The 144,179-nt window shown below is 43.0% G+C and overlaps 4 protein-coding genes across 10 annotated transcripts in view; 2 read left to right on the top strand and 2 right to left on the bottom strand.

The window, feature by feature from the left end:
- Window positions 1-11,443, top strand: part of bcl2l1 (BCL2 like 1) — a 28,545-nt gene extending 17,102 nt beyond the window's left edge. Inside the window, exon 3 of the mRNA XM_034218536.1 lies at window positions 9,592-11,443. Coding sequence (XP_034074427.1) covers window positions 9,592-9,735 — 144 coding nt within the window. The 3' untranslated portion in view covers window positions 9,736-11,443. The remainder of the gene's footprint in view (window positions 1-9,591) is intronic.
- Window positions 11,444-14,840: 3,397 nt separating this feature from the next.
- Window positions 14,841-21,894, bottom strand: LOC117547737. Of its 5 annotated transcripts, XM_034218537.1 has the most exons (7): window positions 21,730-21,875; window positions 21,157-21,257; window positions 19,558-19,657; window positions 17,090-17,174; window positions 16,809-17,011; window positions 16,180-16,311; window positions 14,841-15,169 (listed from the first exon to the last, which is right to left on the bottom strand). In XM_034218537.1, exons 2-7 carry the CDS (start codon window positions 21,157-21,159, stop codon window positions 15,036-15,038), a joined length of 657 nt encoding a protein of 218 aa, XP_034074428.1. In that variant the 5' UTR covers window positions 21,160-21,257; window positions 21,730-21,875; the 3' UTR covers window positions 14,841-15,035. The 5 variants fall into 5 exon arrangements, with proteins under 5 accessions (XP_034074428.1, XP_034074429.1, XP_034074430.1 ...); XM_034218538.1 differs by lacking the exon at window positions 21,157-21,257 and having other exon boundaries at window positions 21,730-21,887; XM_034218539.1 differs by lacking the exon at window positions 17,090-17,174 and having other exon boundaries at window positions 16,809-16,973; window positions 21,730-21,870.
- Window positions 21,895-42,373: 20,479 nt separating this feature from the next.
- On the bottom strand, window positions 42,374-80,822 carry LOC117547702 (SCAN domain-containing protein 3-like). The gene is made up of 3 exons (XM_034218482.1): window positions 80,574-80,822; window positions 79,246-80,391; window positions 42,374-42,442 (listed from the first exon to the last, which is right to left on the bottom strand). Exons 1-3 carry the CDS (start codon window positions 80,820-80,822, stop codon window positions 42,374-42,376), a joined length of 1,464 nt encoding a protein of 487 aa, XP_034074373.1.
- On the top strand, window positions 66,384-127,241 carry wu:fa11c10 (protein FAM110B). 3 transcript variants are annotated; one of them, XM_034218513.1, is made up of 4 exons: window positions 66,384-66,537; window positions 111,175-111,250; window positions 124,797-125,127; window positions 125,451-127,241. In XM_034218513.1, exon 4 carries the CDS (start codon window positions 125,461-125,463, stop codon window positions 126,850-126,852), a length of 1,392 nt encoding a protein of 463 aa, XP_034074404.1. In that variant the 5' UTR covers window positions 66,384-66,537; window positions 111,175-111,250; window positions 124,797-125,127; window positions 125,451-125,460; the 3' UTR covers window positions 126,853-127,241. The 3 variants fall into 3 exon arrangements, with proteins under 3 accessions (XP_034074404.1, XP_034074403.1, XP_034074402.1); XM_034218512.1 differs by having other exon boundaries at window positions 111,175-111,378; XM_034218511.1 differs by lacking the exon at window positions 124,797-125,127 and having other exon boundaries at window positions 111,175-111,378.
- Window positions 127,242-144,179: the final 16,938 nt, after the last annotated feature.

The following is a 144,179-nucleotide window of genomic DNA, read 5'->3' as shown; positions in this document are numbered from 1 at the left end:
CACGTTTCAATTAGGGTAACGCAGAAGAAGAACAAAGCAAGGTTGACAAGTTATTAACACGCCAATTGATCTGATCTTTTTTCAAGCTATGACATTAATGCCTTTTGTGGGAATATGTGCTGCCTGTCAGCTTGTTTGAAACGTTTTCTTGGTCCTAGCAGCGCATTAAAAGCAAGTATAGAGAACCCCATTCAGTGCAAAAAGAGCCCTATTCATACAGGCATTCTAAAGTCAAAAAGCTTCATAAGCAATGGAAGAACAACTTAAAACATGCACATTTTAAGCAACACGATGCGACTGGGTGCTCTTCAGGCATCAGCAAGTGTAATATGTATTTTTCATATTTCCCTCTCATAAGAAGGGTATTCTTCTCTTTGGCTGTTCGCTTGAGCAGTCTGTCTTTTTTGATTGCACCGTACATAGATTCCATGTTCCTGGTTATGTGCTTGACGTTGTCCTTGCGTCTGCTCTCGTCACTTTCTGAAGTAGAATCCTGAAACCACGAGTTACCCTTCATGCTCTGTAAATGTCTTTGCTTTCTCTGCCTAGTGCTTAGATCGTAAGCCATTCCTATCCTTCTGGTCATATAGAATCTCTTCCAGCTGACCTGACTTCTTTGTTCCTTCAAAAATAACAATTTGGAAAGTGTCATTAGGATGTCAAAATGGGCAGACGGCCTTGAGGAGCAACAGGAAGGGCTGGAACTCGTGGAGATGATGGGGACATTGATAAGAAGCAGGAACAGTCATCCACATTGTTGGCTTTGTTGCCGTTTTTGAACACTCATTTGATTCTAAAAAGATCTAAACTGGCGTCATGCAACCACTAGTACTAAAGGGGATTAGGAATACAGTCAGTCTGATCATATGATGGTGATGACACTCTTGATACAGGGTTATGCTGCTTTTAAACTCTGAGATCATTCTTTTTCATGAGAGCCAAACTTAGCATCTGTTGAGACTGAAATAGGCATGGTGTGAATAAGTGGAGTCCCTCTATTCATGGGGTAGCCAACGCTTGGTGCTAATGTGTGGGAGCCCAAAGTAATCATCTCCAGTACTTGTAGCCTTTATCAATGACTTTAGAAACACTTTCTCAGGAGTCCAAATCTAAGTCAGACTTAATGGGGAGAGTTTGAACGGCCACCTGGCATCACCACAGGTGTTCTCTGGGGTGCAAGTAGGGATTTGACTTGGTCAATCAGGCGGTTTGCTCATTGACTTGTCAGGAGGGAACCTTTGCCCCAGTGTGACTGTGAGGACATGTGTAGTCTGGAGCTGTGACTCCAAGTTCTCCCTGCCGCTGAGACGGACCCCGTCCCATGATGTTACCATTCCCGTGCATCAGCGCAGGGATGGTATTATCCCAGTGGGGGAGCAGAACCTGGATTTAGCTAGATGTAGCTCTAGATGTTCAGGCTGACTTTATCTCATCAGAACAGAGAATGAGTCCTTGAAGAGGCTTTTGGACAACATCTTAGCATGCCGTCATATTCCTTTCACTCAGGAGTGAAATCTGTCGAGCCACTGTATCAAAGGCCAGACAGAGTTTAGCTGTACGTAAACATCTTTCAAGAGTTTACTGGTCGTTCCAAGCGTTATCCCTTTCACAATAATGGACTTATCCAGTGGGGACATTCAGAGATGTGGAAATGGTTTTCTACCGTTGCTCAGACATCGACCTTGACACAATTACAATTGTTGTCTTTTAATCGGTTTTTTTTGTATCAAAGGAGAGTTTATTGGACTTCAAAGCTTTCATTTGAGTCTGGCAAGCATAATAAAGAAACTTAATGGGAACTATATTCAGGTGTTTTCTTTCTTTATGTAAACTTAAGAGAATATACCATCAGTGAAGTTCTAAAGATATCTCAAAGATAATCTCAGCACCTTAACTGAATTTGAAATTCCATCAAACAGAGTCTGAAAACGTACCCCAAAAAGGCATGGAACAACAAAGTTTCATTTCTAGAAAGACCAGAAGTATCATTTTCTCAAAATGGCTACCGTAAGGCCTTCAGCCTTCCATTCAAGTTTTGACAACGTGTCTCTATGTCCTCGGGGGTTATCTGCTGATTCCTTTGATCTTGCCGAGTCACTGTGATCTCATGATCACCTCGTGGACCGTTAATCACAACGTGGGGCAGAGGTCACAGCACACATTCACGCACTGCACTGTGATCTCATGATCACTCTCAACTCTCTGACGTCATCTTGTTCAAGCAGCCAGAACATCATGCCAACTCTCCAGGTTGCAACAGTTATTTAACTCGATAAACAAAAACACATCATGAGTGGTGTTCCAAGCAGCACTGACACAGCCGTTTAGGTCTGAGTGTGTGCACAAGGCCATGCGGTGTGTGCGTGTGCACATCCCTAGTGTTGCAACTGCCAGGAAAGTGTTGCTCAACTACAGCCGGGACAGTTTCTCGTCCTTGTGACAAGTCAGGTCAGGGACCATCAGGCCTTTGGGTCACCGCTTCATGTCAACTCTCAAAGTGCTCTTCTTCTTCTATGAGACACTGTTCAGTTCTAGCCAACCCTGTAAAAGAGGGAATGGAAATAGAGCTTCTGCCTACTGTATATCGTTTGAACAGTGGCCTTTAGTTAAGAAGGCAAAGGGGAAAAAAGTTCCCTTTCTTGAATTCCATGTTGACTGACAGCGGATGTTATGACAGTCTGCTCATTCATGCACTCACTAACACACACATACATGCAATATGGCCCTCATAACCAAAGCAAAGGGAATGTAAAGCATTCTCAGGGTAGTTTAGAGATGTGTATCTCTTATGTCACTGAATCAGTTTCACGTAGTCAGTGTGTGGTATCGAGAACAGCTGCTAAGTTGAATACTTAGTGCCCCCATCTTCCCATTCCTGGTTTCTGTGCATGTGAATGCTCTGCAAAGGCTACAATCCCATGTTCCCAATTCTCTCACACACACAGAGGTGTTGTAGCACAGGCAGTATGGGAAAAATATACTTTTTGAACATTAAAGCATGTCAGAGTAGAGGCAAAAAATGCAATTATGAACCTGAAAATTAGCTTAATAGGGCCCCTTGAATATATTAGACCTGGAGATTCCTCAAATGTTTCTAAAAACACTAAACCCCACCTACATCTTCTTCTTATCATAACAAACTAGCCCTCAGAGCATGACTTCCTCATGTTTCAAGAACTTTCACTCCTTCAAGAGAAACAGATTCAAAGCTGGTTGATCTAGATAGATTGCGTCATGTTGTCATTGCTATTCAGAGGCACACTCACTCAGTGTGTGAAAGTGCATGTGTCCAAGGGAGAGAGCCTTTGTCAGCTCTCAGTCACTATAAAGAGTGTTCCAGCTAGCCACTCAGAACCTTCTGGTATCTTCTCTGCATGTGAATGAGCTTTTCAGCTTCCTCACAGACAGCGTGCCTCATCTGGTTGGTAGCAGCCGCTTGTGGCCGCCGTGGCTTGAATGTCATGTGCTCTGTGGATTTCTAGAAAGCATCCCTTGAAAAAGTGAAATGTCTTAGTTAGTTACAGAGTCATTGTGTAGCGGGAAGTCTACTTGTATCATGTATTACACAGACGTGTTACCCCTATGAATTACAGTAACCATAGCTCCATATATCTGATGTCAATTGAGCTCAATACAGGAGATGACCACATCTCTCTGCTCACACAACCTGGATTGCACCTCAGGTTGCTAATATGAACGCGATGTGCTTTTGCAAAGTGTTGCCTAGTTATTGAAGTTACATTTATCTCCAGCCCAATTTAGCTGAAAAGCAACAGGATGTGATTTAGTAATCAACTTTTTGTTTGTGTGTGTGTGTCATGGTCAGCGGGTTTCAGCATCAGGGGATTTGAGTGTTGCGGCTTGTTATGGTGCAACACCGGCGCAACAGACACAGGAGCTGATGAATCGGAAGCTGCTGCTAATGATCGTTGAAATGCTCCTTTCTCCACATGTAGTACGGGACCATTTATCAGCCACAGAGATGGACCAACAGGCCCAGACACACTCACACACATCACACACGCTAATCAGCTGCTCGCCGGTAGCCTTGGCAACCGACTGCAGAATCTCCTTTCCTGTGCCCTTCACTTTTCCCCTCCCTTTCTGTCTCTTTGACCATACTTTTGCTTTCATGAGCTAATCCTTCCCTCATCCTCTTTTTGACTCCCTGGCTAACGAAGAAAGAGAAAGGGAAAGAGGAGCTGGGAGAAAAAGCGCTGTGCAGGCGGCTGCCTAGCACCTGATCTCCTGTGGGAGCGGAGCTAAAGAAATAAAGGCGTGACCGTGTGAAAGGGAAGGGAGAGAGCAGCTAAAGACAGGCTTTACCTGCCAGGTGGGACTAACAGAGATTGAGCGTATCAAACCAACGGTCAGTGAGCTGACTGGTTATAAAGGGAAATAAATCAAACCGGGGCCCTGAGGCTTTCTGTTCGTAATATATTTAAACAGTGAAGTTTTATAGATGTTCTGATTCCCATGTGAAGAAACTGAGTTTAAAGCTAGAGATGGAATGAAATACCTTCTAGAAATCGACGTGTGATCACAGTGGATCCTGGTACAATGGATCAGCCCATTGGCACCATTACAAAGGATGGGCTGCCATGTTTGATTTCCTTTGCCAGGTGATGTGTCCATTATAATGGGTTTTTAAAGTGAGCAAATAAGGTTCTTTTAGGACTAAAGGTTACTTTCAGGAGTTATTGCATGTTCCACAAGAACGCCAAAGACCAGTCTAGTAATAGTATTTGACTACAGGTCACTATATCGTTGTTGATGTATTATGTATTGTAATAAAGTGTGCTCCTCTGTGCCATTAAGCCCCATTGTTATGGGAATGCACACACTGCACACTTTTGTAGTCAGGTCGATTCTCACTAGAAGCCCAAATCCAAGATTCAAAGGCTTTCTTGTCATTGCACAGTAGCTATAGTGTATGCCCTATATTCACTCATTTACATTGTCATAAAACAATAAGACGATTAAAAACACATTTGTATTAATGTAAAAAATGTGTATTAATCCGGATCTGAAATGAGTCACACATGAAGTATTTTATTTAGTTTGAGGGGTTTTGAATGTGTTTGAAGATGGATCTTTACAACAAGGGTCTTTTTGTAGAGAGCCGTCGGCTGGGGAGCTCAGGGACAATTGAGAAATGGTTTTAATCTGTGTATGTGAGTTTATTTTTATTTGACATCAACAAAGATAAGGTGTATCCCAATTAATAAGAAGAGTCTTGCAAACAATAATTAACATTTATTGTTGAGCCAAATATGCAAGTTGACTCAAGTTGAGAGAACAGTTAATTATTGATCATTCAGGCTGCTCAACACATTATCATTTGATAATTAAGTAGAAAATGAAGTTCACACAAAAGAGATCCATGAACACCCATCACGCCCAATAAGATCACACAAGTAATAACAGCATTAAAGGGGCGTTACTTTGCATCCCTTAGCACATCATCACACATTGTTTCATTATATCTCTGAACCACTGGACGCTGACATGTCCTGACATGTCTGTCTTAGCTGTCAGTCACCATCACAAGGGGCTGTCTTTGCTCGACACCCATTTCCTCGGCTTTCACAGAAAGGGATTGGCAGTGATGGTGCTTTTATTAAAGATGAAAAAAGCCGCACTTAAACATTGACTCATATACGTGTAATCATGTTACATCATTATTGACTTTAGTGCCTTTCATCAAAATCCCTGTTGGCTCATTCCAACTTCTAGGCAGCGCCGTCATCATGATCCCAGCCTCTTGTAAACACACTATGACTCCCATATATTCCTCCATGTTGTCACGTTTATCTTTTCTGAAGCGTTCTTGAACCATATCAAGGCCTGTCGGAATCAAGATGAAGCTAAGAACTAATATGTACTCTTCCTAGTCAGATTCCTCTCATGCCCAGCGTCCTCGAGTACCGAGGCCTCGGCAGGGTGGGTTAAAGGAATGAGAGTTGAAGGAAACATTCTCTCCTCGAGTGATCCTTGTGTGAGTGGCAGAGCGTCCTTCAGCGTGTTGCTCTCAGTTAGATATTTACACATTCCTCACATCCTACTCACTGCCAGCCAGGGAACACTGACTCCACGTGTCTCATGAAATGTTTGCTCACTGAGTTGGTCCGGCACTTCACTGTAGGTGTGTGTGTTTATTTAGAGCTATAACATCAATGAAAAGAGCTGGTTGCCATCACAAGTCACAAATAATAAAAGTTCACATTTTAAAAGCAGTGTTTTCCTGAAACAGCTGGGGATTGTAGTTTTTTTTTAGCAGCCTTATTTCTTTAGAAGGAAATTGGCCTTTTCTGAGGGACTATTTTCAGCTGCGGATGAATACCTTCCAAAATGTTCCCGCTCCTCCGCTCCCTTCACTGGCTTCCGGTAACTGCTAGAATCCACTTCAAGACACTGGTACTTGCTTACCATGCTGCGAATGGATCTGGCCCTTCCTACATCCAGGACATGGTTAAACCGTACACCCCAGCGCGTGCACTACGCTCTGCATCAGCCAAACGACTCGTTGCGCCCTCGCTGCGAGGGGGACCCAAGTTCCCATCGGCGAAAACACGTGGGTTTGCTGTCCTGGCTCCAGGATGGTGGAATGAGCTCCCCATTGACATCAGGACGGCAGATAGCTTGCACATCTTCCGGCGCAAACTGAGAACTCATCTCTTTCGACTCCACTTCGAGCGCTAGAACGATTAACGAAGCACTTTAATACTAATAAAGGACTGGCTTACCTAAAGCCAGTTGAGTAGCACTTGAAATGTTTGGCTCTATGAAACCTGATGTACTTATATGATTCTGTTTTCTTCAAGGTTGTGTCTTCCTGGTCGAATGTACTTATTGTAAGTCGCTTTGGATAAAAGCGTCAGCTAAATGCAATGTAAAAAAATCATTCAGTGCAATAGTTGGTCTCACTGATGTATTTTAGATTGTTTTTGCACAACACCAGAATTGTATGGCTTTTGATTGGATTTGTTGCAAAAGACAGAAATGTAATATTGTTGTAGTTTTGGCTCTTAAAAAAACTACAAAAATCCTGTTGATACTGTAACCAACGTAACACCAGTATACTCTATATAAGTGACTGTTCTATTAGCACAGTCATCGATCGGGTTCTGGTTAGGGCCGAACGAACACCACAGCAGTGAGGTCATTTCTACACAACCCTTCCCCTTATCTCACAGCAGCACATTCACACCCAAAGAAAGGTCACCAACAAGATTCCTTTCCTAAGAAATACTCAGCATTACATTGCATCAGATGGAGACAGGAACACCCTTCCTCCCCAACAAGTTATTCTGAAGAGTCTGAGTCACTGTAACTACGTGGTCTCATTGTTGGTATGTTTCCTCACAACTTGGGGAACGGTCAGTTGAATTGTTCAGGTTTTTATTTCAGCGATTAGGAGGTTGTCCGGGCAACGAGACACCACAGTTAAGTTATCAGCCAGAAATGAGCATTTCCTAGAACTCTGGAATGACTCAGGAATAATACTCCTAACCCTGTCCAGCCTTTTCTCTGTCTGATCTGTCACTGCCCCTTTAGTTTGGTTCCACTCGTATCCATCCGCCGCTGTCCCAGAAAGAGAGTTTCTAGCCTCTTTTAACTGCACATCCCCCTAAATGATGCTTACAATCATGGCTCCATCAGTAATTTCATCTCCAGTCGCCTCTCAGGCTACAGCAGAATAAATACATTTATGACTCTTATGTATATTATACAGCGAGATTACGCCACTTCATCATGCATTAAGGAAATTCAAGTCTGCTAAATAATGTATGAGTACACTACACTGGATCAAAACGTAATTGTTGACTGTGCTCTCCAGCTCTTTTGCTTCAGTGTGTTTTTAAAGATATGTATTATGCATGCATTCATATTTCTAGCTGCTCTGGATTAAAATGGAGGCTCATCTAAATGTCCTCCGTTGCCGTGGTGAATTGTGTCATCGGAGCTGATTAGGGTCAGGTTCTGTTTTGCGTCCACATGGTTAACATGAGTTTTAGAAGAAGTCCGGGGTTAGAGAAGCATATCCTCTACTTTATGACTCTGTTTCCTCCCTGCATTCCTGCTGTGATTCACTGATAGCCTCCATGTACTTTCACTCGCCTCCTTCTTTGCGGTTTCCAGTGACAGAGCCCCCCCTTAAAGAGAAGCCAGTCACCTGATCGAGTCATTTCCCCATGTGTTTGATCATTTGCTCTTGAGACTTAGTGGGTCATGTCCAGTCGATCAGCTGATCTGTGTTACTGCTCTCTGAGCCTGAAGGCGCCTCCTGCTGGCCGACATCAGAACTGCGTGGGCTGAAGCTTCATTTCCAGGAAATGATTTCAGTGGGAGGGATGTCGGTTTAGCGATCTGAGGATCACAGTGGGAAAGAATGTGAGCACAACAATGGAGCTGTATGGATCCCTGTCCCAGCAGGAGTTGCTGCGACAGAGCTCTGTTCAATACGGATAATACTTCGGCTGTATAACCTTTGCCTTTATTATTATAACTTCGCAAAAGTCATATCACTAAGGATTATTACGCAGTTACACGGTAGATTGTGAGCAATACACTTTTTTTTAAGAATGATTATCTTTGTTAACACTAATACACTATGGAATCAGATCTGCCAATAAGATCACCTTTTTCAGTATCGAGAAAAGATAAGAATTTGAGAGAATCTAAAACCTGGTGAGATCTGTGATCAGCGGGAAAGAACAAAAGAATATGCTTAAAACAGGACAAATGCTAATAGTTAACATGATGACACAAATACGTGTCCCTGTAATCAGTGAGGTGGTGTTACGGTGCACGAGGCAGGTGGGATTTGTTGCTACTGTGATGTCACCTTTTTCTGATGATATCTGCGGTGGATGGAAATGTCCGTGTGGGCTGAGACAGTCATTGTGATCCAGCTGTGGGCTGTGATTGGGATCCAGATGTGGGTTGCAGCAGCCATCAGACAGGCGACCTTTACAGAGGGACTCCACCTGACCCTGCACACCTGTCTGTGGCACTTTCAGTCAAGTCTGTGGGGTTTCTCACATTCAAACATCAAACAGCCGGTGTTAACCCTTTGAGTTAGCACAGAGGACAAATGGTCTCCTGTTTGACAATTGCAGCACATGATTAGGATTCTATTGCACATTTAGCAAAGACATCCTGATATTTCAACCCTACTGGGACAAAGCTGCAGCTAACGCTTTCTTTCATTATTGATTTTCTTTAGTTTTTTAAAACCTCATTTACTCTTTCAAATATAAAACATTTCTGTTAAATGAAGTCTTCAAATTTCCTTTTTTATCCCAACAGTTTAGTTTACAATAATAAAACATGACATTAGAAAAAAGCAGACCAGAGTATCGATGCTGATAATTATTCAGTCGATGATCAGAACTGTTGTATCCATAGACTAATTGTTTGCAGCTCTTTTAAACAACGCATCATAATGTAGTTGCACCCTACAGCGCTCCCATGCATCACATAAAGGCTCTCCAGCCAGATCTCCAGGTGTGTTGCTACAGACAACGAGCCAGTAAGAACATTGAAGTGTTTATCCATATATTCATTCTTGTCTCTCCCGTCCTCCAGGAGCGCTTTGCGGAGATGTTCGGGCAGGACGCGGCGGCAGAGAGCCGGCGCTCCCAGGAGAGCTTCAAGAAGTGGCTGCTGGCAGGGATGACCCTGGTGACCGGGGTGGTGGTGGGCTCGCTCATCGCCCAGAAGCGCCTGTGAAGACCCCCCTCCCCCTACAAGAAGATAAAATGAAGGTCCCGTTTGTCTCGTCAGAACTGCTGATGATGTTTACTCCCCCCTTCCTCCCTCCACACACCTGAGGACTCCTCCTGTGTTGAACTTTGGAGAAAAAGCCAGAGGAGAGGAAGAGTTCCTAGTATTCTTGTGCGGTTACAAAGAGTTCTCTGAAGCGATTGTTCCTTCTTCTCCTCTCGATCCGTCTTTATGTTTGTACGCATCACTTTTAACACATTTTTGGTTTCCTAATCTTGCCCTCACAAAGCGGCTGCAACTGACCCCCCCCCTCCCCCTCCCCTCCCCCGCTCTACGAATGAGCCTAATGGAGAGTGAGAGCAGGGAGGATGTAGCATCTGCTCTCTGAACAGCTTCAGTGTGAACCCAACCATTGTTCTGTCCTGCCCGCTCCTTCATGCTCATTGGTTAGTGAGAAAGAGTGGTGCAGGGATGTGTCCTTAACCCCCAAATGAGTTAGCATTGTAGATTCTCCTTCCAGTTCGCTCTTATGGAAGGCAATGGTTTTTCGGATAATAAGAGCTGTGGTAAACACAAGCTTACACATATTTGTTTACGACGTCCCGCTGGTGAATGTCTGAAGCTTCTACGCAACTGGTTGAAACTACTAAACACCATCACGGCAAAATTGAGTCCGTTGCTAGCCTAACGTTAGCTAAGTACTTCTTGCGATTGCATTTGCTCTAAAAGTGGTGTTAATATTTGAAGTGAATCCATCTGAACAAAGCGTGAAAGTATCATGAACGTGTGTTTGCCAAAGATCTTATTTTCTGCAATATTCCAAAATGGAATGGATAATTGGTTTTTGTGGAAGGAGCCCTTGCTATGCTCAATCCCGGGTTTACAAAGAGACGTCATCATTGCACCACTGTATGAGAAGGAGTCCAAAAGACCTTAGCTAACAGGAGTCTTAAACTCAATTCCTAGCTCCTCCATTCAAACCCCCGCTGACCGCACACTGACCCGTGTGTCAGTTTCTTGTAGGACTGCGTCCATGTTCCCCTCTCAGTCGCTGAGGAACGCAGCAGATACAGTAGCACCCTGAACACACCCCATAGAGATCTGGCTGTCTATTTGGGCAACCCCTTTATTTTAACCCTCCCTATTTAGCATCTATTAGCCCATGTATTCATTGGTTTGTAAAACACTATACAAGTGCTTATCAATGTGTGAGTCAACAATTATAACTTCTCCTACAATGCGTCTGAGTTCAACATTTAGCCAGTAAGACGTTTATTAATGACACGGTCATTCACAGGCAGGTTGAAAATGGTCAATTGTCCGTGCAATTGAAACATTGTTATAATCCATAATCCAGATCACTGCTAAATTATTATTGTTGAAAACTACATTAATAAACACTTAAATATCCTTATGTCTGTTTACAACTACATTATGATGAGCTGCAAACAATTAGTCAGTTTCTGGATAAGTCAACGGCAACAGTTTTGATAATTGATTGAATAATTATCAGCATAAATGTGAGGATTTGCTGCTTGTTTTTCTAATGTTATGTTATATTATTGTAAATTAAACTGTTGGTGTGATAAACGACGACATCTGAAGACTTGATTTTTTAGAGAAAGTGTTAGCTGCAGCTTTTTTTTGGTAAGGTTAAAATAAAGTGTTTGAAATTTGAATTTGAAATAAAATCCTAATCATGTGCTGCAATGCTCCTCTGTGCTCTCTCAATAGTCATTCCTAACTACAAAGCATTACTCAAATGTACGTGTCTCTCACTTTCCCCCCGGAAACATCACAGCCTTTTTGTAGCAAAGTGAAGAGACAAAGCAGTTCTGCCTCACATGTGTTTTCAGTTTCATTAGAAACGTGTCTGTTTATCAGCCAATCAGCAGCTCTCAGCGTCTGCAGGACACACACACCTTCCCATCTCACACACTTTCACTCCAAGTTATCCAGCCATAGCTCTCACCATCCTCCCCCCCTCCTCCTCCCTCTCCCCCAGACACTTGAAATCTGTCAGAGCTCCATCCGTCCCGTCCCCACACACATCCGTCTCCACCTCCTCCTCTGCGATTCCCCCGGCTGTCACTGCACCTAGTCACGTGTGTCAGTCACAGCTGGCCCACATGCTGCTACATACACACACACACACACACACACACACACACACACACACACACACACACACACACACACACACCATGTATACATCACTTCAGGGGACATTACATTGACTTACATGCATTTCCTGGAGACTTATCCTAACCTTAACCATAACCAACACATGCCTTACCCTAACCCTTACCCTAACCCTTACCCTTAACCTTAACCTAACCCTAATCCTAACCAAGTCTTCACCCTAAAATGAATGATTCCCCTTATGGGGACCTCCAATTTGTCCCCATAAGGGAGGCGAGTCCCCAGACGTGACTGTGTAAACAGATTTAGGTCTCCACAAGTATAACAATGCCACACACACACACACACACACCTACCAGTCACATGTAGTGTGCGAGAGACGAGGAGACCCTTTCTTTGTTTCCGAACATCTCTCCATCTTTAATTTAAGTCGGAGGAGGAGGGTTTGTCGCCTGGTGTTTCACGCACCAACAACTGGCAGCTCCATTAATTCACTGGGAAGGGTGGGTGTGGGGGGGGGGTACTTCCCCCTGTTCCCTGTACCCCCACCCAGAGCTCAATCTGGATCTCATCCCGAATACTGTCTCCAGTTTACAACATTCCCTCGTGTGTTACAGCAGCTCAGTACAGGCCATTTTCTTATCGAACATGTTGAGCCATAGAGTGAACATTTAAGGGAACATCGCCTAAATTAAGATTATTTTTGTGACCTAGAAAATCAATATTAGTGACCATGAGCTTCTCTCTCACACCCAGAACCAGAAAGGTAAAGCTGCGTTCCAGACACCTCGGAGCTAAGATGTCTGCCCTCCATGTGTTCCAGGTGCTGACGTTTCTGGAAAGGGTTTTCTCAGAAGTGCAGCCTCCACATTTTTGGAGCATTTGTAAGTGATCTCAAATAGCTTTTGCTGCAGAGAAGATAACCTACAGAGATTGCAATCGCTGACATTAGCGAGATATTTTGATATAGATTGAAGTTTGGAACTATGCATTAGCTTGTATTGCTTTAATTAAATACAGACATAAATACTTGATGTTGCGTTTAAGTTGGTGTTTTAACGTTGTTGTGTGACGTCAGAGAGCTGTCTCTTTGTAAAGTCAGAGTAGATACATTTACGAGTAGAAGCTCTGACTTCAGGTGGCGCTCCATTTGAGTTTTTTTAGTAGAAGGTTGTTATTTTCAAATGTCCAAGTTGTCTGGAACGCAGCATGAGCTCCAATCGTGTCATGTCAGCAGGTAATACGTCTGGAGCTGCTCCGTAGACAATGGATGGTAGAATGATCGTGTTGACCTACAGATGCTTGTTTTATTTTAGAATACCCAAATGAGCATTATTCCACTGTAGTGCTCTCAGAAAATGCTCTCCGAATATTCCCCTGGCTGCTCTCGTGTGATCATCTCTCCATGCATTGTCTATGGAGCTCTTCTGTTTGACATCACAATAATAGCATTCAGTTCATGATGCTCGTATCTTTTGACTGTCTTAGTCCATAGAAAGAATAAGAATCATTTGGATGTCTCTTCATCCCCCTCCTTTCCCTCCTTTCCCTCCTTTCCCTCCTCGTGTTCACTGAATCGTGTACATCTATAAACTCTTCTGGATTTCCCTTTCCAAACTGATGGGAATAAATATATCAACCAATAAAAAACAAACTGACTATTGCTGAGTTTCCTCTGAATGCTCGTGTCCGGAGCGTCTTATTAGCCAAGGTCTGCTCTCATACATTCCAGTACAGTATCAATCTATTTTTCTAGTGTTCTAGTGTATGCCCCACCAAGAAGCTGCTCCTGGCCCCTCACTCACCCCCCCCTGCACATTATGTGTGTGTATGTGTGCGTGCATGTGTGTGAATTACTGTGTGGAAAATGTTGTTGATGGAGGCACAAATGAAGGAAATGTGACAGCATTGGCACGCCTCTATATATATAAATATATATATGCTAGTTATTTAAACTGATTAGAATAGTGCGTTAGCTTAGTGACATATTTAAGGAGAACAGAAGTGATTGCCTTTTAAACATTGTTTATATTTGGTGTAAAAAGCATAATTGTGCTCCTTGGAATGGCCTTAAACTCTTTGCATTGATGTGCATTGTGTTTCTTAGTTTTTTAGGGTTATTGGAGAACATGTTAAGTAAAAGGATATTTTCAAACCGTTAGCTCTCTTGTCGGCCATAAAGAGAACACGGCTAAAGATGTCTGTATGTCTTAGAATGCCGTTGTAAAGTGAATTGACATTGAACCTAATAAAGCCAATGTTGGAACATGAACTGAGTCTGCCGGGTCTTTCTGAAGTCTTGGATCGAGAGTGTTCAAGCGTGCATGAAGAGACGCTCATTAAGACGTGTCAAATATTCAAGGTATTTCCGGAAGAAAAATCATCCTGAAGAAAGTCAATTTGACGCCGAAAATAACTCTTGGACTGCTGTGAGGAAATGTGAATTGTTAAGCATACATCATAGTTAGTGTGTTGCTTTAGTTTGGAACATTCCAGTGAAATCAAATGGTTTGTAAAGCCCCCCTAAGTTCATAAGGAGTACAATGAAAAATTCAACCTGATTTTGTAAAAAATATCCTTATGGTGATAAGATGTAGTTTCCTGTTTCTGGGTTGATTCAAGAGCTTTCAACAGTGGGTCATTGGCTCAACATGCAGTTAGCGATAATGACTCAACTGGCCTTCATATGATTAAAGGACTTCATTACAGACTCAAATTAATTGATAAGAGGGTCTTTAGTCCTGAATAATAAATACCATTGATGTTGATCTGTATTTGTCATGTACTGTGAATGTTTTGCCTTGAGAAGGCCCCCCCCCCTTTTTGAACATTAAAGCATGTAAACACAGTGGAGGCACAAAATACAAATATGGACCTGGAAATCTGCATAACAGGGCCCCTTTAAACAATGATGACCTTGACACTAAAATGCAATCAGCTTAGCAGTTGAGCTCCAGATAATAAAAGAGTTTTACAGAGGCAGAACTGTTTTTATTATAATAAGGTCACAATAGGACGGATACAAGGCTGCAGTGGTTCGAGAAGAGGCCCCTGACCAACAGCTATCGGGGCCAACAGGAAATGTGGAGTTGCTCTATCCTTCTAGTGTTTCTAACTGTATCAATGCCACGTTCAGATCTTCAACACATGGAGGTCAGCTCTCTCTACTTCCACTGGCCCTTCTCATAGTCCCACTGGGCAGCGAAGCCCTCGATGGGGCTAACCCTCATGTCCAACATCCTCTTCACCTGTTTGGCCTGCCACTCAGCGTCAAAGGTCCTGGGGGCTGGAGGGGACACTGAAGCAAACAGGGAATAGAGAGAGAAAACATATATTATATTAATATGTATATGGACTGCAGTACACTCAAAATATTGAATCTCAATTGTTTTCAATCCTGTGTGTATGACTTAAGAACAGATTAAAGCTATATTTCAAGGTTCATTACTTTAACTTCCTACATTTCTTTTTTGTACCTGTTGTTGTACCTGTTGTTGTTGTTGTTGTTGTTGTTGTTGTTGTAATACTCATTTGGGCCACAAGAGGGTGAAGTGCTCCACTAACCAATGTTATATTTAGGAATATAATCCATGTGAGTATACCTTTCTTCATGCACTCCAAACACAATGTAAATATATTGTATGTTGGCAAATTATAAAACCTTACTGTCACTATGGCTAGAAATGTACATTATTTTGTTCTTATCAGTTTTTGGAATCAGTGGTGCACTTAAGCAGTGTATGGTCCAAATGCATATTACAACAACAAACACTACCAACAGTTATCCTGACATGATAATACATGTTTTTTCACCAGGCAAAACTTTTCCGTTCTGTTTTTAAAGATGACATGACAGGAACTAAAACAATTATACAAGCAAAACCTTTTCCACCTGTTGTGAAGTCATAAAGGGAAAGAAAACGGTTTAGATCTGACTAGGATAATGTGTCACCACCATCTTTTATTCTCACTTGCCTCTCAGGGCTTCCCTTTGTCACAGCAGACACTCTGACCTGTCAAATGCTGGTGTAAAGCATAAAGCCTGAAGTCCACTTACCGGGCTCTGGTTTCGTTCATACTGCCTGACCTGTATGGCTCTCTGATACTTAAAAGGAACAGAGCCATCACTAATTCTGTTAGTGACAGCTGTGATCAGTGAGAAAGTCTGCTGTGAAAAAGATCGCTGGCAAGAGACGTTTACCCCGCGTGTGATGTTCAGGCAGAAATGGTGTCTGTTCTCAGCCTCCTGCATTATTACTGTCTAATCTATAAGAGACAGGAGAGTTTCACAGTGTGAGGCAGATTTACCGTAGGCTGTCTGCCAAATGATCACCAGGCCCGTCAGGCCTATGCAGTACAACACCCCGGCCACCACAGTCTTCCACTCTGATGACGACTGGTTCATCTCTGGGTAGGTCTGACAGAAGGAGAGCCGGTACACTACCGGGGGGGGGGGGAGAAAAATGAATTGTATTTCAGTATTTAGTGACTTGGAGCTAAAGTTTGAATGGACGGTGGTGTCTGTCACGTCGGGCAGCAAAACTCTGGTTCTACTTCCTGTCTGAATTCCTTCTCAAATGAGGAAGAAAGAAAGAAAAATCGACAGGGATACTGTTCTCGCTCCTCTCTAGTTCAGATTGATGGAGTAAAAAGGACAGTAATCCACTAGCATGTGGAGTAGAAGTAGAATCCAGCATAACATTTGAATACTGGACTACTTCTGTAAATGTACTTGGATTATTAATTTGTTTTAGCCTTAAATGAATTGTGGTCTCTGAGTATTGAATTGAGCAAACATACTGTATTTTATTTAATAAAGACATTGCAATCATCACACATAGATGCTGCACAGAGTTTGTCGAGCGTATTTATTCATTTGAAGCATGTTTTAAGCTTGTTGTGATGTGTGTTTTCTGCCTGCGTGTATAAGAACCTACAGGCCAGCTTCTCCTCGTTGCTCAGCTGGCCCCAGGGTCCCTTCTCCTTCTCCTTCAGGCTCTTGTCAGCAGGGGTCAGGATGTCTTTGTAGCGTTTATCAGGGAGGGGGATTTCCCGACGGTCCCAGTACATCGGCTTAGACATGTCCACTGCCTCTGACACCTCTGGATGGATGGACAGAGACACGTGTGGAACCAAACTGCTGCAACAACGTACAGTCAAGAGAACATTTTAAAACCTTTAGAAAATGATAACATGTTGTTTAAACACATCTGTGTACTTTTCGTGATGCGGCAGTGCCATCTGCTGGTTTGAGGTCACTTCAGCCTGAGGCCTCCTGATCTGGTACATAGGCCCTCTGAATACTGGGGGAAAGTTACATAAAGTGAACATTTAGTGAATGACTAGTTAATCCAGATTAATTTAATGTGATTGTATTCAGTGGTTAAAGAAAAATTATGTACAAATATTAATATCACACTATGAAAATACTGTTTCAAATGAAAGTCCAGTATTAAAAGTATTAATTCAGTAAAAGAAAGCAACACATTATTAGCAGTATTAAGTAAAATTAAGTATTTTATGCAGAAACTGTTCACTGTTGTATTAGATATTGTATAATCTTTGTTAATGGTTGATTTAAAACAATTGTAGTAGGTTCAGATGGGGCCTCTTTTTTAACTGTTTAGTATAGGACTGGAGCTAATGAATATTTTCATTCTTCTTAATATTTTCTTTATCAAAATGTATGACAATTAATATTTAACTTGACTGTTTGATTGTTTAATTTAGGACAAGACATCATATTTAAACTCTGTATATTGTGTAAGCAAAAATCTTAGTAGGTTAGTTTAAAGGCTTAACTCAGGCAAATCAACAACGCTGTCAAGTAGGCTTTAATTTAAAAAGGTTGAACATTCCCTATGAAAGGAAGTGGCACACAAGTATGAAGTGGCATAAAAGAGATGACTCAAGTGTGTTCATCGCAATTGTAAGTAGACCAACAGGACTTAAGTTAATGTTTTCATCATTAAAAGTCTATGTATGGCTAGGCTAGGATAAAAAGGTTTGCAGTAACCCTATGGCAGTAACATATATGGCCGAACGCAGTGCATTCTGGGACAGCGGGGAATTATAAATGCTCTTAGCAGAGACAGGGGAACATTATTTTACTAAATAAGCTAATTAACGACACCTGTACTTAGGGATTTAAAAGCCCATCAATGTTGTTAGTGCCTACACCTGTCTGAAATACAAAAAATTATACATATTTGGACCATGGGGCCAAAGAAGACTTTACAACCATCCGGACATAGGTAAGATAGCTAATGTTATGCTAACTGAATGCTAACAAAACATTTGTTTATGCATTAATCTACCGGTATGTTATGTGAACTGCAATGTTTCATGCTCAATCTAATTTCCTGTGTAATATTCTGTGTTTCTGTAGTTTAGCAATTTCGTTTGACACTGAAAATAATTAACTTGTTTAGCCAGAGAGCCCCCGGTAGAGGGGGCTGCAGGGGGTTTTTTCTTCACGAAACTGTGTCTCAGGGCTTCTTAATATTTAAAAACCTATTAATGTGTCATACCAGATTAACGGGAAGAAACTCAGCTAACTGACAGTACAAACCATTTTTACCAAAACAAAACAAAGTCTTATAAGAAGCGTCTAAATGACCCCTGAGCGATAAAATGCTAACTCACTTAGCACATAACTCAAGGTAAAAATACCCTTATAACTTATCGTAACTGCACATACAAGATATCCGATTAAAGCTGAGATTCCACAGATTATATAGGTATTAGTATCATCACTGAGCGATCAGAACTCGCGACAGGGGAAGCAAACACAGACATCACAACACGTACCTTTTCGGAGCAAACACGGGAGATCGTCTCACCTTAGCTGTTATTCTGATCAAAAGTCGTGTTCAATGGCATCAACACAATACAAACGCTACTGAAGGTCCATAGGTTAATCCAATGTGTCTGTCACTTTGAAAAAAATATTGATAATCCATAATTCAATTTTTATGTAAAAATCTGAGATTTTAAATTAGCTGCTGATGGTAGCCACCAGAGTGTATCGCAGCTTCCGGTTCAGGGGCATTCTGGCTCACCAATGGGTAATGTTTAGATAGATTTTAGGAACTTCCCCTCGATTCTATTGGCTCTAACGGTTAAAAAGAGATGTCAATCATCAAAATCGAACAACAGAGATATGGAAAATCCACCCAAATGACCCCACAAGTGGGTTTTTTGCTAAACCTCTCTAAAAAGGTCAAATATCACTTGTTTAGCATCAATCTTGATACAGGGTACTTATTATATGTTATAGTTTGGATTCCTAAAGCTTTTCGTCTACTATCCCATCATTCAAGGGTGGTTTTCACTATAAGTAACGTTTTCTTTTGGACGGACACTATAATTAAAAATGTTTTACTATGTTTAATCTGAATTTACTTTAAAATAAAAACATCTATATTGATTCTGACTCCTCTACATCCAACTCACAGATGTAACCTTGCTTTGAGAATAAAGATTATTAATTTAACCCTTTTAGAAGTGAAGATATGGTTATTTGTTCTGGGAATGTCATTTTCGAGCCTGAGACCTGAAAAACAGGCTCAGGGCTTAACAGGTTAAATGTATTGATCACCACCTCATTTGTTCACAGTTTATCCAAAAAATACTTTTTTGCTTGCCGGCCAACGGGCCAATAAAAACACATGGGTGACATATTACCGTGACCATGGCTAGCCATCCTTGCGCTGCTGGTAGTCAAGGCAACAGCCGCGCGCCTCGCCACCAGGCTTCCCACGCGCCCTGCAGTCAGACGGAGCATCTGGAAACAGGTCAGTTAAATACAAGTCTAAATTTGAACACATGCATTGCTTTGAAATGTCTGTGGCTAGTTATCTTATCAGTATTTACTGTCTTGGTTTGACCAAAGAAAAAAAGTATATACATGTATCTAAGATGGTGTGGAAGATGTTTTTTGTCTTCATAAAATATATCTTTGAACACCAATAAGGTAATTAAAGTCAGCTGCTGTAAATGGTGCAGCACTATGCTGCCTTCAGGTGTCGTCAGAAATCATTATAAAAAGTAAAAGTGATTTTCTTTCTCATGACAGGAACCCTTGTAAGGACCTTGCCATTTTAGTAATGTAGCCATTATTTCAAATCAGATTCCAGGTGCTGGATTTTAAAGTTCTGAATCTGCTAATTTTGTATATTTTTCCAGTTTCTTTGACCTATACTTAACTACAGTAAGTATCCCTGGACAGTAAATGCCAAGTCCATCAACAGTACTATTTTGTGGCTAAATCAAATGTTGTGTAAGCAGGACAAAAGCACTGAAATGCACCATGTATTTATGACTCTCGGAAGAGCACTTAAAGGCAGGAATGACCCATCCAACAGTTCATTAAGAGAGTTATTTCTGAACTATTGTACAGGCTAAGCACACTCGCACACTCATTTACATGTTCTAAATGGCCCATTATGTTTTATGTTGCAGTAGTGTGAACTTTGAATCAGCCATTCTCTTTGAAAAGCCATCAGTGATAAGGCATGTCTGTCTGTGAGGTGTTATTCACAGCGACGCATCAGGACATCTCATGGAGTGCTTTATTAAGGATGAATGCCAAAGCCCTTCTTTGTCTGGACACCTCATTATCTTTTACTGCTAAATATACTGCAGTGTGAAAATCACGTTTTAAAGGCACCCACTACACGTGGAGCCTAGCAGGATCAATACTGTTCAGATATGATCACATGACAATATAAAGAGGTATGCATATCTGATATCCTAAACTATCTGTTAGCAAACAAGTGTTGGGTATTTAGCACTTGAATTATAATTCCTGTGTTATTCTAAATACTTAGACTTAGACATTTGCACTGCCAAATGTTGAAATAAACAAAGACACAGTAGTATTGCATAACTATGTCATGTTGTGGGCTAGGTCTTTCTTTCTTTCTTTGGAAGAGAAAGATAATAGTTTCACAGTTTGTGCATGATGTTAGACTATTTCATAAAGTAAAGGGAAGCATTACAAACTAATAGCTTATATAATGTATTATATTGTTATCATTATTGACAGATTAGGTATCTGACAGGAAAAGTGGTATTGGGCTGTATTGTAGATGCTCCATTGATAAAGGCATGGCTCTACGTCACTCTGATAGTCACCAGGTGGTTTTATAAGGATGGATACTTGCATGAGCGTTAAATGAAGCACATTAAGATATAAAATACAAAGTGTGCCCCTCGTGAATGTACAAGATACATTTTGTTGTCGGTGCAGCAAAGGATTCTGTGGCGTAAGACAGGGCTTACCATGCATTGATTCTGGAGAGTTTATCAGACTGTGATTGAAGTTTCTATCAAAGTAGCAGCTTCCCTCATGTTGCTCTGCGCTTGTCCTTTCAACTGTCGTTCTGTGGCTTATCACAAACACACACAGTAAGTGAATATGGCGGAAATTGGCATTTAGTCTATTTTAGAGTCCGAACTGACCTTCGTGCCTCTCGGAAACATTCAATGTGTTTGACTAACATATTGCACAACATGTCTGCAATGTTAAGTAGGAAAACTTTCTTTTATCCCTGCACGATCCAAAAGGGCATGTCATTCTTTGAACAATCTCTCTAAGCTCCACATATTGCTTTGCTTCTAGAATAAATATAACCCCACATACTGTTGAGAAAGCATATTTTCCTATCTCAACACAGCTGCTGTATATTTGTGCAGTTCAACTAATCTTCAGCCAGATCTCTGTCATGGTTTCCTGCACGTCCGCCACTGTCCCTAGCTGTGTGTGGACAGGGGATTCTCATCCCCTCTACACAGTGCCCAAATACATTATTGCCTGTTTATTTCATTCTGTAAAGCCACAGTCAAGATACTCACGGTTGTCGTTTGAGAGTGAAAGTGCACGGTTAGAAGATGCAACAGCCAAAGTGCAACGACAGAAAAAAGTTTGGTTTAGGCCGTCTCCCGTCTCCTCTTTGCTCTTTTTATCGCCACCAACACTCAGCAGAAAGCAACTAGTGGGCGGGAGAGAGGCTGGATGGGAGGGAGAGGAGAGGAGAGGGAGAGGGAGAGGGAGAGGGAGAGGGAGGGAGACCGGACCAGTACATGTAAACAATCTGGAAAAGCATCTGATAGGAAAGAGAAAGTGGGTTTGGGTTTAGCTGCAGATCTAAATAGATATGGACACTTATTTCCCTCTTCATCGTCATTCTCACTGTCTTCACTGCTCCTGTGCAGACACAGACTAAGGCTCGCTTTGAGAGAGGTTACTTTAGGACACGGAGGAGACTTCATTTTACAGTGGGTGGGAAATGCATGGCAGAGTGTGCACATGTGAGAGAGAAAGACAGAGGTTTGAGGAAAGAGGAAAGGCGGACACATGAAGAGATATTTTACCCCAACTAACTAGTGCAAGTTGGCAGCAGGTCAACATTAGAGCTGCTGGCAGAGACCCAGCAGCTTGTGTGTGTTCACACACAGAGCAGCTGCAGAGAGGGGAGGAGAGGCTCAGGGTCGAGTAAGGACAGACTTATTCTCGGTAAGAGAGCCAAGCAGTGCAGGCCTGCACTGCTTGGCTCTGAAAACTTTCCAAAACACACAGGAGCGCCAAACATAAGGCGTAAGAAAATTCACTGATATTTCTATCTGGTGGTTGAATCCTAGTAGTAGACCCTATGCTGAATACACTTCTTTGGACCATGCATGCTTGCGTACAGGCTTACACATAGGATCAATATTGTCTGGTTGGCAATGACAAATGGATCAATCAAGCCAGTGTGCTTTGTGATGTCACAGCCTCATTCAGTTCTCAAAGAAAGAAAATGGGCTCTAGAAGTTGCTTTAAGTTTAAGCTTTAAGTGAAGGCTAGCTAGCTCATCAGCATCAAAGCCAAACTCTGAGGGTCAGTTTGAGAAGACATGCATTCAGGCTGCAGAAACCATGTGCCTGGAAAGGGTGTAGATCTTATTGAAGCTTGGGACAGCCAAATGTAGTACAAAGTCATTTGTTGCATTTGGCTTGCAAATGTTGAGCACATGGACATTTCAGATGTTGCTGAACTGCTCAAATGTAGTGAATGTGGAAAAAGTGCAACACATCGTCTCTAAAGATATCTCAGGCTGTTCATCTGATTTGTAAATGGCCTCATTAACCTTTTCAGAATGTACTTTTACTGCTTTATGTTTCAAAAAGGGGAACATTTGCAAGTGTTGGTAGTTGTGCACATTTCGATTGGTCCGGCCAAGATCAAATTTGAGATCAAATTGGGCTGTACTGTATGTGGCCAATCATCTCAAATGAGTATGACATCCCGATATAACACAAAACACATCCTAAGTAGCAAGAACATGTACAATAAGCCTTGATGTAACTATTTACAGAGAAAAACATCCATAACAAGTCATTTTACTACTTTATAGCTTGACATTTCTGATGTGCTTGAACTTAATTCAGCAACTCTTCAGAACTCTAAATATCGCAGACTCTTAGATATGTTGTGTTGTGAGTTTGAAAGATTCAAGTAGTATCAAAAGAACCATTGTTCTCTCCCTTGTGTTATGATTTGGTATGCAGAGGGCAGTGAGGCAGCCCACAGCTGCAGTGTGATATCAGTCAGTGAGTCAGGTGCCTTTGTGTCATTGTGTTGTATGTTTTCCACCAGCACACTCCAAAGTACTTTCAGAGGAACGATGTCATTTATTATAAACAGGCTTATAAATGATTACCCAGTTTATAATCTTAGAGCTGTAGTGTTGAACTGCAGCACTGAACAGTATCAGTAACCACATTTACCTCAGGATCTGATTTTACATACAAAGATACACTCAGTCGCAAGTCTATTTGTCCACATAGTTTAATCCATCGTAGTCCAACATCTCTGCAATAAATGCTGCCTTCATGGAGGTTAACTTCCTGTTCAAAGTGTTTCAGAGAGGTATATTCTCAGATAGGTCATCTCACGCCTAGACTACTGCAACTCCCTCCTGGCTGGTCTACCTGCATGTGCCATCCGACCTCTGCAGCTCACCCAGAATGCAGCGGCTCGTCTGGTCTTCAACCTTCCTAAATGTTCCCACACCACTCCGCTCCTCCGCTCCTCCGCTCCCTTCACTGGCTTCCGGTGTTACCGAACAAATTATGGCCCGAACAACTGGTGATATTTTATTATTTTCGACAGATGTATTGGGGCGTGTACCTTGAGGACCCATATTTGACTCACCGGGAAAGAAACATCTCGATCGCTTCGCGTGTTGTTCAAATTCATCTTTTGGTATATCTGACTGAATAGGATCACTTTGATGCACGTTCAGTACGCGTATGTGAGGTTGTGGGTGAGAAGCTGATATCGTGAAGCTTACAGTGACGACTAGAACATGACAAAGTAGGTGACTGTGGGGATGCCTGTGCAAAACATTGCGAACTTTAATAAATCATTTTAACAATATATTTTTGTCAGAGTTTCATTTGTACATCGTTCTGAATGTGATGTATAGTAGCTTTGATAGCTGTCCATACCTTCAGACAGCTTCTATGTGAAACACAAGTTGTTTACTCACAGCCCGAAAGCAGCCTGGAGATGGCAAGCTGTGATCCGCTCCGAATAAATGGTGATATAACTTCTCCAGCCATTCTCAAGCGATCAATGTTTTTATTAAATACCTGTATCCCTCTCATCACAACACAACTCTACACTGTGCATCAGATATGTGTCTTTATTACAATTGAATGTAAATTGTCAATTTGAAAATATAGCAACATAAAACGAACAACTATGCACTGGGTTGTTTGTGAAACAGTAGCCTACCATCGAAGATGTTTGCAGACTTGACATGTTATTGCTGTGAAAATAACAAATTGAATCCATAGAATACAGTTGTTCCATCATGACTTCTAGCCTATACGTGTAAGCAATTATGTCTACCTTCCCACTCTTGCAGCATTAACACCCAATGATATCAAAAGCTTAACTGCATAGGTTGCAACATTCACTTTTTGGTTCCCAAATGTCAGTTTAGTTTACATAAATGCACTTTTTGTTTTAACCTACATCACTGTTATAGAAGGAAAAACAACAGTGAAAGTTATATTTCAGAAACAACTTTATTGGAAACGTTTTTTCAACATTCAAACATTTATTGTCATTGCATGACATTGCATTTAGCTGACGCTTTTATCCAAAGCGACTTACAATAAGTGCATTCGACCAAGAAGACACAAACGTGAAGAAAACAGAATCATATAAGTACATCAGGTTTCATAGAGCTAAAACATTTCAACTATATATATATATATATATATATATATATATATATATATATATATATATATACACAATAACTATTGTACCGTATATTCATTCTGGACTTACTTTTCTGTGGTTTACCGGATTAGCCATGGAATATTGTTTTAACATATAACATACATGAAATAACACATGTTATTTCATGTAAGTTATTTTGTTCTGCAGTGTAGAGTTGTGTTGTGATGAGAGGGATACAGGTATTTAATAAAAACATTGATCGCTTGAGAATGGCTGGAGAAGTTGTATCACCATTTATTCGGAGCGGATCACAGCTTGCCATCTCCAGGCTGCTTTCGGGCTGTGAGTAAACAACTTGTGTTTCACATAGAAGCTGTCTGAAGGTATGGACAGCTATCAAAGCTACTATACATCACATTAAGAACGATGTACAACTGAAACTCTGACGAAAATATATTGTTAAAATGATTTATTAAAGTTCGCAATGTTTTGCACAGGCATCCCCACAGTCACCTACTTTGTCATGTTCTAGTCGTAACTGTAAGCTTCACGATATCAGCTTCTCACCCACAACCTCACATACGCGTACTGAACGTGCATCAAAGTGATCCTATTCAGTGTTGTTCAAATTCATACCAAAAGATGAATTTGAACAACACGCGAAGCGATCGAGATGTTTCTTTCCCGGTGAGTCAAATATGGGTCCTCAAGGTACACGCCCCAATACATCTGTCGAAAATAATAAAATATCAACCGTTGTTCGGGCCACAATTTGTTCGGTAACACCGGTAACTGCTAGAATCCACTTCAAGACACTGGTACTTGCGTACCATGCTGCGAATGGTTCTGGCCCTTCCTACATCCAGGACATGGTTAAACTGTACACCCCAGCACGTGCACTCTGCTCCAGGCCCGGACTGGCCATCAGGAGGACCGGGAGGTTTCCCGGTGGCCTGGCCTGTTAAGTGGCCTGCTGGCTTGAGGAATTTTTTTTATGTATTGTGAACGCAACGCTGCGCAAATGTGGGTCTGACTCTGCCTCACAGAGGGTGACTGGCTGTCTCCATGATGTGGCCTGCCGACATGGCCACTTTCATACAGATCATACACTAATGCCCTCGATTGGTCTCGTGTCATTCAAGCTCGGGAGGGTGTGTATGTGTGGCGCGAGCAAGCGAGAGAGAAAGCGCGTGCACTGGTTACGTGTATTGTTGTTGTTAGCATCCGGTGCTAGCTAGCGGCGCTAACGGAATGAGCTGTCAACAAGGTGGAGGAGAGTCCTCTGCTGTCAGACTGAGAGACTGATAACTACAGCTCAGGTGAGGTAAAGGACTTTAGAGTGTTTAGATAGTTAACTTAGTCTAAGTTCACTGTGGGTCTCAAACGGTTTGGTCACCATTTATGTAAACACATATTTCCATTTGAAGGGGGAGTGATTAGTAAAATATGCATGAATAATACAAATAAAATGTTAACTAGGTGAAAAAAGGTAAGATAAACTTGTTGAGAGCTAAAACTAGTCTTTGCTGGTTCCTCAAAGAGGAGCAGGGGGGAGGAGGGAGACAGGTGAGGCTGATTCAGGAGCCCAGACACACTCACAACTATAAATGAACCAAAAACAAATAAATAAACAAGTTTCAATGTTTTTTCATATTGGATATGGTATGTTATTGGTTATGGCCATGTTCTTATGATTTTATGATTAGTTAAATATATACTGTTCTGTTTCATATGGGTGTAGTCTATTTATTTCCCCCTCAAAGTGCACCAGATTGATGCATTTAAGTCCAACATTTAAAAAAAAAAATCTTCCGCGGGGAGCATGCCCCCCGACCCCCCTAGAGGATTTGAGGTCCACCTCCACTTAAAATATGTTCACATGGATAGGTTCCTAAATAGATTTGCACTTTCAAAAAAAAAAATAGTAACCCATGTCCATTTATTCTGGGGTAGTTTTAAAGTATGGCTATCACTACGGGCAGCAACGCTGTAAATATTGACAAATAAATCCAGGAAAATTACACAAAATAAAACTGGTAGTGGCCTGACTGGGTGTATAATTCCCGGCCTGACTTATTGTCCCAGTCCGGCCCTGCTCCGCTCTGCATCAACAAAACGACTCGCTGCACCCGCACTGCGAGGGGGACCCAAGTTCCCATCAGCAAAAACATGTGGGTTTGCTATCCTGGCTCCAAGATGGTGGAATGAGCTCCCCATTGACATCAGGACAGAAGATAGCTTGCACACCTTCCGGCGCAGACTGAAAACTCATCTCTTTCGACTCCACCTCGAGCGATAGATTTATTAACAAAGCACTTATATACTAACAAAGGGCTGGCTTATCTATAGCCAGTTGAGTAGCACTGTTTTCTTCAAGTTTGTATCTTCCTGGTCGAATGCACTTATTGTACGTCGCTTTGGATAAAAGCGTCAGCTAAATGCAATGTAATGTAAAAAAAGATCCTAAAGTGTCCTCTTCCAGCCCATTGCTAGTTTTTACTTCTGAAAAAAAAGTGGCAGAAGTTTTTGACAGTGAAGTGTTTTATGAGAATCAGTTTAAATAAAAACTGTGGAATGCTGTCATTAGCCATTGCCATCGATTAATCAAATGTGATGATTCAGCACATTTTGAAGCTAACCCTTGTCTCATTTGACTTTATTCTGAATATAAAGCTGTTGGATCTGCGTTTAGCCACTTGGGGCAGCAGGACAGTGGCCTTTTGACACACTTAGAAGACACAAAGCTACAGTATTGTTCATTTCAAAGTTGTGTATCTGGCCACTGAACAGATATAAGTCCTGTATTCACTCAATTCAGTTTTAGATCAACACGTGAGGAACATTTGTCTCTTAAGCTAGTCCCTAACTGCTGAGCATATATTGTATATTCGTATTTGTATAAAAAGTATCTATTTTAGGTTGCAGACTAGTTTGTTGTTCCATTATGTAAACCTAATATTGATTCCTTAAAGACAGCTTGCCCACAGGTCTTCCCTCGTATAATGTTTAATTATTTAATTGAATTACTATTTCCTATTTTGCTTGATGTTCCAGGTGTTTTGTGAGGTATCAGGTACATAGCTTTTTAACCAATATGGGTTTTTTTAGTTGGAAAGCGTTCCTCTATGTTTATATTATTTATATATTGATCTCACTCTCTCTTTCTTAATGACTTGTGATAGATTGTCTTATTTGGAGGTACAGATACAGATCATTGGATGGAAGCGTAAATTGTTTGTGAAATTTGGAAAACGATTCAAATTCAAGCCATCTTCTTAACCGAGTATCCCTCATGGAAGGGGAATGGGCATGTTGGGACATACCATGCATGTCCACTAGAGAGCAGCAGCAGACCAACATTGTGGGTGGGAGCTCAGAGAAAATCTACTCTTCTACTCTCCTCTACGCCTTTTGAAAATGAAAGCATTGTGAAATAAAAAAACAAACCAATGAGTGTTTGTCAGTTGCAACTGAAACAAAGCCAAGCGTTCATCTTGCTGAAACTGGTCCAGGCCGTATTTCACTGGAACATCTGCATTTGTTTTTAACCTCTGACAGTGGCATCAAGCATGCACAACGCACAATTACCAGCATTTAAGCTGTGTGTCAACAGTGCTGTAATAACTCAGAATTATGAACAGGAACAAATACTTATTTATGAATAATTGTTGACTATAATAACATCTCTTTTATTTATTTTAACGACTTCAGTTAAGTGGAACTATATGTAATTGGTTCAACTATCCATCAAATCACTTTTCCAATCTTTTCTGGATAGTTGAGACATCAAATGTTATTGTTTGGTCGTTAAGGAACTAATGATACTTCCTCAAAGCTTATTGCCTGTCCTGGTTTCTATATGAAAGCATAATGGTTCACACAGATGCGCCAATAAGAGCTCCAACTTCTTGTGAGAGCCATTGTCTGTCAATTTCATTACCCAGCCACATTGTGACGGAACAGTTGGCTTTCAGATTCCATTTCTGGAAAAGCATCCGAAGCAAAGAAACAGAAACATGATTGGTGAGCGACATATTTTCCAGAAATACATCCAGAGCCGCCTTACAGAAGATTAAATGCATTTTCCTCTCCAGGAAAAAAAACGAAATGATGAAGCGACTCCCTCGCAGACATGTAACAGGACAGCAGCTGCCAGCAAACACAGTAGGGCACGCGTCCCTGATTCATTTATGGAAATTAGATTAGACCGTGACGGTGCAAATAACCCCCAAATCTCCCCCTTCTCTCCTCCTCCACACACACTTTGTCTTTATCCCTGCGGGCCTTCACCCCATATTGACCCCCAGCCGCCCTCTCCTGTCCCATTAGAATTGGAGATGTTTCTCCATCTCTCTTGAGGAAACATTTGCCATCCGTCATCTCTCCCTCTCTCCTTTGTTTAGTGCTCGCCCATTGTCTGTTTTCATAACAGAAATGAGGATGGAAGGGTGAAAATCGGCCTGCCAGTGTCAGCTTTGAGTCAATCTGGCACGTTAACCAAACCATGGAGAGAACGCCTCCTTAAAACAGGCCTACCGGCAGATCTCTCATCAGCCTCCTCAAACATGTTTCCCATCTGACATCTTGACAAAGAGCACCGCAGCCTGCCGCCTGCTGACAGTGACACTTATGCCTCTTGGGGTTGATCGAGAGGAGTGTCAGGAATAGTGCTTTGTCATCCTCCCCATCTCCAGTTGTTGAGATGAGCGCTTCGTCACATTGTTATAATAAAGTCAATTGAGTTTACCCTGCAGGAGGTGACTTGCTTCGTGTGATTTATCTGTGCTTTGCAAGTTTTTTCTCTCAAGTTCCTTCTTTCATCTCTTCGCTTAACAAAGCAATAGCTTACTCAGCTGAGGGGAATCGCAGGGCAGAGAAGTAGAAGGAGACGAGACTCGGTGCTTGCTTGTCAGTCACAAAAAGGCGTCTGCAACAAACACTTAATTCCTCTAACACGGTGAATGTAGGTCATGCAAAGCAAAAGCGCAGCCTGGTGGTGTGTGGCCTCAGATGTTTCTGTGACTGCTCGACCTCGTGCTCTGCGTGCGTGAAACCTCAGACTCGTGCATGGCTCTCTCTGTCGCTGCTCTTCCTCAGCATGTCCAGACTTGTTGTATTTGACCTTGCTCTTTTCTGCAGAACTTATGAGGAACCCTTGCAGAATACGGAAAGTGTGTGTCGGTATGAGAGTTTGCACGATGTCTGTCCCCTTCGCTTACACCCTTGAGGCATTGTACATAACTGGGTCACACCACCGACACTGCCATGCTTATGATCTATCTCCTCCTCCTCCTCTTCTCCTATTTTCCTCATCATGCCTCTTTCCGATCGCTCCTGCCATATTCTTGTCTCCTGTTTTGTGTTGAATTGGCGGGCCCTCTGCCATTGCCCTGTTATTGACACCCCCTCAAAGAGAACAACGACACATGACTAACGGCCCGTCCACACAGCGGCGTGCGTCGAAAGCTTCACCATTCACTTGAATGGGGTGACGTCACTTTTCGCCGAACTGCATTGTGGGAAGCGAAGCGGAGCTTTGCTGGCGTGGCTCGCTGCAAAAGTTGAGAAATGTTCAACTTTTGAAGCTTCTGAAGCTTCGGTTGAAGCATCAGCCAATCAAATCCCGTTTATGCAAATCTGCCAGTACAAGCGCTAGCCAATCAAACCGCGTGTATGCTGGGAGAGACGGAGAGACACACCGCAGGTCATTTCCTCATATTCCAAAAAATGGAGTAGAAATTAATCCTAGCAGTAGAGAATCACCCGGTGCTTTATGATCAGTCCCTGTTCACCTACCGGGATACAAACCGGAGGAGCCAGGCATGGAGGGAGGTGGCAGAGATAGTGGGTGAAACTGGTAGGTTTTCGCCTGTTTGGGGAGTAGTAGGTAGTAGGCGTAGTAATGAGCAGCGAGCCGCTTCGACACGTGTATTTCGGTTTATTCACAGCATTCTTTTTGTTATTCTACAGTATTGTTGCTTTATAGTTATTTGTGAATGTATGTAACCCAATTTGTGTTCTTTGGAATTGAAAAGGATATCGCATTGTGTTTGTTGCTTTCGTTGCAGTTGTATATGTCTTAAGTGTAATTTGGATTGGCTTTCTATTTTGTATGGACATGCTTTTATTTTGAAGGAGAGTTAGCGCAGTTGAAAGGAAGTTGTTGTTGCTATGGAAACAACATGACGGAGATTAATGGAGAAAAAGTAATATCTACATAAAGACGGAGAAAGTAAACGATAACGTTTATGGTTAAGTGTTAGCACCCCCTGAAGAGGCACAAGCTCTTACGTTGATATTGGAGATTTAAATAAATTCAGAAAAAAAAACGAATATCCGTATAACAAGATTGAAACCCGAATAGTACTCCAACGAACGAATATTCGGGTACAGCCCTAGACGTCACCCCATTCAAAGTGAATGGGCAGAAGCGTTGAAGCTTCAACGCATTCCGCCATGTGGACGGGCCGTAGCCCCTCGATTCTACCAGGTCCGTCTGCGTATCGTCACGTCACGGCTGCGTCGCGTCACGGCTGCGCCGCGGATTTGGACCGGCCTCCTCCGGCATCATACCCTACCGGGCGCGTTTCAGAAGCATTTCAGAAGCATTTCAGAAGCGGAGCGTCTTGCGTTCCGTCTCGCAGTTTTTGTTGATTTGGGCATATTTCCTGGACAGGCTACTTTGTGCAGACAAAAGTTAATAATAATAATTGTAATATTCCAGTTATAAACGACATGAATCAAAGATGTGTTGCTGTATTTTAGTGGTAAAAAAATGCAGTCATCATCATAATTATTCTATATATATAATTTACACAGTGCCTGTAAACCGGAGGAGAACGCTGGCATTTCTGGCAGGGATAGGGTCTGCAAAATTAGTTTATTTTGGGGATGGGCCGGATGCTCTGACCGGTCCACTTCCTGCCCGGCGCCTCTGCAACGCCTCGCGTCGAAAATAGACTTGCATCCTATTTTGAGCGGAACCCAGCACCGAGACGCTTCTGGGACGCTTCTGAGCCGTAACACGGTGCGTCTGGTGGAATAGCACCCATTGACTAGAGTGGCTGCGATTCGTGTGAACGCCGCGGCGCAGCCGTAACGCGGCCGTAACGCGGCCGTAACGCGGCCGTAACGCGGCCGTAACACGGCCGTAACACGACGCAGACGGACCCGGTGGAATCTAGGGGTAAGGGCCAAAGGGACTGGGAATCATTGATTGACGGTACACTCCTAATGCATAATAGTAGCCAATCATAAAATGTTAATTATTTGATCCATCACTGCAGTGCATGCAGGAGGGTCCTCATTTCTGCATGCCTTATGCTATAGATCACCCATTTATACCTCCACCTACCCATCCAGCCATACGCATTTAAACTGGTAAGGTTGTGGTTGCAGTGGCAGCAGAAGCATGCTAAGCAGAGCAGCCCATAAGTCCTCCTCCCTAGTCTCAGGCTCCAGAAGTATGCCTAGACTAGATGAGATATGTAGTCCCTTTTATAGGTTATGAGTGTTAGGGGTAGGGTTAGGCAGATGAGGACCATCTGCACTAACCCTTTTCAAATCAAGAGCCCAGTGGTTCTCCTTTGAGATCACTTCAGACGCCTCATCCTATCAGTGCTTCTCCAGACAGAAAGTGAATTAACTGTCAACTTACATCATGGGCTTCTATTAGGCAGATTTCAATTGGTGGCGCAATTGGAAAACAAACTACAGTTAACAAGTCCCTAAGGTTATTGGATTGCTTCACTTGGTTCCGTGACTCACTGCAAACCCATGTTCCACCAATGGACCATGGCCTCAGACTAATACCTGCCTCTTCACTATGCGCTGCAGAGCCTCCCAGTGGGCACTAGAGTTGAGGAGGACATATCTAAAACTCTCCACGCCTAAGCTCACACCTGGACACACCTCTCACTTCAGCCATACAAAGACCAAACACCTCAAAATAACAGCCCCAGCACTTCTTCTGCACTAACCCTCACAAGACACACCAGTGTGTATGACCAGGATGTAGCCTAATTCACTTTGCTTCTCTCGAATATTATAGTTGGTGTTTCAGCCTAAGTCTCATTTCCACTATCCTGGCATAAGCTCTCTCAGAAGAAAAGCTACAGTAAATGTCATGAAGTAGGAGTACATCAGAAGGATACGTCCCCAGCTGACCCAGAACGCGACGCAACTTCTGGTCCAGGCTCTCATCATCTCACGCCTAGACTACTGCAACTCCCTCCTGGCTGGTCTACCTGCATGTGCCATCCGACCTCTGCAGCTCATCCCAGAATGCAGCGGCTCGTCTGGTCTTCAACCTTCCAAAATGTTCCCACACCACGCCGCTCCTCCGCTCACTTCACTGGCTTCCGGTAACTGCTACAATCTACTTCAAGACACTGGTACTTGCGTACCATGCTGCGAATGGATCTGGCCCTTCCTACATCCAGGACATGGTCAAACTGTACACCCCAGCGCGTGCACTCCGCTCTGCATCAGCCAAACGACTCGCTGCGCCCTCGCACTGCGAGGGGGACCCAAGTTCGCATCAGCAAAAACACATGGGTTTGCTGTCCTGGCTCCAAAATGGTGGAATGAGCTCCCCATTGAAATCAGGACAGCAGATAGCTTACATATATTCCGGCGCAGACTGAAAACTCATCTCTTTCGACTCCACTTCGAGCAATAGAATTACTAACAAAGCACTTATATACTAACATAGCACTTATATACTAACAAAGCACTTATATACTAACAAAGGACTGGCTTATCTAAAGCCAGTTGAGTAGCACTTGAAATGTTTTAGCTCTATGAAACCTGATGTACTTATATGATTCTGTTTTCTTCAAGTTTGTATCTTCTTGGTCGAACGCACTTATTGTAAGTCGCTTTGGATAAAAGCGTCAGCGAAATGCAATGTCATGTAATGTAATGTATGTACTTCCTGGCTATTTATCAGATGAACATTCAAAGTTCGGGAATTAAAAAAACTCTCCAGAATCTTTCCAGAATGTTTCTGCCGATGAATCCATCAGTAGGTTGTGCGGTAACACCCTGGCACACATTAAACTGATCAAGTCACCTTCCATATGTCCATTCACCCGATGAAAGACTTCCACTGTTGGTCTTTCTGATGCTGACCTGGATAAAATGCCTGATCAGCACTGAGTTCTCCTTTGTTTGCTTTCTTTCACTCCCTCTCTTTCTCTCATTCTCACTCCTCCTCTCAGTTCCTCCTCTGATAATAAGTTTCTAAAGTAGAGGCCTGGAGCCATGTGATAACATTGTGTTTTTTTCTGGGGGCTTGTTTCTATTGGGCATGGTGTCTCACCATCAGTTGAAAACAGGATGATGTTGTGTAGGTGTGATGAAGAACAACACTCTTCTCAATCACCAGGTTTGTATGCACACAAGACAATTACATTATTTGGCATAATCAGGTTATGGGAGGAACATTTGAGAGCACATTTAAATTCACTGAATAACCAGGTTAGTGTTTATATGCAGCTGTTCGGTAATCATATTTTCCTCCGCGTTATTTTTATATCAGGGCGGCAGTATTATAACTTCATTACCGATATATTGATTTCCTTTCTGTGAGAATTATAATGGGAAATACACTTTCTTATTTATACATTTCCAATAAAGATACATTTTAAATGAACTTCTTTTGATACATAAACTTACAGCTAAAGTTAATAATCTTTTTTTTAAACTTTCGAAACATTCACTTTATTACATTTCTTAAATCTTGTTCAAAGTGAACATTGAGTTTGGCTTAAAAACAGGATAACATCTGTATTCATTGTCTTCATGCTTGTCCGTTTCAGAAGGAAATTGTTGATTTTTACATTGACATTTTTATTTATTTATGTATATTGACTTAAAACAATCCATACTCTTTTTAAAATATGTTTACCTTATCTTGTGTTGGTGTTTTATCGATGTAGCTAGCTAGCTATGCGGAAAGAAGACACGGGGTGTTTCTCAATCTTGAGTAAAGCTGCTCCAGAGCCACTATTTCAAGCATACTACGTCATTGAGTCCCGCCGAAGGACTGTTCCAATCTCCAGCATACTTGGAATTCTACCGAGCCCGGCGTACTTCGTAGCGAGAAATTTCGAGGCTGCATATGTGTAGACTCCGTGGTCTTAAAATCCCCACAATGCTTTGCGCACGGACCAATTTCCCCAAATCTGTGGCGGAAAATGTAAGGCGGGGCCTCTCATATAACGCACACTTGCACACTTGCTCGCCTGTTCCACTCTTCGTTTTCCGAATGCCAGGAAGTATTCTTGCCTCGCTTCTGAAGCAAGTGACTCGGAAGACATGTGCTACCAAGCAAGCGTACTCGACATTGAGAAACACCCACGGGCAGTCTTAAGCCCAACTGCTATTGGTTATCTGTTCTTTCAGTGAACCCAAACATATTTATGTCCCTGAACAAATGTGACATCTGGGTTCACATTTCTTGACCAGGAACCAGGCCCTTAAGCATCTGGTGTGCAGCCTTTAAGCATATGTACTGGAGAGCAAATACTAAAGGGACATTGGGTTCATTTGTTTCTCTTTTAAAATCAATATGAAAGGTGTCTTAATGGGGTGTTGGGACACAGAACAACAGCCCCCGAAGCAACTTTCATTGATCCTATATGATATTCCCATATTTTGATAATGGTTGATGGAGAACATCACGTCATTTTCAGACTTATTGAAGTGCTAAGTAACTGTCAGACTGTTGGTAAATGTCTCATTCACTGTATGAAAGCATCTGCATTCATTAGTTTCGCCAACCATTTTTTTTTCTTGTTTTGAGTTATGCCAATATAACTTGTGTAAATTCCCAACTTAATCTCTCAAGATCTTAATCCATAAAGAAGAAGTAAAGGAGTTACATGTTGTTGTTATTATAGTACTTCAGTTCTCAGACATGCAACACAAAACAATGTAATGAGTATAACACCTTGTAAACTGGTGTTCAGCATTCAGTGGATTGAGTTGGACTCCACATAAGGAGCTGTTTGCCTTGGCTCTGTTAGTATTCCTGTGGGGTATTTTGGGGCTCTGTTGTGTTGGTTGGTTACCGTGGCAGCCTAGGGTTGGTTTAGGTAATGCCCTGAAAGCTGTGAGCCTTCCTCTGTGTGTCAGCGAGGGTTCAGTTCCCAGGATGGATCACCTGTGGAGACAATACCGGGGTCCTGATCCAATGGGCTTCCTAACTACGCCCTAATTAATTTAATACCAATTAATCTGCAGCACTGTGCTCTCCTCTGTCACCTATGCCGGGTTTGTTCAGGGGCCCAAATCGCCCGGGGCCCCGGGTAAACGTGACAGGAATGAATCATCTCCTAATCTACGTAATTTGTGCTAATGATTGGTCTTCTATAGACAACAGACAAACAGGAGAATGTTGCTTATTGTGCTCAGGATTGTGAGCTTTGGATATTTCTGTGTTTCCCTGAGCAATCGAAAGGTTTTATACAACACAATGTGACTGAACTGATTGAGATTATATGGCAGAGGTGCTTTAAACAAACCCATACAAATGTATCAAAATGATCTATTGTATTAAATAAATTGTAAAAATAATCTGATATAAAATACCTTATTAGTAATTGAACAATAACCCAGGTGCCCATTTATCATATCCCTGCTGTTCCAATATGGTTGACTTATTCACTTCCCTGTAGAGGTTATTGAACAGTTATTGATCACTTTACTGTCATTAACAAGTAAACCTCTCTGCAGGGGCAAGACTGCAGGCTATGTTAGTGTGCCTTTCAGGATTATCCCACTAAAGCAAGTTTTTGTTGATATTTTATAAAGTATTACATAAATCCAGCACACTCACATTTAACAACAGCTTACATGGGATGTTTGACATTATATTGCAGTGATGGGCCACGTTAAGTCATCAGTGAATGCAAAGTTAAAAAAGCTCAAGTGGAGGCCCCCAACACACACACACACATACCATGTATACATCACTTCAGGGGGAGAGAACGCGCTCCGAGTTGTAACTTTACCCGTCTCGATGTGGAGAATACTTGTTACCATAAGTGCAATAAGAGTTTAACACATGCCTAACCCTAACCCTTACCCTTAACCTTACCCTTACCCTAAACCTAACCAAGTCTTCACCCTAAAATGAATGATTCCCCTCATGGGGACCTCCATGTTGTCCCCATAAGGGAGGCGAGTCCCCACACGTGAATATGTAAACAGATTTAGGTCCCCACAAGTATAGTAATGCTATGCCACACACACACACACACACACACACACACACACACACACACACACACACACACACACACACACACACACACACACACACACTAGTACACACAGACTCTCTCAGAACCCAGCCTTGGAAGAGAACCAGGACTTCTCTAAAGGAATGCCTTAATAGCCTGGTTTCCCATCAGAGAGCCAAAGTGAAGGATGGAGCAGCTAACATACTTCCTAGCATGTTGCACTGCTCTTACTTAATGTAAATCATTGGCCCGATGATAATGAAGATTGGTGGAAAGGGTTTAACATGGGTCATTGAAGAACCCTTTACATTTTGAAGCAGATCCAAATCTCTGGGCTGACACATGCATTATTTCCCTTAAGGTAATGGCCCTGGTGGAGGGCTGCACTCTCTCTTTTAGTTTCATATGTCTTTTCAAACATTTGGTTTTTAACACTTACAATATATATAAGGGATTGTGTGCTGTGTCCTCATTGTTAACTTGATAACTGTTCCTTTATTTGTCAGCTCCACTCACTAAGATTTTCTGGTGATTTCCCCTATTTGCGATATAAACTTTTCCTATTTAGAAAAATATAAATATATATATATATCCTGTTTTCTACTTTTTTATCTGAAAACGTCTCCTTATACTACAGCAACACTTTGGGCAAAATAGGCTTCTGCAAACTTTTGAATTTATATTGAGAATAAAATGAACAATTTGATTTTACAATGATAAAATAATCACCATAACAGCATCTTATTCCTGGTCAGCCTCAGGACCTAGACATGCTCTCAACTCGAGATATTTTGAAGATTATCAAACAACAGGGATTACAATTATTATTATTTATGCACATTGGTCTACACACTGATGAACATTGTGTCGAATCTAATCATAACCACTGAGGAATGATTCATCTCTTCATGCTTACTCTTCATGCTTCTGCAGCTCAGATATTATCTTCCCTTCATTATTAATTTTCACAAGATCCATAATTCATGTTTTGTTGAAGTGCCTATATGCGTACAGCTGAGAGTCCGCGGGGGGTTCCATGCTTCTGTAGGCCGGCTCGTGCCACACTCTGCATCATCTGTCCCAGATTATCATGGATGAGGAGCAATGTGTGTAGTGGGAGGAGGTGATTTTGCAGAGTTGTGGGATGCATAAAGAGGAAGAATAGGCGCTTTCACACCGCAGTACTTTCCCCACAAAGGTTCATCAGAACTTAGTTCATGAGAACTCTTTAGTTCTCATGAACTAAGTACAGATCGCGTTCACACCGGAATAAGTCCCTGGGGGAGGTTTAGGCAAATGAAGCCGCTGACGTAACTTCTTCTTCTTCTGCTTTGGGTTTACTGGCAGGCCGCAAACAACTTCACGGCATATACTGCCACCCGAAGTCCCCGGCCGGAAGTCCCCGGAGTTGGGGACTGGCTTCAGTAGAAGCTGCTGGGACTCCCAGCTGCTTCTACTGAAGCCTTCCGAGTAAATCGCCAGAACGCCGACACCTAGTGATGGCAGTTTGACACTGAAGCTTCGAACGGAGCTTCAACCCTGGACTTCCTATTCCATAGAAGCAGTGCTTCGAAGCTTGCTTCAAATCACGTGACATATGACGTCAGAAGCAGCAACTGCTTCAAATCACGTGACATGTGACGTCCGAAGCAGCAACTGCTTCATTTCCTGAATGAATCACTTGACTGGTTCACGGTCCATTCACGCGATTCAATGCACTGCCTCGTCTTGATTCTGACAGGTGACAGGTTGAAACAGTTTCAAACTTGAGTGCTTCAACACTTTATGACCGCTCTAAACAATGCGCAATGTGTGGGTTGTTGTCGTAGTTTGCGTTCTTGCTGTTGAGTTGTTGTTGGTATTGCATTTGATATCATTATAGAGCAAGCCAGGAAGAAAGATAGGTCGTTCTGGCTCGGGAAACACTTCGAAATGTGGAGAAGTTGTGAACAAAAAGACAATTATCAGTAATATAAAAATAGTTAAATATTTCAAGGAATAGATAGTCCAGTGGATAGAGCCGGCGGCCAGAATGCGGCGATGTCCTCCGCGTAGCTGGTTCAAATCCCGGAATGGACGTATTTTAATCATTGCTTTTCAACTTTAATGACTGATAAAAGGCCCTCTCCGCCCAAAAACATGTCTAGCACTCTCTAGTCTCTTCTCAATAACCCAATACACACAATTATCAATCTTTAATTGCAAATAGAACATGATATTCAGTCTTAGTGTGTGTGTGCATCGAATATTTTTCAAGGCAAAGATACGTTAAACCCACTGCAGCCTTGCACTTCGCCAGGAGAGGTCGCTGTAACTGAAGCTTCGAGAAATGAACCTATTTCCGACACAATTGTCCAAGTGGTTCGACGCTTCATTCAAAGCTTCATTTTGCCATCACTACCGACATCTCCTCATCTCCACCGCTCCCATGTTTTCTTTTGTGTTGCCATAAATTAGTCTCTCTGCGTTGGTGCGCTGGGCTAATGCTAAGGCTAATAATGCTAATGCGAGGATAATAAAATGGCGGCTTCACAAAACTTGTTGGGAGTTTTACGGGGCGTGGTTTGCAATCCGCCCAGCCAATCAGACATAGGAACCTTTTCCCAGTCCCAGCATTTTCTACTGAAGCCAGTCCCCAACTCCGGGGACTTCGGGTGGCAGTATACGCGTGAAGTGGTTTGCGGCCTGCCAGTAAACCCAAACTAGAAGAAGAAGAAGTGACGTCAGCGGCTTCATTTGCGTAATCTTCCCTCAGGGAATTTATTCTGGTGTGAACCATACTGGTGTGAACCATACTGGTGTGAACGCGATCTGCACTAAGTGCCGGCACTAAGTACGGCAAAGTACTTGGTGTGAAAGCGGCTATCTCTATGTATTCCTTTTCATAAGAAAAGATAATGATTGGTACAGTTGAATGATTGACAAGTGTAGAATGGATCCTCTTAACCATCCCAAATATCAAAACGTTAATCCATTTTAATGTATCCATCTCTTGTTTTATCAAACTGTAAAATATGTTTTCACTTGCACCTATCGGCTATGTTACTCTGTTGCAGGGTCGGCTCTAGAACAAATCGAATGGGGGGGCAATCATTTACCAAGGGGGGGCACACACTGCCATCAACAACCAACACACAAACACCAACGCAACTTCAATTTAAAAAAACCATGCTGTAAAGTCTATTGTCTTTCACACACATTGCAGGGGTGTAGTGCTATTTTCTAGCGCACCTATGACCTGTGCATACATGCACGGTTGTGGCACGACCACCAAAACAGAAACATATGGAAATAGGCCACCATATAAAAAGTGTGCAAATGTATTTAGTATTCTGTCCATGTGAACATGTTTTAGGTGGGGGTGGACCTAACCTCCTCTAGGAGGGTCTGGGGGCATGCTCCCCCTGGAAGATTTTCTTTTAAATATTGAAGTTAAATGCATCAATCTGGTGCACTTTGAGAGCAAAATGAAGAGATCTATGGATAGCTACATCTCTCAACACCCATATGAAACAGAACTGTACACAGATTTACTTTTTCTTTATGGATATTTTACTAATCACTCCCCTTTTAAACTGTATTCTTGTGTTACTGTCCTATAGTATTTCATACCTGTTTTTCATTTATTCTCTTATTTTTTAATAACTATAATGATCATATAAAGGTGTTCCTCGCAAATACTTGTTTACATAAATGGTGACCAAACCGTTTGAGACCCACTGAGATAACTTACACTAAAGTGAACTATCTAAACACTGAGAGAGTCCTTACCTCACTGAGCTGACGTTATAAGATCCTCTCAGTCTGACAGGAGAGAACTCTCCTCCACCTTGGTGTAGAAACAGCTCTTTATATCCGTTAGCATAGCGAGCTAACCAGATGCTAACAACAACATTCCACATTACCGCTCGAGCACTCACAAAATGCGCTCGTGCCACACACACAGAGCCGAGCTTGAATGAAACACAGAGACCCAGAAGTACTTGTACTTACTGTATATCATATTATTTTCGATGGCTTTACTATAATCAGTACAACAGATGAACAGATCGCCACTGGGCTTTCATCTAAACACACAGCCACGTAATGATAACAAAACAAAGGTCGGGGGTCATTGGTCAAGCAACACACCAATCAGAGAGCAGCAGTGAGCACACCTCAGGCTGTGTTTGTATTCTTTATTTCTGATGTATTTCACACAAAAAACTTTTAGTGGAAACGTTTTCACTTAGCCTATATGATTAAAAAAAAATGGCAAAGTGGCAAGGCTTGCCTGCCCTGTTGGGGGTGGCACAGTGACTCATTTGGGGGGGCATGGCCCGCGAATGACCCCCCATGACGCCGACCCTGCTCTGTTGTCATTCTTCCAAAAGTAGTGTGAAGTTTACAAGGCGATTTCTTGTTTCTGCATCAAAGAGTATCCAAGTTCAGTTTTATGTAAATTAATGGGAATTGTTTCAAGAGTTTTACATTATTGCCTTTTTGCTACTGGCAGCTTTTTTGCTGCTAAGTAGAAACAAAGTGAAATTGTGACCTGTTTTTTATTTAATTGCATAAAATCGCTTTTAGGCAGCACTTTTCTAAAAGAACAGAACTAAAAATGGGTAGCGAAAAAGGGAGAGATGTAGTAATATTTCAGGTGGTGGCCGTTTGGAGAAAGATAGGATGACAGAATGGAGTGATTATGGCTTATCTCCTCCCATGGGCCTGAGGGTGGAGGGTTGGGAGGGTTTCTCTCCCCTGGCCTGTGACCCCAACTTCTCTGTTGAACCCAAATCCCATATCATACGTCCGTGGTAAAACCCCATAATGAGTGCGTGCGTGGGGGGCTGTTGGGACCCCGAAAGGCAGCAGAAGTGTGTGTGTCTCTGTGTGTGTGTGTTATAACAACAGTGGTGGTGGTGACAGAGGGGAATTCAACACAAAAGATCCCGACACATGCGTCTCGTCGAACCCATCCGCCCCCTCCCTCCATCCTGCCTTCCATCCCTCTTCCTCCACCTCTTGTCTACCTTCATCCCCTCTTTTCCTCTCCGGGGAACATCCCTCGCTCAGATGGAGGTAGGGGGCAGCAGCTGGTTGTCTGCAAAGAAGGGAAGTGTAGATAAAGGGAAATGGGAGGGAAGCATAGTAAATAGGCAAATTGATCTTATTTATGAGTTTCTCTGTAACCTTTGGCACAGATTTGCCCTGTTGCTGCACATCTTTGACTTCAGAAGTCTTTGACAAATTAGTTATAGATTTATTACTGAGCAGTGCACTTCACATCTTAACTTTTTGTGGATGTTTTGATATCTGAGTTAACAATATGTATTATGTGAGTCTGTAACTTAAGAGTTGTCGTTTTCTTATACTGCAAGAAAAAAAACTGTTCTTAGATAAATTAGTTTTATTTGCTTTCTTGCTGAGAGCTAGATGAGATGATTGATACCAAACATGTCTGTGAACACTAAATACAAAGCTACAGCCAGCAGCCAGTTAGCTTAGCTTAGCATTAGGACTGGAAACAGGGAAAACGTCAGAATGGCTCTTTAATGACAACAAAGCATTCCAGCACATATAAAACTCACTATTAATCATGGACTCTACAGCTAGGTAAAGCTAATAATATACCTTGAGTATTACATTCGTACAAAACTAAGCAAGTGGTGTGGCTTTACGAGGGGTTGATCATAATAGCCGCTTTCACACCAAGTACTTTGCCGTACTTGGTGCCGGCACTTGGTGCCCCGGCCCTTAGTACCCCCATGGAACTAAGTACAGATCGCGTTCACACCGGAATAAGTTCCCTGAGGGAATATTACGCAAATGAGCCGCTGACGTCACTTCGTCTTCTTCTGCTTTGGGTTTACTGGCAGGCCGCAAACAACTTCACGGCGTATGCTGCCACCCGAAGTCCCCGGCCGGAAGTCCCTGGAGTTGGGGACTGGCTTCAGTAGAAGCTGCTGGGACTCCCAGCAGCTTCTACTGAAGCCTTCCGAGTAAATCGCCAGAACGCTGACACCTCCTCAACTCCACCGCTCCCATGTTTTCTTTTGTGTTGCCATAAGTTAGTCTCTCTGCGTTGGTGCGCGGGGCTAATGCTAATAATGCTAATGCCAGTAAATACAATGGCGGCTTCACAAAACGTTTTACGGGGCGTGGTTTGCAATTGTTATCACACGGTTTGCAATTCGCCCAGCCAATAGAAATTGGTACTTTTTTCTCCCCAGGATATTACCACCTATCTAGCAGGCACTAAAAATGGGAGTAAAAGTTCCCGGCACTAAATACTCTTTTTGGTGTGAACGCAAAATAAGGGATACTAACGGAACTAAACGGGAAAAGTACGGGGAAAAGTAATCCAGTGTGAATGCGCCTATAGATAATACTTCTTGACAAGATTCCAGGAAGTAACTGGTGAGGCTAGTTTCAGGAGCCTAGCTATCTCCTAGCTGTACCTTTTTATATTTGACTGATATATGAGAGAGATATCAATCTTTCAACTAACTCTTGGTGAGAAATTGTGTATCCCAATAATTATTCAAATACAATAATTGTAACACAACCAAATGCTGTTATGATATACTATTACAGATTATTACAAGCAACCAATAGGAAGAAGAGCAATGGGCAAAGCCTACTTGTCCTAATTCAAATTAATAATTTAAAAGCGAAAGGCCTTGGCCACTAAGTTTTCTTTGTTAGTTTTATCTCCATCTCCTCCGCAGTTCTAGCATTATGCTCCTTCCCCCTCTTGTCTTTATGTATGTTTGCTTCATGTGGGACCCCAGAGTCCCTGAGGGAACCTGCTGCCAAACGCTGCTGAATCACCATCTGTCTCAACTCTGTGATCAGCTGACCTGAAATTGTCAACCTTGGCCTTACCCCACCACCCCCACACGTGCCTGCTGGCCTGTTCGCTGCACACACACACACACACACACACACACACACACACACACACACACACACACACACACACACACACACACACACACACACACACACACACACACACACACACACACACACACACACACACACACACACACACACACACACACACACACACACACACGCACACACATTTTCCGTTCCTCTCAAAAATTATTGAGAAAGCGGTCGCAAAACTGCTGTGTGATTACTTAAAAAACAATGATTTATTTAAAGATTTTCAGTCTGGCTTTATAACACATCATAGCACAGAGACAGCTCTGGTTAAAGTCACAAATGACATTCTAATAGCCTCAGACAAGGGACATGTCTCTATTCTTGTTTTGCTCGATCTCAGTGCTGCATTTGATACTATCGACCATGATATCCTATTGCAAAGATTAGAGCACTTAGTTGGCATACAGGGAACTGCTTTAGTCTGGTTTAGGTCCTATCTATCTGAACGCTCTCAGTTTGTACGTGTCAGCGATGAATCTTCCACGCAAACCAAAGTTAGCCATGGAGTGCCACAGGGCTCAGTGCTCGGACCTATTTTGTTCACATTATATATGTGACCTGCTCTATCGAAATCAGTCGCATTGACCCGAAGACACATTTTTTGTTGTATACACTGTTGGAAAGAGGATATTCCTAGCTTTCTAATGATATCAGAATTGTTTTTGTACTCCAAATATTAAGCAAAATATGTCACATTATATAATGACTGTCACTGAGTCATCATTTTGAGAAAAAGGCCTTCAAAGTTTCCTCTTCTCTGGAATCCATCGATCTGATTGATTATTAGTGGAGCAAATGATCAAAATACTATGGAGGGAAGATATTTTCATTTGGAGGGGAAGCTCGTGTGTGTGTGTATACTGTGCGTGTGTTTGTGTGTTTGTTAGTGCTGTAGCGACGCGTCGACGTTGTCGACGCGTCGACTTCAAAATATTGTCGACGACATATTTCCGCGTCGACGCGTCGCTACACACACGTGGGTCACCCAAAGCAACAAGCAGTTCGCAATCGCACTTCAAACACAATGGAGACTGAAACGGCTACCACCTCCTCCTCACAGGATTGCGCACGAAGCCCCCAAACGAAAACATCTCGCCCTAGGTCTTCAAAAGCATGGGAATATTTTAAAGTTAGTCCAAAACGCAAAGATATTATATCTCACTGAGACTGCTGCATAGCCTAGCAGAAGCAGCAGCTAGCTGTGGTGGCTACCATTAGCAGCTAGCATTTGCTCTCCGATTTTTACATAAAATGGAATTATGGATTATAAATTCAATCATTTTTTTATACATAGACGTTAAAAACCTATGGATTAACCGATTCGGCCGCGTTTTTTCTCATTTTATTGCCATTGAACACGTCTTTTGATCAGATTACGGTGGTGAGACGATCTCCCGAGAAGCTCTGTGAAGGTACGTGTTGTGATGACTGTATTTGTTTCCCCTGTCGCGAGTCCGGATCACTCAGTGATGATACTATATACCTACATAATCTGTGGAGTCTCAGCTTTAATCGGATATATTGTATGTGCAGCTACGATAAGTAATAAGGGTACTTTTATCTTGAGTTCTGTGCCAATGTCCGTTAGCATTTTTCGCTCAGGGGTCATTTAGATGCTTCTTATGAGACTTGTGTTTTGTTTTGGTAAACATGGTTTGTATCGTCAGTTAGCTGAGATTATTTCCGTTAATCTGGTATAACACATTAATAGGTTCTTAAATATTAAGATCCCCTGAGACACAGTATCGTGAAAAAAAAATGTTTTACATTACGTTTTTCTTAAATTACGTTTTTTATGAATTGAACAACAGAAAAATAATCGTTAGATTAGTCGACTAATCGATCAAATAATCGCCCGATTAATCGTTTTCAAAATAATCGTTTCCCCCCAGCACTAGTGTTTGTGTAATTTTCCGTTTGTGTGTATTGTGTTTGTTTCCCGGGGAAAACACTCACGAGAAACACCGGCTGTTGTTATGCCTGCTGTGACGTTAAGTTACTCCGTTCTCCGCTTGTAATTATGCCGTTACAAGCTTCAAAGTTGTATTTATCATCTGAATTTGCCGAAACAAGTTTAATATTCTGAAAGCCAAGACTTTGTTGAATTGAAATCAGATGAAAACAAACTGTAACGGACCCTGCCGTGTTATCTATGATTACTATACTCTTACATTCATAATTTCAGCCGGAGGGGGGGGGGGGGGGGGCGGCGCTGCGGAAGAGCAGATTGCGAGTGAGAGGTGCCTGTCTTCGTCCCTTTACAAGCTTCAAAAATGTATTTATCGTGTGATTTTGGAAATAAAAGTTTCATATTCTGAAAGCCAAGACTTTGTTTGTTTAAAATCAAACAAAACACCCGAACCCCGAAAAAATTGTTTTTTACGTAAATCCACGTTTATTTTGAAATGAGCCGTTGCGACTTCCAACTGATTTCGATAGAGCGGGTCACATATGCTTCCGTTAGGCAATATTATAAGGAATCATTCTGTAAACTTTAATTGTTATGCGGATGATACTCAACTATATTTATCAATCAAGCCTGATGAAATTAATCATCTAAATAAAATTCAAGACTGCCTCAAGGACTTAAAAACGTGGATGACCTTACATTTTTTGATGTTAAACACGACCAAAACTGAAGTTATTGTACTTGGCCCGAAGAATCTACGAAACAAATGATCTAAAGATATACTAACTATGGATGGCATTAATTTGGCCTCCAGCGAGACTGTAAGGAATCTTGGTGTTATATTTGATCAAGATTTATCCACATAAAATCAATTTCAAGGACCGCCTACTTCCATCTACGTAACATTGCAAAAATCAGGCATATCTTGCCTCAAAACGATGCAGAGAAACTAGTCCATGCATTTGTTACTTCAAGGCTGGATTATTGTAACTCCTTATTATCAGGGTGTACCAAGAAGTCAGTCAAGTCGCTTCAGCTGATTCAAAATGCTGCAGCTCGTGTACTAGCCAGAGTTAGGAAAAGGGACCACATTACTCCTGTTCTGGCTGCCTTACACTGGCTCCCTATAGAACACAGGATAGAATTTAAAATTCTTCTTCTCGCCTACAATGGGCAGGCGCCATCTTACCTTAAAGAACTCATTATACACTACTGTCCTACTAGGGCATTGCGTTCCAAGAATGCAGGGTTGTTGGTTGTTCCTAGAGTCTCTCAAAGTACAATGGGAGCCAGAGCCTTTTCTTATCAAGCTCTACATTTGTGGAATCAGCTTCCAGTTTGTGTTCGGGCGGCAGACACCCTATCCGTTTTTAAGAGTGCGCTTAAGACCTTTCTTTTTGATAAAGCTTATAGTTAGGGCTGATTAGATTCAGCCCATAGTTTTGCTGATATAGGCTTAGTTTTTCGGGGGACATCTTACTTCTTCCTTCTCTCTGTCTTTACCTGTGTACTCTCATGTTCCGATTAACCCAGCTTCCCCAAATGTCTTTCTTTTTGGTGTCTATATATGCCGGGATCCGGAGTCATGGATGATCCTGCGGTCCTGTGTCCTGGATCGCGAGCGCTGATATCCTCGTGGATTCATCTTCCTATTATACACACATGCATTTCCAAACATTTGGACTACCTATGTTGCAAATGTATTATCTTTTCAATTTACACACGGCATCTATTGCACATCTGTCCGTCCTGGGAGAGGGATCCCTCCTCTGATGCTCTCCCTGAGGTTTCTCCCATTTTTCCCTTTAAACTGTGGGTTTTCTCCGGAAGTTTTTCCTTGTACGATGTGAGGGTCTAAGGACAGAGGGTGTCGTATTGTCATACTGATATTCTGTACACACTGTGAAGACCACTGAGACAAATGTAACATTTGTGATATTGGGCTATATAAATAAACATTGATTGATTGATGCATGAACTCAACATATTGTAAACATTAGCCCATACATGGAGACTAATTGTTTACATAATCAGCTGCACAGTTTGAAGCCTGTTTCCCTTTATACTGATTATGCTTCTCTACAGGGTTAAGATGTGTTTATTTCATGCTTTGTTTTAGTGTTACAGCTTGACATCTTGTTTACTAAAGAGAGAAACACATAAGTGGGAATAATAATAATGCTAGCATAATGCATGATTAGAAAAGCTTAATTCTGTCAAATGCTGCATTACTAATGCACTTGAGCCAAGTCTGATTTGTACAGAAGGCTATGAAAAATTACTAATTTACCTCAGTAAGCATATGTTCATAGTTTCAATCGCTAGGTCAAAGTGTTTTTCAATTCATCATTATGTTTGTGTAAATGACAGTAAAATAGATGATAGGGTATTCCTAGGACTGGGCTACCTTGATAAGGGACAAGACACAATTACCATGGTGGCGCTGTCCAGCGTTTGGTTGAGACTAGGGATGCATACCGGTATCCGGTATTACCGGTTACTGGTGGTTACGGTATACCGTACCGAAATCAGATCCGGTTTCGATACTTTTTTTTTTTTAAAATACATTTTAAAAGTGAGTCCGTGGCCTGTGATGGCGGGGTGTTATAAATTAGATTGCATAATCGTTTTTCTTCATATTTTATGTATTTTTCATTGTTTGTTCAATACTAGAAAGGTAAAAGTCCCACAAATGAACTGTGATGGGATTTGTTTTCTCTCACCAGTGAAGGTAAATGTTGATTTTAAAGATGAGATTTGTTTGTTTGTGCAATGCCGAGATCTCATTACCATTATTCTATTATGTATTTGTTCTCTAGTCGAATCTCAGGTTTAACATTAATTATAACGGTGCTATAACGGTCTGTTTACATTGACAAGATGTGCTATTCACGCGGCACACCTGATGGCGGGTGTTATAAAAGATATTCCATAATCGGTTTTCTTCATATTTTTTATGTATTTTTCATTGTTTGTTCAATACTAAAAGGTCCAAGAAGTCCCACAATTGAATTTAATATTCATTTGACATGTTAACTATATCGTAAAGCGCTTCATGGGAGTAATTGTGGGATGATACATTTTCAAAGTATCACGATATGTATCGGTTGAGTATCGGTATCGTTCAGTGGTATCGGTATCGTAAAAAAGTCAACGATATGCATCCCTAGTTGAGCCTACTGAAAGCCTAAATAACTTTTCCTCAAAGTACATTTTGTTTTAAGCGTGTGTTTCGCTAATCAAAATTAGCATCCCAATTTGTATTACAGCACTACTGTAGCATTAGCTAGCGGTGCGTATGGCTACGCTTCCCTGCAGTCTCTGGATTTCCTTGCTCTCACTGAGACGTGGATTACTCCATCCAACACATCCACCCCAGCAGCTCTGTCCACAGCATATTCCTTCTCCCATACACCCAGACCCACTGGCAGAGGAGGTGGCACTGGTCTCCTGCTCTCACCCAAATGGAGCTTTTCCCTCTTCAAGTTACCTAACTTCACTCCTTCCACCTTTGAATTCCATGCCGTCACAGTAACCCATCCTATACAATTAACCATTGTTGTTCTCTACCGTCCACCAGGCGCCTTGGGGGACTTCTTGGAGGAATTAGATCATCTCCTCTCACACATCCCTGAAACTGGCCCTCCCGCTGTACTTCTCGGAGACTTCAACCTCCAGACAGGGAAGATAGACGAACTAACATCTCTGTTAACCGCCTTTGCTTTCTCACTGTCTCCGTCCCCACCAACTCATAAAGCTGGCAATGTCCTTGATCTCATATTCTCAAGGAACTGTACTACTTCTAACCTCTCTGTAAACCCGCTCCACACATCCGATCACTTCTTCATTTCATTCTCTCTACCCCTTTCCAAACATAACAAATTAATCTCTTCTCATCCTGCACCTGTCCGCCGTAACATTCGTTCCCTCTCCCCCTCTACCTCATTGGTGCTCTCAGCCCTCCCTTCCTCGGACTCGTTCCAACTACTACCTCCAAACTCTGCTGCAGAAACTCTCCTCTCTCCTCTCTACTCTCTCATCCTCTCTGGACTCTCTCTGTCCTCTCACATCTCGGCAGGCTCGTCAGTCTCCTCCTCCCTGGCTAAATGATGCACTGCGTGCTAATAGAACCGTCCTTCGGGCAGCAGAGCGGAAATGGTGGAAATCAAAAGACCGTGACGACCTCCTAACCTATCAGGCTCTCCTCTCCTCTTTCTCTGCTTCGATCTCTCAGGCAAAAAGCACTTTCTTTCAAGATAAGATCCAATCTTCCTATTCCAATCCCAAAAAACTATTTTCCATCTTCTCCTCCCTCCTGGACCCTCCCAAAGCCCCTTACCCCTCCTCACTTCTGTCAAGTGACTTTGTTAACCACTTTGAAAAAAAGGTTGATGATATTCGCTCCTCTTTTTCTGACTCACCTCTACTCACCGCTGGGTCACCAGACCCTCCTTTCACCCACACACTGACCTCCTTTTCCCCTCTCTCTCCAAGTGAGGTTCTTACCCTCATTACCTCTGCCCACCCTACCACCTGTCCTCTGGACCCTATCCCTTCAAACCTCCTTCAGACTATCGCTCCTGATATTCTACCGTTTCTCACCCATTTCATCAACACTTCTCTAACTTCTGGTCACTTTCCAAACAGTCTCAAGGAGGCAAGAGTAAACCCTCTCCTAAAGAAACCCACTCTCAAGCCGTCTGATGTTATAAACTACAGGCCTGTCTCTCTCCTCCCGTTCCTGTCTAAAACACTTGAACGCGCTGTCTTTAAACAACTCTCCTGCTATCTCCATCAGAACAACCTTCTGGATCCGCACCAGTCTGGTTTCAAGGCAGGTCACTCCACAGAAACTGCCCTCCTTACTGTCACTGAGGAACTGCACACTGCTAAAGCAGCCTCCCTCTCCTCTGTCATCATCCTTTTGGACCTGTCTGCTGCATTCGACACGGTGAACCATCAGATCCTCCTTCGCACTCTCCAAGAACTTGGAATTTCAGGCTCTGCACTTTCCCTCCTCACCTCATACCTCAAAGACCGCACCTACAGGGTTACTTGGAGAGGGTCCGAGTCCGACCCTTGTCAATTAACTACAGGGGTCCCTCAGGGCTCTGTTCTTGGTCCCCTCCTCTTCTCCTTGTACACAAACTCGTTCGGATCAGTCATTAGCCCGCATGGTTTTTCATACCACTGCTACGCTGACGACACCCAATTAATTCTGTCCTTTCCCCGCTCAGAGACCCAGGTCGTCGCACGCATCTCTGCTTGTCTAGCTGACATCTCTCAGTGGATGTCTGATCATCACCTCAAGCTCAATCTTGACAAGACTGAACTGCTTTTCCTTCTGGGAAAAGATTGTCCCACTCTTGACCTAACAATCAACATTGGTACCTCTGTTGTTTCCCCGACTCAGACTGCAAGGAATCTGGGTGTGACCCTAGATAACAACCTGTCCTTCACTGCAAACATCGCTGCTACAACCCGCTGCTGCAGATACACGCTTTACAACATCAGGAGGATGCGTCCCCAGCTGACCCAGAAAGCGACGCAGGTTCTGGTCCAGGCTCTCATCATCTCACGCCTAGACTACTGCAACTCCCTCCTGGCTGGTCTACCTGCATGTGCCATCCGACCTCTGCAGCTCATCCAGAATGCAGGTGCTCGCCTGGTCTTCAACCTTCCTAAATTCTCCCACACCACGCCGCTCCTCCGCTGCCTTCACTGGCTTCCGATAACTGCTAGAATCCACTTCAAGACAATGGTACTTGCGTACCATGCTACGAATGGATCTGGCCCTTCCTACATCCAGGACATGGTTAAACCGTACACCCCAGCACGTGCACTCCGCTCTGCATCAACCAAACGGCTCGCTGCACCCTCGCTGCGAAGGGGACCCAAGTTCCCATCAGCAGAAACACGTGGGTTTGCTATCCTGGCTCCAAAATGGTGGAATGAGCTCCCCATTGACATCAGGACAGCAGATAGCTTACACACCTTCCGGCGCAGACTGAAAATTCATCTCTTTCAACTCCACTTCGAGCGATAGAACTATTAACAAAGCACTTATATACTAATAAAGGGCTGGCTTATCTAAAGCCAGTTGAGTAGCACTTGAAATGTTTTTGCTCTATGAAGCCTGATGTATTTATATTAGGGCTGTCAAGTTAACGCGTTAATAACGCGTTAACGCAAAAAAAATTAACGCCACTAATTATTTTAACGCGATTAACGAATGTGTATTTTTTTTCCTCGGCCGCCCCGTAGTTTCAGAGCGCATCGAGTTTAAAATACCATCTACAAGCTGATGCTGACAGCCCCGCTCCTGCCGTCCGCTTGTGGCAGACCACACTTCCACGCTCACCGGCAGGCACCGACTGGTTGTTGGGAGGACCGGGAGGGTGTGTGTATGTGTGGCCCGAGCGAGCGAGAGAGAGACCTTACGTGCATTGTTGTTGTTAGCATCTGGTGCTAGCTAGCTGCGCTAACGGATATGGAGCTGTTTAAATGAAAACAGAGGAGCGACATTTCGCCACAACTGCGCCGAGCACTTGACTTTATGCAGGAAGCCAGACAGTGGGACATTGTACGAAAAGTCAGCACACTCAGCATGGATAGTGCGCAACATGATTGCAGCGTCCAGGCAGCTCCCGTTCGAGCATATGCCTTGAGTTGCACATAGCTCCAACGATCCATCACACACACACACACGCGCGCGCACGCACACCATTTGTATTGTATTATTGTATGAGAGAGGTTCCAGGTTGAATTGAGGCGAATATTTGTAATGTTCAGAGGTTGTTGTGTTTAATATTCATGAGGATATTTGTCATTGTTCAAATGATAATAAACATTAGCATAAAGCATATTTGTCCACTCATATGTGGATAAGAGTATTAAAAACTTGAAAAATATTCCTCTAAGGTACATTTAGAACAGATAAAAAATGTGCGATTAATTTGCGAATTAATCGCGATTAACTATGGACAATCATGCGATTAATCGCGATTAAATATTTTAATCGACTGACAGCCCTAATTTATATGATTCTGTTTTCTTCAAGTTTGTATTTTGTTGGTCGAACGCACTTATTGTAAGTCGCTTTGGATAAAAGCGTCAGCTAAATGCAATGCAATGTAAATGTAATGTATGGTGCCCAGCCAGCCTGTGTCTGGCAACAAGAAGGCGATGGAGAAATTGCTAATTTAAAGCCCTCCAAACAGCAGTCCACAAATCAATAGGGGAGGATATGGTGACATCTCTGCTGCTGATGCTGATAACGCTTTTTGCAGAGAGACCACAAACATAACTGAGGGTGAGATAATTGTCAACAATCAACAGTTTTATCTTGATTGTGAGAGCTGGACAGATTTTAGCGCCTTTTGTTTTCCGAAATGAAATCTTCCGGTGTTTTGAGCAGCGCAAAAAACATTCCCTTTGTCCGTATTATATTTGAGTGGAAATGGAAGTGGAAATATTAAACTCTTGAAACCAGAACTGTCTGCATGGTTAGATTCAGCAAGAAGTAGGTGAGAGCTTGTCTGGAACATCCACATCGAAGGAAGACACAGAGATGTGTGTTCCTGGCTATAATTGCTATTTTGTTTTTGAGTTGTAATGATATCCTTAAGTAAAATGTGTTTTTCTACCCAGTAAATAACAGGCACCACGTGTGCATGTTCATGTCTTAGTGGTTGTGTAGAAACGTGTTGACTTTATTATGAGCTCATGGAAGACCTGAATGTGGTTATCTGCCTGTTTTATATGTCAGATTCTCAGTTTTTCTCACATTCCAGCGAGTGGAGGTAACACAGCTGTAGTACACTAGCATTATAAAACCCAGAGGCACGCTGTGGTTTGCTCTGCCTGAAGTCTTGTGTGCAGCTCGGGACGTCGCTCTGTCCGCAACTCACGTTTTAACTGCAGCGCCAAGGCAGAGCAGACATCCAGACTTCACCCCAGCGTGTTTCTCTCACTGTTTTCCCTCGTTCTACCGTCAGTTTTATGACATTTTCTCCACTCTGTGTAATCACTGGTTTAATGTTGCCTTACAGTGATCATTCACTCACTGTTACACCTCAACACTCACAGTGAGGTAGCATTCCTGTAACAATAGAGATACATCTTAATGATCTCACTTGTTGATGTATGAGGTGTCAAGTAAACACAAACAGAGCAGCATCCAGGAAAAGAAAAATGGAAGTAATGTTTACAACTCACATAAAATAAACACACAAGGTGGGGGGGTTTCTGTTTGTTTCGCAAGTATGAGTGGGGATGCAACATTATTTGATGACCATTTTTCATCAACTTCGTTTTTCTTTAATTAATGTACTGTAGGCCTATTCAGTGTCGTTTTTATATGTACAAAAGTGGTGGGGCACAAACAACAGATGTTTATATATAAGCTTCTGGTGCTTTTTTAAACACGTAAACAAATAGCTGTAGGATATCCATGGTTCCGATAGAGAGAGAGAGGGGGGGGGGAGTGTCAAATGACATACTGTCGGAAGCCTTGAATGAAGAGCACGGAGCAACACTGAGCGCATACATTTACGTATACAGCGTGGGGATGTCATATTGTAATGCACCTTAGTACATGGAGTAAAGGGCACAATCACAAAGCAATACTTAACAATAACAACAACAACCGTAATGCTTCAGCATTAAAACAACATAGACTGTAAAAATAAGGAAAACACAGACACTCATCACCGAGCTCACAATATCAATCGATCCAGCAGAGCAATAGCCTATAGGCCTATGGTCAACCTCATTCCTTTTCTTCCCGTTTGACTGATTTGAATCGCTATACGCTGCTCTCTCTCGTCTCCTCTTCACAACTACACTTTTCGCGGCACACATACTTGCAGCCAATCAGCTCTGAATTATGAGATGACGTTTTGGTGGGGTTGCCAGCACTTTGCCCCACTTGTGATTATTTGTTTGCCGCACACATTGAATACAAATAGACTCCGAGCATGCGCAGTGTAGTTTTTACAGTACCCATTCGTTTTGACAGCAGAGAGAGGCAGGGGCGGCGCCAGGGGGGAGCTAGGGGGTGCTGAAGCACCCCCCAGGATTGCCTAAGCACCCCCTAAGCACCCCCAACAAATATGTGTTTTTTTTTTTTTTTCAAAAATTATTATTATTTTTATTAAATTAAATCAGAAAAATTATTGATTACATCAATGCAAATGTGAAACAAACAAATGTTTGACCAAAAACATAAAGCCAACACAGGTGATATGATTAGGCCAATGGCCAGCACCCATTAGATTTTTGACCTACCCATAGGCTAAATTACTTTGTGACACTTGAGTGACTTCCTGTTAGCTGGAGCCCCACATTATTTGCTAACAGCAAAGTGACAAATGGATCGTTTTTTAGTCCTTAAACGTCCACATGTGGACACTCAATCAAAACCAACTGAAAGCGAGAGGGATTCTGCACATAATAGGCCTCGTGAGTACAAGTAGCTTACTTCTGGGTCTCTGTGTTTCATTCAAGCTCTGCTCTGTGTGTGTGTGGCACGAGCCATTTTGTGTGCGTGCGCAAGCGAGCGAGAGAGAGAGAGCTCGCGCACCGGTGGGTATCTACCGGAGATCGTTGTGGTTAACATCTGGTGCTAGCTATCCAAGCTAACGGATATAAGGAGCTTTTTCAACAACAAGGTGGAGGGAGAACTATCTCCTGTCAGACGGAGAGTCTCAGATAACCTCAGCTCAGGTGAAGTAAAGGACTCTCAGTGTTTAGATAGTTAACTTTAGTCTAGTTATCTCAGTGGGTCTCAAAAACGGTTTGTTTTAAAAGGGGAGTGATTTGTAAAATATCTATAAAGAAATAGAAAATCTGTTTACAGTTCTGTTTCATATGTATGTTGAGAGATACAGTATATCCATAGGTCTCTTCATTTTGCTCTCAAAGTGCACCAGATTGATGCTTTTAACTTCAATATTTTAAAAAAAATCGACTAGAGAAGGTGAGGACCCTCCTAGAGGAGGTGAAGTCCACACACCACGTAAAAATAGCACTTTACTCCTGCTTACACCTATATGCCGTGAGCTGATTACTATGGAGTCAGATTTGGGTCAATATTCTAGCGCGTAAAACAAGCTACTCACGAGCGGAAAATGTGCTTTTACACGCGCATAAAATGACCCTCGCGCGCAGATTAAACCCCCGCGAGCGGCTCTGCGCCCGCGAGAGGCTCTGCGCTCGCTCGCGAGAGAGACAGCCCTCTTGCTCGCTCGCGGGAGTATCAGCCTCGCGGAGTCTGTCTACGCGCGCGTGAAAAGTTTCTGGCACTTTGGGGCGGAGCCACTTGACTTTGATTGACAGCTGCCAGGAAACCCGGAGTTGCCAGGTTTGATAAATGCCTGAACTACCAAGAGCCGAGGAGTGACGGCAGCAAAATCAGTTGGACGAGATTGAATGGTAAAGTTGTCCATAAAAAACTATTATATTCGTAAAGTGTAAAGCTAATATATATATATATATATATATATATATATATATATATATAAATTAATTTGATATAAAACAATATATTTTTGAGTGGGCTGTATCTGTCGAAAATTGCTAGCTACTGTCTGCTGTACACTCTTAGAAGGGATGTGTAAAAAATGACACAACATGTGTTGAATTTCAACACACCTACAGAGTGTGCTCAGGGACAAGTGTTGTGTTTATTTATGTGTAAATCATTTTTACACACAAAATGTGTTACATGCCCCTAACACACAATGTGCACATTTGACACATTGTGTGTCATAAATGTGTAACCAAGATGAACACACTCATTTGTTATTTCTGCACATTTTGTGTTATATTTCTTTAACCAGAATTAACATTTGATTGTGTTATATCTGCACATTGTGTGTCAATGACGATTACTGGAAGTACCAGGTGGTGGATATGGTTTTTATTCAAAAAATCGAATGCAAGAATACATTCATTGGACATTTATTTACAAGGATTTCATTAGCACAATATGTCATTAAGAAAATAATTGTTAACATTTAAAAATATTAATATTTTTCTAATTCATCAAATGTTGACAGAATAGATAATTCATAAAATCACACCTAAAAACCTTATACCTTGGTTAAAACAAACTTAATCTTCAGCAAACTATTGTTGTAAATGACTTTCAGCTGAGGGAATATAGTGATGAGATTCTTCACAAGGACCACCTTTTCAGTGTTGGATGGATAATTAAGGATACAAATGAATGACAAGTGAGCTATTTATTTTTTATTTTTCAAAAATAATACAACAGTTCTAGCATACAAATATTACAAATGCGTGATAATAAAGCAATTGGTTATAAAGAATGTCCTTTTGTATCAAGCAAATAAAAAAACAATTTTTACAACCAATTATATTTATATATATATATATATATATATATATATATATATATATGCAATTTTCGACAGATACAGCCCACTCAAAAATATATTGTTTTATATAAAATTATATATATTATTATATATATATATATTAGCTGTACACTTTACGAGTATAATAGTTTTTTATGGACAACTTTACCATTCAATCTCGTCCAACTGATTTTGCTGCCGTCACTCCTCGGCTCTTGGTAGTTCAGGCATTTATCAAACCTGGCAACTCCGGGTTTCCTGGCAGCTGTCAATCAAAGTCCAGTGGCTCCGCCCCAAAGTGCCAGAAACTTTTCACGCGCGCGTAGACAGACTCCGCGAGGCTGATACTCTCGCTCGCGAGCGTAGAGCCTCTCGCGGGCGCAGAGCCGCTCGCGGGGGTTTAATCTGCGCGCGAGGGTCATTTTATGCGCGTGTAAAAGCACATTTTCCGCTCGTGAGTAGCTTGTTTTACGCGCTAGAATATTGACCCAAATCTGACTCCATACTATGGAGTCCCCACATCGCTCTACACGGCTCAATAGGTACAGTCAGCTGGGTACAGTGTAGACACTAATTAGAAGAACACAGCAATGTAGAGACAAATCAGATGACTAAACATGATCTTAAAATATATTTTTTGCATATTTTTGGAATAATTATTTGAATTACTTTCTGCTGACACTAGGTGGGGCTGTTATGTTCATTTCCTTATTTTATTATATTATTTTTTTGGAGGAAGTGAAATATTGTCTCATGTTGACATTTTTAATGTAGTGTATTCAAACCCCCCATTCAGTACAATACAATTATAAAAAAACTGTTTCCAGGAAAACTTCTTCACACACAAGGCAAAAATAATCTCATCACGTAAATTCCAATAACAAGTCAACATGACTTGATGTGTTATTTTTTAACTCGATTCCACTTCCATAAATAGTATTTTGAAGGAGACGTTGATGAGAAGTGAAGGATAACGTTGGATGAGTCAGGCGGAGGACTTTGGAGAGTAGAGCTGTCAGTGGAGATGGAGCACCTGAATCCAGGCCAGGCCTTTCTCCAGCAGCATCACAGACTCTGAATCGCAGGAAGCAAGGCGTAAAAATAGCTTTACGGTCTCATGCCTGATGTAGAGAGAGGATAAAAACAATACAAATCAACATCTATGGTCATAGCAAGAAGGAAACGATATGTGTCCGGAAAAGAAGCCGGATGGACATTGTACTCCATACTTTATTTTCAACATATACACTATTATGTAACTTTTCCAAATTGGCCATTGTTGTTGTTGTCTACTAGAAGCTTATATAAATATACTTGTGTCCACACATTTGAAGACACACCTTTGAAAACCTGGTTGTTTTGTATATTTTAGGGGAAGAATTTTTGTGATTAGTACTCTGGATCTTAGGTAATCGGAGAAACTATAGCTATGCAAACATTAGCGGTAGCCGAACAGCAACAGAGAAACTCTTTAAACATCAAACTGCTTCATTCAGTAATTTTGGTTTTTGCTTAAAATGACCGATACATAGTGGCAGAAAATATACATATATATATATATGCGTTTTAGTTTTTCTTCTGGAAGTACCTGTCCATTGTCTGGATAACTTTTGTGAAATAGAGTTAGGAGACTTGGCCCAAAGAGAGGAAAGTGCAATCACAACATAGGCAGTTGAGGAGGGGTGTGTTTCAATGTGACTTTCTGTTATTTCTATATTTTAAAAGGTGAAGTAACTTTTATTATGCTAAAATAGTGGTGCAATTATTATTAATACAAATACAAGTTTTAACTTGTACCTTTTAAACAGTATAGGTACATTGTTAAAAAAAAAAATGTAATGCTGTGTTTTTTTCAGGTGAACTCGCAACTGCTTCCAAGGAACTTCAGGAGAAGTCGTGTTTATGCTGGCCTCCTCCCAAACAATTCTGCGAAAAAAGGAACCCCATGTTTACTTGAATGACTTCCCTTTGTTTGCAGACACTTGACATTTGCTTTTCTATTGGAAGTGCATTCTAGAGAATACTCATTTATTTTAAACAGACAGTGATATATTTTATTTGTTTAAATAATATAAGCACGTTTTTTACTGGAACTGGGACGAAGATTTTATGATAGGAATCTCTGCCTCCTGAAGAACATTTGTTTATGTTGTTAGCATCACATTTTGAGCTGCTCTATATGTGATATTACCAATGGATAACATGGCTTTTTATCATGTGAATGGTGCTGCTTGCGATGATGAAACACAGAGAATTATAAATAGCTCTGAGACTTTTAGCGTTTTTTCATCTGCCTTTCCTGCCAGTAAACCAATATCTCAAAAACGACTGTATGGATGGATTGTATAATGCTGTATTAAGGGTTATATTTGGAGAAAATACGGGAAACTGCCCAGTTTGAGCTCACAATGCATCATTTTTCAATTCCAATCTCATTTCAGTGAGAGCTAGGGACGAACTGGGCAAAAACTAGTGGAAGAATAGACATAACCAAGTCTGGATTACAAATTCAAGTTGCAAGTTTTTTCCATTTGTGAAGTTTTACTTGAACCACTTTACATTTCACTCTGAATTTTGCCATTCCCCTGCTCTATAATATATACATTTTAACCTCCAATGTCACTTATAGGCAATTCTGTTATTGGCATGAAATGTTGTATAGCGACTAGCTGGTGAACAGCTTGGTGGAGACCAAAAACAGAGCATAAAGCTGAGTGAATATTGGACCCCACCTGTTAAATGAATGCTAATGTTGTATCTGCTGAATGTGAAGTCAACCGTTGGCTAAATGATTCACTAAAACATTAGAGAGTGACTGAGTGTCTGTGTGATGCTGCCAAATACTCTGTTAGTGCAGGTGTAATATTTATACTGAATCCCACTCTCAAAGCATCATTACTGAGGAATCTTTATAAAGTATAATTCACAACTCATGTGCAATAATGATGCTGTAAAACCCTAACAGCTTTTTCATGTACTCCCCCCCTGCTTTACTATATTTTACACCCTTTGTAACCAAAAACAACCGCAGCGACGGATGACGTTGTGTCTTCCAGGGGCCCCTGAATGATTTCCTCCTCTCTGAAGTGCGGCGGTTCGACCGAGGGTCACAGTCTGAGCCTCATGAGCTTCCTCCTGCTTAACTGGAAGTCATTGAAAGGACAATGAGCCATCACAGGTGGGGCTGTAAACAACAGTCAGCCCGCTGTTTAACTGCTTTGTCATCCAATGTAAGGCTGTGGAAAATATGTTACTCTGTGGGGCAGCGTGTTATGCTACATAAGAAGGGAAACAGATATTTTTATGGATGTAATTACAAGCTTGCTGGCAAAAGAAACCAAACATTCATTGATAAGCAAAGTGCTCTGAGCGCTTTCACTTCATGAATAGTTGCTCTTCAAAGAGTTTGTGATTTTAAGGTGTAGGTGTGTGTTTTGATGCCCAATGCCGCAGGTAGCACATACACTGAACAAAAATATAAACGCAACACTTTTGTTTTTGCTCCCATTTTTCATGAGATGAACTCAAAGATCTAAAACATTTTCTATATACACAAAATAACCATTTCTCTCAAATATTGTTCACAAATCTGAAAGAATCTGTGATAGTGAGCACTTCTCCTTTGCCGAGATAATACATCCCACCTCACAGGTGTGGCATATCAAGATGCTGATTAGACAGCATGATTATTGCACAGGTGTGCCTTAGGCTGGCCACAATAAAAGGCCACTCTGAAAGGTGCATTTTTGCTTTATTTGGGGGGGTCTGGGGGGGGTCCGAAAACCAGGCAGTATCTGGTGTGAGGGGTAGGGTTAGGGGTAGGGTTAGGGTAATGTTGTGAATCGAGTGGCCCATGGTGGTGGTGGGGTTATGGTATGGGCAGGTGTATGTAATGGACGACGAACACAGGCCACTCGATTCACAACATTACCCGAACCCTAACCCTACCCCTACCCCTACCCCTACCCCTCACACCAGATACTGCCTGGTTTTCGGACCCCCCCAAATAAAGCAAAACTGCACGTTTCAGAGTGGCCTTTTATTGTGGCCAGCCTAAGGCACACCTGTGCAATAATCATGCTGTCTAATCAGCATCTTGATATGCCACACCTGTGAGGTGGCATGAATTATCTCGGCAAAGGAGAAGTGCTCACTATCACAGATTTTTTCAGATTTTTGAACAATATTTGAGAGAAATGGTTATTTTGTGTATATAAAAAATGTTTTAGATCTTTGAGTTTCTCATGAAAAATGGGAGCAAAAACAAAAGTGTTGCGTTTATATTTTTGTTCAGTATAAAAGAGATTATGCAGTTATGTAAGCAGATATATTAGGAGCTGCCAACCCTCACAGTATTTACGGTAGAAGAAAGTGCACGCCCCTACACTAGACTCTCACAGTCAGACACAAAGCTTTTTGTTTTGTGACAAGAAAAGTCAAAACTCACTTTGCCATGTCTTATTTCAGTCTACACTCCTGCTGCTGTCGCAGCTTCAGAAATATGAAAATGCCATTTCTGAGGCTTCGGCTCTAGCATTAAGCCTCTTAAGGCCCTGACACACCAGGCCGAAATCGGCCGTTTTCGCTAGTCGGAAGACGAAGCGTGTCCTGTCGCCCAAACTCAATTTGGTGTGTCCCGCACCGTCGGCCGTGGCACGCCTTATTTGGCCTTTCATGGCCGACGCACGTCGAGAGTGAAAATGGAACGCACACGCTATTTGTTGTTTGTTTAGATCACGCAGTCTGTTCTTATTCTCTGTCTTCCGGTTGTTGCCTCTTTTGAATGACAAATACACACTACCGCTGGTAAGGAGAGTTATTGCCACTCACGCATCCGCAGTTCGTACGTGCTCGGCTGAAGTCTTTGCGGTGTGTTCCAGTGCGACACATGGCCAAGACACAGGAGAACACGGCGACGCAACAGTCGGCGTCGGCGAGTTCTCTCGTGACTGCTTGGTGTGTCAGGGCCTTTACACACCAAACTGACACCAAAGAACACGTCCCAACGTTTCGTCGCCTCACGTCTCCTGTGTCTTGGCCATGTTTCACACTACAACACTCCGCAAAGACTTCAGCCGACGGCCAAGTTGCACATACGAACTGCGCATGCGTGATTGGCAATAACTCTCCTTACCAGCAGGCGGCAGTAGTGTGTATTCGTCATTCAAAAGAGGCAACAACCGGAAGACAGACTGCGTGATACACCGAGAGAAGAAGAACAGACTGCGTGATATAAACAAACATTTTCACTCTACAGCAAGAAGCTCATGGGGCTTTCCCGAACCTGTGTCGATAGCTGGAGTTAAATGAAATCTCAGATTTACCTTCTTAATAGTTTGTTTGGGTCCCTCACTTCCGTTTCGCTTCTCATGCACTGATTCGCTAAGCTGAACAGCCAATCAGAGTGATTTCTTTGGCCGACGGCCTCCCGATTCAACATGTTGAATCGGAAGGCGGCGGAAGGTCTCGGCACGGCCGAAAAGACACGACGGTGCAGTACACACCAATCTGAGTAGGGCGACACAACGCTCATCGACGGCCCGACATCTATCGACGCCGAAAATTGGCTTGGTGTGTAAGGAGCTTTACAGACAATGTTTACATATGTTTACAACAACAACTTTACCTACTTTGTATCTATTTCACTTCTTTTTGAGTCTGGTGTTTGGATTGAATACATGTTTTGTGTTTCCAGACATCTAAAGATGCCTCTAGTTGTCACTGCTGGGAGTTTCTTTTACCATTAACATGCAGCCAGCTTCATGCAGAAAACAAAGAAAAAGCAGTGTTGTTTACACATAATCTGTGTGTACGAGTGTATGGCTACATTTTTTAGCTAAATAATAGACTCAGAGTGTGTGTCATAATCTTACAACCATACCTGTTATGTTACATCCCTGTACACATCAGAAGCAGCTCAACGTCAAAGATAAGAAATCTGTTTCTGTCGAATTTAAAACTTGTTGGAGGTTTTATGTGAGTGGCCACATTCATTCAGCCAAAAAGAATTGTATTAAATGCAGTGCTTCTGTTTTTTTGTCTGGTTTTGATATATGACAGCTAAACAATAATCCAACAAACTGATCATCCAGGAAGAACAGCACTATGGGTAGAAATTCAGCTTCCCTATTCATTGCCTCTGCTGGCTTGGGGTTCCTGGAAAAAAAGTTGAATCCGGCTTGAATTGGTTTGATTGCAATGCAACTCTGTCAAGCTGCCCATGACTTTACAATTTATTATGCAATTGTTTCAGACTTGGATAGATACTAAATTGCTATTGCAGGCACAGGCAGGCCAAAGGTCCAAAGTATCACGGTTTCACCTACAACATATTGCTTAAAGAGGCACATACCAACTAAGAAACAGTATTACCACAAAGAGGCATTAAAGGACTACAAAGAGACTCTAAGAAATGTTAGGGAATAATTTGCTTAGGTATTCAACCTTCGACCCAGTTAATCGTTTTCTCTTTACTGTCTCTTTTCCCACGGCATAGGTCTACGGCCTTGGGTATTGCTGCTATCACTCTTAAGGAGGGGCAACTTGGGCACATTGTTGTTGCCAGTCTATGACAGAGCACAAGCCGCCTTGAGGTCGTTTACTGTTCAGGAACGTAGCTTCCCTGGCGCACATTCTTTCCTATGGACAAGAGCTCTAGTTAGATTCAGGGTCCATCATTGTTTGGTCTCACTGATAAAGAATGTTGATTATTACACTCCAAACTAGTTAAAACCTTGAGCTGCAGAAGAGTTCTTCAGAATTGGTTTGGCAACCGCTGTGTCAACTCGTGACACACCACCTGTCTTGTCAATTCTCCGGCCGTAGCTCCAAATAAACCATCAGTGTTTGCCATCAAAGCTCCAGCTCTCCTCGTGCCTCTCTGAGTCCTGACTCTCCATTGCTACAGAAGTTTCCCCCACAAGAAACAGGGACGAACTCTAAATCACTTCAAAAAACGGAGGAAAACACCCACAAAATGACCACAAAGACCAGCAAAACTACAACAAAAAGAGGCTATACGAGAGTCTGTGTGTCTTGCTCTTATGTAGAGGAAGTTGTGGGGCCCCTTTGCATGTCTGTGCCCAGGGGCCCATCGTCTCATAATCTACCCATTGTTGCACATAAAAAACATGTATGCCACTGTGATTACTTTCCAGAATTGTAAAATCCTTCCTCACAAGCCACTGAGCAATGTTCTGTGTCGGCTAATGCTTCACATCACGGGTCTATTACTCAAACAGGCCTTCCTGGATTGCACTCATTGGTTGTTTGTGGAAGATGCATAAGTCTGAAGGCAGTTTAGACACCAAAACACTGCACAAAGTTTTTAGTGGTTGACATTGCTTTGCATTGAGACAGGTTATATTATTTTGGCTGACAATAATGTGTTTTCTCCACCAGAAGCCCCACTGTGCCAACACAGTGGTCCCATTCATACCAAATGAGGGGGCTGAGATATCTTCCCTTTAAAGTGTTACGCACCGTGATGGGCCGCAGAGAGCCATGTAAACCAACTGTAAAATGTGTGCATTTTGTTGGGTTGATGTGCCAAACTCACAAGTACAAACATCTAACAAGGTGCGCGAGTACAGATTTGTTTGCCAAACATTTAAATGGATGTACTACTACTTAAATTCAAAGTATATTGGGCTCCAGGAAAGGAAAGATGATTCTGAATCGCTAATACTTTCTCTCTCTTTTCCCTTATTCCTTTGGGTCAGATGCTTTACTGTTCTTTTTACATAAACTGAACTAAACTCCTGCCTCTCGCATGAATACTTGTCTCTTGGATCCACAGAAACTAAACACCCGCAGTTATAATGTGATTGTGCTATGATTGTCTCACAAACGGCTCTTGGCTGCGCTTTTATGTGAGGCGAGTATTACTCATTTTGTATCACTCTCACTCTTATCAGCACTCATCCAGACATTTAGCCTCCCCTCTTTAATTCTACGTGCAGAGGAAAACAATGATGGTCCTCATGGGAACAGCGTGGTAAGTGCATCCTCCTCTGCACGCATGTGGAGAAAGAGGAGCAAACACACTCCTCTCTCCTTAGAGCTGAAGTCATCGCAAATGAGTTAATTAAAACAAGTTGTTGCCAAAACATTAGATCATACCCCCGGCTTGTTTTGTCATTAACTGAACCCCCAAGCTCCTCCGCTGGCCCCCTCTCTTTTGGAAAGGGTAACATGAAGGAGGCAGAACATGCCAGTAGAGCTGTAATCTTACAACTTTCCATCATATCATCAGCTCTAGAAAGTTTTAGATGTTTTTAATTTTAGGATAAGAAATGTTGTAGGCTTATTTTTTTCTAAAATTACATAAATGAATAATGTTCTTATTAGGGCTGGTTATAATACTTAAAATGAATTGATAATGCAGTGATAAAACCAACTGAGGGCAGCACCTCTGAAGCACAAGGGAAAGGCCTTTTCAACGTTCAACCTTTGTCATTTTGCATTATGTTCATGCTTATATTCTCGCGAGAAGACGTGGTTGCCAAGGTACCTAGCACGCAGCGTCCTCCAAAATCTGTAAATGGCCCAGGCTGACCAATGAGGTTCAACCCGACCGTACCACAATGGGGACCATTTTAGGGGTGCGCTAAATCTCTTTCGTAAATAAACTAAAATGTAATGGGAATTTAACATTTCAGAATCAATTAATATACAACGTCTCAAAAGCATTGATTCATGACTCATTTTAAAGGTTGTTCTGCGATTCATAAGCGTACATTACAAAGTCCAGCTTTGTTTTACAGCGCTGGAACTCTTTTATGGTATCAGCCGCGCGAAGATTGAAAGTGTCTGTGAAAGTGGACACCTTCTGTCGTTGGTATAATAGTCAATACAACCGTTTAAATTAAAAAGTCTGTAGCTAGAATGAACTGCTTCGACACTTCTCATAAGAACAATAAACATTCCATCTTCCAAAAAGAGCTGTAGACACGGGTAAGTACGTTTTTCTTAATAACAAGTGGTCACATGGGAAAATGTGCGTGTTGTTGTAAGCTAACATTAGCATAATAAACGTAAACTGCATGGAAATTGGTATGAAGTCACCACGATGCCCCTTGCAGTTAAATATGTATTTAAAATACAACGTTATCTTCGAGGACGGACAAAATAGTTTTGGGATTTTGTGTCAACGTAACGTTTCAAATGCAATAATCTTTCCACTTAGTACCAAAGGGAACTACCAATGGTTCATTGTTGCACGTTTTACACCATGGCTATTTGCATGAGCTGCCTTTTGTAGGGTAGAGAATCATACCATTTCTGTAGTGCTGCTGCATTTGGCCCGCAGTGGGTGCGTAATCTTTTAGAGATCACCTCAGTCTCAGATAGCAGAAGTGACTTTGCTGGGGAGGAGATGTTGGGAAACAGGCTGTGATTCCCAGAAGAATTGTGAGGTACCATGATGCCTGTTTCATAAGAAGAGGAAGTCCATCTGAGTGTCTGGTTTAAAGGTCACACAAGGCTGTTTGGCTGTTAATGTATTAACACCCGGGGAGGAGAGCTGTTTCTCTCTCCATCAGAGGAGGAGGTTAAAGCCATAGATGTGTTGTTGAATCATAAGCCTAGTTGCCCTCTCTTTGAATCAGCAAGTTGAACTCGAGGTCATCTTGGTGCCTGTCTTTTGCATGGAAGTAGAGTTAGATTTGAATGTTTGGTTGAATCCCATGTTTTCTTAACAAAACAGCCCACACATATCTGACTGGTTTGGCCTATTCCACAGAAAAAGTTTGTTTTTCATAATATGACCCATTTTAAATGAAATATAACGTGAGAAGCGGAGATGTATGTTGGCTTAATAATTGGCTAATTTCGACCTCCAAAAGCTGTTCAGTGTTCACCTTGGGCAATGACAACAACCACAGCACCTTGTAATTTCCATTCTTAATCATTCCCAGACCAGGAATGTGCATCCTGCAGTCTACAGCAGTTGGTTTGCTTGTCAGCGTGGAGTCTTTTTTTTTATGGGCCGATTGAGCCCCTCTGTGAGAGAGCATTCATCTTGAGAAAAACAAGAAAAAACAGTCGGCATACCCTGTTTCTGTTACTCTGTTTAAATGGGAAAAGCATACTTCCCAATGTTAATAACAGAGCAGGGACAGGGTGCTTGTAGCGTTTGTGCAGAAACTGCAGACTGTTTTTCACATTTGTCTTCTGAAGAATCCGCAGAGACTTTGTTTCCTTCATTTAGAGAAGGGGAAACATCAATGTGATGAAGAGTAGTGGGTTGCTGATGTCTGGAAATAAGTTTATGGGGGTTTTAACCAAAGACATGGGCCCACCACAGCCCACTAGTGTCCTGTCCAGGGGATGTGCTTTTACATCAGTGGTATCAAAGCAGGAGATGGGCTTATGTAATGCATTCGAAAGATGTTGGCTTCTCCAATGGTAGCAGAGCCTTTTGTTTTATTCAGGGGCTTACATTAGCTTGATCAGCAGCTTCGCAATGCCAGTGGGCAAAACCCTTTTTAGACTTGTGCTCAACTGTACTGCAGAACTGGAGTTTTAAAGGAACCAACATGTTTTCTTTTCATTTTGAACTTTTTAAAATGAGATAGACCTTCAGTAATTGGAAATGTTTTTGCGTTGTTTACAACAGTTTTGCCTCCACCTGAATAGCTGTGTCTTTCTGACAGAGCTAGAGCTGAAACAAGAAGTGGATTATTACGTATGGAGTCATGTTCATGGAACAATGCCACTTTTGCTTCCAGATTCTCCAGATTTGCTGCTTTTCTGATTCGACACACTATTAAACAAAATATTTTTGGTATTGTTAAAAGGCATATACAAGACCTTTTTTAAAGGCATGATATTTGGCACTAATGACAGGCCGTTTTCAATATTCATTTTATAGACTTAACAACACACTTAAAAAAATAAACTATTTAGCAGATTAATCTATAATTCAAACAGTTTGTATTGTTGTTTGTATTCTGAAACGTTGAGGCTCCAATGGGAGAACACTTCTTAAATGTTAGGGGTTAAAACATATAAATAAAAAGATTAATCATTTTGTTGAAAACCAAACTTGCTCTTAGCCCTTTAAATGATGTGTGTTTGTAGAGTTATTCTTCAGTAATTTACTATCGTTGGGTTTGCTTCATGAGGTTTTCTGTCTGCCCATCCTGTCCTAACTTTTCAGTATTTTGGTCCCGGCAGTGTGAAATGAGCTTGCCAAGGGAAAAACACCAGGGGAATCCTTTCTAATGAAGGACTATGGTGGAGGTCAGTGTCTGAAATATGCAGTGCTTAACATAGCTGCCACACACAGACTGGAACATTTCATGTTACATCAGCCCGGTTGTGATGGCATGTATAACAGAGTAACAAACCACTGTTGCTAATGCTGCTGATGTTCTCTGTTTTCTCTCAGCTCATCCAAAAGGTCTGATACAACACCAAGCCTGTGATTAGCTGGAAGAAAAAAACATGTTCCTTCCAAAACCTACATACGATCCATCACAATGAAAAGCCAGGAAATAATAGTCTTGTGACCTAGACTTGATTATGGTCCTCTAACTGTGGTCTGTAATATTATAGCCAACATCTTTGTTGAAGAACAACATAGGAACATTTGTTTTGCTTTGCAGACTGACCATTCTTAAGTTCTACATTTCAAAATGACTCAAAGGAATACAATGAGGGCTATTTGGTTGAGTTTTTCCAAGACGAACATGGCAAGTTTGAAGTGTTGAATCCTGCATTGTTTGAGAAAGAAGTGCTGAAGTGACCCAGAAACTGCGTGGCTTTAGTCCTCATGTTTACAGTCGGACTGCTATCAAAGTCATACTTTTTTTTTGCTCACTTCCTTGCTTGTCTGTCTTCCCGTCTCTCTCTTTCTATGTACTTTCAGACCTCTGTCTGTATTTCTCTTTTTGGCTGTCATCTTTCCTGTGGTGCTAGCTGTATAGATTGGTGCATGATGCCATGTTTTTGTAGGCCGACCCTGAAGTTAGCATCGCAAGAGCTCCCTCTATTATTCAATTAGATTTTGGAATATTGCACACCACTTATTTTGTCGTTAAGTGTACGCAATTGGGCGAGGTAAACAGCTAGCGCAATGCTATTAGCAAACTACACGACGTTCAAATGGCTTTATGTCCACACCGCTAAGCTAAACTGGGACTAGTGTTTTGGCGTGATGACGTTTAGTCTCCTTTAGCCACTTGTTAAAATACGCTAATCTTAAGACACATGAACGTTTCAGACGTTCACCAGTGAGGCATTTACTGTCGTATTTGATGTCGTAGAGCTAAACTCTTGTAAGTTTGTGTTGATCACTGACCTTTTTTCAGGCATTTTAACCCAAACTCATTTAAAAAACATTAACTTTGAGGTTAGGAAACCCAGAAGTGCTAAAACGCTAACTCATTTCCAGGTTTAGGACTCATTCCTGACCAATGTGATCAAAGCTGCATGGCAACAGTTCTCACACTTACTGTCTGGCTGTTGTCCGATTGTGTTGGTTTGCTGACTGTCCCTCTTGTCTGTGTTAGTCTTCTTCCTGTCTCTGTTTGTCTGTCGCTGTCCTCTGATGCTACCTATATTAGGCAGTTATTGCTGCACTGATGTAGCTTTGTGTGGTTTATCTGTGCTGCCATGAGAAGAGGAGGTCATCATATTGCCTAAACCAGGGGTGCCCAACCTTTTTTGAACCGAAAGCTACTTTTAAAGTTGCCAGTCTGCCGAGATCTACCAGTCCAAATAGAGAGGCGTAGCCATTACTGACATCCTACTACCAGGTAAACACACACTTCTACTTGAATAAAACTGACCTTTGTACGATTAATACTTCATAAAATACTGCAGATCCTTTATCTTACCTCTTTCTAATCTACACACATACAAGTATTTAACTGAAGTTACACAACAGTGTTGTTGAAACAGAGTTGGAGTTTATTCACACGTCACTACAGTGGGTAATGTTTTCAAGAAACATTGAACAGTGCTGCCACATATGACACAGGAAAAAAAGAAAAGACTCTGAACCCTTTCTTTGCCATTATATAAAAATAGTGTTGCTACAAAAGTATAAATGAGGCTTACTAATAAGACAACTCAGATCTGAAGCTACACAGGAATCTGCTGCCAAAGTGCAATAAAAAAGACAAAATGAATAGAATCAAACCCTTTTTTGTTGCATTTTAGTAGATTATAAAAAGTATGCCTTTTTTAAAATAGGATGCAAGCAACACTAGTTTCTTAACCTGAATTGATAATAGACTATAATCAATTTAAACAGAACAGATCTTAATGTTTGCATTCTGATACCATTTTGTACAATAATTATAATGAATAAGTTCAATCAAACTAAAATGTACAGCTGATTAATAACGGTATCTAACTTGAGTTCTATTTCGTCCCTACTGACCGCCAGAGGCGGTGCTTTAAGCAATGGATATGTCCATCGCGCGCATGCGCAGCTCGAGTACCAATACCAACAAAGTCACCTGTGACCCACGTAACACCGGCTATATCAGCCGGTGTCGTCAGAGGATCTGTTCCTTTCATCTTCTCGCTGCGCGAGGGTACCGCGGCTACATTTTTGTAGCCTACAGCGTTCAGGTTTGAACGTTTGATCTGAGGGATTTCTCTGCAAGCAGCTGGCCGCGTGCAGCTTCGTGACTGACAGTCGGAGCTACGGGTCGTTAACGCGTCCTCCAGGAGCTGTGGCCGGCTGTGCAGAGCCTCGACAGACAGGTTGGTGTCAGCTTGCTGCTGGTGATGGCTGTGTCCCCGCACCCTCTCCCAGCCAAGTTGTCCTGATTGCTGTCTTATTTTTTGTTTGGCTTAAACTTTCTGGTGACGACAGTGTTCCCGCTTCCTCTCCCATAAAGTTGCCCTTATGCTCTTTTGAAAGTTCTGCTTGTGGCGTTGTGCCCGAGCTATCATTAGCATTTGAGTCCCAGCTTTGGCTGTGTCCCTCATTCAATTTAACCAACACCCGTTTTTTCGTTTAGATGCAGAGAGTAAGGTAAGTACTTTCTATTTCTTAGAAGCTATTATCTGGTCTTAACATTTGTGTTCTGACTTGGTCGCTTGATTGTTAGCAGCAGCCGCTTGGCTAACACCTTGCTGTTAAGCTTAACTATTAACTCAGCCGGTGAGGGCAGCGCTCCCGCTCCCGGTAACATAGGGTTTGATTGCAGTAGCGCTAGATCGTTGTATTACTGCTCCTAGTACTAGACTCCTAGCACTAGGATGATATGCAGAGAACATCTTCACTGCGGGTGCTGTGTGCTCCGCATGTGCGGTTACTACTGTAACCATGGCCTACGGTTCTATGCGGGCTGTTCTCTTTCTTAGAAGCTAATTATCTGGTCTTAACATTGTGTTCTGACTTGGTTGCTTGATTGTTAGCAGCAGCCGCTTGGCTAACACCTTGCATGTACTGTTAAGCTTCATTATTTAACTCAGCCGGTGAGGGCAGTGCTCTCGCTCCCGGTAAACGCATGGTATGGTTGCAGTAGCGCTATATCGTTGTATTTACTGCTCCTAGTACTAGACTCCTAGCACTAGGACGATATGCAGAGAACAATCTTCACTGTGTGTGCTGTGTGTTCTGCATGTGTGGCCATTAAGGAGGATTTCATCCTCCCAATATTATATTATCTAGTGGGCAGCCGTTTGGCTGACACTTTTAGGCACCGGCCACAGTTACTACTGTAACTAAGGTTCTAAGCCGTAAGTACTGGCCATAATTACTACTGTAACTACGGTTCCAAGCCGTGTAAGTACTGGCCATAGTCAATACCGTAACTACGGCTCTATGCTGTGTAAGTACTGGCCATAGTTACTACTGTAACTACGGTTTTAAGCCGTAAGTACTGGCCATAGTTACTACTGTAACTACGGTTCCAAGCCGTGCAAGTACTGGCCATCGTCAATACCGTAAACTGCTCTATGCTGTGTAAGTACTGGTCATAGTTACTACTGTAACTACGGTTCCAAGCCATGTAAGTACTGGCCATAGTTACTACTGTAACTACGGTTCCAAGCCGTGCAAGTACTGGCCAGAGTTACTACTGTAACTACGGCTATATGCTGTGTAAGTTCTGGCCATAGTTACGACTGTAACTACGGTTCTAAGCCGTGTAAGTACTGGCCATAGTTACTACTGTAACTACGGTTATATGCCGTGTGAGCACTGGCCATGGTTACTGCTGTAACTACGGCTCTGTGCTGTTCTCTTCTTTAGAAGCTAGTTATCTGGTCTTAAACATGTGTGTTATTTGACTTGATCTCGCTTGATCGTTAGCAGCAGCTGCTCGGCTAACGTCTTGCGTGTACTGTTAAGCTTCTTTATTTTACCCAGCTAGGTGAAGGCAGTGCTCTCGCTCCCGCTCCCTCTACCGGAAATGCGGATGTAGCTACATCCCTTTTTCTGTTCGGTGAGTAGTAGCACCGCTCTACTCTTCCCGTTCAGCAGCTGGTGAAGGCTGTGTTCCCGCACCCGCTCCCGGTTACGCTGCATCTGGCATTCGTCTCTAACTCAACCAGTGAAGGCAGTGTTCTCGCCCCCGCTCCTGGTAGACGCGCAACTGCCTTGTTTCTCCGTTAAGCAGGTAGCTGGTGAAGGCTGTGTTCCCGCACCCGCTCCCGGTTAAGCTGCATCTGGCATTCGTCTCTAACTCAACCAGTGATGGCAGTGTTCTCGCCCCCGCTCCTGGTAGGCGCTGAACTGCCTTGTCTTTCCGTTAAGCAGGTAGCTGGTGAAGGCTGTGTTCCCACTCCCGGTTACGCTGCATCTGGCATTAGTCTCTAACTCAACCAGTGAAGGTAGTGTTCTCGCCCCCGCTCCTTGTAGACGCGGAACTGCCCTGTTTTTCAGTTAAGCAGGTAGCTGGTGAAGGCTGTGTTCCCGCACCCGCTCCCGGTTATGCTGCATCTGGCATTCGTCTCTAACTCAGCCGGCAGTGTTCTCGCCCCCGCTCCTGGTAGACACTGAACTGCCGTGTTTATTAATCCAGCCAGGTAAAGGCAGTGCTCTCGCTCCCGCTCCCTCTGCCGGTAACGTGGGTGTAATTACATCCCTCTTTCTGTTCGGCGTGTAGCAGCAACGCTCTACTCTTTCCATTAAGCAGGTAGCTGGTGAAGGCTTTGTTCCCGCTCCCGGCTACGCTGCATCTGGCTACCTACAGAATGGCTCATTCATGTAGCGCCTGTATGGCTTCTTTTGAGCCCGAGGACGGCCACGACCGCTGCCCCTCCTGCCTCTGGCGGTCAGTGGGGACGAAATGTGAGCATCTGAGGGAGGTTCTCACGGTAAACGCCTGCATGAGCTGTAGCTGCATGCCTCGGGCGCTCAGAGTGGCAAGAATCACTGAGGTGGAACGTCTGGCAGCAGCCAACAGACACCTCTCCTTGTCATATCCTCCTCCAGATCAATTCGGCCGTTCCCGGCGACTTGAGGGAGCGATGGCTATGTGTGCTCCCCCCAATAGAAGGACTAGAAACTGGCTGTCCTCTAAAGTGGATCGGCTAGCTGCCGATAGGGGCATGATGAAGTCACCTCTTGGCCCTTCAGCCTGGGCCCGGTGTAGGGGCTGCTAGCGGGCCGCCTGTCTCCCCCCCCCCCCCTTCGGTTGACGCCCCTCTTTCGGTTGGCGCACCTCCTTCCGTTGGCGCACCTCCTTCGGCTGACGCACCTCCTTCGGTTGACGCACCTCTGTATGAGGACGCCTTGTCGCTGGTACAGACTCGTCGCCAGGTTTCGCTGGCTCAGTCACCACTAACGGAGGCATGTAGGAGAGTCCTCCGTAGCGTACCAGTCGAGCCAGGGGAGCTGTTTAGGTCAGCTGCCCTGGAGGCACTGGAGCGTGCCGCCCAAGATAGACAGACCAGGCAGCAGCTCTCGGGTCTTCGCAGACCTGTGCCCACTCCCAGCAGGCCCAGGGGCCGCTCTAGCAGCCGCCGGATTACAGGGGTGGTCTGCAGAGGTCTTAGCGGCGCGACCCAATGACTTTCGTGCCCCAGGTCGCCCGCCTTCCAGGCGGCCTCGTGCCCCAGAGCCTTACCGGCGCCCCCCAAGAGGCTCCAGGGGCCGGGGGGCTGGGCCCTGAAATCCCGGGGGCGGTCGTCGGCTGCTTTCCCAGCAGCAGCTCAGTTACTGGGCGGTCTGTACTTCCGTCCCTTGGGTGGTTTTCACCTTAACCCAGGGGTACGGACCACAGCTCCGGCCCCTAGCCTTCGGCTGGGTCTAATTGACAGTCGTCAGCGATCCGGCAGGGGCCCTAGCTCTGGCCCAAGAGTTGGTCGTCCTTCTGTCCAAGGACGCAATCAAGCCAGTAAGACCCTCTGCTTAGCCCAGGGGGTTCTACTCGGCGTACTTTCTCGTGAGCAAGAAAGTTGGCGGATTTCGCCCGATCTTGGACCTCAGAGGAATCGACAGATTCCCGAAGGTGCTGCCATTCTATATGCTGACCACTGGACTTGAGGGATGCCTACTTCCACGTGGGCCGGGCAAGATGGTGCCTTATATTCAGTTCCTCCGGCCCTTGGGCAGACTGGCAGCTGCCTCGGCCGCTGGGCCCTTAGGCCCGCTGTCGTTGCGCCCCATGCAGATGTGGCTGAACAGCCTTCACTTGGACGCCAAGTGGCACAGGCACAGGGAAGTCAAGGTGTTGCAGCATTGCCTCCACTCTCTGTCACGCTGGAGGGGCAGGGCCTATCTCCTAGTCGGTGTGCCCATGGGCGCCATCCCATCCCGCCAGGAGACCATCACCATAGGTGCATGTCTCTCAGGGTGGGGTGCAGTGCGGCAGGGCAGGACCATTCAGGGTCAGCGGTCTGCCCAGGAGAGTGCGCGCCAGGTCAACGTGCTAGAGCTTCGGGCTGTGCAGCTTGCACTCACGCACTTTCTACCCCAACTGGGGGGGCAAGAATGTGCGTGTTCCTTGGGGACAGCATGTACGTTGTTGCTTAGACAACAGTCCCTTCTAGATAGTGGACGTTCTCACTCCACTCTGAATTTATGTGGCTGCGATTTCTGCCCGACATGTTCGGGTCGACGGCACCACGGCGGGGTGCCACAGGTCGGTGTCCCTCTTTATGAGAGAGGCTTTACGGCAGCGTCCCCCTAGTACCCCGAGGGCTCCGGCTTGGGACCTGCCCCTGCTGCCGGATGCCCGATCATCTCTCCCTTCGAGCCCCTGGCCCAGGTGGGGCTTAGGTGGCTGCCCACGAAGGCAGCATTTCTGCTTGCCATAGCCACATGGCGGCACTAAAGGAGGTTATGCCCTCTAACCAGTGGCTGCCCCACTGGGTTGTCGATACCATCTCACAGGCTTATGGGGCCAGTGGCCGCTCCCTGCCATCAGGCTGAGATGCCACTCTACAAGGAGCATCTCAACATCTTGGGCTGCCCTGAGGGTGGTGCCCCTGGAGACCATCTGCGCCGCGGCGTCGTGGGCGTCTTCTGGCACATTCTCCAGTTGTCATCAGGTCAATGTCGCCACTCCCCATTCTTTGGGCGTGGTCCTTTTGCTGAGCTCTGCTGTTTCCAGTGGTGAGCAAGGGCTTGGATTCTTCATGACATTGTTGGTATAAGTCATCCATTGCTTAAAGCAGAGGTTCTCAATTGTTTTTCAGCCAAGGACCCCTTACAAGATAGAGAATACACCAAGGACCCCCTCATTCTGATTTGTGATTTTGGGCTATATAAATAAAAATGTACTTGATTTGACTTGTATGTCCCTTGGAATAATCTGACGTAGCCTATTTTTTACACTTCTATAGTCTTAGTTATGTGAAAGAACAACACAAGAGAAATGTATTAGAAAGATATTAGATATGTATTAAAAATATTTGCACCATCTCAACACAGAATACCCATAAAACAATCAATCAATTAGCTGCAAGTAACACTGTACCTAAACAAAATATCACAGGGAAATCAAGAGAAAAGTGATCATTTGAAGTGCATTTCAGAACATACACACACACACACACACACACACACACACACACACACACACACATAAAGATAACACATCAAGTGTTTCACTCTTAGTTCAAATTAAATGATTTATAAAAGTCTAATCACAAAATAAATTGCAAAACAACTGCAACTGCATTGCTACAATCCCAAACCACTACTTGTAATGGCAGCCAGCTCTGGACACTATTGGAGTGATGCAAGGCAGTCCATGAAGCTGATTGCTTCTCTCTGCAAGTGAAGACACACATATCAAACTCAATCAATAAATGCAACATATCTGACATTTATGTTGCTCATACACACACACACACACACACACACACACACACACACACACACACACACACACACACACACACACAGGGGTGAAAGTGGGCCGGAACGATCCAGAACAGTGTTCCGGCACCTTCGATTGATAAGTAAATAAATCTGATTGGCAGTTTCATACATAATAATGTCAAGCGAGTTCACAGGGCTGCCAACTCTCACACAATTGACATTTTTCACACGCTCTCAGCCACAAGTCCATTTTCTCAAGCAGTGAAAAACAAATTCATAACTGATAATGTCATGGTGCGAAAAGAGGACACAACAGCAGCAACAGGCAGCAGACCATCTGAATAGCGAGAAATATACACAAATGTATTATATTGTAACTTATTCCCATGCATGTTGCTCAAAGTAATCAGTCTCACTTTGCGTCTATCCCTCTCCTCTCGCGCCATGCGCACCAGGCAGGAGTGAGAGTGAGTTACCATGGTTACGGGGACGCTCTGTGTCTCTGTCGCTCTGAAACTTCTCGCGATTCCCAATTAAACGTTTTTAGTAATATAACATAATTTTACAGTTTTGGTTAACATTATACAGGGTTAATGTTTATTGATTAAATCCAAAGAGGGCAAGGTGGTGTAGACATGTAGGAAATGTGTTTTAAAATTACAATTTGTTCACACACACACACACAGAGAGAGAGAGAGCGAGAGAGAGAGCTCTTACCATTAATGTGAGATATGGGCCTGTCTCTCGCTGCACAACTTCTCTATCCTTGGAGAAGTAGATGAGAGGCATACACGTATGGGGGTTATTCCCTATTTTTATTCAAGAGCGTGGTATTTAAATTTGAGAGCATACTTTATGTATTCATTTCCCTCAAACCCTGTCCTCGCACTCAAATAGTGCCTGCTTGCACTTAGATTTGCTCTGCTTGTGCTCAAACTGTACGCTTGCACTCAGATATATTGCTGCTTACAGATTTGTTCTGCTCTCAGATTTATTCTGTGCGCGCTCGAAACTTTTGTGCAACAATCCTGTCAAAATCCCTCAACCAATAGGAGGCCTGGTGTCCTTGCGGGTGCGTTCGCTTTACTTATTATAGCGTCCCGTAAGGGCGGTTACTCTTTGGTTTATAAACTCCAGCCCTCCACGGCTTTATAACATAGCATGTACTTCACTTGTTTGATTTACAACTTTTGGGGGGGGGGAGCACAGTTAGTATATATATATATATACCAGCACCTTACATAATAGCTACGTTCAGTGGCGTACTGGGACTAAAAATCAGCCCGGGAATCTCGACCGGCCCTCGTTATCGCTAGTAAATTGTCAACGGGGGGAGGGGGGATTGCTAGTGAATTTTCCGAACGGCCCACTTCTTCCTCCAGACTGTTGTTCTGCTCCAGCACTGTTGCGCTACGGCTTGGTTCGGCCCGACGCGAAGCGGAGTGTCGACAACCCCATATTGTATAGATATTCGTATATCACGGCCTGAAGTGAGCTATTGCATTTATAAAACGGTTACCGCCTGTGGCTGGCAATGTGAAAGAAAAATACACACTCCAATTTAAATAGTTTTTATTATTAAATAATGATGTTCAAAATAAAATAGTCCCTCCGTTGCCTTCTGCACAAAACATAGTGCAAGGTGGTTGCTATGCAACAACAATAACAGCTAGAGAACATATTAGACAGACAGCATTGTCGTTGTTTAGGTGCCTTTTTTTCTGGAGATAGGCACTTCTCAATCCACTCCTCCATAGTAAGGCCACCCCGGAGGTCGAAGTTAACCTTAAATGTTTCCATTTTAAGCTTTGTTAGTTAGTTAGTTTCGTGACGGACGTAATGTAACAGTTGTAACGGTTCTCAGACGCGGAGGGAGACTGACTTGTGAAAAGTAACTACAATTATACCCGGGATATACGCTCATTATATCACGGCTAAGAAACATCAGATTGCTTGATTTGACTCGTCCGTTTTATAAACATATACTAACTGTGCTTACCCCCCCTCCCCCAAAGTACATGAAGTACATGACATGTTATGTTATAAAGCCGTGGAGGGCGGGAGTTTATAAACCAAAGTGTAACCTTTTATAAACCAAAGAGTAACCGCCCTTACGGGACGCTGTAATAAGTAAAGCGAACGCACCCGCAAGGACACCAGGCCTCCTATTGGTTGAGGGATTTTGACAGGATTGTTGCACAAAAATTTCGAGCGCGCACAGAATAAATCTGAGAGCAGAAACAATCTGTAAACAGCAATATATCTGAGTGCAAGCATACAGTTTGAGCAGAAGCAGAGCAAATCTAAGTGCAAGCAGGCACTATTTGAGTGCGAGGACAGGGTTAGAGGGCAATAAATACATAAAATATGCTCTCAAATTTAAATACCACGCTCTTGAATAAAGATAGGGAATAACCCCCATATACACGTAGGTCGTTCTCCACTTCCATCCGAGCCCTGTACTTGGTCTTCATGGAGGTCAGCGCTGAGAATGATGACTCGCACAGGTATGTGGTTGGAAAGGGAAGCAACACCCGCATGGCAACAGCAGCGATTTCCGGATACTCCTGTTCAACCGAAGGCCAAAAGTCCACATGCCCCCGTTGGCCGAACCGGATTCTCAGCGTCCCGTCGCATGCCAGGTCCAGCAGCTCCTCCTCTGCTTTTCCACTGAGACCCCGCGCTGATGTATGGGCAACGAAGGGGTCGCGCACCCAGTCCCAGGCATCGGTGTCAACGTCAGTGAAATAGTCATTGAAATAGTCACCAAGGGAGGCAAGATACGAACCGATTGTATTTTTCACAATCTCAGCTGGTATTTGGTTTGTGTCCAAAAACTCTGTGAGTTGGGGGAACATGTCTGTAATGCCATTTTGCACCCGCCTTCTCCAGATCGCTGTTTTGGCACGGAATGCCTTGATTTTGTCGCTTACCTCCAGGATAGAGGCATATCTGCCTTGAACGGACAAACTGAGATCGTTCAATAAGTTGAACACATCTGCGAGGTAGGCGAGCTGTGCGATCCATTCGGGGTCCGAGAAGAGTGCTGCAGTGGTTGGCTTGTCATTCTGGATGAACTCACACAGCTCTGAGCGCAGTTCGTACACCCGCTGTAGCACTTTTCCACGGGAGAGCCAACGCACCTCTGAATGGAACAGCAGGGTGTCCTGTCCTGCGCCCATCTCCCTGCAGAGCTGGCCGAATAAACGGGACTGCAGTGGCTTACACTTGATGTGGTTGACCACAGATACCACCGTGCTGAGAACGGAGTGTAGCTCAGGACTCAATGATTTTGACGCCAGAGCCTGCCTGTGCAACATGCAGTGGGTAGCTATCATCATTGGATTGCGCTCCTTGGCACGAGCAACCACCCCACTCTTGCGTCCGGTCATGGCAGCTGCCCCATCTGTGCAAATCGCAATGCAATTCTCCCAACTCACATTGCCAGTCTCCATGAACATATCTATAACATTGAAAATCTCCTCACCTGTTGCTCGCCCCGTCAACTCTTGACAAAATAAAAAGTCTTCCTGAATCCTTCCTTCCCACGGGTATCGAACCAGCGCGATGAGCTGCGCAGAGCCGGACACATCAGTGGACTCATCCAATTGAACTGCGAATTTAGACTCTCTTAGTCTTTCCAGCAGTTGTGATTTGATATCAGCAGACATGTCCTCAATTCGTCGTCTGATGGTGTCATTTGACAGAGGTACACTTCTCAATTTGGCATCCGCATCTTTCCCCACCACCTTACCTCACACAGATCCACCGCAGCAGGGAGCAGCAGTTCCTCCGCTATTGTGTGGGGCTTTCGCGCCTTAGCAATCCTCTGCGCTACCAGGTAGGAGGCCCGCTGCGCTTTAGCAGAAACAGACGTAACATTAATCATCCGTTGTTGTTGCTGGCGGTAGTCCTCGCCCTTCCTCTCAAAAAAAGCCCGGTCTTTTTTTACATAATCTGGATGCTTGGTCTCGAGGTGCCTCTTCAATTTGGCAGGCTTCATCGCCTCATTGGCAAGACACCGCAGGCATATCAGACATTTCTGTTTCCCTTCCACTTCAATAAATCCATATTGGAGATACTCCTCATCGTATTTCCTTACTTTTGTTTTTTGTTTTCATTTACTTCATTTGTACCCGTAACCGGTCGTTTTAAAAATCTGTCCATCTTCGTAGTATGCTAGCCGTGTTATATCTCTATGATGCTTGCAGCGGCGCTCTCTGACTGACGTACCAGTTATTGTTGTTTCCACGGTAACGGGTGACGCACTTGATTTTTAAATGTATAGATTTGTTAGATTAGAACGTAATCTATGAACTATTTTAGATTAAAAAAATTAAATATTTGTTGAACTATGAAGCCTTTTGTAAAAAAAAAAAAAAATGGAAAAAAAATGATATGATAATTTAAATTAATGAATCTGAAAACTTTTCACGGACCCCCTGGCAGAGTGCCACGGACCCCCGGGGGGTCGCGGACCCCACTTTGAGAACCACTGGCTTAAAGCACCGCCTCTGGCGGTCAGTAGGGACGAAATAGAAAGATAGTTACGGCTGTAACTACGGTTCTATGAGTCCCGGATGACCGCCAGAGTTCCCTGTCACTCAGAATTCTTGTGTGCTCGCGAGAAGATTCTGGGAACAGATCCTCTGACGACACCGGCTGATATAGCCGGTGTCACGTGGGTCACAGGTGACTTTGTTGTTATTGGTACTCGAGCTGCGCATGCGCGCGATGGACATATCCACTGCTTAAAGCACCGCCTCTGGCGGTCATCCGGGACTCATAGAACCGTAGTTACAGCCGTAACTATCGTTTTTATTAAATCAAAAACCTGTTGAAATGCTTCTGTTATTTTTACTGTCCCCAAAAGCGCGTCGGCAGCCTCCAGAAATGCTTCTTTCACAACTTTGCCGTCTTTGAAAGAATTCATGTGTTTCGCAAGAACGTGACTGACACGATAAGATGCTGTGGTAGCAGCCTTGCTCTTGTTGTTGGCCTGGTGAAAATGGACTGCTGTGCATTTAGCTGTCCTTTCAGGTCCCTCCCCTTTTGGGAGCGTAGGGCAGAATTAGGAGGGAATTCCGTCTCGTAGCGTTTGTGCAGTTTTGAAATGCCGCTCCTAAATTACCCTTCTTCGATAAAGCCACGCTCGCATTGCAGATGAGACAGATGGACTTTGAATTGGAATAGATACAAAAATAATCATCCTCCCACTTGGAGTGAAAATTATATATTTTGGGCTTTTTTGCTTCTGCCATAATTGCGGTCTTGTGTGTGTGCGGACTGTCACTCCTATTGACACGGACAACGTCAGCTAACTATGCCCACTGCCCACCAGCCACGCACCGACACATGGGGTCATGCCAATCACAGAGCTTTGATGCGTTCAAGTGCATTATTCTGGCACAGGAAGATTATGTGAAAGGACATTAACGATAAAACAGAATATTGTTGTTCTATTTTTAGACACATCTCACGATCGACTGGGAATCGGTCGATCGCGATCGACTGGTTGGGCACCCCTGGCCTAGAGTACAACATAAACGCACACATAAACACAGAGCCCATATACAGTCTAGCATTATGCAGACCTCTTCTAATCTCCTAGTTATTATGGGTGAAACAGATTCTTTCTGAATTAATTTGCATATCACCGGCGCTAACTAAGAGGCAGATTTGAAGTACACTCGTGAACGGCTGAAGAAGTATTGAGATATTTTCAAGTAGTAGCAGCACTAACCAAATGACATGTCATTTCAGTCAAGCAGAAGAACATAACTATTAGCAGAAAAAATAGGCTACCTATAGTTCGATCCTCAATTTAACTATATCAAACCCAATGTTTGAGTATTTATGGCATGTATTCTGCTACAGACATCACATCTATATACACTCACTAGTTACCTGTCTGAACCCCATGGTAGTGTACATTGCAGTGTTGTTTTTGCTGAATTAACATGGCACAGACATGTATGAGCAAAAATGTGGAAGACAAGTACTGACATACATTAGAAATACTCTTAGCAGATGCCTATATGATGCGTAATTATTTATGGGTGGAACATCTTGTCCCAGGCACTCAAGAAAAAATGTACTTGTTTCAGAAGTACATTTATTTTGATCATGAAGTGTAAATGCAAGTTATTATTTTGCATCAATGTTCCTATTATTAGCACCTAGACCAGGTGTCACCAACCTTTTTTAGGATGAGGGTTACTTTAAAAAAAGAAAACAAGTCGGGGGCTACTTTTCCTCCTCTTTTTTAAAGTTCTTTGCAGTGTATATATTTAGCACATTTTCAAATTATTATATGCTTACCTTTAACCTTTGTGTGCTGTTTGGGTCTGTGGGACCCGTTTTCAGTGTTTACTAAAATAACATGTATTCAATTTAATTATTTTAACCTGCTTTATTTGGGGGTGGGGCTCACATCATCTAGGGGGCACCTCACATCCTCTAAGGGGGTCCTCACCTCCTCCAGGGGGACCTCACACTCTCTAGGGGGGTCCGGGGGCATGCACCCCCGGGAAGATGTTTTTTAAAATGTTGAAGTGAAATGCATCAATCTGGTGCACTTTGAGCACAAAATGAATTTATGGATACAGCTCTCATGAAAGGGAGCTGTATACTTTTCAATACTCCAATCATCTTTAGAATATTATCACAACCAATAACAAATCATTCAAACTTGTTTATTCTTATCTTATGTTAGCATTCTTTCTTTTTATTTATGCATATTTTAAGTGATACTACACATACAGTATATGATCACACACATATGTATAATTGAAATATTGATCTTCAAAGTAATTACAGCTTTCATAAATGTAGTGCATTAAAGAACAACATTTGTCATGTAGTTTTAGGAAATGGAACATAACAAATTATAATTCTGCTGAGTTTGACATTTGTTTCACTTTTAAATACTGCAGTCTGCCTTCTTGCCAGCTTCAGTCAGGTAAAGCCCCCTCTGGCCTAAATATCCTAGACAGTAGGAGTCATGTGGCCGGAGTTACCTTCTGTCATTGGCCCTTGGGTGTTCCCTGTTTGGGTGAGGAATGAGGTCAGTGTGACTCCCTGTCCCAGCATGCTGTGTCTCAGCTGTACTAAACTCTGGGGGTCAGCAGCTCAGGACTCACAAGCAGATCCCTCACATGCAAACAGCTTGTCCTGCGTGACTGAGTGAAGTTGTGACCCGGAAACAAACTTTGCTCAATGAGAGGTTACACATGATGTCGGTGACAGTCCTGCAACAGCTGAACTGGTCTTCCCCAAGCCCCCAGGATGGAAGCATGGAATCTCATTTTCATAGTGACAACCAATGGCACTGTAACTTCCCTGTCAGTATGTGACATCATGGACCCAAAAATACTTTCTCACATATATTTTGAGCTAAATCAACGACCAGTACGAACACGTGACGCGCTCTTTACTTCCCGCGAGGTTGGGCGCAAAGCATTTCTGTGAAAGCAGCCAGTTAAGTTTTGTTACTATGGTTACCTACATTGCTAGCTTGCTCACTTTGCAAAGCTGTCCTGTGATTGGTTGCACGTCAAAAGGTCAGCGGAAATCGAGGTCAAAGCAGAATCATTTTGAGCGCAGAGCTTAGCAATTTTGAGCTGCACACCATGGACGAAGTGTGCATGCTGGAAGGGCCCGGTCTTTCGGGTTACCGGTAAATCCAGGTATTTTTGTACTCAAAATTGACCATTTTGGCTTTGTGCGCAAATGATTCAGATTCAGATTCAACTTTATTGTCATTACATAGTACAGGCATGGGCGTAGGAAGCATCCTGAATGTGGGGGGGGGGCATTTTTAACGGTGGGTGTGGGGGTAAATAGTACATTTCCTGTATTCTGGTGCATTTTAACAGGTGGTTTGATACTTCTATGTGGCTATACTAGCATGAGGAAAATGATGGGTACATTTTGTAATTTCATCCAGTAGTAAAGAAAGGAAACCTATTTGATTATTAATTCAGAGCAGTCTTTGAATTAATAAAAAGCAGTTTAAATGCCCATTTTTTGCACATTTATATACAACAATAAATATTTGTGAGTGCATTGAGAGATATTGTTGAGTCATTTGTATATAAATCACAAAATACATTTGTGACTCCTTCTGTGAGCATTTATTCTTATTGAGACTGATCTGACTCCATACAGATGTTAAGTTCACCTAGGAATGGTATCATTGACTTAAATGTTGCTCTTCTGTCTATATTGGTCACATGATGCCCCTTGACTGAAATATGTCCTGTTCAATATCCCCACTGATTTCCTTAACATTCTGGGATGAGAGTCCACATCACTCTCTCCACTGTCCCTGTGTTCTGCCTCTGACTCACTCTCAAGTGCCTAGATGTCAAGAGAGGTGGTGAAGTGATCATTATTTATTGAGCAGTATACTCTTTCACATTGAATCATAACAAGTCATACTGAATGTAAATACAACTGACTCTAAAGTAAGTCCCAGTCTGTGACATTGGACATTTTGAAGACTCAAAGTCCCAAGCAGTAGGTAGAATATTAGCTAGTCTATGTAATGTGCACAGAAAATAAATAGTTAACTGAATACTGGGATGGAAATTGCCTATAAGCACTCAGTAAAACATAAACACACACAAAAAGCTTCTCAATGATAAGAAGTATAATTAAAACATAATGCACATTATCATTTTGAGAGAGAGTACCTAAATTAAAGAACTCCGAAAATAATCTCTTATCGAACTGAGGCTCCAGTAAAACACACTGACTGCGTCTACATGGGCATCAGTAAGCCATTTATGAGTATTATCCCGGTTATGATCATATTGGGGATATGGTGTTTACATGAGCACAGAGAGATCGGGTTATTCATGTTCCCTGTTTACATGATAAATACTAGTGACCTGGCATTTCGATGCCTTTTTTCATCTAAACTATTAAGTATTTGCATCTGTCTATCATGACATAAAGACGAAACTTCTCTCCAGAAGTGAGATGCCGCTGCCGCCATCACTGTTAACTGATTAACTGCTACCAGTTGAAGACTTACTTTCCTCTTCTTTGAAATGTTCTTATGTCCATGTTGTCTGGGGGAGAACACATATCAAACCAAGAGATCGTCAGCTTTGATTTTCGCTGTATTAACAATGTCCTGAACACTTGGTGTGTGTGCCTTACCTCCGCTACCGGCATCGCTTCATACAACAGATCTGAGCTGTCCAACTATGGCAACACTCCTTGAACATGCGCGCGCTATGTGATCTCTGCCTTGGTACAAAGTAGCAGTGAAAACATGGTACGGAGTTTCATTGATTTGGGCATTCTCTCAATAAGCAAGTGGAATGGATTTGATAATGAAGCACTGACACAGCGCTCTACAAAGTGCGGCAAGTGGATCGACCGATTCACGGACTTTCCGCATAGTAAAAGTGGGGGGCTCTAAACTAATCATTTGAAAAAGTGGGAAGGACTTGTCCCACCCTCATATAATGGCTGCGACACCCATGAGTACAGGTACTAGTAACGAGGCATCTGACCAGAAGTGCAATATAGCAGTGCAAGTGTCTACATAATATAAATGAATCATTATAAATAGGCTATAAACTACAGTGGCCCTGAAGTGCAAGACACCACAGCATTTCAGAAAACACTGCAGCATTTCAGAAAACGCCGCCGCATTTCAGAAAACGCCACAGCATTTCACATTGAACGGAAAGGGTATTCCTTTAGGGAGAACACTTCTTGTTTGATTGGACGGGGCCAGCCAGAGAAGCACTGCTGTGATTGGTTGTTTTTTGCTGCCAGTCAAGAAATGACGCTTCGTGATTGCCAACACATCAGCTGTTAGCACACACTCAGAGCTCACAGCTCCTCATATCTGTTCAGAAACTGGACAACAGTTAAACGTGTACAAACCACAGACTGTCTGTGTCATTGCGAATACAGTCGCTGCTTTATTTATGTCTGTATGACGTTGTTGTGAGTGTGGACGGAGCAGCAACAGGTTAGTTTAGCCTGATGGATCCGATTCCATTCAGAAAACACGCATTTTAAAGCTTTTCGCCTGCCGTCTTATCTGCAGACTTGTCAAAGCGTTAATTCATGGTTTTTACTAACCGTTGTCAGTATGTAGTTACTTCGGCATCACTTTGAAATGTGTATTACAATTAAATCACGGTCAAATATGTTCATTTTGTTGTAGTTGGTATCACCCATAGCATTTACATGGAGATACGCCCCGCCCCGCCTCCAGCTCGTCTTGTTTGAATGACAGGAGCAAACACAGCTGACAGCCGCGGTGAAACTCGAGCGATTAGAGCGATGCGAATATTGGGTAGTCTACCATAGTATTTACATGGAGATAAGCCCCTTAAAAACCATGAATTAAAAAAGCATTAATTCTGTGTTTACTCCTGTCATTCAAACAAGACGCTGGAGAGGGAGCGGGGCGTATCTCCATGTAAATCCTATCGGAATCGGATCCATCAGGCTAAACTAACCTGTAGCTGCTCCGTCCACACTCACAAAAACGTCATACAGACATAAATAAATGCTGTTTTGTGAAATGCTGTGGTGTCTTGCACTTCAGGGCCACCGTAATAATGGCTGATGTCAAACAAAAAGGTTCAATAAGCTGTAAAACTAAAAAGAATGTCTTGAAAATATTACAAAATAAATAATAAGAAAGTGTTTCAATCACTTTCAATCACAATCAATAAAAGCCGGGGTCCTCTACTATTGCATAAGGGCGCAGCATAGCCGTTGAAAAACATATGCCAAAAGCTTCCGTTATTTATTTTGGTCTCACGGCTTTCATGTCTATTGGCTTCTTAAAAACAGCGGGGATAAACTGTTGAACTGCTGCTGTCTTTTGCTGGGCTCCGGTGATTGGCAAATCTGGGTGATGCCTTCTGATATGATTTAGCATGTTGGACGTGTTACCAGATTAGCATACCGCACCGCTGTCGAACAACGCAGACACACCGTCCCCGTCCGATCTTCCACGAGCACTCCATCGTTATTATAGTCCACAGGGAACCCGAAATGTTCCCACACAGCTGATTTAAAAGAAGCAGGTGGGTTCTAGCTCCTGTGTGTTATCTGAACTCGCCATACTAACTTTTCATCTTCTTGTATTTTGTTCGTTTTGTTGTGTTTCTACTTGTTCTTCATTTGTTGTTTAAGGGCGGCTGGCAAACAGCTTTTAGGCGCAATACCGCCCCCTGGATTATATATAGTGAAGTGGATACTGCCCTGAAGGACAGACTTTTTTCCCACTCGTAAAAAAAAAGGCAGTAACGCCGGTTGCCAGGTTACCATTGGCAACCATTCAGAAAAAAATTCAACCAATTCTTGGCCTTTGGTTGCCATCAGTGGCAACCACTTTTTAACATGAAGAAATAAGCACAGCAAAATGTGCACCCCAAAATAGATAAGTGTTAATTATTTGTTGTATTAAGAGTGACATTTAATTATTGTTGTGACCAGTCGGAACCTGATACTTAAGTTGCACGTGCATTGGTGTGATTACAGAGCCAGAAAGGGATGCACGTTTACTCGTGTGCGCGGTGCGCTGTGTGTTTGTTTTACAAAAAATGGCGAAGCAAATTAAGTTGTTTGACTGTGGGGTAAACAATTCGGCCAACCCGTCAACATCTCAAACGAATGTTCAAAGTGATTCAACTGATAAAGCGCAAGATGAACCCGAACGAAAAATATAAGTACATTCTGCTCCGTTGTCCATTCACTTCCGGTTAAAGTTCCTTCAAAATAAGAGTCCCGATCTTATTACTACCAAAATAAAAGTGCTAAACGAAACTTTACCATAGGAAAATATTGGCATACAAATATAATCACTTCTATAAAAAAAGTAACACATTTTAAATATAGTTAGACATATTAATAAATAATTTACAGTATTAATAATTAATATCTAATTTTTAACTGTGAATGGTTTTCATTTATTTAACATTATAAATGTATTAGTCTGGCCAATCCAAGACTTCGATGCTGAAGGGCCAGTGGATCTATGGTGGGGGTCAGCACAAAGGTCAAGAAAACCCACATTTTGAAAGGGAGACAACGGATGACCAAGAAACTAGTGACTTGCTCAATTCATTTTTGAGGGATCTGTGAAGAACATGACAGCAGCTGCACTACTGGTGTTTTGTATACCAGCAATTGAGGGTGGACAAGTTTACTACCACTTTAGTTTCAAATAATTGTGTTAATTACTTATTGTAAAGCATTAGAACATTCTTTTGTGTCACATGTTCATTATTAAGTTGCTGTATAACTGTATAGTATCTTAATTATTTAATATATAAGGTGACTAAAAATGGCAACCGTATTTTCAGTTTTGGCAACCAAAAGCTGATGCCTGGTTGCCAGCCTGGCAACCACTTTTAAAAGTTAGTGTTGAGCCCTGTATGGTATAGACCAGTGGTTCCCAAACTTTTTGTGCCCAAGGCACACCAAAGGACAAGTAAAAATCTCAAGGCACACCTATTGTGCAAAACAGCCCTTATAACACGTGTTATCACTCATATCATGTGAAATATCTGTAAATGTGCATAATTATTTACTAATGCCAAATAAAATGTGACAAAGACAACTATATTACTCATGAAATATTTATTAACGAAATATTTCAGAAATTAATTTGAAACTTTATCAAATTAGGTTTCATCAAAGCAGCAACACACTCATTTAAACCAGACAGGTCACAAAATTAACATTTCAGCAATCAGCATTGAAACATGTGCTATTGTAAATATTTTTGCCGACTTACAAATTAGTGAGATACATGTGCCTGTCGGGGCGCGCAGATTTTTTTTATCCTTGGTGGCACTGAGGAGAGGGCCACTCGCAAGTCCTGTTCAACAGAGAGCCGTGAGTCCCGTGACCTCCTGTTGTTCTTCATGTAAATCAGAGTAGAGAACTAATTAAAATATATTACATATTACTTTAAAAAAAGTAATATATTACACTTCTTCGTTACTATCTACATAAAGTAACTTGTTACTTTACTCGCCGAGCACGTACGAACTTGCGCATGCCTGAGTGGCAATAACTTTCCTTACCAGCAGGCGGCGGTAGTGTGTATTTGTCATTCAAAACAGGCAACAACCGGAAAACAGAGAAGAAGAACAGACGACGTGATATAAACAAACAACAAATAGCTGTGCGGTAGCTTCACCTTAGCATGTGTTCTTTGCAGGTGCTTGTTGAGGTTTGACCACGTGATGTTTCCAGCAGTGGATAACAGCTTCTGGCCTGGACACAGTTTGCACCTCACCGTCACATTCCTGTCTATTCTTCGGACGAACTCAAAATAATGGGCATACCTCCCACCCCTCGAAAGTTATCGCTGACTCAGCCATGTTTATGCAGCACTGCACGTGGAGATGTGGACGCACAAGTCGCGCAGATTATGTACATATAAACCTACAAAGTACTGATATTATAGTAAATAAAAAAATTATTATTTTTGTGTAGTTGTATATTGCAATAATAATGTATGGTTGTCACAAAATCCCACGGCACACCCGGACTTGCCTCACGGCACACCAGTGTGCCGCGGCACACCGTTTGGGAACCACTGGTATAGACAGTATAAAGATATAAACAGATGTATACAGTGTGGTTATATTACTATGTACATACCAGCGACGTGCAGTCAGGGGAGTCAGGGGAGGCAGAGCCTCACCTGTCATACTCCAATGTAACGGAAAAACAACTAAAGAAAAACTAAATAGTAATAATAATAAAATGTCTCCACTGATCTGTGTTGTAAGTGTGATTTCTGTATGATTCCAATCGCTTTTTATGGTCAAAATCAGCAAATTGGCCGAGCTCCGCTACAACTACATGGGAGCGATGAGGAGTGAGGCAGGGACAAGCTCTGCCTCTCGTAAGCCCACAGTAACTGGCTGGAGCGCGGGCACTAATGTATCGCGGGCACTTATTTTGTGAGCCGCTCAAGCCAGTTACTGTGGGGTGAGGTGAGGCACAGATGAGCTCTGCCTCACCTCAGAATGCGTCACCCCACAGAAACTGGCTGGAAAGCAGGCCCTAAGCGCATGCCTGCACCATCTCACTGTATGTCACCAATGTAATGTTTGTAGATCCCTTTATTACATTTATCCTCGCCATCCATAGTCTCTAAATAACTTATTTCACGTATATATGATATTTAGGCCCGCTGGTCTCATCATACAACGGCAATGAAAAAAGCACCAGGAGAAGCAGCCATAACCTCTGCCGCACTGAAGGGGGCGCACGTGAGCCCACAGGTTCTTGTTGCTACTGTTATTCTACGCAGACGCAAGCAACAAGCTAGACTTTTGAAACTAGAGGAAGATAAGCAGGACTTTTACAAAAATGTAATGGAGATTGTTGTTCAGAAGGATAGCATGGACTTCATCTTCAAGTCAAGGTAAGACCACAATTGTAATGAAAATGGGATCTTACTAAGAAAGAGCAATCCAATATTTAGATTTTGGGTATCCTTTTGTTGAACAGTCTGTTTAAAATGAATCGAAGCATCATTTCTAAAAAAGCTTTTGAAAATAACCGAACATTTCGATTAAGGTTAAAATATAATATTTGTAAATCTGACTCTGAAAGAGTCGGTGCCTCACCAGCCATGAGCCTCACCAGCCATGAACCTCACCGCACGTCACTGGTACATACAGTGGGGCAAAAAAGTATTTAGTCAGCCACCAATTGTGCAAGTTCTCCCACTTAAAAATATGATGAATAATTTTCATCCTAGGTATACCTCAACTATGAGAGACAAAATGAGAAAGAAAAAAATCCAGAATCTATTGTACGATTTTTAAAGAATTTATTTGCAAATTATGGTGGAAAATATGTATTTGGTCAATAACAAAAGTTCATCTCAATACTTTGTTATATACCCTTTGTTGGCAATGACAGAGGTCAAACGTTTTCTGTAAGTCTTCACAAGATTTTCACACACTTGCTGGTATTTTGGCCCATTCCTCCATGCAGGCCCCCCCCCAGAGCAGTGATGTTTTGGGGCTGTCGCTGGGCAACACGGACTTTCAACTCCCTCCAAAGATTTTCTATGGGGTTGAGATCTGGAGACTGGCTTGGCCACTCCAGGACCTTGAAATGCTTCTTACGAAGCCACTCCTTCGATGCCCGGGCGGTGTGTTTGGGATCATTGTCATGCTGAAAGACCCAGCCACGTTTCATCTTCAATGCCCTTGCTGATGGAAGGAGGTTGTCACTCAAAATCTCACGATACATGGCCCCATTCATTCTTTCCTTTACACGGATCAGTCGTCCTGGTCCCTTTGCAGAAAAACAGCCCCAAAGCATGATGTTTCCACCCCCATGTTTCACAGTAGGTATGGTTTTCTTTGGATGCAACTCAGCATTCTTTCTCCTCCAAACACGTCTAGTTGAGTTTTTACCAAAAATTATATTTTGGTTTCATCTGACCATATGACATTCTCCCAATCCTCTTCTGGATCATCTAAATGCTCTCTAGCAAACTTCAGACGGGCCTGGACATGTACTGGCTTAAGCAGGGGGACACGTCTGGCACTGCAGGATTTGAGTCCCTGGCGGCGTAGTGTGTTACTGATGGTAGCCTTTGTTACTTTGGTCCCAGCTCTCTGCAGGTCATTGACTAGGTCCCCCCGTGTGGTTCTGGGATTTTTGCTCACCGTTCTTGTGATCATTTTGACCCCACGGGGTGAGATCTTGGGTGGAGCCCCAGATCGAGGGAGATTATCAGTGGTCTTGTATGTCTTCCATTTTCTAATAATTGCTCCCACAGTTGATTTCTTCACACCAAGCTGCTTACCTGTTGCAGATTCAGTCTTCCCAGCCTGGTGCAGGTCTACAATTTTGTTTCTGGTGTCCTTTGACAGCTCTTTGGTCTTGGCCATAGTGGACTTTGGAGTGTGACTGTTTGAGGTTGTGGACAGGTGTATTTTATACTGATAACGAGTTCAAACAAGTGCCATTAATACAGTTAACGAGTGGAGGACAGAGGAGGCTCTTAAGAAGAAGTTACAGGTCTGTGAGAGCCAGAAATCTTGTTTGTTTGTAGGTGACCAAATACTTATTTTACCGAGGAATTTACCAATTAATTCATTAAAAATCCTACAATGTGATTTCCTGGATTCTTTCCCCCCATTCTGTCTCTCATAGTTGAAGTGTACCTAGGATGAAAATTACAGGCCTCTCTCATCTTTTTAAGTGGGAGAACTTGCACAATTGGTGGCTGACTACATACTTTTTTGCCCCACTGTATATATGTAATCAACAGATTTTAAGATTAAATATCACACCTAGGTATTTAGTGGTGGGTATAGTGGGTGTGGGCATGGGGTTATCAGGGGCAGAGTTCAGCAGGGTAACAGCCCTGGGGAAGAAGCTGTTCCTGAACCTGCTGGTTTTGGACCAGAGGGTAGGAGGGCAAACAGATTGTTCGCAGGATGAGAGGTGTCTTTAATGATATTCCGCGCCCTCTGCAGACACCGTGGCCGTTTCTCAATAGGCGCGTTCACACCGCAGTACTTTTCCCACTTTAGTTCCGATATAGTTCCGAAATGTTGCGTTCACACCAAAAAGAGCCGGAACTAAAATTAGTTAATGAGAACCTTTTCACCCCCTTTTCCGTCCCTGCTCTACTTTCGTGGGAGAAACAGGTTCCTATGTCTGATTGGCTGGGCGGATTGCAAACCACGCCCCGTAAAACTCCCAAAAAGTTTTGTGAAGCCGCCTTTTTATTATCCTCGCATTAGCATTATTAGCATTAGCCCAGCGCAGAAACGCAGAGAGACTAACTTATGGCAACACAAAATAAAACATGGGAGCGGTGGAGATGAGGAGGTGTCGGCGTTCTGGCGATTTACTCGGAAGGCTTCAGTAGAAGCTGCTTGGAGTCCCAGCAGCTTCTACTGAAGCCAGTCCCCAACTCCGGGTATTCCGGCCGGGGACTTTGGGCGGCAATATACGCCATGAAGTGGTTTTGCGGCCTGCCAGTAAACCCAAAGCAGAAGAAGAAGTGACGTCAGCGGCTTCATTTGCCTAATCCTCCCCCAGGGACTTATTCCGGTGTGAACGCGATCTGTACTTAGTTCATGAGAACTAAAGAGTTCTCATGAACTAAGTTCTCATGAACCTTTGTGGGAAAAGTACTGCGGTGTGAATGCGCCTCTTGTTGAGTAAAGCTGCTGCAGAGCCACTATTTCAAGTATACTACGTCATCAAGTGGTGCCGAAGGACTGTTTAAATGCCCAGCATTCGGCGCCACTCGATGACGTAGTATACTTGAAATAGTGGCTCTGCAGCAGCTTTACTCGAGTCGACATTGAGAAACGGCCTCTATCCCCTGGATGTCCTCGATGGCAGGGAGTCGGACACCAATGATGCGTTGATGAATAACTTTCATTGGAATGAACGAGGCCCTGCCTTAACGCTGAATCCAGTTCTCTTATATTTTTTTATATATATATACACTGAACAAAAATATAAATGCAACACTTTTGTTTTTGCTCCCATTTTTCATGAGAAACTCAAAGATCTAAAACATTTTTTATATACACAAAATAACCATTTCTCTCAAATATTGTTCACTAATCTGAAAAAATCTGTGATAGTGAGCACTTCTCCTTTGCCGAGATAATCCATCCCACCTAACAGGTGTGGCATATCAAGATGCTGATTAGACAGCATGATTATTGCACAGGTGTGCCTTAGGCTGGCCAAAATAAAAGGCCACTCTAGATTTCGCAAATTTTGAGGGAGCGTGCAATTGGCATGCTGACAGCAGGAATGTCCACCAGAGCTGTTGCCCGTGAATTGAATGTTCATTTCTCTACCATAAGCCGTCTCCAAAGGCGTTTCAGAGAATTTGGCAGTACATCCAACCGGCCTCACAACCGCAGACCACGTGTAACCACACCAGCCCAGGACCTCCACATCCAGCATGTTCACCTCCAAGATCGTCTGAGACCAGCCACTCGGACAGCTGCTGCAACAATCGGTTTGCATAACCAAAGAATTGGTTGGAAACCGTCTCAGGGAAGCTCATCTGCATGCTCGTCGTCCTCATCGGGGTCTCGACCTGACTCCGGTTCGTCGTCGTAACCGACTTGAGTGGGCAAATGCTCACATTCGATGGCGTCTGGCACGTTGGAGAGGTGTTCTCTTCACGGATGAATCCCGGTTTTCACTGTTCAGGGCAGATGGCAGACAGCATGTGTGGCGTCGTGTGGGTGAGCGGTTTTCTGATGTCAATGTTGTGAATCGTGTGGCCCATGGTGGTGGTGGGGTTATGGTATGGGCAGGCGTATGTTATGGACGACGAACACAGGTGCATTTTATTGATGGCATTGTGAATGCACAGAGATACCGTGACAAGATCCTGAGGCCCATTGTTGTGCCATTCATCCACGACCATCACCTCATGTTGCAGCATGATAATGCACGGCCCCATGTTGCAAGGATCTGTACACAATTCCTGGAGGCTGAAAACATCCCAGTTCTTGCATGGCCAGCATACTCACCAGACATGTCACCCATTGAGCATGTTTGGGATGCTCTGGATCGGCGTATACGACAGCGTGTTCCAGTTCCTGCCAATATCCAGCAACTTCGCACAGCCATTGAAGAGGAGTGGACCAACATTCCACAGGCCACAATCAACAACCTGATCAACTCTATGCGAAGGAGATGTGTTGCACTGCGTGAGGCAAATGGTGGTCACACCAGATACTGACTGGTTTTCGGACCCCCCCAGACCCCCCCAATAAAGCAAAACTGCACGTTTCAGAGTGGCCTTTTTATTGTGGCCAGCCTAAGGCACACCTGTGCAATAATCATGCTGTCTAATCAGCATCTTGATATGCCACACCTGTGAGGTGGGATGGATTATCTCGGCAAAGAAGAAGTGCTCACTATCACAGATTTTTTCAGATTTGTGAACAATATTTGAGAGAAATGGTTATTTTGTGTATATAGAAAATGTTTTAGATCTTTGCGTTCATCTCATGAAAAATGGGAGCAAAAACAAAAGTGTTGCATTTATATTTTTGTTCAGTGTATATTAGGGCTGTCAGTCGATTAAAATATTTAATCGTATTATTGTCCATAGTTAATCGCAAATTAATCTCACATTTTTTATCTGTTCTAAATGTTCCTTAGAGGGATATTTTTCAAGTTTTTAATACTCTTATCAACATAACGCATTACTAATGAAATGTGGGTAATATATTACCCGTTACAATGCTCAGTAACGCAGTTACAACACATTTTAACCCGAAATTAAATGGTGTTTTGTTTTTTAAGAATGTAGTAACATAGCGACACATTCCGACACCAGAGACAAATTGTGCTGGTAGATTAGTAAACCTGGTGTTTAAGCTTTGCGTCGGGATCTTCGGGGCAGTTGAATGTTATGCAACCTCTATTCAAAAAAGAGAACGGAGCGAAAAATACCAACACAAATTGTGTCAGGTGCGCGTTACCTGCTCCGCTGCACGTGCATCATTTCCAAAGTGCTTCCACAGCAGTGACACACATCTAATCTGTGGATAATCATTTATACGAAAATGGTTAAAGCAACCATCACTAAACGCCAGCAACACTGCATCTACTGCAGACAGTAGCAACAGGTCAGATGGGGACATCACGTTACCCTCGTTGTGGACACTAGCTTGTGGACGCCCTCGCCCCCGGAACAGCAGTCTTCGTCATCCGAAACTACGCCGCCCCTCTGCGGCCCGCAGGTGCCAGGATACCACGGCAAAACAGAGCCTGCCCAGGTATATCTAAACAAGTGTTTAGTGGGGTTAGGCGGTCATTTTGCAGCTCGTGGTATACAAATAGACAATGGCAAGAATATTCATGTGAAAATAGTGCCATATTTAACCTTAAGCAACAGGGATCATGCCTGTAGAAATGTTGGGTCAAACATAATGCATACAATAGCACAGATGCCTTCGCCACGAATGGCTATAAAAATATCTCATATCCCAAGCTTATCAACAAGCTGATGTTGCAGCTGAAATGTTCTCCAGGTCACAAAGTCAACCTCACATGATGATGTGATACCAGTTTTCAAGCACAGTAAATATTCTCTTCCCAGAGTATATGATGGGACCAAGGTGATGATTTAGTACATGGTTTTAATAATACTTTTGCTTTTCAATGTTTGCCATTTCAAACCATGAGCTGGTTCAAATCATATGTGCCTTGATTTACAATATATTCTCATTTGTTTTATCAGTTTTGAAGCTTTTGTGCTTTTCCTTGCCACAGTCCACTTTGGACTATATGAAATATTTCAGGATTGCACTTTTAACACACTTTAAATGTTCTCACTTGCTTGGTTTCAAAACAGCAAATGCCATAATCTGTTCATTGGGGACCATCAATGCTATTTTTCATTGCTGTTGCCGGCCACTATTGCTTATGTAAACCTACTACTGCTGCACCCCCTGTAATCTCAGAGGCACCCCGAGTCATTTCGTTCTGGAACCGGGCCTGTACATGGCCATATACTAAACAAAATACAGAGCCCATTCCGTGTCCTGTTATTGTTTACTTCCTCTCTGCCTTATCTGCTTATTTATCTGACGTCCAGCGCTCCGTCTTTTAACCTCTTTTCCTTTCTCTTTCTTGATCCTCCTTAGCAACCTTCATTATAGTCCTTGACAGTGGTCTGTACTGTATTAACAACATGTCAGTGTCACATGTTAAGAATTTACAATCAGAATCGAGTATTCAACTAAGCCGTGTAATACAAGTTGTTAGTAGCCTTAAGGGCCTACACAGTTGTTATGCTATACCACATTGCCCTTCACTGGATGTATAATGAGCTGCACTAAACTACATTTTAGCATTTAAAATACCTAGCCATTCTTTTGCGGTTATTTTGGTGAAAGTAACTAAAAAGTAGTGTAACTCATTACATTTCAGAGACAGTAATATTGTAATGTAACTTAGTACTTTCAAAAGACAGTAATATGTAATAGGGATGCACGATATTGGTTTTTTGAAACCGATACCGATAACTTCCTGCTTCTCAAGAAATGTTTACGCCACTAATTATTTTAACGCGATTAACGCATGTGTATTTTTTTCTTGGCCGCCCCGTAGTTTCAGAGCGCATCGAGTTTAAAATACCATCTACAAGCTGATGCTGACAGCCCCGCTCCTGCCGCCCGCTTGTGGCAGACCACACTTCCACGCTCACCGGCAGGCACCGACTGGCCATCGGGAGGACCGGGAGGGTGTGGCCCGAGCGAGCGAGAGAGAGACCTTACGTGCATTGTTGTTGTTAGCATCTGGTGCTAGCTAGCTGCGCTAACGGATATAAGGAGCTGTTTAAATGAAAACAGAGGAGAGACATTTCGCCACAACTGCGCCGAGCACTTGACTTTATGCAGGAAGCCAGACAGTGGGACATTGTACGAAAAGTCAGCACACTCAGCACGGATAGTGCGCAACATGATTGCAGCGTCCAGGCAGCTCCGGTTCGAGCATATGCCTTGAGTTGCACATAGCTCCAACGCCCATACCACCGACGACATGTTTGTTTACTGTCCTGGCTTCACAGCCGCACACCATTTACTTCACAGCCAGGCATGAGTTACGGCCCCTACACACGGCGGCGTGCGTTACCGCTTGGCGGTGGGCGTGTCTGAAGCTTGGGGATTTTTTACGAACAACGCGACCAACAACCAATCACATGAATGTCCCGCCCCGGACATACAAAGCAAAGCATTCATGCTACATCCATGCTGGCTAAATATACTGTCTATGCTTGCTAGCTGTCCATTCAAACGAAGTACACTGGATATAAACTCCCCAAAAAGGCGAAAACCTACCAGTGTCACCCACTGTCTCTGCCACCTCCCCCCATGCCTGGCTCCTCCGGTTTGTATCCCTCTATGTAAAGAGGGACTGGTCATATAGTACCGCCACGATCTTTTTCTCCTCCATTTTTTTACATATGGGAAATAACTGCGGTCTGGCTCTCCCAACATACACGCGGTTTGATTGGCTAGCGCTTGTAATGTCAGATTTGCATACGCGGGATTTGATTGGCTGACGCCTCCGTCGAGGCGGCAAAAGTAGAACATTGCTGTACTTTTGCAGCGAGCACCGCGAGAGAAGCTATGCTTTGCTCCCACAATGCAGTTCGGCGAATCGTGACGTCACCCCATTCAAAGTGAATGGGCAGAAGCTTTGAAGCGGCAACGCACGCCGCCGTGTGTAGGCTCCGTTAGGGAGCGCTGGATTTGTGAAGAACTCCCCTCTTCCTAAACCACTAATACCACAGTTCTGGCAAAACGGGAGGAGCCGAGTGAAAAACAAGCGCCCCTCATCCCAATCCACCCACACCGCAGTATTTTTTTCTTTTTTTTTTACCCAAAAAATATATTTTATATTATCGGGGCTATTAATACTGGTATCGGGTTTATCGGGATGACGTCATAATTCCTAATTTCGGACCGATAATTATCGGGCCGATAATTATCGTGCATCCCTAATATGTAATATATTACATTTTGGAAGTAACTTGCCCAACACTGGTGTGGAGAGACACTGTGATGGATCGTTGGAGCTATGTGCAACTCAAGGCATATGCTCGAACGGGAGCTGCCTGGACGCTGCAATCATGTTGCGCGCACTATCCGTGCTGAGTGTGCTGATGAATCTGATGAAGGCAAATGCCTTCCCAGATGTAAAAAAGTAGAAAACATTACATTCAGTTATAACTGCCAAAACAAACATTATTTACACTATTATGACCCCTGTTAAAAATGTTTGTAATGTTATCTACTGTAAGTTGGTCGAACGAATGCCTCCTCATCCGGAAGCTGACCGAGCAGACCCGAGCAGCAGTCCAGAGAAGCCGAGCACATCCGCGAAGCACATACAATGGCGACGTCAGAGTTCCCGTTAGCCGGCAAATCTAAATCTCTTCGGTCAAAATGTCCGATCAAAATAATTTCCCTTTAGCGCAATACCGCTTCAGTTGCGCCACTTATGTGACAGACAAGAATAGTCAATTCTAATGTCTAACACTTAATGTGGAGAAAGAGATGTCCTGTATGGGTTGATTGTGCGTTGATCTGTTGGTAATGCCTCGGTGTTCAGATGGGCATGTAAACAAATGCATAATGCTGCGCTATACTTTGTGGCCTCACTCGGTTGCATAGCAACACTTATTGTTTAGGTGTCTTTTTAATAAGCAGGTAGCCATATTATTAGCTAGAACTAGCTGGATCTGATCAATATGGACAAACGCGAGTGAAGTCTAATCTGACGAGAGAGAGAGATCAGCTGCTGCTGACGAGTCGACACGCAGCTCTGCATGATCAGCTGCAGCGGTGAGCGGAACAAAACGCACACTTCAGGTTAGAATATCACACGTAGCTATTTTAATTACCTCTCAAACTACCTAAACTAGTTATAGATATGTTTAGTTTTACTGTCGGGTTACTCATTACTGGATCGGCGAGCTGCATGATACTGGCATAATAGATTGCTCGATCGGGCAACCAGCAGGTGAGGCTTCATTGCCCGATCGGGCAACCAGCAGGTGAGGCTTCATTGCCCGATCGGGCAACCAGCAGGTGAGGCTTCATTGCCCGATCGGGCAACCAGCAGGTGAGGCTTCATTGCCCGATCGGGCAACCAGCAGGTGAGGCTTCATTGCCCGATCGGGCAACCAGCAGGTGAGGCTTCATTGCCCGAGCTAAATACTAGATGGCCCTGGGCCATCGCGATGGCAGTCGTTAATGTCGAGCCCTGTTACTGACGACGTATTTTATGTCGTAGAACAAAACGTGAAAATCGTTTACGATTGTGTTGACCACAGATCTTAATTCAGGCTTCTAATGACAAATGTTCAATAAACCATCGACTTCAAGACGAGGGACCTGCAGGGGCGCCGCCAGGGATGTTGGGCCCCATGAAAATATATCACATTGGGCCCCACCACCAGGCACAGGCCACACCAACCAAGCACAATTGCTGCAACCACACCTCCAGAACCCAACCGACTCATTTATGCTTTAAATAACTCTACCTGTGCAGGCTTGCATCTATCTTGTAGTCCAATACTAACGGCACAATATTTACTGACACTGAGCTGAGAAAATATAACACTGTGCAGACTAGTGTTAACTTCGTTGACTAAAACTATGACGAAATATGTTCGTCAACGACCTTTTTTTCCATGACGAAAACGAGACGATGACGAGACGGCACCGACGGCAGTAAACAATAACTGTAACGAAATCATCATGCAATATCGTTGACGAAAAACGACGACACGAACATTTTGTTTACTAAATAAATACTATGCCAAAACCTCTCTTTACTTTCGTTGACGAAAAATGAGGAGACGAAATATTATCAAAGATAATGTTACATTTCTGATCAGTCAGTTTTTCTCCCAGCAGTTCCATTTCCGGTGCTGCTGCAGGGCGGCAGCTGTGTGTCTGTGCTGCGCGTGGCGGTACATTTGAATTACACCAGGCAGCGGCACAATATGAACTGTCAGGAAGACTCGGGTCTAACTCATGGTCTAACTAACCTTATTTAACAGAAAATAAAATGGAAACAACAGGGCTTGGGAGCAGTGGTCGCGTTAACCGAATACCCCCCCGTCAGCGTGAGTGAGTGATAAATTGTGCACTCGACGGGTAATAATGGATTATGACGGAAATGTTACGATCCTGTCTGTCAAAATGACTGACAATGAAAAAGTCTAACGCCACCACTGCTTGGGGGAAAGAAACTATGTGATATTTGGGCCCATTTTCGCTACAATGAGGCGGAGAAAAAAAGCGAATGCATTATTTCATCAGAAGGGAAGCAATGTGGCCATAACACAGCTGGTAAAAACCCCACAACCCTGACCAGATACTCTCTGCAAAGCTGCATTCTTAATCATTCAACCTGTGTTTTTCATCAAATAAGGACAAGATATAATCTTATTGGGAAATAAGTTTGACTAAAAGGACAAATTATTGGTTTTGGCTAGACTAGTTTGACTGAAATGTTCTATATAATCTGATGATTAAAAAAGACTCAACAGTTTTCATTGACAAAAAGTAGACTAAAATAATTAGTTTTCTTTGACTAAAATAAGACTAAAATGCTCAGACTTTTAGTCGACTAAAACTTGACTAAATAAAAACAGGATGAAGGTGACTAAATATGACTAAAACTAAAAAGGAAATTTAACACAGGACTAAGACTAAAACTCAATTTAAAAAATAGCTGACGAAATTAACACTAGTGCAGACATGCAACATTCTGCTGCAGTAGAATTCACTATTTGATATAAATGCATTTTTAATAATAACATTTTTGAAAAGAACATTCTCAACATGAATGCATGAATCCAAATAAATATAACTTAAATATGTGGAAAAATACTATGTTTGAAATGTACAATTGAAATTAGATGTTAGCTTTTTGTTTTGATGTATATTTTGTATTCCAATCTCCCTTCAGATATGTTAAGTGGCATGTCATTCAAAACAATGCTGCTCACCTCCTTCAGTTGGGAGAAAAGCTGGTTCAGGTTCAGCATTATGGGGAGACAGGGGGCTGCAGGCTGCTGAGCCTAAAGATGGATCTGTTGGGTTACAAGTTAGGTTACAACTGATTTAGTATAAATAGCTGCTAAAAATGTACCTGCATTTAATAAATGTCAGCTAAAAGAGCAGTGAAATTAAAAACCTCTGAATTTTCTGTGAAGATATTAACAGTAGGCCTACTTAAAGGGCCCATGTCATGTTTTCCGGTTATTACCCATCCCCTTGTGTGTTATGAAGGTTTTTATGCATGTAAACGGTCTGCAGAGTCAAAAAACCTCAAAGTACACCCTGTAGGGAGTAAAACTCTAACACAGACCTCCCCAAAACGCCTCGTTGGAGATTTCTCATGTTCTCCCTGGGCATCGTGACGTAGGGATACCCAGTAGCCACGCCCAGAGCTATGGCGCACCATCTGCCAGCCAAGCATATATACTGTTGGAATCTCAGGTTCAGTTCAAAACAGTGCTAACTGGGCTAACAAAGTTGCTAGCGTTTACATATATCATGTCTTTCTCTCCTTTCTTTTCTTTCTTGAAAGCCTGACTTTGTGAGTCGTTGAGACATGGCACACACGTAAGTACTAGCATGCCTGCTCCTCACATGCTCTCACTCTGTCATTTTAATTATTGATGAATGATGAAAGGTTACTTAAACATTTTTTTCTTAATATTCTAAAATTGTTTGGGCCCTTAGAATCGTCCTAACTTTTCACCCCCTTACGGCGCCCCTGGGGACCTGTAAGTGGTCAAATGTATTTTCCGGGTTTTAGGACTCATTACTGCACCGCTCTATACATCTATGGTCTTTTATAAAGACTGACTCAGACGTATGAGTCTCACAGGGATCTACTTACTAAGTTCTACTTTGTGTTAAGTGTTTGCCAGGTGAGGAGCACAAGTGGTGTTGCTTATATTAATATGGCAACAGCCCACACACACACACACACACACACACACACACACACACACACACACACACACACACACACACACACACACACAGTCATTAATCCTCTTTGGGTCTGAGGCTGGGAACCAGACGGTTCAGACTTAATCAACGATGACTGCTTATACAATATCTGGTTTGATGAGTTTACAAAGTGTTTGCTCATCAGTTGACGAATCCCTACACACCGAGTGCGCGAGTGGGACAAAGCGTTTGCATGTGTGCGGCAGCCTTTGCTTGTGTGTTTTTGGAGGATCTCCCCTCCTGCCCCACCCTCCCAACACAAACGACAGCAGTCTCTGGATGCCAGTCTTTCTTTCATCATGCCCTCCAGTTTTTTAATTCCCAGAAGGCCATGTTTCCTCCCTGCACATGACGGAGACTCTGCCCTTTGCCTGTCGTCAGCGCCTATGGCTGTTTTGAGGTCGCTATTTAGCAACATGCTCCTTGTTAACCATTATTTCCCCTGCCCCCTCCAGCCACTGACCTACTAACCACGGAGCTACAACAGACAGCTTTAACGGATTTCTGTTTTACGTCCCTGCTGGTGTGTGTGTGTGTGTGTGTAGATACTCTTTTATACAACCATCTTTCTGTGGCTGCCAACTGTCTGCTTACTGTGAGGGTATTACAGTCCAAATATGGAGAAAAAGGCAAAGATATTTTTTAATCAACTGAAGGGTGACAAAACGTGTCTTAAACCGATGTCTTATCGAAACGCGTAAAATACATATTTCCTCCTAACAGTTTGGTTTAGTTTCAAGTGAAGTTGTCTGTCTCTAGCCTGTAAAACAATATGTTTTCTGAAGCTTAGGATGAACGGAGCTTTCTAAATTTGATTAAATAATATTGATGGTGTCATTGGGGTTAACTGGGATTGGACTGCGCCGCCACTATTTGTATATAGGGGAAACACTGCTGTATGACAGCTTCTTACAGACAACCTCCACACGAAGGCATGTTTTAAGAGGATACGTCGCCATTACAAGCAACACGAAAAGTGCAATTACCTTGATTTAAATATACACATTTCTTTAGTTTTGAATACTGTTATAAATATTTGGATATTAAAAGTACACAATTGGCCAACCACATAACATAGGTTTAGCTGTTTTCTATATATAAGGATTTTAGTTTTTGAGACAAAGCAAGCAATTTGAATAAACACCCTTGGGCTCTGGGTTTGCGTATTTCCCATAATTGTTGACATTATGTAGCCCGATCGTTTGATTAATGGGACATTCATTAAGAATACAAATAACCATTCATTGCAACCCTAATAATGCAAATAGCAGGATCCAGTCTTTGGGAGCCTGACCCAGGAGTTGTATTTAAAGTCAGGAAACATCTTAGCCTCTGTTCATTGGTTTTGATCATTACAAAACCAAACATGTAGTGGGTCCCAGTGCAACACTAAATCTCTGTAGGACCTTTTTAATGCAGAGTAGAAGTGGGCGCTATGAATAAAATCTTCTTTCAGGGTTAATGCAAATGTGATTTTAGTATTGCCTGCAGTACAAGCAGAGATATTAAAGGGATAGCTGCCTGTGTGAACCAATCCACACTGAGATCATTTTGCTCTGTTTGTGAAGAATATAGATAGTGTCCTGTATTGTGCCAGGAGCATCTGTTGAAGTAGTTTTAGAGCAAAGGATGGCAGAGGATATCAAGTTTTTTACGAGGGTTTTTTTTATTAGAAGAAGGGGTCAAGGTCTTTGAAACACGTCACATGTCGCCCTAAAGAACTCTTAATGTTTGAACAAGCTCAATATACAGTTGCAAGAAAAAGTATGTGAACCCTTTGGAATGACCTGGATTTCTGCATAAGTTGGTCATAAAATGTGTTCTGATCTTCATCTAAGTCACAACAATAGACAAACACAGTCTGCTTAAACTAATACCACACAAACAATGATATGTTTTCATGTTTTTATTGAACACACCATGTAAACATTCACAGTGCAGGGTGGAAAAAGTATGTGAACCCCTAGGCTAAAGACTTCTTCAAGAGCTAATTGGAGTCAGGAGTCAGCCAACCTGGAGTCTAATCAATGAGACGAGATTGGAGGTGTTGGTTAAAGCTGCCCTGCCCTATAAAAAATACATCAGTTTTGAATTAGCTATTCTTAAGAAGCATTGCCAGATGTGAACCATGCCTCGTACCAAAGAGCTCTCAGAAGACCTACGATTAAGAATTGTTGACTTGCATAAAGCTGGAAAGGGTTACAAAAGTATCTCTAAAAGCCTTGATGTTCATCAGTCCACGGTAAGACACATTGTCTATGAATGGAGAAAGTTCAGCACTGTTGCTACTCTCCCTAGGAGTGGCCGTCCTGTAAAGATGACTGCAAGAGCACAGCGCAGAATGCTCAATGAGGTGAAGAAGAATCCTAGAGTGTCAGCTAGAGACTTAAAGACATCTCTGGCACATGCTAACATCTCTGTTGACGAATCTACGATACGTAAAACACTGAACAAGAATGGAGTTCATGGGAGGACACCACGGAGGAAGCCACTGCTGTACAGAAAAAACATTGCTGCACGTTTGAAGTTTGCAAAAGAGCACCTGGATGTTCCACAGCAGTACTGGCAAAATATTCTGTGGACAGATGAAACCAAAGTTGAGTTGTTTGGAAGGAACACACAACGCTATGTGTGGAGAATCCAAAGGGTTCACATACTTTTTCTTGCAACTGTATTTGCTTTGTCTGATTGCAGGCGTGTAAAAGTCTGTGTAAAACAGGACTGATAGGAAGTCCCTTTTTGAAATTTGAATTTCAACTGCCACTGAGACAGGCAACTGCTTGGACTTGTCACCTGCGTCATTACAGTGGATTGTTCTGATATTCGCAGTCTTATTCCAGTTTGATATGTACACCAGCTCTGAGGATGCAGGGTGACAGAGCGGGCCTGCTTGGGCATGTCAGAGTGTAATGTGAGCAGTAATGTGAGACGAGGGTCTGCGGTGTCCCTGCATTCGTGGAATGTGTGTGTGCAAGGAGCTTGTGATTTTGGTAAGAGAGAAAAGAGCCTGAGCTGCAGTAACATAACACTTCACACCCTCTCCAGTGGTCACTATAAAAAGACATTTCCATCTGATGATTATAAAAAGAGAATTGTGAAGAGACAGAGCTAACAGTGTGTTTTAGTAAACATCCAGCAGGGTGGAAATATAGACTCATCATGTGTGGGTTAGTGAGCATCTGTGCATCATGGATCAGAGTATTTGGCTAAATGAGAAGGCACCACACACTCGACTAATGCTCTTAATCCACCTGCCTCCTCTGTGTCTCAGAGGGAAGGTGTGTGTTCTCATGCTTTACCACTGCCACAGGGCTGCCTGAGCTCACAGGGTGTTATGGTGGAAACATTTCCCCCTGGCACAGAGATTGTGTGGTTTTCTATAGGGAGGAAGTGACAGAAGAGGAGGAAAAAAGTTGAAGAGCGGAATTAGAAAATGTAGAAAATAGGAAGTTTGACGGCAGGATGGAGGTAATATAGAGAAGTAAGGGAAAGATCTAGGAAGTAGGGCTACATCCTGAAAGTTAATGTGTCAAGTCATTCATTCGTAGCTGACCGTTCAATTAAATCAAAATGAACTTTTTGTATCAATTATTTTGCGTTACATTAACACATTAACGTTAACAGTGTTTCCCGCAGGTGGTTGTAAGCAAGATGTATGATGACGAGGCAAAAAAGTCATACTTACAAAGCATGATAAACAAAAAACACAGAAAATGTGACCTTGTTCCAAGATGCATTGCAGCAGTGCCACCTTTCATGCAAGGATTAGACAGAGAAGCTTTGCATTGAACAGTTTGGGGCTAGGCGATATGAAGGTGTGTAAACCATGCAACAGTAGAAACAGGATCTGACCGTTTTAAAGTGTTTTGTCAGCTTTTTGAAATGAAAGGTTAACAAATACTGCAGAAAATGAAACATGTTTTTTCTTTCAAAGAGGATTTCCCATTCCTGTAGTGTGTTCTCTAGATTTTGGTGCATGTAAATGGTAATCCCTGTGTTCTATCCAGAAGGAGTTTCTCTCCCATACACTCCCCCCTGCCTGAAATGCCTCCATTGGATTCCTCTGTATACTTCCTGAAAAAGATGACATCACTATATAACACTCAAGCCACCATAGGCTAGTGCTACAATACATTGTTTGTGATAGGCTAAAGCAGGGGTGGGGAACATTTTTCCTCTCAAGGGCCATTTCAATGTTTTCAACATCCTCCGAGGGCCGTACAAATGATTGACCTTTGCTTAAAAAAACTAAAATCACAGCCCATTCATTTCACCTTTCTTTCATGCTGTGCAAAGAAAAAGCAACCTCTCAATCCAGATATCTCACCATGACTCGCGCATGCATGCACGTGCACGGTTGTGGCATGACCACCAGAACAGAAAGATATGGACACAAGATGTGTGCAAATGTATTTAGTTTCCTATCCATGTGAACCTGATTTAAGTGGGGGGGGGGGGCCTCACCTCCTCTAGGGGGGTCCGGGCATGCTCCCCCAGGAAGATTTTTTTTTAAATGTCGAAATGAAAAGCATCAAGCTGGTGCACTTTGAGAGCAACATTAGGAGATCTATGGATACATCTCTCAACATCCATATGAAAGTGTAAGCAGATTTTCTTTTTCTTTATGGATATTTTACAAATCACTCCCCTTTCAAACTGTATTCTTGTTTATTAATAACAACTTTTTTTTACAGTCATATAGTATTTTATACCTTTTTTTGTGTATCTATATACTATAATGATCATATAAAAGTGTGCCTCTACCTCACTGAGCTGAGGTTATCAGAACCTCTCAGTCTGTCAGCAGAGAGCTCTCTTCCACCTGGTTGTAGAAAAAGCTCCTTATATCCGATAGCATAGCTAGCTAACCAGTACCCTACCGGTACTGCTCTCTCTCTCTCTCGCTCAAACAAAATGTGCTCGTGCCACACACACACAACCGAGCTTGAGTGACACACAAAGACCAAGTAGTTGTACTGTACTGTATCATATTATTTTCGATGCCGTTATTGACTGTCTGATCAGTATGTCAGATGAACAGATCGCCACTGGGCTTACTACTAGAGACGCAGCCACGCAAAAACTGCGGCATGTGTACGGCTCCTTATGGGTACTGGACCGGCGTTCCGGCAGCACTACACCACGTGATGACATGTTACGCTTGTGTCGTGTTCAAGAAACTGACCTTGGCCAGGAAAAACAGCAACTCGCTTGTTTCATTCTTTTGCGGTCTAGATTTATTTTCTTTAAAAAAAAATGTTGCGTGTGTTTATAAATTGGCTCGAGGGCCGTATCAAATGGTCTTGCGGACCGTATACGGGTAGGACCACTCTAGGCCAGCTGACCAATCAGAGCAGACTGGGCTCTGGTTTCAGACAGAGGGTGAAAAGAGGTGCTGCAGCACAGGCAGTATGAGAAAAATAAAGAGCTTTTTGAACATTAAAGCATGGAGACATGTCACAGTAGAGACACTACATACAAATATGACCCTGAAAATGAGCAGAATAGGACCCCTTTACTGTCATGTGACTTAGTTCTGCAATATAAAATGACATTTACAGCTGACATAAGAGTTTGGCCCTATCCCCATCCCCTTCAACAGCGAAATCGGACTCATTCTGTTTCGAGTATTGCCCTACTGCAAAGAAAATTGATTGATAGAAAAGATAGGAGAACTAAGACTGAGAAAATGATATGTGATTATCCTGCTGGACCAATCCTCAGGCGGCGGGGAGGGAGGAGGGAGGAGGGAAGGAAGGAAGGGAGCCGAGTGTGATGGATGGTGTTAACAGAGGAAGAGTAGGTGCTGAAAATGTTTATTGTCCTATCCCATGGTCTCCCGCTGTGTGTGTCTGACTTCAGAGCTGCCCATTGCTCTTCCTACAGCGAAGAGTGGAAGTCCGCTCCCTGCTGATGCCTCCAGAGAATCACTGACCACTGCATGCGTGTGTTTGACTTCAGACTGTGGGGGTGAGGGCCTGAATCTGTGTGTATACATGTATTTTAGTGTGTGTACCGCAGGGAGATTGGCCCGTTGCACCCCGCCCTGCTGACTCCTTTAAATAAGCACCGCTTGTGTGTGTTTGGACTGTACGGTGCTCAGGAAATTAAAGAAACTGCTCATGGGAATGGATAAAAGTGCATGTACAGAGTCCGTTTTTTCTATAAATTGGACACAAATCTTCATAAACAAACTCCTAGGAATCCTCTGGAGGTATTTCTGTAGTGAAAGCTTCTGCTGAGCCACTGTTTTGCAGGGCCTAATGACAGGATATCCTCGACCACACCTCCTTCATAATCATATTCTTTGATTCTCCAGCCTTCTGTTACACCCCTTCCCTTCCCTGGCTTACTAGAATACATTGTTTATTATCATATCTGATGGGAAGCAAAAGCTTGTGTTATCTGCAATAACTTGGCAAAATCTGTGTTTTATTTGGTAAATCCGCCTGAACCCAGTCAATTAAAAGCGTATATCCGCTTTCCGATGCTGACGTAAACGTTTGCTTTTTTCCAGGTAATACGTCTATTCCTATTTATAGGAAGTTATTGATGTTGTTTTATTATTTTATAATGTTAAAATGTTTCTCTTTACATAGTTTAATTGATTTAGTCGCCTGTTATTTGCATGTGCACTTCCATATTATTTGCTCTTTTAAATATTTACCTTTTATTTCATTATGATTATTTTTGCCTTGTATGGGATCGCCTCTAATATTGCTCGCAATTTTTTTTATTATAATTTGATATATAGTAAATATATATGTATGTATTTGCCCCTTCTCCTTTTCTTTTGGACAAAGAGCTGCTCAAATTATGTTCTTTCACTTTTTAAAAATGTTTTTAAAAAAATATTCTTACTATTATTCTAATTATTATTTTGAGCTCCTTTTTAAAACATGCGCATTAATATTACATCGTCTCTTGTCTGAATCAGCCACTATGTCATTTTCCTGTATTGGCAGATATTTGTGTTGAACAAGCAGGAAAAGACTTGTTCTCATGAGAAGCAATAGCCCTTATCTAAGACCGCCGAAAAAGTTTGCGTTACAGAAACTCAAAGCAGGGCTACGACAAAGTATTAAACGTTTGGAAACAGTTTCCAAGGTTAGGAATGATTATCTTTCATTTGAATATACTACATGAAAGATACTTGTAACTCCTGTACTCTGTTTGTCTTGTGGTGTCTTGGGAAAAAATTACTTGAATGATACAAACGCATTATATTCTGTCAATATGATGAACATGTTGATTTGATCATTTTAGTTTTTTGTGCCTGCTACTGTTAGCAGGCACTGTCTGGTAGTAGCATTACTACAAAGTGCCTGTTTTTGACTGCAGGTGTCTGTGTGTGTGGCAGAACAGCCTCTGTAGTTTCAGTCTGAACATCTCAAAACACACTTTGTTCAAACTGGATAGGATCTAAATAAAAATCACCAAAAATGTCTCGGTTAGTACTTTCAAAGCTTCTAAAATGGAGTTGAAATAAACCCCTAATTCACCAAAAAGTGTTTGAATCTTCATTTTAAAAAGCTTTGTTATAGAACAAGAAACAACATTGGCCGTAGAGTTTATGTTGATTGTTTTCTTCATTATGACCGGTAGTGACAACTGCTTTTCTGTTTCTACTACATTATGCTTCTTAAAAAAGAATCATTGTTCCCATGAGTTATGGTTGCCCCTACTAAAGAAAGACAGGATGATGAGAAAGTGCCGGGAAGATCATGTGACTAAGAGGAAAAAGCACTCACTTCCTGCTCTCCTAACTCTCTTTCTGCTTCTCCACAGAGGGGGCGGAGTCTTCCTCAGCAGTGGGAGGAGAAAGAGGGCAGCATATGAGCCTGAGGAGCAGAGAGACGCTCAGGTTAGTGTTCTCTCAGCTCGCACACACAGAGGAGCCAACAGCAGATCAGCAGCACATCCACTACCTGTTATTACAGAGGGACTGAAGCTGTGGGAAGTTGCAGCTGGTTTAGGACTCGTGCACATGATGTAAGTCAACTTTACTTCACGTCCTGTTTGACCAGATGTGCGAAGCTTGTGTTCTTAGAAAGAGGGAAGCGTGGGGGTTGTTGCTGTGGCAGGTATCAACAGCAAACTGTACATATATCAGAATCCGAAGTCCTTTATTCGTCCAACAGACGGGAAATCTACATTGTTACAGCAAAGTACAGATAGATACGAAATAGTATTTAAAACACGCATAGTATTTCAAACAAAGATTATTACAATAATCATAAGTATACATTCAGGTAGATAAGTAAGTAGCAGCAGTATTTATCAAATAAATGTCACATTGTAGAATGAAGTGTGGTATATAACCGTAGTAAAATGATTATTGCACATAGATGCATAAAGATTATTGTGACAGTAATGGATTAAGGCTGTTTATGTTAAATGCACCCAATCCATGGTTTCTAATAATATCTTGAACATAAGCGGTTAGAAATAGGATCTTCCTGAATCTTTATTGTCATAAAACCATACACATTTAGAAATGATAATAGAGGCAGATTTTGTCGTTTTCTGTCCCTGCATGTGCTTCCTTGTCCTTGAGCGAGAATGCCAAATCTAAAAATACTGGTTGTGATTATAACATTTTAGCAGCTCTGCTCCAGGACTCTCGGTGTGAGAAGCTGCACGCAGCAGAGTGGATGTAACGTTCCTCTAACAGGGTCCATGTTGACGTTTAATTTCAAACAGAAGGTGTTATCACCATGGCTCAAGTGTTCGCTTTATCTCAGCGCTGATAAGAGTCAAACATGAGCTCATCCTTGTAACGGCTTCTCAGCCTGTAGGCTATGTGTGTGGCTGCTGGCTAAAACACACAGAAACTCTCAGAACCTCCATTACCTCATTCACACCAACGGTGTTTCAGGGCCGGTTCGGAGCTGGAGCTTGAAAAGCACCGGGTTTTCCTGTTCACACCGCAGCGGAGCAGCCTCTTAGCTCCGGGATCCGGTTCATTTCGAGCACCAAAAAATTGTCCGGCCAGAGCAAAAGCACCACATACGTCACGCTTACGTCGAGGCGGGGGCAGGGGCGGGATCAACTCCTGAACAACAACAAAAAGCCGGCATTTTATCCAGTTTGTACACAACGATGGAGAAACTTAACAAGCAGCAGTGGTCCACTGAAGAGACCAGCTACCTGCTGGGAATCTGGTCTTCCGAAGAGGTACAGAGGAAGCTGGAGCACAATCGGCCATTGTTGTTGTTGTCGGTGTCAGCTGTGAGGGGTTTCCGCGCGGTTTGGCTTTAATGAAGCAGGCACGTAAACGGTTACGTCATGACGCAAACGATGACGCGATGACGCAATGACGCAGCACCAGTCGGACTCTGGGCAGTGTGAAAAGAGCCGGAGCTAAACCGAAGAACCGGTTCTGAACCTGAAAAGCTCTAGCACGGAGCTTGAACCGGAGTTGCATTGGTGTGAATGAGGTACATGTGTCAGTGGAGGGGTAATCGGGGGATTAAAAAGGGTGAACAGCCAGAGAAAGAGTACAGTGTGAGTGTGTGTTTGCACATCCAACAGTGTGTGTCAGTGAGTAAAAGAATCCCTATATCCAAGCCAACAGTGATGCCTAGCCATAGAGGTGACTCCACAGTGGTGTGTGTGTGTGTGTGTGTGTGTGTTGTGTGTGTGTGTGTGTGGTGTGTGTGTGTGTGTGTGTGTGTGGTGTGTGTGTGTGTGTGTGTGTGTGTGTGTGTGTGTGTGGTGTGTGTGTGTGTGTGTGTGTGTGTGTGTGTGTGTGTGTGTGGTGTGTGTGTGTGTGTGTGTGTGTGTGTGTGTGTGTGTGTGTGTGTGTGTGTGTGTGTGTGTGTGTGTGTGTGTGTGTGTGTGTGTGTGTGTGTGTGTGTGTGTGTGGTGTGTGTGTGTGTGTGTGTGTGTGTGTGTGTGTGTGTGTGTGTGTGTGTGTGTGCGCTGTCCTGGATTGATTTTTTTTGTTTGCTTTCAGGCTCAACTGTTGGAGTGCAAACCTGTGTGTATATGGGTGTGTGTGTGTGTATATGGGGGGGTGTGTGTGTGTATATGGGGGGGTGTGTGTGCCTTTGACTGTTCAGGTATTCAAGTCCACATCTTTTAGTAAGCGGTTGGCTAGGTTCATTGTTATTTTCATTTTCGATTAATCTGCAGATCATTGTCTAGATGAATCAGTAATGGTTTCCACTATAACACGTCAGAAATTAATGAAACATTTCTCTTCCAGTTTCAAGTCTAAGGTGATGTCTTTTTAAAAAAAAACAAAGATATTCAATGCAATATGATACAAAACAGAGAGGAGCAGGAAATCTCACATTTGATTGGCTAGTATTTTTGCTTACATGTTGTATCTCTACCTAATCATTGCAGCTTTACAGTTATTGCATATTGTGTTTGTTTGTGCACATATGTCCACTAGTGTGTCCACATCTCAGCTTCCATAATCAGCAGAATGTATTTGCTGGTTCAGAGTTATTTGAACCTCCAGAGGCTCCGCTAAATAAGAATCTCTCCAGTATAGTAAATCTGAGGAGGGGTAGTCCTGCTAGTTATTAAGCATCTGTAAAAAATATGTATTATCTAAGAAATTGTTCATTTAAGCTGCTCCTTGCACCTCGAAATCAAGACTGAAAGTTGCTCGGTGCTTCAAAAATGTACCAGAATTGTTTATGTTTTTAAATATAGCTTGTCTCTTCAAACAGTTCTTTAAAGGAGACATATTCTGCTCATTTCCAGGTTCACGTCAGTATTCAGTGCCTCTTCACTGTGACATGTCTCCATGCTTTAATGTTCAAAAAGCTCTTTATTTTTCTCAAACTGCCTGTACTGCAGCACCTCTTTTCACCCTCTGTCTGAAACCAGAGCTCAGTCTGCTCTGATTGGTTAAATGGCCGACTCTGTTGTGATTGGTCAATTACTAAGAGATGTCTTTATGATAGAACCAAATTGCAGAATCTTTTCTTATTTACAGTTTTGCAATATATGGAAATATGCTCAATCTTAACCACTCTTTAATTAAATGTACCATATGGGCAGATTCTCTCTTCATACACAGCCGTACTATTTATTTAATGGGTAAACGGCAGATGTTCTAATATGTTTGTCTTTGCTGCTGTGTTTAGTTTTCCCTAGGGAAGACTTAGCCACCTGCTCTCCACTGATTACCTACTCAGTCAGAACACACACACACACACACACACACACACACACACACACACACACACAAATATGGGGATGCTGACATTTATAGATGCATAGCTACACATACACACATGAGACAGGATGTCATTGGACCCCCCCTCATTCTCACCCTTGGGTGTAATTGTGCATGGATGTGTGTGTTTCCTGGGGGCGCAGACAGTGATGGGCAGAGGTGGAAGAGGGGGGTTGGGGGGGAGGTTCCATACAGACAGAACCTAGATGCTTTAATAATTGTCTGATTCAATGCTTTGCAGAGTTGTATAACCCTGCAGTCCAGACACTTCAGTCATGCATGTGTGTGGGGTGCTGTCCTCAGGAGGTAGTGAGCAGCGTAACCCAGCACTGTGTGGTGAGGTCAGGGTATTAAAGGTTGAATCCCATGAGGGCCGGTGCTCACCGCTCCGTCTTCATTATCTTGTCTTTGGAGCTCTCTTAACCAGCCTGGAACGGAAGTGACTGATAACCTTTTGAACTCTTCCTTTAAGCTTTTGATTGACTTACAAACTGAAGCTGCTGCCGGCCGGGGCTAGTGTCGCACATCCTGTGTGTTTTTAGACTCATGCCCATTTCATCAGGTTAGACCAGTGGTTCTCAAACTTTTTCTGTCAGGCCCCCCCTTTGGAGAAAAAAAAAAGTCGGGCCCCCCCAACACAAATAGTCAGGCTCAGTGGCGGCGCCAGAGATTTATTTTGGGGGTGCTGTGGGGTAGCTTGACGTTTCATAGAGGGTGCTCAAACATTTAGGGTTTCCCATTAATGTACTGGGCGCTACAGTGGAATTTTCTACTGCAACACTCCCCACACAAATACACAGTGTGACAGTTACAATGAAGGCTCGATAATCAGCTCACGGCATATAGGTGTAAGCAGGGGTAAAGTGCTATTTTTATAGGTGGTGTGTGGACCTCACATAGGGGGGTCCGGGGGCAAGCTCCCCCGGGAAGATTTGTTTTTAAATATTGAAGTTAAATGCATCAATCTGGTGCATTTTGAGAGCAAAATGAAGAGTTCTATGGATACATCTCTCAACACCCATATGAAACAGAACTGTAAACAGATTTACTTTTTCTTTATGGATATTTTACAAATCACCCTTTTAAACTTTATTCTTGTTTTACTGTCATATAGTATTTCATACCTGTTTTTCATTTATTCTCTTATTTTTGTATAACTATAATGATCATATAAATGTGTGCCTCAGAAATAATTGTTTACATTAATGGTGACCAAAACATTTGAGACCCACTGAGATAACACTGCAGAGTCCTTTAGTTCACTGAGACTCTCAGTCTGACAGGAGAGGACTCTCCTCCACTTTGTTGTTGAAAAAACTCCTTATATCCGTTAGCGTAGCTCGCTAGCACCAGAAGCTAACAACGACGATCTCCGGTACCGGTGCGCTCTCTCTCTCTCTCTCTCTCTCTCTCTCTCTCTCTCTCTCTCTCTCTCTCTCTCTCTCCTCTCTCTCTCTCTCTCTCTCTCTCTCTCTCTCTCTCTCTCTCTCTCTCTCTCTCTCTCTCTCTCTCTCTCGCGCACACAAAATGTCTCGTTCCACACACACACACAGAGCTGAGCTTGAATGAAACACAGAGACCCAGACGTAATAGTACTGCATCATATTATTTTCGAATCAATAATATTTCAATTTATGATTTTTTTTTTTTTTTTTATAGCCATTTTTCCTCCTGGTCTCTCACGCCCCCCTGGCATGCCTCTGCGCCCCCCAGGGGGGGCGCGCCCCCCACTTTGAGAACCACTGGGTTAGACTATCAATCACCTACAGGATAAAAGGGAGATGCTTGGCTAAGTTCATTAAGCCTGGAGTGTTCAGGTGGCAGCCATGATAAGAGTTTTTCAGATCATTGAAATGTTGAGGGTTGGTCCTTCCTTCCCTACTTCCTCTTTTATTTCCTACCCTGTCTCTTTACACACACAGCACCGAACACCAGCTACTTAAAAAAAACAAGATATTTCTGTGAGCTGTTCTAACTGACATAGCATAATGACTTTGTTTTTAAAGGAAACCTCTCCTGACGTGATGGTTTCTGTCAAGGTCAATTGAAAATGTCAGAAGTCAACAACTATAAACAAATAATGAATCCGAATGACTTTGGATTTTTCTACTTTGTTTAGTGTTAACTAGCAAACCTTAGCATGGTGATGTCAGCATTGAGCCTCTAACATGTCTCTACACTCAACCGTTAAAAATATTCGGGATAAGCTAAACTGTCCTTGAGCATGTCAATGTCATATATTTCATATCATTATTGTGTCTATCTTTTTTGTGGACACAATATGCTCTTGAAAACGCTAGTAAGTGGACCTTCAGTTTTTGTCTTGTTAAACCACAATTTCCAAAGCATGCCATGTTATTTTTATCTTGTCATTTCACAAGGTAGAACTGACACAAATAGAAACTCTAAACACTTTAGTGAAGTCTATCTGTGGTTTTATTGTACAGTCAGTGCTACAGCTTACTCAGTGTGACCCCCAACAGCAGCTGCCGGTGCATTGTGAACAGGCTTTGTGGCAAAGAGGCAAGTCCAAGTGCCCACAAATAGACGGGCTAAGGTCACCATAAAACAGCAGACAACACACACAGTCAGAAGCAAACACTCCGGCTGAGTGTGTTTGTTTGTGTTTCTGTCTTTGTCACACATTTCCTGTAGTGACATGCGTCATTGCTTCCTGCTTGTCCCCTCCAGTGGGCGACCAACCTGAGAAACCACTGCTGAAGACAACTGCCCCCCCGGCCATTACATTATTTGTTAGTAGTGCTAATCACTACACAATTATTGTAACCAAAATAGTTAACTATTGCGAATTTATTGCAATATCTATGGACAATTTGATAAACCATTAATATGAGTCAAACTTTCTTTAACTCTGTATATTGTGAGTTGGCAAATCAATTGCACTTATGTGTTTGGGGCAATGGGGGAGTAGAAATGATATAAGAGGCGTGTATTATTAGCATTATGTAAATATTAAATATGTTAAACAAATGCTTAACGGTATATCAAGAGCCCGCTTTGCGCATTTGTCTATCTGCACATTGCCCCTGAGGGACATAATGAATGCCTTCCAGCTTGTGAAAAATAATTTAGCTTAACCAGATATAAAATTAATTGAAATCACCTCACCTTATTATCTTTTCTTGCCTCATTCGTTTAGTTCACTCGATTAAATATGTATCCTTCAGTGTCTATATTTCAGATTGAAACATAGACACTGGTTTCTGGTGACATTTCTTTGTGGGGTCTAGGTTGTTTTGACACAATCTGGGGTCAATGAACTCTGGGCCCTAGATCGTTGCGATATGACGAGCCAGCTGGCGTCACAGACCACACATGAACGCACCTTGTTCCTGTCCCTCAATGATTACCTCAGCTTCTTCCTGGTTTTTTTGTCGTGATAAAGATATTTTCTAGGAAGAAACACAAAAAACTGTTAAATGTAGCCTCTTTTCCTCCTGTCCCTCCTACCAAAACCCATTTCCTCACGTGTTGCTGTTTGCAAGTCACTCAGTATCTTAAAGCAAATCGCTCCCAGTCATTGGCTCTCTCTATAATTAGTTAAAGCATGCCTGTTGCTAGTTGACCGCAGTCAGCTGTGGTGAAAATGTTAGTCATCTCTTCCTCTCAGTTGGAGCTTCCCCTGCAACATATCTGCTCAGAGATCCATGCTCACTTTTATCACTCTATTCTAACATGATTCTCACTTGTTTGCACGCTATGAAACACAATCTCTCACACACACACACACAGCAGACATCAACAGCCACATCATTACCCACCAATATGGCGGTTGGAAAGATGTTAAAGCAGTCCGATTCATAACAACGCAGCGGTTGGCAAACTTTTGTAATAATCGAACCAAAGCGAGTTTCCATTATGGAATAGAAATATAATTCTGCTGTCTGTCGCTGTGGTGAGTGCGCCTGTGGTGCGCTCGTCACTTTCACTGACTTCATTCAGCAACTGCACAGCAGAACATGATGGAAAGCAAAAGACGGAAAGTCGGAAAAACAAGACGGACAAGCTGTGAGACATTTTTGTTTCTCGAAGGAGTTATTCCTAACACACACACACACACACACACACACACACACACACACACGCACGCATGCAGTACTGGTCCAACAGGGCAAGAAGTTATTTCTGAACTCCTTTTCCATGTAGGTTGAGATGCAAAAGGTTATGTCTAATTTTGGTTTCCTTTATAGATTTAAATTCTTTGAAGTGTACCATATTCCCAGGCTATTTGTAGTATGTCAAATCACAAATAACGTGGCTCTTTTTTAGGCTAGAGGTAAAAGATTTCTTGGATCCAAGTTGCTCAGCAGTATAGTTGATGATTCACAACTCGAAACAAAAGCATGGCTGTTACTACTTAGACCCTGTTTACACGAGGACGATACAGGTTGTATCCGCATAGTTTCTCTTGCGTATAGCCCTTTCGTTCACAGGAGGCCGTAACAAAACGATAGAAACGGACCCCGCAAACGATAACGGGTCCCAAGGTGGATAGATCTGCAAACGGAACGCTCTGGGGGGGCAAACGGCTCCGTGTGTACGCCTCTATACGATCATTTTCTGATAACGATGAAATAGCCCCGCCTCTCTCTCCCCACGTCTCCTGCTCAGAGATCAGCTGCTGGGCTGTCAGAAGAGGGGGAGGAAAAGAGAGGCTCCATTTATTATTCTTATATTATAATATAGAGTCCAGGGCTCGACATTAACGACTGCCTGATGGCCCGGGGCCATCTAGTGTTTAGCTCGGGCAATGAAGCCTCACCTGCTGGTTGCCCGATCGGGCAATCTATTATGCCAGTATCATGCAACTCGCGGATCCAGTAATGAGTGACCCGACAGTAAAACTAAACGTATCTATAACTAGTTTAGGTAGTTTGAGAGGTAATTAAAATAGCTACGTGTGGTATTCTAACCTGAAGTGTGTGTTTTGTCCGCTCACCGCTGCAGGTGATTATGCAGAGCTGCGTGTCGACTCGTCAGCAGCAGCTGATCTCTCTCTCCCGTCAGATTAGACTTCACTCGCGTTTATGTCCATATCGATCAGATCCAGCTTGTTCTAGCTAATGATATGACTACCTGCTTATTAAAAGACACCTAAACAATAAGTGTCGCTATGCAACTGGGTGAGGCCACAAAGTATAGCGCAGCATTATGCATTTGTTTACATGCCCACCGGAACCCCGAGGCATTACCAACAGATCAACGCACAATCAACCCACACAGGACATCTCTTTCTCCACATGAAGTGTTAGACATTAGAATTGACTATTCTTGTCTGTCACATACTCTTCTGGTCTGTCACATAAGTGGCGCAACTGAAGTGGTATTGCGCTAAAGGGAAATTATTTTTGACCGAAGAGATTTAGATTTGCCGGCTAACGGGAACTCTGACGTCGCCATTTTGTGTGCTTCGCGGATGCGCTCGGCTCCTCTCGACTGCTGCTCGGGTCTGCTCGGTCAGCTTCCGGATGAGGAGGTATTCGTTCGACCAACTTACAGTAGATAACATTACAAACATTTTTAACAGGGGCCATAATAGTGTAAATAATGTTTGTTTTGGCAGTTATAACTGAATATAATGTTTTCTACTTTTTTACATCTGGGAAGGCATTTGCCTTCTTCAGATGGAAAGTGTCTTGACCAACAACTTAAGTATTTATTATAGCTGCAGGGCATGCAAGCGAGCAAACACAAACAAGAACAAACAAGTGAAATGAAGAATACAATTGAACAATATAATATTGCGGTGGTTCATCTTATAATTCAGTCTAGAGAATGCACCAGACAGCATCTAAGACCTGCAAAAATCTAAATATTCTAGGGGGAGGCCCCCCAAACCCTTCGTGAGTCATTTCGTCCGCGCGCATTTTTCAGGGCAATCTCTATTGGGTTCAGGGCCATCTATAAATTAGCTTAGATGGCCCACAGGGCCATCTCCCAAAATCCTTAATGTCATGCACTGGAGTCGTTATCAATTTGTTTTAAAGCTCAATAAATAACAAAGAAGACCTCTGACCGGCACTTTTCAAATTTTGTCCGGAAGATTTAAACTTTAACGGACATGTGGACCGGCGAAAAAAAATGTTAACGGAAACTCTGCCGCATGGTGTTTTTCATCTGCTGGTGGACTACCGGAGAGATTTACAGCAGGAGCACACGCCGTCCACCGCGGAGAATAAACAGAAGGGCAACCATGAAAACCATGCTCCGGGGTCTTCTTCGCTGCTTTTGGTGTATTTTGTGGCGGCAGCAGCGCCACTTACAGGCCCAGCATATGTACTACAGCGTTTCCAGCGGTCTCGTGTGAACGGACACGTTAATTGAGCCGAATGCGTGTGAACGGAAGACTTTTTTTAAAACGCATAGGATGCGTAAACGTTCCCGTGTAAATGGGGTCTAACTCTCAGAATAAATCACATTTACTAATTAAACACGACATAGGACTATTCCTAAATTGTATTCCTATTTGTATCCATTAAACGCATACAGGGATCACGCTTTGCAAGCAGAACTGTAGTATACACTCCTCGGCTCGCTTGCTTCATGTTTTCGGGCGGTTTATCAACAGATACAATAGTAAAAAATCAAATATTCACAACTTTTAAGCACTAGGTGCTTTCACATTCTCACATTATCAGTCCTATTTTTTGTTTGAACTGACGTACCTGGAGTACATTCAGATTGACTTGTGATGAGATCAGCCTGGATGTATGATAATGCCTGGTGTGAACAGGCCCTCATCTCTGTAGCCAGGTCAATTCACACCTTGTCTGGTGGCAGCCGGCGGCCTTTTAGCTGCCTTGCTCGATAGTGAGGTAATGAGTGACTTTAACTGATGATGTTAAAAGTGTCGACGGTCCAGGCTTGCAGGATTTGCATGTAGATGACTCTTCTCAATGCAAATAAATGGAGGTAACTATGTTTGCAGTTACATAGTCCAAGATCTGATCGCCATGTGAGAAGCATTTTAGCAGTTTTTATTTTAATTTCGCGCCAGTTTCCCGTTTTACCAATATTTATTGGTAATAATAATAATAATACATTTAATTTATATAGCGCTTCTCATCTGCCAAGACAAATCTCGAAGCGCTTCACAACAAAGGACACTGATAAAATGTGAGAGATAAAAAAAAAAAAAAATTAAATAAAGTAGTACAAACTCTTTCTTCCTCCATTTCTTCATCTCCAGCACAAATCATGGCTTAACTGTGTGCAGTAATGGAGAGTAATTGAGGAGTGTATCATGGGATTACTCAACAGTTATCAGCTGAAATGTGTGTGTGTTGGTCTTTGCATGCAAACAGCTCGGACATTGTTGTTGAAATGTTGTGTTTTATAGCGTTTGAACTGGAGGGCTATCCCATGATTCTCCTTGGTGATGTTTTTTTCCACTGTAGTAATAATGTGTAATGTGTGTGTCAGTCAGGAATGGAGACTCTAAATCACAATATGTTATGTTGTGGAAAGGGCAAATGGGAAGCCAAGTGAATATGGGTACGCTGAATCGGGACCTCTGTCAAAGTATTTATATAATTTCAGCCAAAGGTTTGTTATTCTGAAAGTGTGGACATGAAAAGCTCTAAATCAGGATGTTTTTTTTGACAGTAGGCTTGTGTGAGCAAACTAAACCTGAGCTAGCTGCTATCTGGTTTGTCCTCACTGGTTCTGGTAAAGCCTTTTTTTAGGATGGGTTTATAAGGATGGACACATACAATCATTCTATAATGACCTATACTGTAGCTATTGAATATATAAGCTGGTGTGTGAGTGGTGAAGAACAAGGACTTGTTCCGGGTGCTCAAACCTTTATTGATAATCTCCTCTCTGTTTCGAACTGCCTGTTTCTGCTGTTGTACCTTATCACAAAGAATTGAATAGCCAAATTGCTTCAGAATTTCGATTTTAAGACCAACTTTACTGGATTTATTCAAATAATCTCTACACTGGATAATGTAACTGTGTGTGTGTAGTGTGCGTGGTTGTCTCCAGTGGACTTCGGTGTGTTTAGTGTGGTGCAAAGGTTTTCTCTCACAGGTGGAACAGCAGTGTTGCATCATGTGTCTGTCAACAAACCACATGCATTAAGTTGTGTGTTAAAGGAGATGTCAACTGATACCCACGTTAAAGTCTGTTAACAGGAGTTCTACCGCATAAAACACAACCTCATGCAATGTTAGCAACCGGTAGCGCTAACATGGCTAACCTGTAGAGAACTGGTATTGCTAGCTTTCTTTAACAATGCGCTGGAACACGTGAAACTCGGGTGTGATGTCACAATGTTGTGGATATCTTCGTGGGTTTCTGTCTTCCTGAAACTGAACAGTCCTTTCTTTGTCTGAGATGCAACATTTTCTTCTTTACGAGTGTTTTCATCATAGTATTTCCTGCTCTATTCTCTAAATATTCTCCCTAGAGGTCTGCCTAAAGGCATTTGGTCGCTTAATGTTTGTGAATCATTATTATCTGTTATGCAAATGTGTTCATTTAAGCCCAGACTATTTTAAAGTCTTCTTTGGTCTGTCACATAGTGAAGATGAAAGCAACGTGTGTGTCTGTTTGTTGCATATCGGTGTGTAGTGTCTGAAAGAGTGTGTGTGATTTTGTGTGTGTGTCCAAGTCTAAGCTGTCATGGTTGCTTTTGCTCTTTCTCTCTGCTTGTAGTCTGCTGTACAGGATGAGAGAAAGAGGGGGATATGTGGGGGAAACAGGGTCACATGTTTAGGAAGACTGCTATAAAAAGACTCATTAAAAATGTGCAGATAGATGTGTTGGAGGTGGAGGTGAGGGGGAGGGAGAGAACTGGTGTGATGTAACCCCGGAGTGTATGTTGGAAGCGATAATAAGAAGCAGGGGAGGGATGAGCGGCGGTGAAGGGTGGGGGAGTGTTGGAGGGATTGTTTTTCTGGGAAATGAGAGTTTGGAGAATGACAGGATAATAGATCAACACTGTTTGAGCAGCCATTTGAGTCTCAGAACCCAGAAATAATCCAGGAGCATTTGAGTCTCTAAACTAGCATTCCTCTTGTAAGGCCAGTTTTAAGAGCTGTCAACATTAAGTCTAGCGCTGACACCAACAATTGTTTTTAGTTTTTAATTAATCTAACGATTTACCGGCTTTTTTTTTAAGAGGATCTGTCCCAAACATGGATTTGTTATAAAAAAACTGCAGGACCTACATAACTTGGTGAATCTTTTACATATTTTGTCTTTGGATGAAATTCTAATAATTATATTCTTACGCTTACTGCGATTTTTATATTGCACTACTCAATCAAATTTCAATTCATTGTGCTGCCCTAATGATTGAGTTTAGAAAATGGTGATAAATGTCGATCAGTGTTCATCTGTGGATGTTGTCTTCACGTGTCTTGTTTTGTCCTCATCATAAATATATTCAGTTATACTTTAATAAAGTCATAAAAACACCAAGAAAATATTCACGTTTAATAGGATTTCATTTGTTTGACTTTTTCCCTTTAAAAATAACTCAAACCAAAATCAAAACACTTGTCTTGCCCATATAAGCACTAGCTAAATAACTCAAATCAACTGATACCCGGAGCTGTCTTTGTTTACTGTCTCTGTGGCTCACACAGCGTCCTCTTGTCTTCACTGTGTCTCTTCTTCTGCGCCGATGAAGACAAAGAGCTGCACCAGATGAACAGTTGTGTGCTTTCAGTGTTTCCACAGTGTTTTCATAGCACCCCGCAGAGCTTGATGCAAGTCAATGTAAAAGATTGCAGCTGTTTTTACCCGTTGTCCCCCTCACCCCTTTCTCTCCCCCCTTTCTCCCTTTCAAAGAATTTTCATTTGAATGAAAACCCTGCCTCAGTGTTTTGTTCTGCTCCGAGGGGGGGAGGGGTCTCATTGGTCAGAATCCCTTTCGAGGTTAACCAATGCGAGCTTGCCTCCCGCCTCTCACCCCGCCCCCCTGTGCCCTGCTGAGGTTCCAGGCCTGACGTGTGATTGGCCGGCTGGGAGGAGCCAGACTCTGTATTAAAGCCTGTCCCGTCTGCTCCTCTTCAGTGTTGTAGAGAGTCCCTGTCTGTCAGCTGGAGAAGTGTGTGTGTGTGTGTGTGTGTGTGGATGTGTATCAAAGCGAGTGGATGCTTTTGTTACAAAGAGGCAGACAGAAACCGGAGAGCTCAACTGTTCTCTGACTGGACTTGTATCTGTTTTTAACCCTCTGCAGGACCGTGGGGGTCTCCAGCTGAGTTGCCGGGCGGCTTTTTGTTTCTGCTCGCAGCTGGACGGCTGACAGTTTGGACAGCGGACGTGAAGAAAGGGATTGTTGCCCGCTGATATACCGGACCTGGTTTTGGATAAAGAGCTCCTGTTGGCTGCACTGTGGCTGACCGCTGACCCCGATCCGCAGCCAGAGCCCCTTCTGGGTCAGCACTGAGCTAATAGAGCTGGTCTGGCCGGGCCTGATGTGGAATTTGACCCCGACTCAGGATAAAATAGCAAGAGGGGCGACGGAGAAGAAAGGAGGAAGAGAAGTGAGAGCAGCAGCACAGCGACTGGTAAGGAAGTTAAAGGGGGCTCTGGGTGCGAGGGAGGGAGGGAGGAGGCGAGTGGGAAGAAAAGAGAAGGTACAAAAGAGCTCTTTTCTTAGGCTTAGAAAGGACATGTGGGATCTCTAAAAGGATGTTCGTTCACCATTTAAAGCCTCACTCACACTTGTCTCTAGTTTACCCAAAACATTGTGGTGCTTTTAAATCACGGTTTGTTGAAACAATAAATACATAGGCGTTTGGCCTCTTTTCTTTTCTCTAAATGCTTAGTTTGTATGTCATTTAATCCCAAAGCCTTTCCACTGATACCAAATATTCCTCTCTCTCTGCAGCTCCTCCAGTATGCCGGTGGAGACCCTGCGGCCCTCAGACGGCCGTCTGGCCGGGGCCCCTTTCACCTCTGCCATGCCCTTTAGGATACTTAACAAGGGTCCGGACTACTTTCGCCGCCAGGCTGAGCCTGGGGCCCGTAAACTGAGCGCTGTTGAGCGCCTGGAAGCCGACAAGGCCAAATACGTGAAGAGCCAGCAGGTGGCCCTCACCCGCCAGGCCCCCATCAAACCACCAATCATCCGCAAGCCGCTCATCCCTTCAGGGATGATGCTCCAGTACCAGATCAGCACTCCTCCGGCGCGGAAAGTCCCCCGCTGCCCCGCGGATGTGGAGAATGGTGGAGGTAGAGAGGGACCGGGCTGGAGAAGAGGACCTGCTCTGAACTTGGATATTCTGAATAATCTTATCAATGATGTATGTGATGGACCGATGCCCTGTTCCCAGTCCTCCTCCTCCACCTCCCCCTCCTCCTCCTCCCCTTCATCAGGAGCTAAGAGCATCGGCAGCAGCCTGTCAGCAGAACAAGAGCGAAGCAACCGACCTCTCAACAACCTCAAGCCGGTGAATCACTGCACCGTCATTTCCTCCTCCACCTCCTCCTGCACTTCCTCTCCACTCACCAACAACCTCCGGCCCCCTGCAGTAGAACTCACCCGCCGGCCGCCCCCTGTCCCGGCAAGAGTCCCCCGTATTGGGGTCCCAGCTCCGTACAGCTCCCCGAGCTTGGTGACGGTGCGCAGGGTGGACGTCCGGCCCCAGGCGGAGATCAAGAAGCCTCAGAGGGCGCTGCTGCTGCTCAGACCCAGACAGACTGCACAGGGTCAGGTGGCACACCCCCAGGTGCCTCCCCCACCACCTCCCTCTCAGAACCCCCTGCTCACCACCACCCCCTCCAAAGCTCTCCCCTCCCCTCCAGTCTACCTGCCTCCCAGTCCCATGCTGGCGCGAGCAGGCATGATCCCCCCCGCCTCCCCTGCTTTCACCCGGATATCAAACGCCAGCTCCAGAGGCTCCGCCCGTAAGCACCCGTCCCTGCACCGCTCCAAGTCGGACCTGAGCGACCGGTACTCCCGCGCCACGGCCGACCTGGAGCGCTTCTTCAACTACTGCGGGCTGGACCCGGTGGAGGTGGAGGGCATGGGGGGTGTGGAGCGCTTCACCAGAGCTAATTCAGACATTGTGTCCGTCTCCAAGCTCCGCAGCGTCAGCACGCCCAGCTCGGAGTGCGGGGAGGAGATGCTGGGGACCAGGGAGGAGGCGGACGAGGAGGACAGCACCGCCAAAGCCAACGAGAGGGCCCCCTACGGCATCTCCGTCATCGAGAGGAACGCCAGAGTCATAAAGTGGCTGTACGGCATCCGTCAGGCGCGGGACACAAACAACGCCGTCTCTAACGTATAGACTACGAAAGACTTGGATGGAGTTGAAATAATAACTTTTTGTATGTACACATACGTCTGAAGGAAGGAAAGCCCATCTTCTGCTGCCTTACATCACATTTAGGACCATCCAGTAGTGTTTTGTTCCGTTTCCTGTGAAGGCTCACACTTGTTTTGGACACACATCAGTGTTGGGGTGCAGGTCAGGACTGCTTCCCTGCAACACGACACAGACAATACTTTGACTTACCATCGGTATACAAAAGCAATAATAGACTGGTGTAAATGATGATGATGATGGTGAGGATGAAGGCAGAGGATGTTTGTGGTTCCTAATGTAAAGGTTGTGTGTGTGTGTGTGTGTGTGTGTGTGTGTGTGTGTGTGTGTGTGTGTGTGTGTGTGTGTGTGTGTGTGTGTGTGTGTGTGTGTGTGTGTGTGGTGTGTGTGTGTGTGTGTGTGTGTGTGTGTGTGTGTGTGTGTGTGTGTGTGTGTGTGTGTGTGTGTGTGTGGTGTGTGTGTGTGGTGTGTGTGTGTGTGTGTGTGTGTGTGTGTGTGTGTGTGTGTGTGTGTGTGTGTGTGTGTGTGTGTGTGTGTGTGTGTGTGTGTGTGTGTGTGTGTGTGTGTGTGTGTACCACGTTGATACTGTGAAAGTTTACATAAAAAGCTTCCATAAAACACATTTGTATTTTCAAAACAATCTTTTTGGCTGTAAGACTGTTATTATACGATATTCTGTCAGCATGCAAGTGAAACTTTGTACACATTTATTTTACGGTCATGTCAACAAAGCACACAGATAATCACTGAACAGCACAGCGTACATTCAGGTGAACTAGAGTTGATGTGGGAGCAGCTGCAGGTGGTGCTGTCTGCGTCTCACGGTAACGATGATTCTGGTGCCATGGCGAGAGAAATCTGTTTACAATGTTCTGTATGTCTCTGCACGCATGAGAGTCACATGATGAGCGGTGATCTCATAAGTGGATGGTTGAAGCAAGTGAAGCAGGAGAAAGTTATTTTGCCTCCAGTAAGAATGGAGAGGAAATGAAAGGACGGGTAAAAGGAAGAGGATACTTTTGCATGGAAAAAGTGATTTGAAAGTGGCTCAGGAAGATTTACTAAAAACTAAAAATGACCAATATTTATTTGGATAATTTAATGTATTTTTTTACATCGGACAACTTTGTGTACAGAATCTTTGCTCTTAAGTGCAATATTTCACATTTAAACACAGATCCAGACACCAGTGTGAGTGTTGTAAACCAGCAAAGTGAGACTGTTGTGTTTATTTGACTTCCTGTTTGTCAGGGTGGGAGCAAAGAGAGGACACAATGTCTGTGTGTGTGTGTCCACCCCGTTGGCGGTCTCCATCCCCTCATCTACCTTTAACTTCAGGATATTGTGTGGAGCAGCAGCAGGTTTTCCTCTCTGAACGAGGAGCAGTAGATCAGAGGGCTGGAGAACAGACGGAGAACAAAGTGTGCTGTTGAATCCGGCACTGGATGCCCAAAGAGTCTTCAATGAGAGATCCAAAATATATTCTCAACAATTAATAAAAAATGTTTTCAAGTATGTTCGTGTTTCCTGGTCTTTGTAAGTTGTCATTATGGTGGTGTCCTCCTGCTTCCACCATATGGCCGCCACTCCTCTGATTTCTTCTGTGTTTTGGGACTTTAAAAAGTGCTGCTGCCAACTCCTAGGTTTCTCATCTCAAAATCTGGTGGGGGTCCAGTTGAGCAGAGGCAGGTGTTTGGCCCCTCATTTCATTTCCTCATCAATAATTGACATGCAGAACTTCATGATATTCCCTGTCTTCAGTTTACTTTGATTGTGTCCTTATGAGAGTGCTTTATTATTTAGGTGGATGAACGTTGATGCATGTTGACACAAATGCAAACTCACTCTGCGTTAATACTTTGAATTCAGTCTCTCTCAAAGAGTTGCATCATGACAGTTTGCCAGATGCCTGTATGATGAACCACACCCTCTGAGACCCTCGTTAAGAGAGACTGCTCATTACAGTCACTGTTGGAGGGGGAAATGACTGGGTGTGAAATGATTACTTACTAGTGTAAACGTCAGCTTTTCCACCCTAATTTAGTCTTAGCCCTGTGTCAAATGTCCTTGTTTCTATCATTCCAGTGTTTTAGTCCAATTCTAGTTGAAAGTATTGGCATATCTTAGCAAGTGTTATCCTAGTCAAAGAAACTCCTTTCGTGTTATTTAGACCAGTGATTCTCAACTGGTGGGTCGCGGACCCGTTTCGAGTGGGTCGCAGATGTGTGAGTGAAGAAAAACATTTCTTTTTTTTATGTTGAAAAAAGTCAAACTTTTATTTTGAAGGCCCGATTTTCTAAGCAGTAGGCGTTGGACTGGAAGTACCAGAGAACATAAACGGTTTTGAAAACTTCTGTCACGTAGTGATCATCTTCTCAATAAAACATCTTTGCTGAGGTTTTTTCGAGTCTTCTGGCCAATCAGAATCAAGATTGTTGCCGGAAGTCCCGACGGAGAATAACTTTGCGGTAGAACTATTTATACATCCATGGGTACAACTTCAGATACAAATGAACACATAATGAAATATGATCCCCGGTTTGATGATTGACAGGTCACAGAACAATGGGAGCTATCTACCCTTACCCACAAATTAATTCACACAGACTATCTCCTCTTTGCTCTTCTCTCTGTGTGGAGCTGTCAGCTTTGTTCAGCGGTCAGAACAAAGTGAAAAACAAACAATGGCATAGAATATTATTAAAATGTTGGGTAGTAATAGATTAATTAATTTTATTCTCAGAGTGTACCAGAATGGCTAGTTTGTATGTTAGTATTTCTAAAAATCTCCCCAGACCCCCTGCTGGGGTAGATTTTCAGCATGTGTGCCTTTTTATGTTATATAGTTCAGCTTTGATTCCATCATCTCATTAAACCTTATATAAAAGCATTCTTTAGTTTTGTGAAGGGTTATATGCACTTTACTTCACTTTTATTAATATTGTATGCTGAAAAGCGTATATATTACAGCACGATTTTTTGTTGAATAGATTTGATTGGTCGCGATCTATTGACAAAGGAAAAAGTGCGTCCCGAGGCCTGACCAGTTGAGAACCACTGATTTAGACTGTTGAAATAGTTTAGTCATTAGTTTATACTCAACATGTTATACAATACAGTCTTCAGAAAAGGTTTTGTTTACCTTCATTTGAGTAAGTTACCACCATTTCCGCTAATTGTGTTTATTCTTAGCTGTTTCTGTAATCTAGTTATATATATTCATCAAATATGCAATTGATGAACATAGCCTATTTAGTCATAGGTTTTGCTAACAAAATAAAATCAGGTACTTCATGCTCTATATTTGGTAAAACATGGAGGACCATCCATCCATCCATCTTCTCCCGCTTATCCGTGGTCGGGTCGCGGGGGTAGCAGTTCCAGCAGAGAGCCCCAAACTTTCCTTTCCCTGGCGACATCAACCAGCTCTGACTGGGGGATCCCAAGGTGCTCCCAGGCCAGCGAAGAGATATAATCCCTCCACCTGGTCCTAGGTCTACCCCTTGGTCTCTTCCCAGCTGAACGTGCCTGGAACACCTCCCTAGGGAGGCGCCCAGGTGGCATCCTTACTAGGTGCCAGAACCACCTCAACTGGCTCCTTTCGACGCGAAGGAGGAGCGGTTCAACTCCGAGTCCCTCCCGGATGACTGAACTTCTCACCTTATCCCTAAGGGAGACGCCAGCCACCCTGCGGAGAAAACCCATCTCGGCCGCTTGTATCCGCGATCTCGTTCTTTCGGTCAAGACCCATCCTTCATGACCATAGGTGAGGGTAGGAACGAAAATGGCCCGGTAGACAGAGAGCTTTGCCTTCTGGCTCAGCTCTCTTTTCGTCTCAACGGTGCGGTAAAGCGACTGCGGTAAAGCGACTGCAGTACCGCTCCCGCTGCTCCGATTCTCTGGCCCATCTCACGCTCCATTGTTCACTCACTCGAGAACAAGACCCCGAGATACTTGAACTCCTTCACTTGGGGTAAGGACTCATTCCCTACTTGGAGTGGACAGTCCATCGGTTTCCTGCTGAGAACCATGGCCTCAGATTTGGAGGTGCTGATCCTCATCCCAGCCGCTTCACACTCGGTTGCGAACCGATTCAGTGAGTGCTGAAGGTCGCAGACCGATGAAGCCATTAGAACCACATCATCTGCAAAAAGCAGTGGTGCAATCCTTAGTCCACCGAACTGCAGACCCCCTCCCCCATGACTGCGCCTCGAAATCCTAGCCATGTATATTACAAACAGGATTGGTGACAAAGCGCAGCCCTGGCGGAGGCCAACCCTCACCGGAAATGGGTCCGACTTACTGCCGAGGACCCGGACACAGCTCTCGCTTTGGGAGTACAGAGATTGGATGGCCCTGAGTAGAGACCCCCTCACCCCATACTCTCGCAGCACCTCCCACAGTAACTCCCTGGGAACTCGGTCATACGCCTTCTCCAAGTCTACAAAACACATGTAGACCGGATAAGCGTACTCCCAGGCCCCCTCCAGGATCCTTGCGAGAGTAAAAAGCTGATCCGTCGTTCCACGACCAGGACGGAATCCGCATTGTTCCTCCTCAATCTGAGGTTCGACAATCGGCCTGACCCTCCTTTCGAGTACCTTACAGTAAACTCTCCCGGGGAGGCTGAGTAGTGTGATGCCTCTGTAATTGGCACACACCCTCTGATCCCCCTTTTTGAAAAGGGGAACCACCACCCTGGTCTGCCACTCCTTCGGTACTGTTTCCGACTTCCACGTAACGTTGATGAGACGTGTCAACCATGACAGTCCCTCAACACCCAGAGCCTTCAGCATTTCTGGGCGGATCTCATCCACCCCCGGGGCTTTGCCACTGTGGAGTTGTTTGACGACCTCAGTGACCTCCCCCCGGGAGATTCGTGTTGATCCCCCGTCATACTCCAGCTCTGCCTCTACCATAGAGGGCGGGGTTGTCGGGTTCAGGAGTTTCTCAAAGTGTTCCTTCCAACGCCCTAACACTCATTACATTACATTACATTGCATTTAGCTGACGCTTTTATCCAAAGCGACTTACAATAAGTACATTCGACCAGGAAGACACAACCTTGAAGAAAACAGAATCATATAAGTACATCAGGTTTCATAGAGCCAAACATTTCAAGTGCTACTCAACTGGCTTTAGATAAGCCAGTCCTTTATTAGTATATAAGTGCTTTGTTAATAAATCTATCGCTCGAAGTGGAGTCGAAAGAGATGAGTTTTCAGTTTGCGCCGGAAGATGTGCAAGCTATCTGCTGTCCTGATGTCAATGGGGAGCTCATTCCACCATCTTGGAGCCAGGATAGCAAACCCACGTGTTTTTGCTGATGGGAACTTGGGTCCCCCTCGCAGCGAGGGTGCAGCGAGTCGTTTGGCTGATGCAGAGCGTAGTGCACGCGCTGGGGTGTATGGTTTAACCATGTCCTGGATGTACGAAGGGCCAGATCCATTCGCAGCATGGTACGCAAGTACCAGTGTCTTGAAGTGGATTCTAGCAGTTACCGGAAGCCAGTGAAGGGAGCGGAGGAGCAGAGTGGTGTGGGAAAATGTAGGAATGTTGAAGACCAGACGAGCCGCTGCATTCTGGGTGAGCTGCAGAGGTCGGATGGCACATGCAGGTAGACCAGCCAGGAGGGAGTTGCAGTAGTCTAGGCGTGAGATGACGAGAGCCTGGACCAGAACCTGCGTCGCTTTCTGTGTCAGCTGGGGACGTATCTTCCTGATGTTGTAAAGCGTGTATCTGCAGCAACGGGTTGTAGCAGCGATGTTTGCAGTGAAGGACAGGTTGTTATCTAGGGTCACACCCAGATTCCTTGCAGTCTGAGTCGGGGAAACAACTGAGGTGCCGATGTTGATTGTTAGGTCAAGAGTGGGACAATCTTTTCCCGGAAGGAAAAGCAGCTCAGTCTTGTCAAGGTTGAGCTTGAGGTGATGAGCAGACATCCACTGAGAGATGTCAGCTAGACAAGCAGAGATGCGTGCGACGACCTGGGTCTCTGAGCGGGGAAAGGACAGAATTAATTGGGTGTCGTCAGCGTAGCAGTGGTATGAAAAACCATGCGGGCTAATGACTGATCCGAGCGAGTTTGTGTACAGGGAGAAGAGGAGGGGACCAAGAACAGAGCCCTGAGGGACCCCTGTAGTTAATTGACAAGGGTCGGACTCAGACTCTATCCAAGTCACCCTGTAGGTACGGTCTTTGAGGTATGAGGTGAGGAGGGAAAGTGCAGAGTCTGAAACTCCAAGTTTTTGGAGAGTGTGAAGGAGGATCTGATGATTCACCGTGTCGAATGCAGCAGACAGGTCCAACAGGATGATGACAGAGGAGAGGGATGCAGTTTTGGCAGTGTGCAGTTCCTCAGTGACAGCAATGAGAGCAGTTTCTGTGGAGTGACCTGCCTTGAAACCAGACTGGTGCGGATCCAGAAGGTTGTTCTGATTGAGATAACAGGAGAGTTGTTTAAAGACAGCGCGTTCAAGTGATTTAGACAGGAACGGGAGTAGAGAGACAGGCCTGTAGTTTATAACATCAGACGGGTTGAGAGTGGGTTTCTTTAGGAGAGGGTTTACTCTTGCCTCCTTGAGACTCCATCAGTTGAGGTCAACAACGTCCCATCCTTACTGTACACAGCATGGAGGACCAGAAGGACTTAAAACATTTACATTCTAAAGACATCCTTAAGGGTCTGAAAATAAACTATTTTTTAGTCCAATGTTCTGTTAACAAATTAGTATGCAATATAATTAGTTAATTCTTTTTTGTCAGTTTAAGTCAGACATTTTTCTTGCATGACAGGTGCACAGCAAAGTGCTTACTTTATTCAAAAGTGGGACCCTGACTGTATCACTTATTTGATAGCAGCCATTCATATTCCCTTTTCAGGACATTTGTATTGTCAGTGACAATGTTGTTGAACATTTTCAATGTGTCAGAACGGTCGCTTGATTCATAGTTTCTCGAAGATGTGACCTGTAGACTTCCTATTGCTCTCGCATTGTGTTTGGGTCAAGTTAACGTAAGCATGAATATCATCAAGTTTTTTGATTGGAGCAAGGGCTTCATAACAATGTTAGAAATGTCCATCATTAGATTTGATTTTGAAGGTCCCATTTGGTTTTAAAGTCTGTGTTGTTCCAAGTCAATTATCACCTGGTAAAGAATATCAGAGTGCTGACATCGGTATACTCGAACTCCACTATATACCAAGCATGTTCTCTTTTTGCTGCATTCCATCCTACATGACATCACTGCAGGTCAGATTTGTTTTGAACATCATTTGAATAGCAAAGTAAATATTTCCTTGATTCAAACTCTAAAGTTCCACCCTTCTGATGTTTGCTGGTTTCTGTCTGAGTTATGATAAAGCTCCCAGCCTCCTGCAGGCCTGCGACCGCTCCCACGGCCTTACATGTCGAAAATCACAGTCCCTTCATATTATGACATCATCGTGTGTGTGATCTCCTCCAGAACGTGGCCTTGATATACAGCCCCCACAATCTGCTGCTTTAGAGGATGTGGGTGGCTGGAGGATTGGAGAAGTGTGTTGGAGTGGAGCAGGCTGTTGTAAATGATAAATATTGCTGCCTGGGACTGGGCGTCATGACAGCAGCCGCCTGATGGCCCTCCCAGGCGACTAGAGCCAGCAATACTGAGATACCTAAAAAAAAAAAACTTGAAAGATCACAGCAGTTTAAAGGAATCGGAAATGGAAGAGGATGAGAGAGGAAGTTAGTGAAGGAAGATAGAGAGGAAGAGGAGAGAGAATATTGGGAAGACTAGATGGATGCTGCAAAAAGTGATCTTATGCCAATAAGTACTTATAATCAATAAGTACTGTGTCAGTTTCTAGAGCATCAAATAAGCTCAGTGTCGGAGCAGCTGTGCATCTCTATGGTTTTAATGTCCAATAAGTGAGATCAGCAACTTGGCACTGGTGGCAGGAAATACTGGCTGTATTCATTTGAACTTGAACATACTTTATCTACCCCAGGGGAAATTTGGTTTTGTGACACGGGGTGTTTCTCAATGTCGAGTACGCTTGCTTGGTAGCACATGTCTTCCGAGTCACTCGCTTCAGAAGCGAGGCAAGAATACTTCCTGGCATTCGGAAAACGAAGAGTGGAACAGGCGAGCAAGTGTGCAGGTGTGCGTCATATGAGAGGCCCCGCCTTACATTTTCCACCACAGATTTGGGGAAATTGGTCCGTGCGCAAAGCATTGTGGGGATTTTAAGACCGCGGAGTCTACACATGTGCATGCTCGAAATTTCTCCAAAAGAAGTACGCCGGGCTCGGTAGAATTCCAAGTATGCTGAACATTGGAACAGTACTTCGGCGGCACTCGATTACGTAGTATCCTTGAAATAGTGGCTCTGGAGCAGCTTTACTCGAGATTGAGAAACACCCAGAGAAACACCCAGTTACTCCATTTTAGAACGAAACAAATAAAAATGAAATCAGGAAATGACAGAGTGAGGCCTGGCAGGGCTATATACCAATAGCAGCTAATGCTTCCAGAATGCTTTCTCTCTTTAGACCAAGGTGTCCACTTGGTTTTACCAGACTGGATTCTCCATTTTGCTGAGATGTTTCAAAGTGAACCTGCTTGATAGGACACATAACAATTAAAAATGCTTTTCACGTTTTTGTGTTAGCTTCTTTGTGAACTTGACTGGGGCCCCTGATAAAGAGAAGCAGAGAACAAAACAGATTTGATGCACATGATTTGAAATCAATACAGTAATCACAGACTGACTGTAGTGGTCAAAGCTTTATTTTTATTTTGATGCATGACGCACACATTTCAAAGCTCTTCCTCAAACCTCCCTGTGAGTCTTACATAACACACAAGTCCGTCTGGCGCTACAATTCCCAGTGTTGTCATCCCGTGACATCTCATCATTACATAACCGAACACCTCTGACCCGCTCCCCAGGGCGACGGAGAGTCAAAAGGCTAAACGCTCTCGCTTTGGGAGAGGAACACATGTCCACGTATGATAAGACGTCTCCCTGTGGACAGATGAGGATAACAGCATCTCTGTGTCCTCCTCATGCTCTCCTCCTGTCCCCACAGAGGCTGACCATATGTCCATATTTACTGAGAGATCAGCTGGGCTTTGGCATCCTGTCAGATCACACACACAGTTTGGATTCGCCTGTGTTCTCTGTTGCGTGTCTCTGCCTTGTTGTTTTTCCAAGTGTGTGTGCATGACTAAATGATTTCTGTGGTGCTTACATGCAGAGGATGTTTGAAATCTTTTGGGATGGGAAATGTGTTTTCTCTTTGCGTGCATGCATACTTAAATCTGAATGTATGTGTCAGCTCATGTGTATGTGTGACGGGGGGGTTAGGTTAGGAACAGTTTGTTGCTTGATCCCAGTAGTAGCACTAATGTATGACAAAGCTTGAACGGCCTCAGTGCAGGGAGTGATAAGCTGATTAAGGCGCTGGGGCAGATGGGATCTCTGTGTGTGTGTGTGTGTGTGTGTGTGTGTGTGTGTGTGTGTGTGGTGTGTGTGTGTGTGTGTGTGTGTGTGTGTGTGTGTGTGTGTGTGTGTGTGTGTGTGTGTGTGTGTGTGTGTGTGTGTGTGTGTGTGTGTGTGTGTGTGTGTGTGTGTGTGTGTGTGTGTGTGTGTGTGTGTGTGTGTGTGTGTGTGTGTGTGTGTGTGTGTGTGTGTGTGTGTGTGTGTCACTGGGAGCGACTGTGCAACCCGTGGGAAAACAAAACTGGGTTGTCTGTGTTAGCTTAACGCGTTGTTGCAGAGGCCTTATCTGTGGACATCCATCCCTCCATCCCTCCATCTTCCTCTCTTTGTCTCTATCTGTTCATTTCAATCATATCAGCCGCTGGGCGCAGCTGAACACAGCCAGCTCTGCTTTGTTTAGGCTCTGCTGTAGATTTGGATCAGACAGGATCAAACAGTCTTATTCTGGCATTTAAATGTGATGGTGAACAGTTACATAGATTCCCATGTAAAACATTTGAAGAATTCAGTGGATTATTTGGAAATATTAAGAGTATGTTATTGTATAAGGGTCATTGAAGCTACAACAAAATTAAGAAGCAGGAGAGAAGAGTAATATTCAGAAAGAAATGCCTGCATTTTCTAGATTTAAGTAGAACGTTTCCTCAAAAATTAAAGTGATGCCTGCAGTGGGTCACCTGATCAAATTATTCCTTGCAATGTGATTTAGCAACAAGGAACTACTGGTGATTTTAGGTTAAGATATAACCATTGCTGTGAATTGGACCAGAAGAAAACAATGGACTGAATTTGATGAGTTTTTTAATAGACAGATCAAGGCAATTGTTCATGTTCCTCTTCACTAATGTGTGCAACTTGTGCTATTCCATGTGTTCTGATGAGGTAATCCAACTAGGTGAAAACGTGGTTCTTCGTCAAAAACAAACACCATCTTTGACTTTTTGTTTCTAATCTTTAATATACTACTTTTTTCGCAGAGAATTTCCAAGTTGTCTTTGTTCTTTAAAACTTAACTTTCCGCTGCATATTACCCCCAACTCTGGCTTACATAATGATAAGTTTGACTTTTTCTAACGATGTTTCTTCTGTGGTTGAGATGTTTGGGCTGAAATTGAGAGACAGAGCTGTCTTTGTTTTTAGTATTTTGGCAGCCTGCAATAACACAGTATTATTTGTTGCTTTGAATAAAAAAGACACTGAGATTTGTATCCCCCCCCATCCTGTCTAAACTAAGCCTTTGCTGCCGCCTAAGTAACTGCTTTGGGTCAGTTCATCGTGCACAGCAGACCATACGTTAAAAAGTGCAATGAGGAAAGTTCAAAATCCAAATTGTGTTTAGACCCTATACTGTTGCTCTGTTGATAGCCCCATGCCGATGCTGCCACAGCTCCCTCCACCACTGACCTGATACTTCTATGCAGGGGCGCCGTAAGGGGGTGAAAAGTTAGGACGATTCTTAGGGCCCGTGACTGACAGGGGCCCAAACTATTTTAGAACATTAAGAAAAAATGGTTTAAGTAACCAATGTGATATCTTTTCATGGGGCCCAAAATCCCTGGCAGCGCCCCTGCTTCTATGCTACATTATTGCTATTTTTGTATTTAAAGGTCTCCTATTATACTATTTGTAGGCATATATTATAGGTCTCAGATATATAAAAAACATGTCTATGAAGTGTTTTGCTCAAAATACCAAACAGATCACCCATTCTAGCCATGCCTCATACCCCTCTATTTCAGCTCTGTTAGAGAAGTGCTGATTCTGGGTCCGTAGCTTTAAAAAAAAAAAGAAATTGAGAGGAGAGCTCATGCAGGAGAATTCTACCCAGACAGTCAGCTAAACTAAACGCCATATTATGTTCCAAACCACATCAAGGATTATTTCTGAAACAGTATGGAGCTCAAATACTTTTTCTCTTGCGGGTTTACCACAAGGTGAGTACCTTTTATATCCTCTTCTTTACGCATACTCTCTCCAGTACAGTGTTAGCGATGCTTGCTAATTAATGTAAGGCAAGGCAAGGCAAGTTTATTTATATAGCACCTTTCAACACAAGGCAATTCAAAGTGCTTTACAAAAAACGAAAGACATTAAGAAAATGACATTTAAAATCAGTCATTAAAAAGAAAAGATAATAAAAGAAACATTAAAATAAAAAATACATGGATAAAAGTTACAGTGCAGTCTAAGATATGAATAGTTAAATTAAAAGGAGCGACAAAAAGAAAAGTCTTCAGCCGGGATTTAAAAGTAGTCAGAGTTGCAGCGGACCTGCAGGTTTCTGGGAGTTTGTTCCAGATATTTGGAGCATAATAACTGAACGCTGCTTTACCATGTTTAGTTCTGACTCTGGGGACAGAAAGCTGACCAGTCCCTGAAGACCTGAGAGATCTGGATGGTTCATCATTTAGCAGGAGGTCAGAAATGTATTTTGGGCCTAAACCATTCAGTGCTTTATAAACCAGCAGCAGTATTTTGAAATCTATTCTTTGACACACAGGAAGCCAGTGTAAAGACTTCAGAACAGGAGTGATGTGATCCACTTTCTTAGTGTTAGTGAACAATGTAAACAAAGACCATACGAGGGGTGGAGGTATGCCCATTATTTTATATCACGCAGTCTATTCTTCTTCTCTGTCTTCCGGTTGTTGCCTGTATTAAATGACAAATACACACTACCGCCATGGATTTGATATGAACGAGGCGGCAGTTAGCAGCTAGCGGCTAGCTATTAATGATCTAGTGATATCGGTAATATTATCTCCATTTAATACAACATTTACGGTACAAGATTCAATCATACAGCCCATGTAGTATGACAATGAATTACAGCAAACATGTGCAATATATCCATTATTACAGCTCCGTGGGATGGCAGTAAGACGATATGGATCCGTTCCCATTGTGCATCCATGGGTAAAGATAAACGCAACTCAACATTGGTTCCTCATACAGCATCTCTGTAAACTACGTGTATTCACTGAATTCCACTCTCTGCCTTTAACGCTCGTTGTAGCTCCAAAAGCTCCAGCCAGAGCCTGGCTCCAGCACCCTCCCTGTGAGCACAGTGTGCTCTGATTGGTCGGGACACGTAACATGAACGTGCCGGGCTGCGCGGTCCCGTGGATTAGATGCGCGTTCATAATGCAGAGGGAAATAACTCTCAGAATAACGTTATTAGCAAATGTTTTACAACTTGAGGAACGAATGTTTTTTTTAATAAGGGCTATACAAGTGTCATACTGGGTAGTTTATTTAGTTAAAAAAATTATCCAACGAGTTACAGACCACTCTTTCCCCCATGTAAGTCAATGGGAAAAGCTGTTTTCGGGCTGGCAACCAAACCGGAAGTGTAGTACCGCCGTTTGGCCAGCCACGAACTATTTTCATCTGAGTCCGGCGCACTACCTGGGGCTTGACTACCGCCGCCTGACTGGTAAGGAAAGTTATTGCCACTCACGCATGCGCAGTTTGTACGTGCTCGGCGAGGAAAGTACGGAGTAAAGGTAAAGATACCGAGTTACTTTACTGTAGATAGTAACGAAGTAGTGTAATATATACATTTTTTTAAAGTATACATTTATAATTTGTAGTCCGGACCATGGACAATGCAGCTTCCTTGCATTGACAGTTGTTCTGTGTTGAATTTCTGCTGAGTTTCCCTTTGCCTCATTTTCTATTTTGTGTACCTGCTCTGGTGTAAATGAGTGTGGTGCTGGTTTGATGAAGCCTAATTTGATGAAGTTTCAAATTAATTTCGGAAATATTTCGTAATATAGTTGTCTTTGTCACATTTTATTTGGCATTATTAAATAATTATACACATTTACAGATACTTTACATAATATGAGTGATAACACGTGTTATAAGGGCTATCTTTTCACAATAGGTGTGCCTTGATGATTTTTTTTACTTGTCCTTTGGTGTGCCTTGGGCACAACAAGTTTGGGAACCACTGGCATAATGATAGTGGGCGTCTGAGGGTGTCATTACTGAGAAATGTCAAAGAAATTCAAAACCTTACATTTTAAAACAGGTTTGCATTCCTCCACTTAAGGTGACGTTATCATTGGAAACAATAAAAACGAACTATTTTGATGTAGAATTTATAAATTGAATCGTTAGAGCAGAACAAAATGGTTGTATTGTAGCCTGAGTTCCGTGCAGCCCTAGTTTCAACAGGTGGAAACATGGTCCATATAATGTGAATACATGCAGAAGTAGACAGTAAGAGGCCCCTGACATCAGGTCTATTTGTTAAAATAGTAGGGGCTCTTCACTCTGCATAGCAGTATGAATAGCCTTAAAAAAACAAACAACCCACTCCGTGGTAACGAGAGTCATATTTCTGACCCATATGCCCTAAGTGAAGCCGTTAGTCTCATCTAACTGACCCAAGGGTTGGTGCTGGTGTGACAGTTCCAAGTGTTCCAGCTTCCAGTTCATGGCCTCGGTGGGGGGGAGCAGACCCACGTGAGACAGTGTCAATGGCTGTATTGTTCAGTGTGAGGAGCGTCATTCTCTCTGGGAGCAGGAATGGTGTCCATTCTCGGACCAAACCATTAATGTCATGTAGAGCAGCCATAGCATCTCTGTGACTGCACTCAGCCGGACTGTAGCAGGGTAGAACTGGGTGACTCTTAGTGAAGCTGTCCAACGCCATTAGACAAAATGGAACCACGTGCTAACAAAAAGGACACAGGGTCATCAAGTCTCTCTTTACCATTGGCCTAATCATAAACAAATTAGTGGGAAAAATGTGGAACACTAATCCATCATGTGGAATGTTGAGTTAATTTAAATAATTACTTATGGGTTGAAATCAAATTAACATTAACATTAGAACCAAAGTCAGTTAACAAATTGGACTTGCACAGATCAGTAATCAATACACCATTTTTCCAGCTCCGTGATGAAAAACGATAACAGGCAGGGATGCAAACTTGTCATCAATAAAATATTATTGGGGTATGGACAGGGTTGCTAACTTTGGGTACCTGGCTGGAGTGAGATTTTGATATCATGGGTTTAATTACACACATGCGCACGAAGCGACTGCTATCGTGTCCGTAGCGGGACCTTAGCATATATTTAGGATATATATATATAATATATATATACAAATACACAATATTGGACACAGACTATAAAGGGCACACAGTTTCATTAAATAATGAAAGTCAAACACATGTTTGTTTCCACTGTTTTATTGTGTGCCTGTCGCGAAAAGCAACTTATTGACTTATCGGCTCCCGAGTATTTGTGTTAGATAATCTATGGTAGGGCTAACCCATACAGTGGTGGGGCTCAAATCAGTATTTGAAATGTAATTACATACACGCTATATCGCCCCCTTGTCAGTGAAACGCCACGCGTGAGGTTTAGAATATTTCCCTGTCTCAATCCTAATTGAACTGTATGAAATTAAAATAAAATAAAAACATTTGTCTTGTAGTAAATAAAAAAAAAGGCGACCTGGAGCCAATCCTGCCATTTCCTCACAAGTGAAAGAGTTCACATGCTGAAAACCCAACCCCCGCAGGGGGTCTGGGGGGATTCTCCCCCAGGAGATTTTTGAAATACTAACATAAAATACACATTCTCTCTTTTAGAGGAAAAAATAAATCCATCTATAACTACGCGACATATTTAAATGAAGCTGAAACTGCTGCTCCTCCCATAGGGAAGAGGCTGTGTGAATTACTTCGAATTACTTTGAAATTACCCCATTGTTCTTTGTGTCAAAATGGAAGGTTTCTGGCTAACGTTAGCTTAGGTACTCAGATCTTATTCTTGAGTACAAGTAGAAGTACCAGAGTGTAGGAATACTAAGTTACAGTAAAAGTACTGCATTCAAAATGTTACTCAAGTAAAAGTATAAAAGTATTGTCATCAAAATATAGTGAAAATAGCGACAGTAAAAGTAGTCATTGTGCAGATTGGTTTATTTCAGAATAATATATATGATATGTTTTATAATGATTGATCATTAAAGTGTTCTCAAGGCTGGTAAAGGTGCAGCTAGTTTGAATGACTTTGTATACTGCAGGGTAGCTGGTGGATTTACTCCAGGTGGAACTAAAATCTGATTCAACACTTGGTTATATTTCACATCATTCATCCACATCTGTGAAGTAACTAAAGGTATTAAATACATGTAGTGGAGTAAAAGTACACCATGTACCACTGAACTGTAGTGGAGTAGAAACATAAAGCAGCAAAACATTTTAGATACTCAAATAAAGTACCAGTATCTCAAAATTGTGCCCAAGTATAGGACTTGTGGAGTTTATGAACTTAGTTACTTTACACCAGTGGCTATACAGATAGAAAGACTAAGCCTTGCACAGAGGCAAGAAAAGACATTTTCAAAATGCTCAAAAGTTCTGCCAAAAAAAAGTGACTGCTGAAATTAGATCTTCCTTTGTGCTCAAACTCATAAAACCCCCAAGGCAGTGCTGTGGTCTGCTTCAAATTATCTTCTCCTTCCAGAGGTCACGCCTGTCTCTGACCTCGTGTCTTGCGTTTTATTTTATTTTCTTCTTCTGCAGCACCAAGCAGAGTAGAGAAAAGGAGGGGATTTTGACTAGAAATAATTTCAAACAGTTAAATAAAGAATGTTGAACTATATTTAAAACTGTAATTGAACTTCAACTCATATCCATTATCTGATTCCAGTGGCCAGTTGGAAACAGATAATGACAAAGTTTTCATTTTGCATCAATCGTGCAAAAAGGTTCAATCACCATTGTGTCTAAGTCTTGTCTTATCTGCTTTGTTTCGGAATGTGTTCAATACATTAGGTTATTTTATTTTCATTATTACCATACAATACATAGATTAAGAATAAATGAAACAAATAATACAACATTGACCTATTTGAGCAGACAGATGACCCGCAGTTATGCCTCTGAGGTTCCCGGGTGTAAAACAGAGGCTTTTTTGCTATTTATTTTCCTTTTGCGGAAATTTAGATTAATTTTACCTTGGCTGTGGACTGAATAATTTATTAGTTGTTACAAAAACATGCACAAGACGGCAGGTATACAAACAAACACGAAACAATTATACAAACAAACATGAACCCGCAACAAATATCAGGTGACAGCTAAACTCATCCAGTTTAATTTTAATCCGAATTAGGGAAACTTCAGCGGGGGTAGGGAAATATCAGTACTTATTTTTACTTATTGTTTTTTGTATTTTTATTTTTATTTTTTATTTTTTTTAAAAAACAAAATCCAATTCAATAATCCGTAAATTTATTAAACACAGTGTGAATGTAATATTCTGCCACCACCCTTCCCATTTAATATCTCAATTTAGTTCTTGAGCTTATGGTGTGATTAACAGAAAATACAAGTCTGTGTTGTTAAACATTAATTCAGTTGATGAGCAATAAACGACCTTATTCTCAATCAAAACCACTATGCAAATGTAGTGGTAAAACTGCTCAACCGACCGAGAGCAGAGATATTAATTAATTTAATTAATTCTAAGAACGGAATCTGCTGAAGAGTAATAACCACATTATTCTCAATCAGCAACCACTATGCTAATTTAGTGGTGCTCTGCCCTCCCCGATCCGGAGAGAGCAGAGACCTTTTAATGAATTCAGTACCCTTTATTTTAACAACAGCCAAATTCAACAACCCCTCAGTTTATGAAACACAGCGTGACGTAATATTTCGTATCACGTTTCCCGTTAATAAGAGTTCTGTTTAGTTCCAAAACTCATAATGGTGCGATTTAAAAATAATACGACACTGTGCTCTGTTTCGTGTGCTGCTCCCCACAGGGGGGG

This window comes from Gymnodraco acuticeps, unplaced genomic scaffold, assembly GCF_902827175.1.
Source record: "Gymnodraco acuticeps unplaced genomic scaffold, fGymAcu1.1, whole genome shotgun sequence".
NCBI lineage: Eukaryota > Metazoa > Chordata > Actinopteri > Perciformes > Bathydraconidae > Gymnodraco > Gymnodraco acuticeps.
This window is presented reverse-complemented; position numbering and strand designations above follow the sequence as displayed.

Coding starts and splice junctions, on each gene's coding strand:
- LOC117547737 (XM_034218537.1), bottom strand. Junction 17,175..19,557: donor GATGGCTAGCCATGGTCACG/GTAATATGTCAC, acceptor ACTTTCCCCCAG/TATTCAGAGGGCCTATGTAC. Junction 16,312..16,808: donor CAACGAGGAGAAGCTGGCCT/GTAGGTTCTTAT, acceptor CCCCCCCGGTAG/TGTACCGGCTCTCCTTCTGT.
- LOC117547702 (XM_034218482.1), bottom strand. CDS start 80,822: ATGAAGCCTGCCAAATTGAAGAGGCACCTCGAGACCAAGCATCCAGAT. Junction 80,392..80,573: donor CTGCGGTGGATCTGTGTGAG/GTAAGGTGGTGG, acceptor GGCTCTGCGCAG/CTCATCGCGCTGGTTCGATA. Junction 42,443..79,245: donor AAGTGGAGAACGACCTACGT/GTATATGGGGGT, acceptor CCTTCTTTGCAG/ACAACCAGCTGCTGCCCCCT.